Genomic DNA, 144,179 nt, shown 5'->3' with positions numbered 1-144,179 from the left:
GCACTCTTCCTGTGGGCTATGAAAACAAATACTCTGTGTCAATACCAGCACCTTAGAGTAAATGATTTCTTACAAAATCCTTCCCACTACTTGGGAAAAACTCCTACACATAAGCAATTGCCATGATAGATAAGAGGTGTGGTGAGAACACTACACTGAGAGGAGGTGCTTCTCAGTGTGTGTGAAGGAAGTCTAAAGGCAGAAAAAGGAAAATCACTGAGCTAGACACTGGCTGTGCTTATAAAATTTGCTTTTGAGTACTCCCAAATCTAAAGGGTATGTTACCTGCCCTATAAAATGAATGCATCAAATTATTTTAGTTTACCGGGTGTGGTGGCACACGCTTGTAATCCCAGCACTTGGGAGGCTGAGACAGGAGGATCACACAGGTTCAAAGACAGCCTCAGCTACTTAGTGAGACCCTGTTTCCAAATAAAGTATAAAATAGGTCTGGGAGTGTAGCCCGGAGATAAAAAGCCCCTGGGTTCCACTCCCAGTACCACCAAAAAAAAAAAAAAGGAAGAAAGAAGAAATTATTTCAGCTCAATACCATTAAACCACAACTTATCTAGTACATCTTTTTCAATCTGTTTCAACCAAACCACCTTCCAATCGTGCCCTGGCTTCCTCTGTTTCTTTGCTCTTTGGCAAGAATACATTAAACACAGATTTCAAACCTTCTTGACGGTGCAATTGAACAAAGTGGATTTCAGTTGTGTTTCAGCTTTCTGCACATTGTAAGAACATGACACTACTTAAGATGCTAATGGAAGTGTTCCAGTCTATACAGCAGTTCTATTTTTCAATTCAAATTAATAAAGCATAATTATAGTGTTTAGTGTGAATCTGTTTCTCAGAGCATTCATTTCTTCCAAAGCTCATTAGAGCCCATATCTGAGTGTGTGTGTGTGTGTGTGTGTGTGTGTGTGTGTGTGTGTGTGTGTATGGTACTTAGGGGCATTCTACCTCTGAGCTACACCCCTAACCCTGTCTTATTTTTTATTTGGAAACAAGATTTCACTAATTTGCCAAGAGCCTTACCTGACTGCTGAACCTGCTATCCTCCTGTCTCAGCCTCCCAAATACTGAGATTACAGGTATGTGCCACCACACCCAGTTTTATCTGAGCGTTTGAATCTGGAAAATACTCTTTTATGGTGACCAGATCAACACAGAATTCTGGACAGCCCTGGCTACCTTTCCCACTGCCACATCACCATCTCTCAAACCAGGCTCATTTCTTAGCCCTGTAATCTTTACCTGGGAATCAGAGATCCTGAGAATGTGTTGGGTGAAACTCTTCTGCCATTAAACTTCAAGATGGCAGAGGGCATTAGTCAAGGTTCCTTTGGATGCACATAACAGAAGCCTAATGAGAGACTCAAATGATGATAAAACACTCTCTCTCTCTCTCTCTCTCTCTCTGCATTTCCCCCTTTAGTAGATGGTCTTTTTATAGCATGCTCATAGGCAGTTCTACATATTCTCTTATATAAGCCTCAGATCAAGAGAGAAGTGTCTCTGTTAGCTCTGGCTAGGGAAATCCTCAAGAAGTCTCCCCACCCCCCAGTTGGGTACATTTCATTTTGGGGTCAATACATCAAGGTGAAATAAGACTGAGACTGGGTTACGAATGCACGAGGTGGTGGTAGCAAAGAGCTGGGCATGATGTCACACAACTGTAATTCCAGTACTTGGGAGATTTAGTCAGGAGGATTGCCGATTCAAGACCAGCCATAGCAACTTAGCAAGACTTTTAGCTTCCTAGTGAGACTCTGTTTCAAAAAAAAAAAAAAAATATATATATATATATATATATATATATATATATATATATATATATGGCTGGGGTATAGCTCAGAATACCCCTGGGTTCAACCCCCAATGCCACACACACACACACACACACACACACACACACCAGAAGAGTAAATGTATGCTAGACATATACAATAGCCATTGATTTATTTATAGCTTTATTTAAGACATACAATGATAGCCTTTAAATTCACAGGTATTTCATGGTTTATAACCCCCCTTCACATTTATCAGTGGACTACATTTGAACCATAGATACATTTTGTTTCTGTGTTCTCTTAAAAAGCAGAAATTCTGGCAGCTCTGGGCCAGCATTTTCACAAGGCCACACTCAGCGAGCGCTGAATAGACAGTGAGCGCCCTACAGCTTGTCATGGCCCCCAGAGTCACGTCTCTGCTGCACCTCTGAGTCAATCCACTCTGCTCAGGTAATTTACCTAGCTCCTGTGGTCACTTGGATTTGTGGATCCCCAGATGATCTCATTTCATTCACATCTATCCTGGGAGAACTTCTTCCCACTTTATATTTCAAACCAAGTTTAAAAGCTTCAGCCAACCCTCCCCGGACAATACAGTTAAAAGGTGAGATAACTCAGACCATAGAGATCCAGCCTGCCCACCCCTCTGTGCCAGGCCACACACAGTTCTGTGCTATTTTCTATGTGAATGGGGCCCTCTAGACTTGTGTAGTCAGCACCATGAAATGACTTCCTCTTCCATTTCACCATAGTTGCAATGCTGTCACAAAAGTAGTTAAAGTAATTCAATTCCTTCCAGGTTTATTGTGGAATAAATACTCATGTTAAGTGAAACAATGAATGATTAGGTTGGAACAAATACCTCAGTTGGTTATATTGGTAAGTCCTACTACAGAGATAGATACTTTGACTTATGGACATGAAGTTTAAAATGAAGAACTCCTGTGTGTGTGTGTGTATGTGTGTGTGTGTGTGTGTGTGTGTGTGTGTGTGTGTGTGTTACTGGGGATTAAACCTGGGGACATTCTATACTCCCAGCCCTATTTTATTTTTATTTTTTGTGGTACTGGGGATATGGAACCCAGGGGTATTCTACCTTCAAGCTACACTCCCAGCCCTATTTTTTATTCTTTATTTTGAAACAGGTCTCTGAGTTGCAAAGGGCCTCGCTGAGTAGCTAAGGCTGGCTGAGAACCGCAATCCTTCTATTTCAGCCTCCCAACTGCTGGGATTACAAGCATGTGCTGCCACGCCCAGCTCCTATTTTATTTATTTGGAAACAGAGTCTTGTTAGATTGATGAGAGTTTCACTTCTTGCTGAGTTTTTCCTAGAACCTATGATCCTCACCCCCAAGACCCTGGCTACGTAAGTACCCTCATCCTCTCTTGGACCGATAGCCCCCCTCCCTCAGTATCAGTCGGCAGACCTCACCCAAAGGTGCCAATTAATTAAAGGTGGCTGGTCTTACAATTCTTTGCTGGATTTTACCTCCCTTGCGACCTCCGACTCAGTTTCAATGTTACAGATTCAATCTTCAGTATGGGAGAGAGAGAGAGAGAGAGAGAGAGAGAGAGAGAGAGAGAGAGAGAGAGAGAGGAAAGAGAGATTTGTACTCAATTTTCTGGCAAGACAAAGTTTAATGATATATATATATATATATATATAAATTATATGTGTGTGTGTGTGTGTGTGTGTGTGTGTGTGTGTGTGTGTGTGGTGGTACTGGGGTTCCTGGAAACCCTTCTACCTCTGGGCTACACTCCCAGACCTATTTTCTATTTTATATGTTTATTTTGGAAACAGGGTCTCTTAAGCCAGCAAGGCTGGCTTCAAACCAGCGCAATCCTCCTGTCTCCACCTCCCAAGCATGGGGATTACAAGTGTGTGCCACCACGCCTGGCCAAGTTTAATGATATTTGAACTTAATCCTGGTTGCATATTAGAATCCACAAGAAATCCTATTTACTTTTTAATTGAGGTTTAGGTTTAATTCTCAGAGATTGGAATGGAAACATCACCAAAGAAGATATACGTGTAGGAGGAAAGCACATGAAAAGATGGTCAACAGCATTAATCATTAGGAAATTGCAAATTAAAATCACTTGAGAGCTGGGTGTGGCGGTACACTCTTGTAATCTCAGTACCTGGGAGGCTGAGATAAATTGAAAGACTCAGGTTCTTGGCCAGCCTCAGCAATTTAATGAGTGCTCAGCAACTTAGTGAGATCTGTTTCAAAATTAAATAAATAAATAAATAAATAAATAAATAAATAGCTAGCTAGCTAGGGGTATAGCTCAGAGGCATAATGCTCTTGGGTTGAATCCCCAGTAACATGTATTAGTGAGACCTGTTTCAAAATTAAATAAATAAATAAATAAATAAATAAATAGCTAGCTAGGGGTATAGCTCAGAGGCATAATGCTCTTGGGTTGAATCCCCAGTAACATGTATTCACACAGGTTAAAAAAAATACCATGAGATAATAGTATTCTCCCTCACATACAAGAATGGACAGGTAGAGCTTGTATTTACTTTGTGAAATTTTAAAATGGCACAACCTCTTGGAAACTGTTTGGCAGCTTGTTAAAATGCTAAACATATGCCCACCATATGATTTAGTTATCAGGTTTTTACTCAAGAGAAAAGAAAATACATATCTATACAAATCTTTGTATATGCATATTCAGAGCAGATTTATTATTATTATTATTATTATTATTATTAGTAATATTGGGAATTGAACTCAGGGGTGTTTTACCTCTGTGCTATGATCCTATTTTATGCTTTTATTTATTTATTTATTTATTTATTTTGCAGTACTGGGAATGGAACTCGGGGGTATTCTACCTTCGAACTACACCCCCAGCCCTATTTTTTATTCTTTATTTATTTATTTATTTATTTATTGTGGTACTGGGGTTCCTGGAAGCCCTTCTACCTCCGGGCTACACTCCCAGACCTCTTTTTACATTTTATATTTGGAAACAGGGTCTCCTAAGCCAGCGCGCGCTGCTGGCTTCGAACCTGCGCGATCCTCCTGTCTCTGCCTCCCAAGCGCGGGGATTACAAGCGTGCGCCACCACGCCCGGCTTTTATTCTTTATTTTGAAACAGCGTCTCACTGAATTGCCAAGAGCCTCACTAAGTAGCTGAGGCTGTCTGTGAACCTCGACCCTCCTGTCTCAGCAGACGCCCAGCAACAAGGGATACATTATGGTGCATCAATTCAATGGAATACTACTTAGCAATAAAAGGAATTGACATTTATAACCACATGGGTAAATCTCAAAGTGGATTTTGCCCAGGCAAAATAAAGAATATGCTATATAATTTCATTAATGTAACATTCTAGAAAATGTAAATTAATCTATAGTTCAGAAAGTAGATCAATGTTTATCTAGTGATGGGGATGGGGGATGTAAGAAGAATTAAAAAGGGCCTGAGGAGATTTATAGGAGGTACTATATTGTATATGACTATTATCTTGATCATAATTATGGGTCAGAATGCATACTTTTCTCACCATTCAGCACATTGATTGTTAAACATGTGGAGTTCATTGCATATCAGTTATATCTTAGTTCAGATATAAAAATATACTAATGCCTGGATCTCTCAGCCTCAAAGCCTTATTTAATTGGTCTGGGTGAGGCTCTGGCATCAGTATGTGTTAAAGAAATGTTACATATGAAACTCACTGAGGCTGTTCTTGGTCCTTTCAGCCTTGATGCTGTTCAACCAACTGCCCAGAAGCTGTCCCTTGAGTCTCTCCATACCTTGGTCTTCAGAGAAAAGTAAGTTGGCTGAAAAACATGTCCTCCAGGGACACATGAACAAGTCCCGCTGGTCCATCAGTTTAGCAAGTGTCCTTGCCTACTGGCCTATTCCCAGAACAAGGTGGCCCTGGAGAATTCCGCATATATTACTAATTACTTGGTTGTGTAGGGAAGTGAGAGGGCTTGTGAAAAGTGTTTAGCCCATGATTGGGCACAGAGAAAGTGCTTCCTAGTGTTGCACCGGCAATATTGTTAGCAATCATCACCCCCCCTCCCCCAACTTCACAGGCAGGCTGTTTGTGCCTGGCGTGAAGTCTTGTTGACACTGTGCCCGGGGCTAACATGCCATAGCCCCTTGGAAAAGAGTTTCACATGGCTCAAATTAGAGCTCCCACTCCTCACTGTTGGCTTGGACAATGAGGATGAGGAAGATGGTCTGATCATCAACACACATCTCTCTCCAGGGCATTAACCAAGAACTGCAGCTCAGAATTATCCGCTTCAAGAAATCGGATAGTATATATGGGCGTTGTCTCCAAATGCTAATATTATGTAAGGGTATGACATTGCTTTTTCACAAGGCAGAGGAAAAACTGTTTTCCATATTGGCTCAGATTGAGTCATGTGAATGGAGCACAGACAGTATCAAGTATTAAGGAAAAACTATGTCCATCCTACTGAGGGGAACAGTGTTTGAAAAGAATGAACATGAAACTTATTGGTAAAGAAACTCTTAGTCTCTGTCTAGATTTTTTAAATGGCTGAATCAGATTCTATTCCTAAAAACAGCATTATCCCTGATTTTCATCACACAAATAGCCTACATATTGAATGAGTAGTGGAATTGATCACTTGAACAATGCTCAATGGATGTAGGTAAACACTATAAACATGGCTAAGCTTAATCCTATTCATTTAAATGCTTAAAAAAATCATGGAGATCCCCTAGAGGGCCAGAATAAAGGGTTTCTCAATGCTGTGAGGTTCTGAGTGGACCCCAGCCTGCTGCGGGTCCAGAGCTCTGACCAGAGCCCTGAGAAGCCGGCAGACCTTTTGATGTGGTTTCTTCTCCCTGCCCATCAAAGCACAGAGCCTGACATGCTGCTGTTCTGGAGGCTTCATTGCCACCCCTACTGCACTACTCAGCAGTAGTACTTATGAAGTGTCACTTGTCACCAGTGCTGATGAGCGCGTTGGATCCAGTAGCAAGTGCTGCACACAACAGCAGAAACATGGCAGGAGATGAAGCTTGTGGACCATAATGTGAGCTGATCATGGTGTGAACCGGCTCTCATACTAAACTGAAAACTGAAGAAGAGGAGGATGGAGGTTGGCCTGTAGGGTATGAGATGAGTGGAGACAGAGATGAATCCCTTTCAGACCAGTAGAAACAAGACTGGAGGCCTGTCCCTCCCCACGTTTGCCACGACTCTGTGGGCTCCATTGCTCCCTGAGAAGGCAGTCACCTGTCTTTCTGGAAAAAGTTCCATCACAACCCTCCAGACACATGTCAGTCCTGGAGGGCTCTTGACTCCTCAGAAGCAGTACATAGCAGTGGGGCACATCAACTCCTTCCAGCTGGCTAAGGGTGGCATACCTAGTCCATCACCAGCATGAGGACCAATGTTAACTCCTTAGATGCATCTCAATGCAGGTGGAATCCACAGGCACTTCTTTAAAACCCAGGAGGACCTGTTATAATACCCAAGTTTGGCTTCTAATCTCTTTAACTTTTCAACCAGAATCAAAAGCAGAAAGATTCTTAAAAGAGCCTCCAACAAGTTTTTTGTCTGTTGGAAGGGCCCAGGATCTTCTCATTGGTCATGTCCCAAAGAAAGCAAGTTTAAGATCTCTCTTCACCATGAATAAATAAATTCAGATCTCTCTCTGCCATGAATAAATAAGCAAGCAAAATGCCATTCTGGAAGAAAGACTGCCTTCAGCATTGCCTCAAAGGCTCTTTCCCCAGCCATAGGGGATTTTGAATAATTCTTCATCTAAGAATTTCATCCTGGACTCTATTTACCACCAGAATGAGAGCAGAGAGGACTCTGAGTCAGAGCCATCTCTTGGTGCATTAGACCTTGGTCATGGAGTTTTGATTCTGAATAGAGGACCACTCTTCTGATTCCAATCTGATCCCTCTCCACATGAGTTACGTTCCTGGAAATAAGGCTGGTCACATGCTTTCTGGGGTCCAAACTGGGTTGGTATTAGTTAACATATAGCAAGAACCTTAGAAATTTAAGTGAAATAAATTATGGAGTTGAAAACTAAATTCCCTAATGCCAGAGTCATATTTTTAAGACAAATCCAGCCATATAAGGAACTTGGAACTGGATTCTTTGGGGCAAAGGAGAAAGGAGAGGACCTTTCTCTTCCCAGTGGGGAAGAAGGCCTGGTCCAGAGCCAGTAGAACAACAGGATGTGGAGATGCAGAGGACTCTGGGCTGCTGCCCTGATGGACACTTGGATCGAGTGCTCAGAGACTAGAGAGAGGGATCCCATAGCCAAATTTATTAAGAAGAATAAGCACAAAGAGAGTGGAGATAAGAAAGTGAGGCCACTCTGCTATGGCCTGGCAGCTCTTTCCAACAGATTCAATATCTGGCTGCAGTTTCACAAGGATGGAGTGGTCAATCTAGGATTTATTTATTTATTTATTTAGGTGGTACTGGGAGTGGAACCCAGGGGCTTTCTACCTCCGGGCTACACTCCTAGACCTATTTTATATTTTATTTGGAAACAGGGTCTCACTAAGTTGCTGAGAGCCTCACTAAGTAGCTGAGGCTGGCTTTGAACCTGTGCGATACTCCTGTCTCAGCCTCCCAAGCACAGGGATTACAAGCGGGCGCCACCAGGCCCGGCTCCAATCTAGGATATTTGAATCAAAGCATTTTGTAGACTTGCAAGCACAAAGCAGTGGAAGAAAGTACCCACAAGGGGAATGTTGACTTTGGGCGTGGCCCTAGAAGGGCAGGCATTCAATCGCCATATCTACTTTGGCTATGAATCAGGGCTTACCCAGATCAGCAGCAACTTGTTGGCTTTTTAATTTTTTTATTTATTTATTTTTAATGGCGTTATCTAAAAGTCACAACATTTTTTTTGTTTGACATGCTGGGCCTAATTTATATGCAAATATAGGCTTTAGTATTATCTAGACATTTAAAAAAATTTTTTTATTGGTGCATTGTAGTCATACATCTTAATGGGGTACAAGATGGTGGAGACATACATGTACACATCACCCAATTCCCACCCCATTTCCTTCCCCTCCTTTCTTCTCATGTTTGGCTTAGTGACTGACATTGATATGCTTGTTAAAGTACATCATATGCGTTAGAGAATTTCTCTCTTGGCTTTTGATCCTAAAAGCTAGAAGTTCTACCTAGGAGCACCCTGAACTTAAGGATACAATATATAGGAAATACTGATTTTTCAGTACCCTTAATACATCTAGAATTTGTTTTATTATTGTGCATGTGCTTTATTTATTTATTTATATTGACAGTGGGGATTGAACTCCAGGGACATTTTCCCTACAAGATGCACCTCAAGCCCTTTTAGTTTTTATTTTAAAATGGTCTCACTAAATTGCGGAGACTGGCCTTAAACCTGTGATCTTTCTATCTCAGCCTCCCAAGTACTGCGATCATAGGCATGAGCCATTATGCCTAGCTGACATCTGGAATTTGTTATTGTTAAGATTTCTTTTTTGTTTACTTTTTAACACAATTATTATATCTGCATTATTCTGTGTGTGCTACTTGAGACTGAACTCAGAGGCATTCTACCTCTGAGCTATACCCTCAGCCCTATTTTGTATTTTTAATTTGAAACAAGGTCATTCTCACTAAATTTCAGAGGGCCTCACTAAGTTGCTGAGGCTGGCTATGAACTTGTGATTCTCTTATCTCACAGCTGCACAAAGAAATATTAATAGAAATAAACAAGTGATAACGTGTTCAAATAAGAAAGACAAAGAGGAGGAAAAGAGATTTGATTTGAGATTAAAAAATCTATAGAGCAATGAAGCAAATTTTTGTCTATTTGTGTGCACTGATCCTGCTTCCAACACTGTGAATTATGGATGCACCTCCTCTGTGGGTTGGTCAACCTGAGAATAAAGAGCCCAATTCAGTTGGCACTGTGTTTTGCTCTGGGGTTACAGCCTCTGTCTTTCAAAACAAGAAAATAAGAACTTTCTCAGATGTGACTAGAATTTAGGATTTACACCAAAAATGAAAATTCTAACCCTGATGTTTGTAGGAAACTCCTGATCTGGGAAATATTTTTAAAGATAATTTTAAGGAATCATAAAACAGGGCCCTGTGTGAGAAACAGTGATAGCTCATAAACTGTAGCTGTTAACTGCTTGACTGTAATGAACTCCATGTGAACTTTTTAGGGGTTTTTTAAAAACTGGTTATACCTGCCTTTTAAAACCCCAGCTTATTAAACACTTAAGAGTCAGCTTGGGAACTTGAGAAACCAGCTTCTACTGTTAATTTTCCCTGATGTTGTTGTTTAAAATAAACTTGAATGAAAGGAATCCCAAGCATTTTTCTGGACTCATACATAATGGGGTGCAATTTTTAGTTGTTGCTTTATTTATACTTGGTTTTGTTTGGTTTGGTTTGTTCTAGGAGTTGCGACCTCAATGATTAACAAGACTCAGACATATGCCCTAAAAGAGGCCACAGGTTGGTTGGTTCCCGCAGGCAAACTCTTCTCACAGAAAGGTAAATGGATACATAAATAGATGACCTCAGGCTATGGAGCAAGAAGCCCAAGACACCCACTCAAAATATAAGTTGATTCACAAAAGCTCATCAGCAGACTTCAGAGCACAGGTAAGCTGACTAAGTAGAGCTGGTCAAAAGTGAAATGACTCAGTCCATTGTGCTGGGGAGTGTGACCCTCTTCTTTGCATCCCTCTCTGTCTGCGAATACTGCATTGTGCAGAAACTGTCCATGTGCTTGTCTCTGGTACTGGCCCAGGTCTTGTCATCTTCGAATCTCACTTCCCAGCATTGCCATCTACTACACATCCTGGTACAGGAGTCAGCGAATAATTGTTGGGTTAAACAAATATTCAAGAAAGAATGTCTATGATTGGGTGCAAAGTTGAATTACAAGAGTGTCAAAATTCCTTTCTATTTAGAGATGGGACCAGTTTTCTACTAAATATTGAGTAGGAGATGCCTGTTGGCATTGAATATTTTTTTTAACCTGTATTTTATGTTTTCAGGTAAAGAGACCCCAGCAGAGTAGCAATTGTTTGCAGATGACTTTGATAATTGGTTTGCATGCCTTATCTCATTTAATTTTTACAGCTGTAGGAGGTAGTGTTTTGGTTTCTGCTGATGCAGTGTAACAAACCACTTCATCACTTGATGGCTTAAAACAACAGTTTCTTAGTCTGTCTTGGTGAGTTAATTGGACTTGCCTGGACCATTGTTTGGGTTCTCCAAGGGTTGCAGTCAGATGTTGGCCAGGGCTGTAGTTATCTCAAAGCCAAAGGGGCTTCTGAAGTTCAAGAGGGACCACTTCTTTGACTACTGCTGTTAAGCACAGCGCTTGACACGGGCGTCTCTAAGTGCTTGGGTCTCTCACAACATGATAGCTGGGTCCCAAGAAGGAATGTCCTAAAATATTCAGACCAAATCACTTACTTTGCCTTGAAATTCCCAGAAGATTACTTCTGCCATATTTTAATGGCCAAGAAAATCATGGAGGCCAACCCAGACACAAGGGGAGTAGAATTAGACTCTATTGATGGAGAAATTGCAAGGCCATTTCTGAAGATCAGCTAGGTGATATGGTTAACTTGCTTATTTAAGGCCAACTAAATCTAGATTCCCTCTGATTTGGTAACTATTATGCTTTATTTAGGACAGTATTCTAAAACTTTAATAACAAAGAAACCACCCTTTTTAAAGATGAAGTTTTTTTTTTTTTTTTTTTTTGTGGTACTGGGGTTCCTGGAAGCCCTTCTACCTCCAGGCTATACTCCCAGACCTATTTTAACATTTTTATTTGGAAACAGGGTCTCCTAAGCCAGCGCGCGCGGCTGGCTTCGAACCTGCGCGATCCTCCTGTCTCTGCCTCCCAAGCACGGGGATTACAAGTGTGCGCCACCACGCCCGGCAAGGTGAAGTATTTTTAAGAATATAAAAAACATAAGTTGTAGCAAAATTTGTAAAGTAGAAATATAAATTCCAGTAGGACTTGTGATATCATGTTTAAGAAATACTATATATATATATATATTTTTTGCAGTACTGGGGATGGAACACAGGGTATTATACCTCCAAGCTACACCTCCAGCCCTATTTTTTATTCTTTATTTGTGTGTGTGTGTGTGTGTGTGTGGTACTGGAGATGGAACCCAATGGCATTCTATCTCCAAGGTATATCCCCAGCCCTATTTTTTTATTCTTTATTTTGAAACAAGGTCTTACTAAGTTGCAAAGGGCCTCACTAAGTAGCTGAGGCTGTCCACGAACCATGATCCTCCTGTCTCAGCCTCCCAAATGCTAGGATTACAAGCGTGCGCCATCATGCCCGGCTAAGCTATACTACTGAAGGGGAACTAACACTTGTTGAAGTGCTTCAGTGGTCATTTAAACCTCATAAGAATCTTTTCCCCATATGTAAAACAGAATTAAGAGGAACTAAATAACTTGCACCAAATCATACAGCCACTAAGTGATAGAGGCAGGATCTGAACCCAAGCACTTCTCAGTCCACAGTCTGCACATTCTGTGTGGTTCCATATTGAAGATCTGCTCTCCAGGAATCATTCTGAACTGAGAATACCATTAGCAGAAGTTGGTGTACAGAAGTTAATAGAGTTCTCAGAGCAAAAACTATGGGCAAGGGAAAGCTACAGGCTTGGGAAAAAGAGAAGATGGTCTGTGAGGCCATCACATAAAGAACTCAGTGGACCCATGGGGAGCTCTGAAGCTGAGATGTCTCAGAGTTGAGACAAAAGCAACGCAGAGTTGTCTCAGAAAGGGGAAAAGGGTTTTCGCCTTTTTACCACCTCATTTCCCCATAGCAGGCAACATGGCAAATTATTGCTGAATAAATGCCTCAAGCTGTCAATCAAGATTGATTATAAAAGGATGCAGCATCACAGAAGAAAGACTGCTGATGTGGAAGGGCAGCCAGTCATAAGCCTGGCCAAGCAGAGATTTTCCTGCTGAAGACTAAAATATCCAGGGCTCTAACTCCCAGATATCCCTCAGGGGGTGAACCCAGGCCCCTTGCCCAAACACAACAGTAAGACCTATGTGGCAATGGCCTCTTTACGTCCTGCATGAGGGGGGCCCAGCATAGGCTGCTACATTTTTAATGCTGTTGGGTTTAGACATGTCCCCAAACTGAATCAACTTACAGTATTTGTTTATTCTAGGATTACAAGTTGTGACCATACACCCAGTGAGTTGCTCCAAAAGTAAATAATTCAGGAGCTGTTCACTCATAGAGGCTGCTGGTAGAAGACTGTTAGCTCAATCCGCGGTGAATCACAGTGACAGTTATCTTCAAAGGGCAGAGTCAAAGTGTGTGGAATAAAAGGAACCAGACCTTTCTCAGGCTCCGTCCTCCATGTCTGTGTATAATGGAGCCTCACCTTCAACTTCTGGGGAGATCAGAAAGAAGCAGAGCACAGAGAATTAGAAAAAACAGGAAAGAGGAAATGAGAGGTTGGGGAAATGGGACTAATTTGTTGAATATGTGTTAGCTCGTTTAATCATTATAACCCTATGAATTGCTACAATCACATGTTTTTCAAATAAGGAACTTGAGATTCCAAAGAACTCATGAAGGCTAGGTGTGGTGGTGCATGCCTAATCCCAGTACTTGGAAGTCTGAGACAAGTTGATTGCAGGTTTGAAGACAGCCTTAGCAATGTAGAGAGACTCTCACCAACTTAGTAAAACCCTGCCTCAAAAATAAAAAAATATTTAAAAAGCTGGAGGTGTGGCTCAAAGGTAGAATCTGGGTTCCATCTCCAGTAAAACACATACACACACACACACACACACACACACACACACACACACACACGACTCACTGAGTTGGGAAGGAACAGAAGAAAGAAGGAAAGGGGTCAAAAGGAGACAAGTTGGGGAAATGGGGAACATTTATCAGGAAAGGGATAAAGCAATTTTTTAAAATATTGTCAGAACATCATGCACTCAGATTTGAGAAACTAAGAAAGAATCGAATTCCTGGGCCCTTGTCCTCATTCTATCTCCCCTTCTTCTCTCTAAATAGCTCCAGATCCTGCATGAGGTTCCCAAAGAGCTCCTGCAGGCTGCCTTTCAGGGGTGAGGGGTGATAGGTCGGGTGCCCCTTTTCCCCCCACAGGACCCTGCAGTGGGGACAAGAGGCGGAACCCCGGAAGCCAGAGGCAGAGATCACGGGAGACTCTAAACATAGAGAGACAGAGTCCAGGCAGCCCGAGACTCCAGATGTCGCTAGAGAATCGGCATTCCCACACTGCTAGCCCCACCCCAACCCCCTCTCCCACTTTAAACATCGGTACTCCGCTCCACTGCATGACTCTGCAGACTGTATGTGGCTCATCGATCGGTTCCTTCCCCCATGGTCATGTCTTCTGCAAGGGGCCAGGTTTGATTAAATCAGCTTTTTCTGATAACTTGGCTGGTGTTTACCTCCTTGGCGACTCCCCAGTTCAATTTCAACATTACAAGGGGTTAGTCACAGAAGTCATTGTTAGCTTCATTTCTATTACAATATTCAGCATGGAGATGCACTTTGCTAAGCACTTCCTGAACATCATGAACTTCCAAATGTGGTAGTTCACTTATTCTTTGCAACAGCCCAGATAACATAAATAATTTTTATTTCCATTTTTGTGGAAGACAAAGGTCAGAGAGGAATAGTAGCTGATCCTAGATCACACAGCATTAGAACCAGACATTTAAACCAGGTTGGAGCCTACACACTTCTCACTTGTTCCTCCCACTGTAAGGTTAGAGGCCCAGGAGCCCCACAGACGCCACCCTGGCCTTGCTTTTAGGTGGCCTGAACATCCAGAGCCCAGAAGGGGCATTGCAAATTATGGGCTACTGCTAAATTACTCAGTCCTGCGAATTTCACTTATATTCATTTAATATAATATAATTATATTAAATTATATATGTGTATGTGAGTGTGAGTATGTGAGTGTGAGAGCCTCGTGGTACCCATATAGCATATAGGTCTCCTTCAACTTCCTACCAGTATTGAGTCATTTGACAAGAAGCAGCAGTTCCCAGGCAATGCAAACAGAGGGGTAAGGGCAGGAAAAGGAGGAGTGGAGGAAGGATTTGGTAACATGGGAACTGTGAATCAAGTGTCTCATCCCCCCCCACCCCGCACCCCTTGGCCATGTACACACATTACCAACACCCACATGCTGATATTCCTTCAGGAAGCAACTCAGAGCTGGGCATGGTGGCGCACACTTGTAATCCCCATGCTTGGGAGGCGGAGACAGGAGGATCGCTCAGGTTCAAAGCAGCCGTGCTGGCTTAAGAGACCCTGTTTCCAAATAAAAAAGTATAAAAATAGGTCTGGGAGCATAGCCCGGAGGTAGAAGGGCTTCCAGGAATCCCAGTACCAACCCCCCAAAAAGAAGAAGAAGAAGAAGAAGAAGAAGAAGAAGAAGAAGAAGAAGAAGAAGAAGAAGAAGGAGGAGGAGGAGGAGGAGGAGGAGGAGGAGGAGGAGGAGGAGGAAGAGGAGGAGGAGGAGGAGGAGGAGGAGGAGGAGGAGGAGGAGGAGGAGAAACTCAGTTTCCCCTTTGGTCTGTGTTTCCCTAGCAATTGGTTCCATGGCCAGCACTCTCTATCCCAGGCCTTTATCAATTAATTACCCTCTCACTGACTGGCTCCAGCCTGTGTGGATATCTATAAGAGCTGCCTATAGGTCCTTAAAGGGGGTACCATTATCCACAGTACCCACAAGGTTCTGGAAGACAGATGAGAGGGTCCAGGTCCTCCCAGGACCTGGTGGTAGGGCTGAGAGGTTGACAGAACATTGATGGAAGGTGAGCCAGAGCCTTGAAAGTACCATTCCACAGGCTGAGAGAACTGAGAGAGGAAGCAGGGTCAGATGGTACATGGTCCCTCAAACACTCACATGTCGACCACAAGTGTTACCAAGCAGCTAAGGAGGCAGGAGATGGATGGGATGGGCAGATGCTGTTGACCGTGGCACGTAGAAGAATGGAGCCAAGCAAGGCCAGCCACAGCTTTTGGAGGGCTTGGGTGGAAAGGGAAAATGTCCTCATGATGTTTGTCCTCAACTCTGCATGGTGAAAAGTGTGTGTGTGTGTGTGTGTGTGTGTGTGTGTGTGTGTGTCCAAGTCAGAGAGTGCTGGGTTTGTGACCCCTTCTGCCACTCACTGATTGAAGGTTCTTGCTTGGTGTCCCCAAACCTGAAGGTCATTACCCCTCTGGACAGGGTGTCAGGGTCAAGTGCCGGTACATATCCAGAGTGTAGGAAAAGTTCCCTCCTGGTCCTACTCCTTCAATGTGTTTAGGAAAGCTGCTTGTTTTCTTCCCCGGGTGAACCCTCAAGGAAGAGAGAGACTTGTGGCTATCTCTGGAATCCCAAGGGGAGGAGCAGGGTCAGCACAAGAGAGCTGGTGACAAAGGGGCATTGTTTCCCCAGAGGGCTGGCCAGGCTGGCCTGACGGGGCGTGGGCCTTGGCTGCCCAAGAGAAGTCCTTCATCTTGGCCCACAACGGCCAATCTGGAACAATCGTATTGTCAAAACTCAAAAATGCAGGACAATGCCAGCAAGTGTTTGTTTTCCCCTGGGACTGGTGGGGAGAAAGCTGCTGCTTTTCCTGGTTGGGATCTAAGGGTCCTGCAGGTAGTGGTAGCTGTGCAGAGCTGGGAGGTCCTCAGGGAGGCAGCCAGGTGGCAGCAGCGCCACTTCCTCTGGTGACAGTGCCTTTCTGAATCTCCTTTAGTTAGTGTCCTAGAGCAGAATAGAGATGTTCAAGGCAGAGGTCAGAAACAAGGACAAAGGAAAAAACTTAAGGGGCCTGGAACCAAACAGGCCTGCCCCAAATGCCAGCTCCTTTCCTTTTCCCAAACCCCATGCCTGGGGGCGAGTGGCTGCTCATTTCTAAAAACCTAAGCTGAAAATTTTGCAATTGTGATATCATGTTTGTATATATATATATATATATATATATATATATATATATATATATATATATATTCCCCTAGTGCCCATCCACAAGGAAACCCAGCGACTCCTTTAGTAAACAACTAACTCTGGGGTTCCAGGAGGGCAGGGTTGGTGGCAGAGAGGGAATCTCAGTTTGGATAGCCCCAGGCTGGATTACTGGCTTCACTCTTTGGAGTTGTCTGCAGCCTCCTGGTTCCTGGGGACACCTGGGTGGCTCTTTCCAGGACTCAGGCTGGGAGACAGGACCAGGTTTGAGACTCTAGATGTTCCTTCTCTCAGGTTGGCAGAAGGCAGTGTGTCAAATCCTGGTGGTCCTCACCTCTCTTTGAATATCTACCCACCTCCTGCACCTCTGGCAATTCTTGCCTCAAAGAGGACAAGATGGGAAAAGTAGAAGGAAACTGGCCAAGATCAGCAGGACCCCTTCCCACCTCCTCAGAGCCAATTCCTCTTCTTTGGATGGGAGACGTCCAGAGTCAAGAAAAGTCTTGGAATCCTTTGCAGCACAATGAACCCTCATCTCTCTAGTCCTGTGTTACCCTTTCAGGCTCCAGGACACATCAGGGACTTCCATGCAGCCTGATCCTACCCAGGAAGGGCTGCTGCTCCAGGCTAGTTTGCCCTCTCCTGTTCTTACTGGAGCCAGCACCTGGGCAGGTCCAGGCAGAGCCCAGCACCTGGAGACCTCCACACACCTCACCAGGCAGCGGTGGCTTGACTGCAAAAGGTGTGGGAATGCTAACCATGCTGGAGGCCATTTATGAATGTGAATGGAGGAAATGCTGAGGTGGGAGGGGGGTTCACATATGACTTCATCAGTTGGATGCATCCCCTCCCAGGAGACCAGCTGCTGGGATGGGGGGATGGGGTCTGTAGAATTTGCTGGAAGAAAGTGCACTCAGAGCATGGAGCCAGATAAATAGAAGGTCCTCTGACATCTTGTTGGCTAAGCAAGCTCAAGGTGACCAGATCTTTCTCTGAGCCCCATAGCAACTCTCTCCCCTTACCTAGAAGCATGCTTCCTTTTCTGTGATGCACTATGATAAATATTATAAATTTATTTTTTTTATAATGAAATCATTAGCTGTTAATGAAAGCAACCCAGTTGCAGTTTAGACTACTTTTCTTTCCGCACGGATCTCTGCAGGCTTCAACACAGAGAGCTGATTTCACGGCTTCGCCTGCAGAGGGCGACCTTATTCCAAGTTCTTGAGCAGCCCTAAGCCATCTCTCCTTAACCTAACTGGTGAAGTGGGACCCAAGGATCTTCCCGGTGTCGCCATTTCCTTTGGATGGCTTCTCTTTCCTCTCCATCTCAGGCACTGGCGTCTCTCATTAGACCTGGTAGCTGGAGCTTCTCTCACACCTGCAGTGAGGTTTAGGGCAGAAGGTCCTGTACTTCCCAGTCTCTAGCCAAGCCAATATGAACTGGCTCTGGAAGGCGACTATGTTGTTATCTCTCCTCCTAAGAACTGTTTAGCTTCAAGGATCCAAAAAGCCTCCATTATAAGGATAGCAGGCTGGGAAGAGGCAGGGTGTGTGTGTGTGTTTGTGTGAGCCCTGCAGTCTGTTTATTGCACACTCTCTTAATGGAACAAGACAGGGTTTGGAGCTGGTTTGAAGGTCAGAATTCTGGCTCTCTTCATATAAATTTTCCTGTACAGTTTCCCCTTAGAGTAGTAAAGCTTTTTATAGCACTTACTACCATGCAATTAAATGCTTGTCTAATCATTTCATCATTCAGTACAAATATATGGAGCACCTACTATGTACTATATACAAGTAAATTAGCCCTTGATTATCTTATACAAACAATACATATAATAACTATCTGTTGGAAGGGGGCAACTGTATAGGGTTTTGTAGACATCTACAGACTTTGGCCTTACTGTGAAAGAAATGGAGAACCATTTGTAGATATTTGAGTGGAGATGAAATTTTCTTTTCATAATATTATACCAGCTATAGTGTTGAGAATAGACCAGAGAGGGTAAGTGAACAGAGGCCAAGGTAGTGATCCAGTTGACAGAGAGGAGAGAGAGAGAGAGAGAGAGAATGAGAATGAATTAGAATCTGCTCCTGTCAGAGGGGGAGTTATGAAGGTAGTATGAAGTCATTTTGAATGTGTTTTTGAAGGAAGAATATAAAAGACTTTCTGTCCAAATATTTGTAGAATATGAGAAAGAGAGATGAATCAAAGGTGACCCAAGCAGTAGAAAAGATGAAGAGACCCCTGACTGAGATGGAGAAGCTGTAGGAGAGATGGAAGGGCATAATTTCAGACATTTAAGTTTGAGGTGTTTGTTGGAAAAACAAGTGGAAGCTGGGCATACTGGTGCATGCCAGACTTTCAGCAACACAGTGAGAGCCTGTTTCAAATACAAAATAAAGAGGGCTGGGAGTGTAGCTCACAGGTAGAATGCCCTTGGCTTTAATTCCCAATAACAAACAAACAAAAAAATAAAAACAAATAGAAAGGTTGGTTAATAAGATATATGCCTGTAGAAGGCTGGGCTGGAAACCAGAGAATGAGAAAGAGGAATCCAAGCCTGCAGCCCTGGGGTCTCTTCTGTTAGACTACAATTCCCATGATCCTCTTTTCCACAGCTCTTACTTGGTAACTGCTCAAAGAACATTAAATGAAAGAACACCTGCAGTTTTGCTTGTCTTATCTTGCAGCAACACTCTTTGGTGGTGGGCATTGTTATCTTCACTTGCAAAAGAGGAAACCAAAGTGCAGGAAGGTGGTTAACTTGGCCACAATCCCATACTGAGTGGGTTGCAGAGCCCAGGTTGTGAAACAGATCTCCACATCCTGACTTGAATGTTCTTTTCCAAAATTCATCACTCCTCCTCTTTATTCCCCTACTAGACTCTGGTCAGGTATGGGCCTCACAGGTAGAATGTCCTTGGCTTTAATTCCCAATAACCATTAATTGCATTGAAATTGACAAAATTCTCTCACTTTCTTCCTACCAAGTCTTCTGTAGGTTCCAAAAGTTCAATCACTTCTTGGAAACTTTCTGGAGCAAACTAGGTCAAATCATTTTGGGTTGTTATTCTTTCCTTCTGGAATATCCGTTCCCTTCTTCTTTAACCTGCCGAGTTCCTTTGTGTTCTTTAAAATCCTGGTGAACTACTGTGTATCTTTCTGAATCCAATTCACATGTCACATCTAATGTGAAGCCTTCTCTATTGTACTAGATAGGGTTACAGCTTACTTAATTCACATGATGCTTTTTTCATACCTTGACCACAACATACCTGTATCCATTTGCTGTGGATCCAACTGATGCTTCTGTAAGATTGTGAAGCCTTTAGAAATTCTTAGCTTTTTTCACATTTTTGTATGTATTATGGTGTTAAAACAAGCAGCTTGCCCACAGTCACTCACTGATTAAAGATTGGAGTCTGGGCTCCAGACAGACAAGGAAGTTGTGTTTTATGGAGTTTCTTGCATGCTCTAGTTGCCTGCTTTTTCCTCTGCCATCCAGGATCCTGGAATCTTGCCCCAAATGATCAGGCAGGTGGACAGAGGCCCAGGAAGACCAAGCTGATAAGTTGGGTCCTGCACTCATGTGACTTTGTGTCACATGACCTCTGCAGAGCAAGGGAGGGGCTGAAACCCCGCGAGAATTGGGCGTTCCCGCGAGTAAACCCCCATCTCGCGAGATGCATACCTTGAAAAGGAGAGCCCGTGTCCTCAAGCTTCAGACAGGCGCACGGGCCCCACGGTGCCTTGCCCTGATCCCCGGGAGAGCCGTGCCATTAAAACTTTACATGCCACATGTACCGGACCTCTCTCGTGTTTTTCACACTCCGCCATACGCACATTATTTTTTATTTTACTCGCATTAATTTTTTATTTTACTTATCATTTGGTGCCGAACCGGGAGAACTCTTGGGTCCCTCCCCATTTTTTTCTTTTTTTTCGTTTTTTTTCTTTTTTCTCTTTTTATTTTTACTCTCTTTTTGAGCCCCGGACTCTCCGACCTGCTAGCAGCTCTACTACGAGGTCCCACACCAGCGATCCGCTTGCAGGCGTTGCTCCCGCCACTGCCGCCGCTGCCGCCCCGTGCCTGCCTGGACCGTAAGCCTTCTTCCCCAGCCCCGCGCTCTCCAGGAGAGCCGGCGGCCTTCTTCCCGCCCCAGGCTCTGCTGAGAATCCGCGGCCATCTTTCCAGCCCTGAGCTCTGCTGAGAGCTTGCGGCCATCTTTCCGGCCCCGCGCTTTGCTGAGAGCCGGTGGCCATCTTTCCAGCTCCGAGCTCTGCTGAGACCTCGCGGCCATCTTTTCGGCCCCACGCTCTGCTGAGAGCTCGTGGCCATCTTTCCAGCTTCGAGCTCTACTGAGAGCTCGCGGCCATCTTTCCAGCTCCGAGCTCTGCTGAGACCTCGCGGCCATCTTTTCGGCCCCGCGCTCTGCTGAGAACCGGTGGCCATCTTTCCAGCTTCGAGCTCTACTGAGAGCTCGCGGCCATCTTTCTGGCCCCGAGCTCTGCTGAGAGCCGGTGGCCATCTTTTCCCGCCCACGTGCTCTCTTCTGGAGCACCGACGGCCATCTTCCACTGCCACCACGGCCGCAGCCACCACCACCGGGGTGTGCAGGCTCCGCCGGCCACCAGGCTGCCAGTTCCACCCGCCCGGAGCCAGGCTCCTTGGGTGATGCTGGCACCTGCTTTGCTTGCTGACCTCCTGCACGGGCCAGGACCTCTGCCTGCTGCTTGGACCTCCTAAAACCGCCGTTACAGCTCAGCACTCCAGTCACCACCGGGACCTCTGGCCGATTTGCCCTGCCCGCCCCGAGCCAGGCTCATTGGGCGGCGCATAGCCGGCTTCGGTGTCCGCCACAGTCACCCGCGCCAGGCGTAGCTCTACTCGCTGCTGCTGCTCCATTTCGCCCGCCCAAGCCAGGCTCACTGGCGGTGCTCCTCGGGGCCCAGCCTCAGCGACTGCTGCATGCCTGGAAGCCATTTTGTCTCCACGCCGCAAACTGGGCAAGCCATGCCGCCTGCGTGCCACCGTTTGATCCCGCCTGCGCCAGCTGTCAGTGCCGTCCACACCAGCCACCAGCATCTGCGTGCCCCAGCTCCACCGTGCCCCCAGCAGCTTCTCAGCGCTTCTGTCGCAGCCAGCACTGGCTGGCAACACTTCACTCCGGTAAACTGCCTCCTTCCCTTGGTTAGCGGGTTCCGGACTTGGGTCTTCTGGTCCACTGGGACCCCAAAATCCAAGCGCTTGGTGACCCATTGTCCCCTGGTCCACTGGGACCACCCTGCGGATGACCAGGTCATCCTCTGGTTTTGAGAAGGAATGAAGACGTTCTTCCTATCTCTTAACCTCCATTTCCAAACGATTGAGCAGGGAAATCGGGGACGCCCATTTCCTGTTCTTCGTTTCCGCCCGTGAACCAATTATGGGAAGTCAAACCTTTATACTAGCAGATGCCCTGAGAGCCTGTCTGCCTTGATACAAGTTGGGAAATGGGTTGTGGTGGCCCAGGAATAGTTAGGAACTTTTATAAGCAGTCTGGTATCCCTCCAAATGCTCTCCCCTATCAGCTGCCATTTATTTTCCCGCCAGCTGCCATTTTGTGATGGCGCATAGTCGCTGCCTGGTGATGTCACAGTCGCCATCTTGGCCCATGCCAGACTGCAATTTTGCTGGGCGGCCTGCGTGGGCGTGCCCTAGGTGCTGTGGGAAACGCCGGGCCGGGGCTGGGGCGACACCCTCTGCCCATGGGGAGTCTGCGTTGCCATTCTTGCCGGACACCAGCCCCGGGACGCGCTCTTTGTGAGTATAGGTCCGTCACAGCTGACAGAACCTTAACATGGCATCTAAGTTTTAATTCCAGAGAGAAACAGGTGGAAATGGAGCGTACACTCCGACTTTGCCAAAAAGCAGATCCCTGGTAGCTGCCCTTCGGCTGGCGGTGGCAGCTCAGCCCTCTGGAGCGCCACATAGATGTGGAGGACTGCAACGGTGACTACCTCCAGGAGCCTGCCTGAAGTGGGGCGAAGCCACGCCCACCAATCAGACTGTGCCCGGCGTGCGGCCAGGAGGGCCACTGGAACAGTGCCCTTGGAAAAGGGTGAGCCCCAGGTGCCTCAACACAGGGGGAGCACCTTTCCAGACCCGGCCTCGCCTCTGGCCCTACTCAGCCTGGCTGAAGACTGACGGCTCCTGGATCCCTCAACCTCCATCCTCTTTGCCAGCTCAGGGTAGCTCTCCAGGTACTTAGTAAGCCAGTCTCCTTTTTGGTCGCCTGCTCAATCTCATGATTTGTTTTTTTCTTTAATAGCCCTTGCCTGTTCAAGCCTTTTCAAGCGCACATCACTAAGCTGTTCAGGGTAACCTCCAATTCGCACTGCAGCTATGCACCCACCTGCACCCCCTTCTGGGGACTGGACTCCCGACTCCTCCCAGCCTGGGGCCCCTGACGAGGCCCCTTGACAGCAGGAAGAAGCTAGAGGGTCCAACGTCATCCATTATCCCTACCATTAAAAGGCCGGAATGATAAGTTGGGTCCTGCACTCATGTGACTTTGTGTCACATGACCTCTGCAGAGCAAGGGAGGGGCTGAAACCCCCGCGAGAATTGGGCGTTCCCGCGAGTAAACCCCCATCTCGCGAGATGCATGCCTTTAAAAGGAGAGCCCGCGTCCTCAAGCTTCGGACAGGCGCACGGGCCCCACGGTGCCTTGCCCTGATCCCCGGGAGAGCCATGCCATTAAAACTTTACATGCCACGTGTACCGGACCTCTCTCGTGTTTTTCACACTCCGCCATACGCACATTATTTTTTATTTTACTCGCATTAATTTTTTATTTTACTTATCATAAGCATTCTGAAGGGGTCTCCAGGATGGGGTATGAAAAGCGTGACAGAGCTCACTGAGGACAGGGACCAGGTAACTTAAGGAAATTCAGGCAAGAGTGCAGAGTTCTATGCATCTGTCATTGTAGCTCAGGAAAAAATACCTAGACGTTTTAGTATAAGTACTAGTCATAAAGCTGACATGAAAGAGGGAAAAACAATTAAAAGAACAAGTAGCAGAATGTCTTATATTTGGATAGAAAATCTACCTAGTCTGCCCTCAAATCACTGAGTTAGAAAATAGCAGGGGGCAGGTCAGTCTCGGGGTCCATTGCCACGTGTAGTCTGCAGGGCAAATTTTTGCCTGATGTTTGAGCACAGAGGAACAAGGTCCAGGTGCATGAGAGAGGCCCCTGAGGGTGTTTTTCCATGGGCTGATGGCTACCTGAAGGACCTGACCCCATGGTTAGTTGTGGGGCTCTATCCCCAACTTTCTAAACATTTCTACCAGTGTCTCTCTAAAAAAAAAAAAAACAGAGGAAAGGCTGGTGAGGTCACTAAGGACAGAAAGCTCAGAGTCACTTGCAAGTGCCCATGCAGAAGTACATGGGACTCTACAAACTCAATCACCGTAGACCAACTGGAAAATGGAAAAGTAACATATTCAAAGTAACTGGACAGGTGCAGCATAGAAGATGCACGGCTCTAGTAGTGCACATGTGGAAAAGAATGGGGTGGGGCTTTTATTAGAACAGCTCAGCCCTGTGCAGCATTTGAAAGACATTCCCATGATCTTGCTGCTACTCACAGCACATTCATGGAGGTCATCGTGAGGCTGGAGGCATTGTGTCTAATGTGGAAACTGTCTATAACTCTGGGGCTACTTCTCTGTTTTTGCCCCACATCCCTAAGTAGCTGCATGTTCTGCCCATTTTTCCTTCAGCATGTCTCTCACTTGCAGTCCAGCCATCCACCCCACAGAGTAGCGGACCCCAGGCTCGCTCTGCACTATGCGCGGCCTCACCCTCTCTCCAGTTACTCCTTTCTCACCTGCCACAGGAGTGAGGTTGCCAGACTTAGCGACCGTCAAAAACAGGATGTTCTGTTCAGTTATATTCAAACTTAGGAAAACAACGAATAAATTTTATTGCATGAGGCATGATTATATACTAAAAATTATTGTTTATATGAAGTTCACATTCCACTGGGCATCCTGTATTTGATTTTATAACTCTTTATATAACTGATAGTTTGTTTGTTTGTTTTTGGTACTAGGGTTGGAACCTAGGGACATTCTACCTCCAAGCCACGCTGTCAGCCCTATTTTTTATTCTTTATTTTGAAACAGGGTCTCACTGAGTTGCAAAAGACCTCACTAAGTAGTTGAGGCTGTCTGCAAACCACGATCCTCCTGTCTCAGCCTCCCGAATGCTGGGATTACAAGCGTGCGCCACCACGCCCAACTGACTAATAGTTTTGAAATACTCCATTATTCCAAATATTTCCAGTAGTTCCTTGTTACCTATATGGCTGGAGCCACAAACTCAAATTCCTACATAATCTCAATGTGTAATTTGTGTTATGTAGGTAACATAAATGTGTGTCTTGGGTGACAAATAGAAGAGGCAGGCCTATAGCTAAATTAGAAATTGAAGAGCAAATGTTCTCCCACCACAGATATTCAAATCTAGATGAAAAATATATATAATTAATCCAATAAAAGCAAAGTAATGCATGTGTACACACACACACTTCCCATCTGAAATCTAAGCTAAGCCAAAGCACTTGGCCTGGAATTAGAGGCCCCAGGTTGGGCTTTCTGCCCTTCCCTCGCGCCACAGGTCCCATCTTTACTCCACCATCTAATCATGGCCCGACTCACCAGGGCCTTCTTCCCACCATGCCAGTCTTGGCAGCCATTCGGGTCCACAGGGCTCTTTTCCCTAGCTGTGGTTAAAGTGTCCCTCTATGTGCAGAGGTACCTCTAATGGTTACATTATTTTTCTCTCCAATATCCCAAAGGGGAAGCAAGAAATGATGTGTGAGGCTCCTACCATGTGTTAAATGAGATTGTATATGCATTATCTTATACTGTGTGCTAAGTCCTCTGTGCCAATATTTGCTTATTTTCCTTCTTGGTGAGATGGTGAATTATTCAAGGATAGTAAGACTCTGTCTCATAAATCTTTAAATGTCGTGGTGAGTTTTGCTACAAAATACATGCTCAGGGTGTACTTACCAACAGGTCCAAGAATGCACAAACACATACACTCAGTACCTGCAGACTGGGAGCAAAATCATAGACAGTACTTCCCCCACCTCCACACTTCCTCACCATACCTATTCACCTCTTAACTCTAGATTCAAGCAGTTTTCAAGTCTGAGGCTTTAGTTCAAGCTTATATTTTGGCTTAAACCATTTTTTACAGAGTTGATTAGGACCTGACTTTGAAGGATGGTTCTTTTTTGGGGCTCAGTCCTGCTGGGAAGCTTTGCTTTATTACAGAATTAGAAATAGCACCTTCAAAAGCCTCCTCTTGTGTATATTGAACTAAGCCAGATGTGCAGCTTTGAAAAAGAATGATATTTAATCTCGGCCAACTCCCACCTTTTGTTTCTAAGGAGGGCAAAGGTTCAAGGAGCTCAGGTGACTTGGAGAACATTTGTGCCTAGGTTGGATTCGCCTTTGGTGAGATCAGAATCCTGAAAATACATAGATGAGACACTATGGGGAGAGAGAGAAAAAGATGAGCACTGCCCAGGCAACCTGCAGTTTTGCTAACTGCAAAGATTTAAAAAATATAGTCCCCTTTCCTGAGTCCTTGGTCTGCCCGCCTACATTCTGACTGAGAGGTGCTGAGCTGAGCCGGGCTGCTGGCTCTAGGACTGGTCTGTAGCCAACTGTGCCTTCAAAGAACTCCCTCTTCAAGACTTCCTCCAGCTCCAGATTCACAGCTACCTTCAGGAGCTGCAGGGCCAAGGAGAGCCCTTCTGGAAGTCATATTGCTTTTTAAAATTCTGTTATTTCTCTTTTTATAAACAGTCGCTTCCTTTCAATGGGAAAAGGTGTCCTGACAAATGCTTGTCTCTACTTGACCACTCAGCTCCCAACTTCTCCATGGGAAAATGGGTATATGTACTTTTAATTGAATAAACTAGAAGTCCTTTATTATTCCTCATCTTCAAAGACTGTACTGGGCTCCTTGGACAAGACTACAGAGCAGTGTTTCCTAATTAGAAATCATGGTCAGAAAGAGGAAGATACCACCTGGGTGGATTTTACTGGATTAGTGGTTTTTCTTAATAATCTAGTTAGTGTCTGGGAGGAAGAGAGATTGCATGTGATTTTGTGTCTCATGCTAAGAGCTGGGAATACAGAAATGAAGAAAATATAATCCCCAGCTCCTGCCTCCTCTGATGGAGGAGGTAGACTTAATCACGCCTGGCACAGGAATGAGCAGCGTAGTGCAGTTGTTGGGAGATCTTGTCTGGAGCCAGAGGGTCTGGTTTGTGGGCTGGCTCTGCCATGTATGGATTATGTGCATTGAACAAGTTACTCGGCTTTTTTTTTTTTTTAAACCTGTATTTTGCAACCTAAATGAGGTCAGTTGCTGTTGTTTTTTTTTCTTTGCAGTACTGGGGATGGAACCCAGGGGCATTCTACCTTCAAGCTACACCCCTAGCCCTATTTTTTTAATTCTTTATTTTGAAATAGGGCCTCACTGAGTTGCAGAGGACCTCACTTAAGTAGCTGAGGCTGGCTGCAAACCCCGGATCCTCCGGTCTCAGCTTTCCAAATGCTGGCATTACAAGCGTGTGCTAGTATGCTCGGCTTACATGGGGTTAATTGAAATCCCTCTGTTATAAGGTTCCTGTGGTGATTTACTGAGTGAAAGTATTAAACACAGCACTTGGCACTTGCAAGTGTTTATCAGAATCGCTAAGGGGTTGCAAAGGATGTGTGTGGGTGCACAGAGTAGCTGCAACTGGCAGCTGGGATGAGACAAGGAAGGCTTCAAAGAGGAGGTGACGTTAGGTTTGTACCCTGAAAGATGAGTAGGAGTTCAGCAGGCACCGGTGGTGAGAAGCAATCCAGGTGCCAGGTATGTGGTCAGAGGCAGAGAGAAGGTGCGGCTGAGCTGCAAGTACCAAGGTTGTGTACTTGGCTGGGGAAGGGAGTAAAAGCTCACATTTGGAATCTGCCATGGTGATTTCAAGGCGAAGAATGCCTTGAACTTTATGGAATAGGTCATTGTTTTATTCATTATGTTCCATTATTTTCATAAAGATGAAGAAGGAAGGCAAAAAAAAAAAAAACTTTAGCAATTTGCCTATCTGCCACTGAACCATTAGGGAGCAGCGCCAGGGGATGGCAGAGCTGGGTGCAACTCCAGAGCCTGAGCTTTTCTTGACTTTGTGCTTAAGGCTGCTGCCTTAGAGTAGTGCTTCCCACTTGTCTAGGTAAGTGGGATCATGTATGAATTGTATCATTTAACTTTTCAAGGAACAAAAATACAGGAATCTAATAAAGCAGCCTGATAGAGATGCTGTGGGAATATATACTAAGGCGTAGGCTGGGGTGTGTTTCAGGCAACCTAGGTAGGGAACTCTTAGGCTGTATCCCCCAGGCTCAGGCCCCGGAAGTGTAGCCATCTGACAGACTGGTTCCCCAGCACAAAAAGCACCATGGCAACCCCAGTGAGTATTTCTTTGGAGTCAGTTTGGCAGGGTTGAGAGACACCTGACACTTTCTAGGTCATTTTGCTTTAACCACGGCTATTGCTCCCTTAGGGGCTGGTTACAATCCAGGTTGTGATGCTGTCCATGCTTTGGAGAAGAGGCCCAGCATCTAACTGGACTAGGGCCTGTGATAGCTCTCCTCCAACACGGTCATGGCTGGGCTTTCCTGGCCTCAGTCAATTCTGTAGTAACTCTCTCCCTTCTAGCTACAGGTCAAGACAATGAGTCAGAGCATTTCTAGAATTCCCTGGAAAGTAGCTGGAGAGGGAAAAAGAGGGCCCCAGAGGTGAAGCAGAAAACAGGCACCCAGGAATTCCCCATTTGCAAATACTTCCCTGTTAATTATATATCGGTGTCTCTAATACCAGGGATCCCATGGCCCATTGCAGACACTGGCTTATCTGTAGAGAGCCCTTCCCTCCTCACAACTGACTCTTATTTCTAGTCTTTCCCTTGCTCCAATTTGTAATTATATAATTTTGTGGGTTTCCTGCTTATTGCAGACCCCTCTACGGCCACCTCTTACGCCTGTGGGCTCAACTGTGGGCAGTGACCACATCTGTGTCATTCAGGTATAGCCAGCATCCAGCTCATGTGTTGGCACATAGTCTTTTTATGCATCACTAGCAATTCCTTAACTAAATCTTCACTGGCACTGGGGGGGGGGGCATGCTCTGCTTCCTGGCCTTTGAATCTTGGAGTTTCATCAGGCATAGTGGCGCACGCTTGTAATCCCTGTGCTTGGGAGTCTGAGACAGGAGGATCGCACAGGTTCAAAGCCAGCCTTAGCTACTTAGTGAGGCTCTCAGCAATTTAGTGAGACCCTGTTTCCAAATAAAATATAAAATAGGTCTGGGAGTATAGATCGGAGATAGAAAGCCTCTGGGTTCCACCCCCAGTACCACTAAATAATAAATAAACAAACAAACAAATAAATAAATAATAAGCAAGCAAGCCTTGGAGTTTCTCAAGCCTGGCTTCTAGCTCATCTTCATCTCTCTTTTCCCTAAACTATTTCACCCACGGAAGAAGCTTCAACTTACCTACTTGACATCTTTGTACATCTTAGAGGCATCTCAGATTCTCACCTACTAAGGCAACACCTATTATCTTCTCTGTAGAACTGGCCCCTTTCCAGTGTTCTCCAGGTAAATGGATCCACCAGACAGCACCATGGGTAAGTCAGAAGCCTGAGTCATCCTGATACCTCCTCATTGCTCATCTTTCTCTGAGTCAATTATTCAGACACGTAGACTTTTTACCTCTTACCCATCTCTCAAACCCATCTACTTCTCCTCATCACTCCAGTGCCACCCGCCCCTCCACCTGCCTGGCTTCCAACACACCTTCTCGCTTCCATTCCGTTTTCCCCTCTAATGTTCATGCTTCAGCAAGAGTGGCCTTAAGATGAAAATTGGATCATGTTTCTATCATTTTACTATATCCTCTCCCTGACACACATAATTTAAAACTCTGTTATGACTTCCATTGCTCTTGTGATAAGAGCCAGTATCTATCTTTGTATGGGTATTAAAGCCTTGGATAGTCCTGACCATCCTAAATTGGGAGATGAACTCTCTGGCTGATTTCTTGTGACTCTTTAGCCTATGGCGTGTGTGTGTGTGTGTGTGTGTGTGTGTGTGTGTGTGTGTGTGTTGGGAGGAACCTCACGGTGTCAGTTCGAGATAGGTCCAGCCTGGTTGCCTTCTAAGGCTTCTCTTGACCTACAGAAATATCACACATCCTTACTCTGCCAAATGGCAGAATGGCAACTGTTCTTGCTGCTGAGTTTTCTCTTTGGGGCTGGCCTGCCAGTATGGGTATCTTTTTTTGTGTGTGTGTGGTACTGGGGTTCCTGGAAGCCCTTCTACCTCCAGGCTACACTCCTAGACCTATTTTATGCTTTTTTATTTTTGGAAACAGGGTCTCTTAAGCCAGCGCGGCTGGCTTTGAACCTGCGGGATCCTCCTGTCTCCGCCTCCCAAGCGCGGGGATTACAAGTGTGCGCCACCACGCCTGGCCAGTATGGGTATGTTAAGCCCACAGTTTTACCTGCTGCCTTTTAGATCAGAATTGAACACTGTTTATGATGTTCCCTCAACTCTATAAGTTATGTATACTTCCTTCAGAATAATATCCTTGGAGGGAGCTGGGACTCAAAGGACAGTTAGAAACCTCTTCAGTCTCAGCTGTACTGTAGCCAGGAGTGAGGCTTAAGGTAAGGATCATAAATAGCATTTAAGATCACTGCTTTTGCAAGTCCTAACTAAACACATGAGCCATCGTTTCTCTTTATAATATGGGAACACTTTGTCAACTCCTACATCTTTTGGGGGCCACAGCCAGCAATGAGTAGAAAGAGTTCCATTTACAGAATCTTATTTAATATAGAAGACATTCAGTGGGAAGAGTCAGTTAGACTCTGTCATCTGCAGATAAAAGGAGGCATGCTCTTTTTGGGAAAGCTGGATGAACATAACCCGAAGTCGCCATAGACGCCACAATGGTAGCCGGAAGTTGAAAGAAAGGCCATCGGACTAACTCTTTCCTTTCTCTGCTATGCTGGATGCCTAAAGTCAAAGCGAGGGCTTCCTGAAGCCCTTAACCACAACCCACACTTTTTGACCTCTTACCCTCGCAGCCAGGTGAGGGCTCATTCTCAGGGACATCAGCCCAGCTTCACCTAGAGACCTTACTTCTGCAAAGGGTTCCTCTGAAAAAGGCATCCCCCAACCCTGTGCCAAAGCCAGGGAGACCTCAGTGCTGCACTGCCTGGGGAATGTTGGGCAGCCATATATATATTTTAAAACCACACAATCTTTTTGCTTCAATGAAGTGGTAAGAGTCCTTCTCTTCTGTTTAGAAGTTTCGTGGCTGTCTGGCCGTTGCCTCTCACAAAGTCCTTGGTACAGAGTATTTCACTGTCATCTCACCAAGGCCAGCATGGACCGAATTCATGAAGAAGCAGTTTGTGATGAGTACTTGTGTTCATGGCGTGCAGCTCATGCACATTGGCAGGGGTGTAAACTGGCACAACCTTTCTGGAAAGCGGTGCAGAAACGGGTACCAACCCCAGTATAGTGGTGCATGATTGTAATCCCAGCACTTGGGAAGTTGAGACAGGAGGATTGCAGGTTTAAGAATAGCCTCAAAAACTTAGTGGGACTCTCAGAATCCTAACAAAACTGTTTCAAAACAAAAAATGAGGGCCTGGAGGTATAGCTTTGAGGTAGAACCCTCTGGGTTCAATCCCCAGTACCACAAAAAAGAAAGAAAAATTGTGTATTAAGAGCATTAATGGTGTTTTGCCTTTTGGTTGAGAAATTCCATTTCAGTATTCCCCAGTTTAGAAGCAATCTCCGACAGAGGCTTGTAACGGGGCATTTATTTTCACCGTGGGGAATGCATCTTTGATGTTGCTTCTTTTGGTTTCCATTGATTTGCTGCTTCAATAACATTGTGAAACTTTTTCACTTCTATACAGAATATGGAGAGGGATACAGGCAGTCACAGGGGATTTAAAGCCATGGAACTCTGGAAAATCTTGTCAAAGATGTTATTCCCCAAAGTTACAGGATTCCCAAAAGAAAGCTGGGGTGATGCTGAGTGCCTACAATGTGTGTGGGGAACTTGTAAAAACGAAAACTGTAGAAGCCCCTTCTCTTTCATTCTGCTTCAGCAAGTCACGATGGTTTCCAAAAATGTCTTTTATTTATTTTTATTTTTATCTTTTTGGACTGGGGGTCTTTTTTTATTTTTAAACAATCTTTCCTGTAGATTTTGATGCTCCGATAGAAGATTTGATAATCACAATTGAGGCTGTAATTTACCACAGTCCATTCTGCTTTTAAAGAATTCCCCTAAATTCTGTTTTTATTACATATTGTATGTCACCAGGGATCCGTGCATTTGAGAATTAACCGAGACACCAGATGAGAATTTTTACTGCAGTGTTTCATAGACGTCTAATTACAAAGCATACCATATAACCCATATCCCACACTTGTAAATGCACACATTGCATATAGATAGAAATCTAGAAAAACTTTAGTGTGCATAAAAGTATCCTGCTCACTAGCAAACAGGGACACTTGATTTTTTTTTCCTCCTAGAGGTTCATGTGAAATGGATACATTTGTGTGTGTGTGTGTGTGTGTGTGTGTGTGTGTGTGTGTGTGTGGTACTGGAGATGGAACCCAGGGGCATTCTATCTCTGAGCAACACCCCTAGCCCTACTTTTTTTATTCTTTATTTTGAAACAAGGTCTTACTGAGTTGCGAAGGGCCTTGCTAAGTAAATGAGGCTGTCTGTGAACAGTGATCCTCCTGTCTCAACCTCCCAAATAATGGGATTACAAGCGTGCGCCACCACGCCTGGCTGGATGCATGTTTTTATTTCATCTTCCTAGCACTTCTGAGACTCCACTAGAAGACAGTAGCAATTCTTGTGTGTGTGTGTGTGTGTGTGTGTGTGTGTGTGTGTGTGTGTGTACATATTCTAATTCCATGGTCTTCTTTCCATTCTGCCTGCAGGCTGGTTTGGTAAATCAAAGCTGCAGTTCTTTCCACTGTTAGGAAGATATCTCTTTGGTGGGATGGATACTGATTCTTCCCAGTGTTTTTCACAATGTGGTGCACATTAGGATCACCAGCAGAGCTTTTCAAAACCACAAGTCTTAGACATACCTCAGACCCAGCACAGCAGAATCAGGGAGGGGTAAGTTCTCAGGTATTAATATTTTTGAATACTCAGGTCTTACTAATTTGGAAGCACTCAGTCAATTCTAGGTGCACCATGGTTCAGAGCTATTAATTTGGCCTAAAGCCTATGCAAGGCAGCAATAAAAGTGTAGCAGATACCTTCATCGAAAATTCATTGTGTCCTATCCTTATTCATGATTTCATGATTACTTTCTCTGTCCACTGCCCTTCTGTGCTCTTGTTTGCTTTTCTTTTTCTTTTTACAGCCTTCTATTATTCTTCTGTGGTGTGGACCTGTATTAAAATTTTATTATGTTTAGAACCAGAAAACTCTTCCTAGAACCTAACCATTTTCCCTCAGAGCCTGACCAGTATCTGACAGTTACCCAGTATGATTGTTGTTGTTGTTATTTATTTATTTATTATTATTATTATTATTATTATTATTATTTTATGGGAGTAGGGATTTTTTAATGTGCTTTTTTGGTGCATTGTAGTTTAACATAATGTAGTTATGAGTGGTAGAGACATACATGCACACAGCACTTGGTAAGTGATGGTTTATAAACATGGTCTTGTCTGCATTCAATAAATCAGAGCTTCTGTAGGTAGTTCTATAAGTACACATTTTTGACAAATTCTCAGTGTTTTTGTCAGGGTTCTCCAGGGAGAGAGAGAGAACTGATGGGATGTAGAGAGACACGGGAAGGGATTTGTTAGAGGAATTTTACTACATGATTATGGATGCTGAGAAGTCCATGATAGGCCATCTACAGGCAGGAGAACCAAGGAAGAGTAGCATGGCTCAGCTCTCGTTTGAAAGCCTCAGAACCATGGAAGCTGTAGGTGGAACGATCAGCCTGAGGCTGGAGGCCCAGAAGGCCAAAGGGCCTAGTGATGAGGGTCCAAGAGTCCAAGGCCAGAGAACTTGGAGTTCGAATGTCCAAGGGCAGGAGAAGAAGGGCACCCCAGCTCTAGAGGCTAGAGCAAGAACTCCCCCTCCATCCACTCTTCTGTTCTATGAAATAATAGAACTCCCTGATTGGGAGTTGCCCACCTACAGCAAGAGTGGATCTTCTCCATTTAGTCCACAACTCAAATGCTAAGCAATCTCCAGAAACACTCTCAGAGACACACCTGGGACAGCCCAAGCACTCTAATCAACGGACAGACCACCTGGGTTTACTTTCATCAGCAGAAGTTCAGGCTCAGTGCCCACTAAAACACTAAGAATAACTTGTACCTTACCAGTTACCTGGGTAGCCCTCAATCGAATTGATGGCCCAAATCAACCAGAGATTCTTATATTCTGACAGTTGGGCATTTCTGCCTCAACTACACCAGTTATGGTTACAGTTATGCTTAAAGACCAAAGTTTTGAGGGTAGACACCTAAGAACAAGCTTAACAGGAAGGGGATATATTTGAATCCCACAAAGACTGGCATTCTGAGGACAAGGAGTAGCAAAGGGCTGATCATTACGTTATCAACTGCATTAACTCTGGTTTAGAGATAGAAGTGATGATCTCTAGGGCTGTTCTGTTCAAGGCTTTCCTTCATAGATTGATACAAAGAAGAAATTTCTCAGTATAGATTCTCTAGTTAGAGAACTGGCCACCTCCAGTATAATTATATTATCTCTTGTCACAACAATGTTTTTTTTATATAATTTGTATATGACAAATAACCAACCAGAAAACCTCTGGTACTCAAAGTCTGCTCATGAGTTAGTAGGTTGGCTGGGTGTTTGAGCTGATCAGAACAGGCACTTTAATGGATCTGTAGTCAGTTGTAGGTGGACCAGTTGACTTAACTGTTGTTGGATGGTCTTTCTGAAATGTCTAAGGCCTTTTTCAGAATATCTGGGATAACTCAGCTTGCTCCAGGTGGCTCTTCTCCAGTGGGCTACCTCAGGCGTAGCACAGAAAGAGAGGGAGCAGGCAAGGTCTCTGAGAACCTAGATCTGTGACTTGTCCAGTGCCACTCTTGCTGCATTTTATTGGCCAACCCAAGACATAGGAAGACCAGATTCAAGAGTGTGGGGCAAGAGTAGAGAACAAGGGGAATGAAACTGGGCAGGAAATAAATGAAAACTCTAAGTGTTGGACTGGTTCCCGATCCCATCAAGCCCTCTGATTCTCAAGACTGTGGCTTGGAGGATGAAAGAGGGAAGTACTAGTCATGGGTTAACCAGTGTTACCTGCACCTCCAGTTGCACATGCTTAGGGCAAAGAGTTCCCTCCGGTATCCTCTGGAGTCTGGAAGCCAGGAGCTAGTAGTCCAGGAACATGGGTACCTATGGGAATCTGGCCGAAGCCAGCTGGGAGCTGGTTCCCAGAGCACAAGTACAGGAGTTAGATATGGGCCAAGGTGACTGATGAGTGACACTCTGGAGGCCTGTGACGCGTGCCTCCTAGCAAGGGCAGAGTCAACACATGCAAAAAGGACTGTAAGCAGTTTTCTTTAATTTCACCCTGATGTAAATATGAAGGATTTGTCTAGTTTGGAATCATGTGAAGTACTAGGGATTGAACCCGGGGCATTCTACCTCTGAGCTACACCTCTAGCCCTTTTTTAAATTTTGAAACAGGATCGGTCTCCCTAAGTTACAGCAGGCTGGCCTAGAACCTGTCACCCTCTGTCTCAGCCTCCCAAGTACTGGAATTACTGGCATTCACCACCACAACCAGCTGAGTCTTAACAATTCTTGCCTCATATTTTTGAAAAAGAAAATTATAGAGCATTTTAGGCTCACCTGTATTGAAATACATCAGGTGTGTGAGACTATGAGAAAAAAGACATGTTTAGAGACTGACTTTCCCACAGAGAGGGAAATTAATGTTAGAAAGTTAATGCATGAGAAACCGATTTGAATTTATAGCTTCCACCACACAGTAGAAGGGTCATAAAAGTAAAAGTGCAACAGTTATAAGTTTTTCTGAATCTTTTTTAGAATCAGACTCACAGTTCTCTTGTGAAAAACTTTTAGCCTTTAAATGAGCAGGTTATTGACTATGAAGTGATCTGTGAACCTTTCCCCTTTTAAACCAAAAAAGAAAAAAAAAACCCTATTTAGGAATGGAGAGAAGAAAATATGTTTTTGTTGTTGTTGCTGTTATTGTTTTTTTTTTTTTCAGTACTGGGGATGGAACCCAGTGACATTGTACCTCCAAGCTATACCCTTAGCCCTATTTATTTTATTATTTATTTTCTTTAATTTTTTTTCTGTACTGGGGGTAAAACCTAGGGGCATTCTACCTCCGAGCTACACCTCCAGCCCCATTTTTAATTTTGAAACAGGGTCTCACTAAATTGCGGAAGGCCTCACTAAGTAGCTGAGGCTGTCCACAAACTGTGATCCTCCAGTCTCAGCCTTCCAAATGCTGGGATTACAAGCGTGGCCACTACACACAGCTAACTTTTAACTTTTTTTAATTAAAAAAAAAAAAAGCCAGGCGTGGTGGCAAAAGTTCCAAGTTAGCCAGGGGTGGTGGCACAAGCTTGTAATCCCAGCATTTGGGAGGCTGAGGTTCATGGACAGCCTCGACCCTGTTTTAAAGTAAAGAATAAATAATAGGGCTGGGGGTGTAGGTCAGACATAGAATGCCCCTGGGTTCCATCCCCAGTACTGCAAAAAAAAAAAAAAAAAAAAGTTACAAGTTAACCAGGAAGCAAAGTCATCTCACCTCTGGTTTGGAGCATGGGATAGCCTTTTACTCATTAATATAAGGATAGATAGTTATTTGTATCACTAAGCCAGAAACTTGGCCTGTATTAGAGCTCTAAAGCTCAGTATAAAAGTGATGTCAGAAAGATCAGAGTTTAGATTTTCTGGTGCCAATTCTAGGTGCCAATTTTGGGGCAAGAAAAGTTCTCTAAGACTTAATTTCCCCATCTATAAAATGAAGATATCAGTTCTTTATAAAGTTATTGTGAGGCTTAAAATTTATTGGGAACTAGTATCTAAAGGCTAAATTTTGAATTAAGGAAGAACTTGTGGAGGGGTTGGGATGTTGACTGAATTTGGTTGCTAGTGCCCTGCCCTTTATTTCCCCAAAGGTTACATATTATTGAAAAATATTCTAATCAGCAGGGGGCTAGTTTCTGCTGAGCTTGCATCACAGCTGGACATGTGGTATGAAGAAAAAGCTCTTGTTTTCAGTATGAATTTTTATGTAGTGAGTTAAGAAAAATTAAAAGTCAAGACTTTCTTTGGAAAGCTTTGCACAAAAGACTTTAACACATACCTTATAGCTATCCAAAAGCCTATTTTACATTTTTTCTTAGGAGTTTTACTATCATTGAACATTACACATGTATAACCTGCTTCCCATTTTATCTTAATTAATAACATTATTCTCTGGACATTATTGCTTATCCATTCACATTCACTATTGTGCTATATATGTAAGTACATCAGCACATTTTACCTAATTCTCAAACAGCTATCTCAAACAGGTACTACTCCTTCCAGATAGTGGTATGAAAATTAAGGTTCACAGAGATTAAATTACTTCCAAGGTCACAAAGCTTCTGCAATGTGAAAACAAAACAAAACAACCCAGACTTTTGAATCCAGGCCCTGACCTCATGTTTAATGCCCCTTTGCCCATTCTAATTATTATTATTATTAATTATTGTTATTATTATTATTTGATGGTACTGGGGTTCCTGGAAACCCTTCTACCTCCGGGCTACACTTCCAGACCTGTTTTATATTTTTTATTTGGAAACAGGGTCTCTTAAGCCAGCGTGGCTGGCTTCGAACCTGCGCGATCCTCCTGTCTCTGCCTCCCAAGCATGGGGATTACAAGCGTGCGCCACCACGCCCAGATTAATTATTAGTTTGATTAACAAGAGAAAATAGAAAGTTAATTTGCCTCTTGCTGAGATCACAATTACTGCTTTGTTTTCAGGAATATCTTTATTAACACATACTATTGGTAGAGATGAATGGGGGTCACTGTGGCATCTCCACATACGGTCCACACATGCACAGTTCATCGCCCCCACCCCCACCTCCACTCTCGTCACTTCTGCTCTTTGGTGCTCTTCTCATTCTCTAGTATACTCTCTTCTATTCTTTTCCACAGCTGAGAGCCTAGCATGTTGTCCTCCAGTTCCATTTATTTTCCTACAAAGGACAGGATTTTATTCTGAATAACATTCTATTGTGTGTGCATATATAGCACATTTTCTTTCTTCATCACTTGATGGACACCTAGGCTGATTCCATATCTTAGCTATTATGAAGAGTGTTAAATAAACATGAGTATAAAAGTATCTCTTTTGTATACTGATGTTATTTCCTTTGGATATATACCCAGGGATCAGATAGTTAGTGATAGGTCAGGTCCCTACGTTCCCCTTTCCCCATGGGACTTTGCAGGGGAGATAGGAGGCAGAACCCCAGAAGCCAGAAGTGGAGATGTCACGAGACTCCAGACATTGTGGGGTAGACTCCAGATGCCGCAAACACCAGATGTCACGAGAGGACCAGCATTGGCATGCTGCTAGCCCAACCCCAAAGCCCCCTCTCACTTCCTCTCTGCAGCATGACTCTGCTGACTGCAACTCTGTTGACTGGTCATTGGTCCCTTTTCCCATGGTTGGCAGACCTCACCCAAAAGTACCAGTTGCTTAAAGAGGCCCAGTCTCACACAAAAACTTGACTGGTTTTTACCTTCTTTGTGACTTCCAACTCAATTTTAACAATACATCTCATGTTGAAACCCACCGAATCCAAGTGCATTTATTTATTTTTTTTCTCCTTTTTACCCCTTTCTGAGCCCCTGTGACTCCCCTTGGTAGCCCTCCTCTTTACTCCTGGGAACCAGGACTCTCTGACTCTTAACGAGACTGAGCGCTCTGACTTTCAGACAGGTTAAGTTCCCTCCCTTCCTCTGGTCAGCGGGTCTTCTGGCTTCTTGCCTCCAGCTTCTCTGTTTATCAAAACGCGCAGTTATATCAGAGTTGCCTCCAGAACAACCACGCTGTCTGTGTGTGTGTTTTGATTGTGAATGGGATTGCTTCCTTGATTTGTTTCTCAGCAAATTTATCATTGGTGTATAAAAAAGTTGTTGAATTTTGAACGTTGATCTTGTACCTTGCTACTTTACTGAATTTGCTTATCAGTTCTAATAGTCTTCTGGTAGAGTCTTTAGATTCTTCTCTATATAGAATCAAATCATTTGCAATTAGAGACAATTTGACTTCCTCCTCCCTATATGTATGTTTCTTTTTCTTTTTCTTGCCTAATTTCCCTAGGAAGAACTTTAGTATTAGATTGAATAAGAGTCGTGAGAAAGGACATCCTTGTTCTGTTCCTTCTTTTAAAGGAAATGCTTTCAGTTTTTCCTCATTCAGTATGATGTTGGCTATGGGTTTGTCATATAGAACACTTATTACATTGAAGCATGTTTTTTATATACCTAATTTGGTCAGAGCTTTTTTTTAAATCATGAATAGATATTAAATTATATCACGTTTTTTCTGCATCTATTGAGATGATCATATAATTTTTATCCTTCATTCTATTTATGTGATATGTTTATTGATTTGCATGGATAGAACCATCCTTGCATTCCAAGAATAAAACCAACTTTACCATAGTGTATGATTGCTTTGAGATGCGGTTGAATTTGGCTTTCCGGTATTTTGTTGAGGATTTTTATATTTATGTCATCAGTAAGCTTGGTCTACAGTTTTCTTTTTTGTTGTGTTCTTATGAGATTTTGGTAACAAGGTAATGCTAGCTTCATAGAATGAGTTTGAAAGGGTTCCAGTTCTATGGAATAATTTGAGAAGAACTGGTCTTAGTTCTTTAAATGTTTGGTAAAATTCAGCAGCAAAGCCAACTGGTGCTGGGCTTTTCTTTGTTGGGATTTTTTTTTTGTGTGTGTGTGGTACTAGGGATGGAACCCTTCTACCTATGGGCTACACTCCCAGACCTATTTTTCATATTTTATTTGGAAACAGGGTCTCTTAAGCCAGCAAGGCTGGCTTCGCACCTGTGCGATTCTCCTGTCTTTGCCTCCCAAGTACGGGGATTACAAACATGTACCGCCATGCCTGGCTGGTTTTTTAAAAATTGACTTATTAAGTTCTTCATTTCTAAGATTTATAATTGGTTATTTTTCAAAATCTTCATCTCTGCTGAATTTCTTATTCACATTCTACGTTGTCTTCCTAATTTAACTGTTTATCTGCTGTCTCTCAGATCTCATTTAGCTTTTAAAAATATTCATTTGAGGAATGCAAACTAGTTCAACCACTATGGAGCTCTGTGTGGAGATTCCTAAGAAAGGTGGGAATAGATCCACCATATGATCCAGCTTTACCACTCCTGGATATCTTTCCAAAGGGGTTGAATTCAGAGAAATACAGCAACATATGCATACCTATGTTCATAGCAGCACAATTTGTAATAGCCAAAATATGGAATCAACACAGACCACCATCAACAGATGAATGGATAGCAAATCTGTGGGAAATATACACACAATGGAATTCTATTCAGCCATAAAGAAGAACAAAATTATATCATTTGCAAGAAGATGGAAAGCCCTGGAGAACATTATGTTAAGTGAGATCAGCCAAGCACAGAAGGAGAAGATACATATGTTTCCTCTAATATGCCCAAACTAGGAAACACAGAGGATACCAGTGGGACTCCAGATAATGGAGGGGAAATACCAGCAAAGTTTGAATGGAAAGATAGGAGAGGAGGAAGGCCGATCTTGATTAATGAGGGTCTACATCTGAACATGTGTAAAATTATGAATAAGACATGGTTAACCTGGACAACCATTGGTGGGAGGGGGAAAGGGAAAATGGGGGTGGGGGGGAGAGGGCACCAAATATAGTTTAAATGTATACCATTTATGTTCAATAAAAATTTGTTAAAAAAATTCTGCAAACTCAAAAATCTAAAAATTTTATAGCACATGTTTTACAAATCTTCACTTAATAAAAATATCAGAAATCAAAAAAATATTCATTTGAATTCTTTATCAGGCATTTCCTCCACTTTATTTTTGAGATCAGTTACTATATTGTTGTGGCTTTGAGCTGTCATATTATTTTTCATATTTCTTGTGTTCTCACACTGAGATTTGTGCATATGGTAACATGGATATCTCTACCACTTATGGGACGGCCTTAGTAGCTTTCTTTCTTCTGATGAAATGTTCTGGGTTATCTGTTTGTGTGCAAGGTTGAGTTTATTTTCATCTAGATTCTATGCTGTAATTTTCCAGTAGCTTCCTTGGCTTTTTTTTTTTTAGTGGGTTTGGGCAGTGTGTTCTCTATCAGTGTCAGAGAGCTATTTCCATGGGTTGTTCAAGGGTTCAAGGGTAAGGCAGGTGTGGTGTAGACAGGAGTGTGTGGGGTGCACCCTGTGTCACTCCTACAGTGATACTGGCAACCTTGCTGGGTGATGGGAGTTTCCTTAGACATTGGCAATAGTGGGCAGATCACCGTTACTGATAGCTCCAAAAGTGGTGAGGGCCCTTCAATGAAGCACTTGTCCTTAATTAAACACTGATGTGAGGCCAGGTGCTTCATGGGTAGAGGTGGCTTGTGGTATCACAACACCCCCTCCATGGCACTCATTACCCAATCTTGTCATAAGTTTGTGATCAGACAAGGTGTGGGGGCAAATGATACAGTGACCTGCATAGGCACAGGGGCAACAGAAGTGTAATTCTTCCCTGCTGCTACTGTAGGCAAGCCTGCCCAGGATCAGGACCCCCAGGCCCCCATCTGTGCATGCTTGGGGATAACACTTACCTTATCCCAGTTGTGATGTCCACCAGGGATAGTGGGAGTGGTTCTTGACCAGAGGACAATACAAGTCCTCTTAGATGATGTGTCCGTGGGACATGGCCATACAGGGCAAGGTTTCTCCCTGGCCCTTCTTAGGCTGATTCCCCGGGGAAGGCATGGTGGTGCTGTAGCTGGAGCCATAGTTGCATTGCTCCAGATGGCCGCCCCGCTGCTATGTGTGTGAGCAGGTGATGCAGTGCAGCCTCAGTTATTTCTGTGCCGTGTTAGTGGCAGGCACCCCTGCACAGTGCTGGGAAGGAGTGGTGGGAGCCGTGTGGGTAACCACCCTCAGTTCTGGCACTCTCATGGGACCACCTGTGACTGGTACTCCCCTGGTCTCTGAAGGCAGGCATCTTGATACCCAAGTTCTTGAGGGCAGCACCTCTACTCCCCTCTGTGTTGCAATACCTGTTCCCCATAGAGTAGCACTCTCAGTGGGTTTGTGTTGGAGTCATTCCACCAAGCCAACTCTGGCTTATACAGCAGCTTCCAGCTGAGCCACTATAGAGGAACGCCTGTGGGTCCAGAGATGGAGATATGCAGGGTTTCTGAGCTCTGGAGCAGTCCATAGTCAAAGCACAGTGTCTCTTCAAGATGGCTCCCGGCTACAGCACCTTAGAGGTTCACTGGGAGGTGTAGTGAACTTCTTTTCCAAAGCCAGATGCCTGTACCGATTTCTGATATCTTACCTATTTAGGCTATAAATCTACAAAATCCATGAAACTCTCTAATATCTCTAATATTCATGGTTAGGACTGCCAGTACTTGTGTTGATAGAGTTTGCTGTGACTCTCATATTTATGCCTGTGGAAAGGAAGCTCCCCTCCCCACAAGCTATGGGGCCAGGGTGGCAGGTACTGGGATATTTTGCTTCTCTCTTCCCTCTCCTCTCTCTCTCTCCTGTGATCTTGTCTTAGCCTCCCAAGTACCGGGATTACAAGCATCTGCCAACACACCAGATTTTACCTGCTTCTTGTGCTCCACTGCTTTCCTAGGCCTCTGAGTTTTATGAAGTGTCCATACTTCTACTGTTGGATCCCAGGGTTGTTCCGCTGTCACCTCAATATGCAGACATACACCTGTCTCTTTGGTTCTTCGTTAAGGAGCAGGAATTTTCTAGCTGCCTTTATTCAGCTATCTTGGCTCTACATAATAATTATTTTTTTTATGGTAATGGGGGATGGAACCCAGGGGCTTTCTAAATCTGGGCTACACCCCAGCCCTATTTTATAATCTATTTGGAAACAGGGTCTCACTAAGTTGCTGAGGGCCTCACTCAGTAGCTGAGGCTGGCTTTGATCCTGTGCGATCTTTCTGTCTTAGCCTCCCAAGTGCTGGGATTACAAGCGTGCACCACCACACCCAGCTCCATAATTTTTTTTAAGGTAATGATAATATATTTTGAACAAAATACACTACTGCGATGTTCTACTAATGCAATGTCAGTTGATTATAAGAAATGTCATGAAAAAAGTGTGAAACCAGAAAAAAATTAGAGAAATTATGACTCCTACAATTCTGATGCCTTTCAGAATGCATGTCTCAATAATCAGGCAGAAACAACGTAGGTGATAATGCTACTTTTTTTTTTCTTTTGCAATACTGGGGATGGAACCCAGGGGCATTTTCCCTCCAAGCTATATTCCCAGCCCTATTTTTAATTCTTTATTTTGAGACAGGGTCTCAGTGAGTTGCAAATGGCCTAAGTAGCTGAGGCTGTCCGCGAACCGCGATCTTCCTATCTCAGCCTCCCAAATGCTGGGATTACAAGTGTGCACCACCACTCCTGGCTTGTGAATGCTATTTTAATAAAAAAAAAAAAAGTAGAAAAAGTGATTGAGTTCAGTTTTGCCAATTTTATTGAACCAATAAAATTCCTACTAATAACAATGAAATAAATTTCTGCAAGTATAAATGTGATACAGTTTAACAAAACCCATTGTTCTGTACCTATAAATAGATTTTCAAAATGTCATAAAAAGTGCAGTTATGAATTGTTGTTAACAGGTTAATACACAATTCCTTTTTTCAGATGTGTTTGTCTTGTCTCACTAACAGTTCCTTCTGCATCTGTTCAAATAATATTACCCATCCCTCCAAAAAAAAAAAGAGGCATTAAAGCACTAGAATATTACACATAAACTGACCTGTTCAAGTCAGCTTTAGTCAGAATTGTAAAATCAGCAACATAAGAAAAATAAAACCTAGTTATACATACAAAAAGCTCTCATGGGCTCTAATCTCCTTAACTGCTGACTCATGTAGAGGGTTTTAGAAGTTGAAAGGGCTTATATGGTTAACTACCTTAGACTATATCTACAGCAGGGTCTGGTTTGTCCAAACAAGTTTAAAGTGGCTGTTTTATTACATTTTCTAATTTTCAGAATTGAAACTATAAATATAAGACTGCAATTTGACACTGAAACCTGTGTGAATCCTAAATTGCATCAATGATCTATTTGAAAAAGCTTATTCTAATTTAAACCTTATAGAGTAAGAGATTGATATATATATAGAGAGAAAGCAGTCTTAACGATCACGTCATCTGCCTTACATTAGTCCAAAGTCACGTGCTTCGTAAAAAAAAAAGAAAGAAAGAAAATTACAGTAACAAAGCACAGGACTACAAAGGCATAAACATCACAGCTTCTGATTACATTGAGTAAAAAGTACCAAAGAACGAAAAGGATAATTCTGTATTAATACTGATGAATTAAAGAACTATAATAGACATTTCACAGCATGCTACATATATCGCTCACAACTTAAGGATAAAATGATGTCTAAAATTGAAAGTCAAGAAGTTGGCAATCTGATTTCTTGTGCAATTCAGCTACAAAGTCTTAATATATACATTCATTATGTAGCTGCCCTGCAAAATCAGAATAGTTTTCAAGTTCAAATCCTATTTCATAAGTTAAAGGATACGTCCAGTTCTTCCATGACCAGGAAAGTTATTTTCAGGTTTGAAGGAACAAATCCAAGTGGGCAGGCCATTGCTCCAAGCTGACCTGACAGGGGTCCTGTTTACCTTGCTCTAACTGTGCAGGTGGAGGTGCCTGAATCAGCATGGAGAAGAGGCCAGACTGGCTGCTCGTGGTTTGCTTTCAATGTCTATTTTATTTTGGATTAAAAGAGTAAATGTGAAGAGAAAGAGAAAGGGGAAATTCGTACTTTCTCTCCGGAGAAGACATATGAATGCAAAGAAAATATTGGCACTAGATGGAGAGTTTAGATCACTTTCTCTGGTGAACAAGGGTACCGTTTAACTCAACTTATTTTAGAGAATCAGTGAAACTCAGGAGAAAATAGTCTCTCAACCTTACAAAGGAAAAGTCTGGATCACCCAACTGATATATTTCCTTTATCCTACTTTTTAATCCTTCCTTATCAGACTTGGGAGAGCCAGTTGAAAATGTGTAAAGACTGACTAATTTAAGAAAGATGTGTAATTAGTTTTATTCTGTATTATAATGTATATATTTAACTAATTAGGGTCTGTGAACAACATTTTAAGACTAAGGACTGGAGATTATCTCTCCCTCTTTAATATTCTTTCTATAGAAATTATACATTCATTTTTAAGAGACTAATTTGAGTGGAGCAAGAAAATAGACTGTTTTAGCAAAATTTTACATACCAAAAATTATATTTATCATATATAGACTTACTAGTGTGTTTGATGTTGTTCTATGAACTATAAAATGGGGTATTTGTTCTAAGGGCTATATTTTGTTATGCACTGCATTATTTAAAAAATTTCTACAAGCATTCAAAAGAACCAGATTATCTCTATTTTCCCCTTGAATTTTTCTTTTTCAATGTTGTATTTCATGGTGGTGCAGTCAAAATTAGGTTACAGCTAGAATGAACATTTCATGACATATGATTTCATAAATCTTTCAGTCTCCAAGTCTTACTTCTTGACTAGGCCATGAGTTCACTCCTGGGCCCTTAAAGGCAGTTATTATACATTGCTATCAGGTTGGTCGTTTATGACTGAGATGGAAAACATCCAAATACTGCCAGAGAGCATAATATCCTATGCTCTCTGTTTCAAACAGGCCAGACATGTCTCATGTTAGAAACCTGTTTTCTACATGCTAGAAATACGTTTTACATCTGTGAACAGTACACCAAGTGCTCACTGGCTGGAGAGAAAGAACTTGCAGTCTTCCTCTATGCATGTCCTTTTCTTTGATGACACTATCTGGACATACCTGAAGGGCAACAAGGAGAATAAAGACTAAAAAGCCAATGCATTCCCTTTTCATCCCATAGAGCATTTCCTCGCCCCTTCCCCATGAAAACATAGAAGGAATTGGGGGGGGGGGGATTAGAAGCTTAGTCTAATCCAGGAAGTTTGGTCAAACCCTTACTCAGTTTTGTAGTATATTATCTACATTACAAATCAAATGACCTTCTGTGATCCATTCAGAATCTAAACACCCTTTATCATATGTCCTTTTATAAGAATTGTTTTTCAAGGGCCAAACACCACTAATAAATGTCTGAAACACCACCCCATTTGTATGCCAGAAATGTCCTATTCCACTAAAGGGTTATGGTCAGTCTGGATTACTGGAGAATTTTAACTTTACATTCAAATAACTTGGACTAACCTCAGTATTCATTATCTAATATAGATCCAAGATTAGGATGGCAATTCAATTACTTTAAAATCCTGCTAAATGCTAAATTCTGCATGGTAGAAATAGTTTGATTTCTGTATCATGTATAAATATAAAGATTCCTACTTTGATAGAAGGCAAAAATCTTTTATGATTTATTTAAACTATGGAAGTAGTATTATTGAATGACAGAGAGTGAACCTATGAAAAGGTTGGATACTCTGAATTTATAGGCTCTTTGGGGATGAGGTAGAGGAGAGTAAGATATTTTGGCAGCTGGGGAAAGGGTAAAAACAGTATGGGGCAGACAAGATTACACTCGATGCTGTAGAACATCTGGTAGGGTGTGTAGGGACATGTCAGCCAAAATATAGACGGATGGTTGAGGGGTTTATGGGGAACTGGGACAAAGCCATATCCTTAATGAATGGAGAAAGGTAACTCAGGTAAATGCTGGTGACTATCAGCAGATGGCTGGTAATGTTTGGTTTGGATTGTGATAGGTGTTCAGAACAAGACAGGCTGAGAAAAGGGGAGGAGTGAGCATGTAGAGGTTGAGGCACTTGGAGGAAGAGAAAGCAGGTAGGAGAGGGTGGGCCCAGTGCAGGCAGGAGCTCCCACAGGGGAAATGTTTCTTTTATATTAAGTGCATAATGCTGAGGACAGCCACAAGCTCAGCATTACATCCCATACATTCCTTGAAAATGTTAAAATGTTTCCTTCCTCACAGGGTTCTGCCTTGACATACACCTCTACCTCTATAATTCACTTCACCCCAGATATTTATGTTCTAGGTCTCATCTGAGCAGATACTGCTGATGAAACCAAATTAAGCACTGAAGTAAACTCCATGTATAATGGGTGTTTAGATTCTGTTGACTGAGATACATACATTCATGTTATAGTACTGTTTTAAGGAAAGACTACTTAATTTGATTCTCAGTCTCCACAGAGATAACAGGGAAACACAGTTTAGAATGATGGCCACCTAGAATAGGTTCTGATTATGCAAATTATGTAAAACTCAGTCTTGGGCTGAGGATGTAGCATAGTGGTAGAGCACATGCTTAGCATGTGTGACGCCCTGGGTTCCATCTCCAGTACCAAAAAAAGCAGATAAAACAAAAAATCTGGACAGAGGAGCCACATGTCTTTTAGTTTGCTGTTGAACTGTACTACAAAGAAATTTTATATACTGTTTAAATAGCACTATTGTTGCATATTTTTACTCTATGCAAGACCATCTCTTTGCATGTCAGATGAGAAAGACCTATTAGAAAAAAAAAACATTAGGTCTTGCTTTTCAGAAAAATGATTTATATTTTTTAAAAAACAACATTAAACCAAAACCCTCATCTGACTATCACAGTTCAAACCATTTTTAAAACATGCACTGAAATTCATTTTTTTCCCCAATGAATCGTCTTTAGGGTTTAAAAAAATCATATATGCACTCTCAACTAAACATGGTGAACTAATTCAAGTACAGATCTTTGTTTGCTGATAAATTTATTTTTCTGTGGCATAAAAATCTAAAATTTTGGATTAAAAAGCTTTATAAGGTGGGAAAAGAAAAAGTTGCTCTAATATTATTAATTAGATTTTGGAAGCATTTTAAATCTTTAGGTGATATAAGAGAAATAAAGTAGTGGCTCTGGTTCAAATTTTATGATTTTTTAAAAATAAATCTTAAATTTTCTGTTTTTAAAAATAGCACTGTGTTATCTGCCATTATTTGGGTTTAAAACCTTAATTAAAATCCAAGGCTATGCCCTGATTCCATGTTAGCTATCTTTTATTTAAAAACCACTCTAAGTGAGACAAGCTCTTCCTGAAATCGAGACAGTGTAATTAGTTAGAAAAAGTGAAGTAGTCCCTTCTCAAAAGCCTCTTCCCCCTAACTGCCCTAAGTCCACATGAGGAAGCCTAGTCTGAAGAGTCCAATGAGGCACCTGCCTGTATATTTCTCTAGTGCAGGGGTTGATGAGCAAATTTACTTTCATATGGGAGGGTACTTCAATATCTCTTAAGGTGATTTCAGCAATTAAGAATTGTCATCAAAGCTGGACACCTTGAAATTCCAAAGGGACATTATTCAAGCAAATACATTAGTGGGTTATGAGACTAATTTTAACATAAGAAGGGAGGAATTAAAGAATTCACATTCACATGTGCTTTTTTTTTCATGTATATTTGCACATTTAAATTTGGCACAATGTGAGCCCAAGGCATAGATTAGCCTGTCACATAATCACATCGTTATACCAATTGAACCAGATATTTCTTTTTAAAAATATCACATTTTAATATAAAAAGCTACACTATAAATTACTATATAGTAAATTCAATACTCTGAAAAATACCACCCTGGAAAACCGCATTAGAATTTCAAGTTCGTACTGAGTAAAGAGAATTTACAGCAAACGCATTGTGAGATAGGATTTGAACCTGCAATGCTGGGCATGCTGCAGCTTGGCACCTCCAGAAGTCAGTTTCTCTAGGCTGGCCCACTGAAGTTCAATAATATATTGTTTTGTTTTTATTTATAGTTCCAAGCCAATTTTCTTTTTGATGAGAAAGATCAATGTTGAGCTAAAAAGAAACTTTGCTAGGGAAGAGACCTTTTAAAGGCACTAATATTTCTATAATCCAAACTGTGACTACTTATATTTCATGGGGGAGACTAAACAGCAAAAAGAAAGGGGCCATTTTAGTTACTTAAACCTTGTTTTTTCTTTTGGTCTAAAGCTTATATGGTGTCCTGTGAGAATTTCTCCTATTTGATACATAAAAATCTTTTTTCATCCTGTAATACAATTCACCAACACAAAAATAGAGGGCTACTAATTGAAAAGATTCTAATAAGAAAACAAATGCAAGAATAAAAGAACATCCTCAACTTGAAAGTCCTGAAGTTAGAATAATCAAATGGACATTTATGTTTCCATCCGTGTTTTGCCATTCTCCTAAATACTTTCCTTGTAGTTAATACATAGGTATGTAATGTAATTTTGAAGAAAATCAACATAAGGTATATGCAATGAACAAAAGAGCTCTGGCATGACTTCTCTGAATAATCTCTAAGTAAATCACTGTTAATATTAAAATTATTTTAATACTAATATTAAAAATATTAGTAATTTTTTCCTCACATGGAAGATAGTAAATAAGATCCTGGAATCTCAGAATATAGAACTACCTTTTATAAATTGGTGTACAGTCATCTTTGTTTTCCTATCTGGAACAAAAGCTAAAGGAAAGCAACTAACATACTGTATTAGAGAAGGATGAAAAAGGGAAGGAAACGTGATTTAACACAAAACTAGCCCACAATTCTTTCATGAGAGAAAAAAAGTGAGTCCTATATAATAACTAAGTCTAATTTGAAATTGTTGTGGGAACTGTAACGGAAAATTTTAGTCATACTATTTACTATGAAAAAATGCATGTTTTTAAAAATCAGTATGTATGTGTGAAATTCAAGTCACCCTTAATTAACCAAAAGTGTTTAAGCAGTGCAGCTGTGTCCTACTGGATAGTTGTAAGCATCTCTTTAGGCACTTCACTGGTTCATTAACATAATACAAATTAAAGCTATAAACACATAAAGTTGTGCTCTTCCAAAGATAGTCTAGTCAAGCAACATAAACCAATGCAAAAATGTGACGTTTTGGCCGCTTGTTTCTACCCTATGACTCAACATCTTTTTTTAACCAGTTGTCCAAAGAGATTTTTTTTTCCTGGGGAAGGGAATGCTTTGGCATTACGAAAAGAACATTGTTTAACCCCAGTAAGGTAAAACAAAAAAAGTCTAGTGCAATAAAGAAATTTGAGCAAAATTTCTTTATAGCTCTGATTAAAAGGACACTTCTGCAGTGACACAAAAAGGGGAAAGTTTAGCTGAGTATTTTTCAGAATATATTGCACTCTTCATGTTGTTGTTCAATCACATTAATGCATAGAAACACAATTTTTTACCTTTGAATAATAAACTGATAACCTATAATAAGAAGAAAATCATGGAAAATAATTTCTAAAATCCTAACAGGAAAAAATATAGGCATATTAACTTTCTTTCATTTACTGTAATATAGAAAAAACTATAAGAAAGGAAAAATGTGCAAAGAAAATTTTTGGTCAGTCTTGTGTGGGTACAGGTTTATATGTACCAACTAAATGAACTGTGAGCAGCACTGTGAGCACTGATTATTAAGGTGACTGAGAATTACTGTCAGTGATAGGAAGGATTGTGCATAATTCCACTTTTTATATATACATCTGATATGGAAAACTGAAACTTCTGTTTTAGAAGAGAGAAAATAGCTGAATTTGGTATTTCAGTAGCATGCTATAGGATTCATCATGATTAATTTCACATTAAATTATGGACAATGGCTGTGTCACATTTCACACTATTGCCAATAGCAGTAAAAAAAAACCCCAAAAAACAAACAAACAAATAAAAAAAAACAGTGCCTGACATATAATCTCCTGGGGACACATCTGTGTCCAGTGAGCAGCTTGGTTCAACAGCGCATGCTTTTTCCCTCCACCAGACTTAGGACACAACATGAAAACCAGAGAATGGCCAGAGGAGGTCATTCTTTGCTGAATTCCAAGATCTGAAAAACAATTGCTTGAGCAGATTGTAAGCGCTTTTCCTTATTTTTTTTAAATGGTAAAGAAAAAATACATATACACATAAACCCCAAAGCACTGAAGTTAAGCATTAACAATCCAGGTTCATGATTTATGATCAGTATCCAAAAATCCAACTATAAACAATGCAAAGTAGTGCTCCTCAGTATTATTTTTGCAACGGTTAGTAATGTTAAGCATCAAGAAAAATAAACACATCATTGCACATTACAGCTGGGGGGCAAAAAAACGGCTAAACTTTGACACTAGAGAACTGAATAATTTTTGATGCTATATCACAAAGAGTTTCTGATGTAAATCTTATGTGAAAAGGTCTTTGCACACATATGCCATTTTCCCCAGGCAATGCCTCAGGTCAAATGCCGAGTTATGGCACGAAGGGCATAAAGCAGCTCAGCTTGCATCCGTGCTTCCATCAGAAGTAGATTCACATGGACCTAGAAAGGATTATTAACCAGGTGAGTAACTGCAGTAAACAACAGAAACATCTTCAGCTTTTTCATATATCAGATATGTACATGGCTTTTTAAATAGACAACATACAGACACATGCTTGGTCATATTTATGCATGTATGTGATATAACATTCAAACCTGGGTCTGCAAGGAGTAAAAACAACTTACAGTCCAAAAAATTTCCAAAACCTTGTTAGACTATATGTTATATAAAACCAATTAGCCTTGTAGATTAAAGATTAATGTTTATAAATTACATTTTTTCTACAAATTATGCTTCCTTCTAAGTTATAAATTTAAAAAATTTTCTTCTCATTTACTTGAAGGATATGAAAGTAAAATACGGATGCTTAACACAGTTTTTAATTAGTGTCTGGTACTTGTTAGTTATACACAACTTCCTTAGAATCTTTAGATAAAACTCTGAAGAGCATTTCTTTTGGTTTACTTCTGAGCTGACAAGTTCAAATGAATATGTACAAGTTTTCAAAATTTACTACAAAAAATATATAACATTAAAATTACTTTGATATCTTTCTACCATGATATCTTTCTACCACTTGAATATATTGTTGAATAAATGTTTCTGCATAATAAGAAATGCTAGGCAGAATCCGGGAAAGATTCTAGAATCTAGAACCTATAAAAAGGAAAAAACACTTATAGCACATATAACACTGGGCATAAATTTCAAAAAATCTGGTAAAGACTGAGGTCAAACCTTAGTCGTACCTTTTTTTTTTTCTTTTTTTTTGGTACTGGGAATTGAACCCAGGGGCATTTTACTTCTGAGCTATACACTTAGCTCTATTTTTTATTCTTTATTTTGAAACAGGGTCTTAATAAGTTGTGGAGGGCTTCAATAGATAGCTGAGGCTTATCTCAGTCTCCCAAGTACTGGGATTACAAGCATGACCTCAATAGTGATTGTCAGGATTCTAGAATGATCTTTCTACTCTCAAGTTTGGAAAGTGTGGTATAAAAGAGAGTCTCAGACTTAATAATTAAAAGGCCAAGATTTAAAAGCCAGCTCTTATACTGCAATGTTGGTAAAGACCCTCAACATTTATTAGATTTTAACATAGAAATAATTCCTATATATTTCATCCAAAGAAATATTTTATATAATAATATAGTTGGCTAAAAGTCCTACATTATGATGTTAAAAGTCTAAATTGGGATGAGAAATTATTGTTCTAATAGCTCTGGTGGCTAGCTACAGTTAAAGAATCTAATGGATATGTTTCTAGGCCAAGATACAATTAAACTTAACACAACTTCTCAGTTGGTTTGGTCTTTGCTAAAATGGTAGAAATATATTAAATGGTAGAAATATATTCATTTGGTATTTTTGAAAGATACTATTTCAAAGATCCAGTCTTTCAAAAACTGATGCTAAAATTATACTTTATACATGATGTTACATAAAGTAAGCACATAACCACAATTTAGAAGGAGGGAGGGGGAAGGAATGGGGTGGGAACTGAGTAAGAGATAAATGAGTGATGTGTGCGTGTGTGCACCAATAAAATTTTTAAAAAAATTAGTTTCTTGTATTAAAAAACCCCAAACCTGAATTTTAAAAAACATAAGAGCTAGATGATTCAACTTTAATTTCAATGGTACTACTTTGTTAGCACTATCATGTATCATTTCTCATAATTATTAGTTGTTATACTGAACATTTGTCTATAGTATAATGCTTAGTCATGAAGCTACTACCTTTTCTGAGTGTTTGAACTGTCTCCAGTAACTATCATACATGCGCTTTGTAGTTCTCTCAGGATAGCAGGTCACTGTCTTAATGTAAACCTTCAGGCTTCGTTCAAGTAATTGGTTAACTTCTCCATAATCATAGTCATCATACCTATGAGCAATATGACATAGCTTTATTATAACAAGAGTAAAAAAAGTTAATTCTAATATACCAAGAAATATTTACTGTCTAGGAACAGAAAAGTGAGGTAGTAGCCCCAAAGACAAAGAAAAAGATGAAAGAATTTTATTTAAAAAATGGGAGAAGTGACAGTGTATTTCCAGACAGCTGGAGAAAGTCCAATGAAAAGAGTAAAGCTGATTATATGGATGAGAGGAGGGAGAATTCCTAGGACAAAGATCTCTAGATGGGGAGAAGATATGGAAGTTTGTGTCTAAGTGCACAGAGCATGGATGGTTCACCAGTAATAACAGAAAAGACAGCAGAGGGAATGCGCAGATACAGGTAGGTAGGTAAATGTGATACTGGAAGCTTTTGGATTCTTGTATATTTTCAACTTAACTGTTAAACTCAAAGTGTTGCCTAAATAAAAGGTATCTTGATAATTTTATATAAGCTTTACTTAGTAGCATCAAACAGATAAGTATGATGACAACATTTATTAAGTTCTGTTAATGTTTATTTTTCTTATGTGGGTAACTATAATGTGTATATATATATGTATATATATATATATGTGTGTGTGTGTGTGTGTGTGTGTGTGTATACACACACACACACACACACACACACACACACACACACACACACGCACATATAGTATGGTACTGGGGATGGAACTCAGGGGCTTTCTACCTCCAGGTTCTGTTAATGTTTATTTTTCTTACGTGGGTAACTATAATGTGTGTGTGTGTGTGTGTGTGTGTGTGTGTGTGTGTGTGTATATATATGTATATATATATGTGTGTATACACACATACACACACACATATATATATGTTTGAGGTACTGGGGATGGAACTCAGGGTCTTTCTACCTCCAGGCTATACTCCCAGACCTATTTTATATTTTATTTGGAAACAGGTCTCACTAAGCTGCTGAGAGCCTCACTTAGTAGCTGAGGCTGGCTTTGAACTTGTGCAATCCTCCTGTCTCAGCCTCCCAAGTACTGGGATTACAAGCATGCACCACTATGCCTGGCTATATATATTTTAAAATGTGATTTTTGATCATTTATTGTCTAGGATAGTCAAAGTGCAAACAGTATAATTATTATATATTATCATAATACAGGTTGAGAGTCCCTTATCCAAAATGCCTGGGACAGGAAGTGTTTTACACTTCAATATTTTTCAGATTTGGGGATACTTGCAAAGACTTTACCAGTCAAACCTAAAAATATGAAACAAACTCAAATCTAAAAAATATGAAATCCATAATCCTCCAAAATCTGAAAAATTTTGAGTAAGATGAAAGTTAAGAATTTCAGAATATTCTGATGTCAGATTTGATTTTCAGATTTTACATGCTCAACCTGTGGTTATTAATTATTTTTATATTAATTTATTCTTGCATTATTAATTGATTTGTTGGAAAATTTTGTGATCCTTTGGTTAAAATTCTAGAAAATACTTTGCTTACAAATTGAACTCAAATTATATTCCATAAGAACTTTTTGATGATATGCTAAAAGATATAGTATATAGTCATGTTTAACGAATTTGTAACTATAAAATTTCTGCAAATCTCCACAAAATGTTTTCTAAACCCAGCTTAAAAAGGCACATTCTCCAAAAAGAACTCTCTTGATTAGAGTATTCAATCTCATTCCCTCATTTATTATCTACTCAATGCTATTTTTCTAAATTTAGAATCCATTAATTTATGTTGACTGATAAATTTCATTTCAGCACACTTATGTGAGCTTACATAAGCTTTATGAGGACAGAATCTATTCTAGTTTTGCTTATGCCCTAATAGCCATTTCTTCAAAACTAAATTAAAACCAAAACAAACTAACCAAACAAACCCAAATTTGTTACAGTTCTCTAAAGATCTAAGGAAACACAAAACCAACCTTCCTTCCTTCCTTCCTTCCTTCCTTCCTTCCTTCCTTCCTTCCTTCCTTCCTTCCTTCCTTCCTTTCTTCTGTACTGGGATTTGAACACAGAGGCATTTCTATCTCTAAGCTATACTCCTACAGCCCTATTTATTCTATTTTTATTTTGAAACAGGGTCTCATATGGGTTAATGGGAGTCTACTTGCTGAGGCTGTCCTTGCTTCCTGTTTGAACCTCTGAAGTACTGAGATTACAAGCATGTGCCACCATGCCTGGCATTTTTTTCTTAACCTATTCTTCAGGAAAGATTCTCAAATTTACTCTGATTCTATCCTATACTTAACAATTACTGATGCTTCTCTCACCCTTCCTTAGTAAATTCTTATTACTGTACTTTTATGTGTGCCATTATTAAGATTCATTAACACTTGACTCGTGTCAGAATTTTTACTTAGAAATGGTATAAAACTGCAGGCATACTGAACACACCTGATTCCAAACATACAGTGAACGTAGTTAAATAAAGCTCTGCGCAGCGTGGTTGTGTCAACATCCTCGTGGGTAGCCATAGTGTTGTAGGTGAGATTATAGACCATTCGAAACTTCTCATCAAGAAGATGTCCAATGTCAGAATAAAGTCTGTTCACCAGGGAAAACCCATGATTTTCCCAGGTGTAGTCCTAAAAGAATAAAATGTATTTGATTAAAAATGGATATTCTACATTTAAATTCTATGTTTTTATTAAATAAAACTACTCAAGCAAGTCAGTGGGAATATTTCTAATTTAGTTTTTGGTTTGCAGATTTACTAAGGCTTTACCAAGAACCCTACACATTAGTTTGCAGATTGGAGTGCCTGGATGTTTCTTTATGCGGTCTAGGGATTGGCATGTTAGTGACAAACTGATGCCACCTCCTGTGATCAGGTACAATGCACACTGTACCTGAAAGTGAAGGGAACCCTAGAACATCTTGGAATATTCCTATATCACCAAACCTATTCAGTGACATGAACAGTTGCAGATCATCTGAAATAGGCACAAAAGAGCTCTGTTTAATTCAAGCCTATTTATCATCAGTGGGTACATTTTCTAGGGATGTGGGAGGTTGTCCTTAAACCCATAAATACTGGTATGTGATCTTATTACAAAGTGTCTTTTAATTATGAATGTGACAATATCATTTGATTTCCTTCCTCAAAATGGTACAAATATTATACAACTACCACATAACAATGCAAGTAAGTAAACAGTGCAGTTTCCTTTTAATTTCTTGGGGAGAATGTTAAATAATTATCCACTTATTGGGACATCAAATTAGAACAGGCTGAAAATGAGGTTAAATACAAAGATTTACCAATCATATCAAAAAGACCTATCAATTCCTTTAGATGGCAATTCATTTACATTTCAACAGTTAAAATGGCAATATTTTTTAGTTTCTGTGAACGAAAGACCTCTTATACCTGAGCTCGGAATGTTGGCAAATGCTCTTCTCCTCGTCTGGCAAAGTCTTCATAACCAAAACCAGGGTCTTCGATATAGCGAGAGACATCAGATGTTACAATAATTTCATCTTCAAAATCTAATGAAGATAACAAACAATCCAATGTTAAGAATTGTGTACATAGTTAAGAAAATAAAGCTAAACTCACCAGGCACAATGGCAGAACTTGTCCAGCATGTGGGAGGCCCAAGGTTTAATCCCTAGCACCATAAAAAAAAAAAAAAAAGCCTTGAAAAGCTACTCTTTGAATCCTACACAGAATCTAGAATGCTTTATCAGAATAGTCAAACTAAGAAAAATATTTTGTAGAAAAAACATATTTTATTTACATCTTAAAATTTGGTAAGTCTATAAAAATGACTCAGCTACTATAAAAAATACCTTTTCTATATTATTTTTGTGCAGCTAGAAAATTTAGTACAGGGGATGAGTAACATTAGAAACAAGTATATATTGAAATTATTTCTTTTAATGTTTCACATATGATATCATCTTTTTTGTTAATATCAGGACATAATTTTTTAATAAGGCCCAAGATTTGCCAGCCAAAATTTACTTTCAAAGGTCCAAGAAGGTAAAAAAAAAAGGAATCCAAAATATATTTCCAATATCTCAAAAAACCCAAAGAAATAAAATATTAATATCTCTGAAACTCTAGTAATCTTAGAAGCTTTTAAAATACTGTCTGGAAGCCAGTAAGTATTACTAACTTTAGTAAGAATATTTACATTTTAAAATCAGGTTTATCACAAAGTTCATCATAGGCCCATTATTTTCCTTCTTTTCTACTTGTCCTCCCTGGATTTCTATAATTAGCTTTTTAAATTTTAGCTCCCAGCTATATGCTGATAACTTCTAAAACTTCACCTTAATTTTAAAGTCCTCTCCAGCTCTTCTATCTGGTCTTCTATCTTGCTGCTCTAGGTCTGATTTGCAGACTAGCAGCACTGGCTCCACTTGGGGACTTTGTAGAAAGGTGGCCTCTCAGGCCTACCCACACCTTTGTGTTTGCATCCCAACAAGATTCCCATGATACTTGGAGGCATATTCCAGTTGGAGAAGCACTGCTAAGTATCTCCAGACTGGAAGTTTTATAGATATCTCAACTAAAAACTTCCAAAATAGGCCAGATTACATGTTTCTTAAGATTAGAAGGGTCTTATGATAAGGTGGTCATTTACCTAACCAGCTTTCTCTTCACATACCCTACTTCCCGATTATGTCCTAAAAGCATGGGAATCACTTGTTTCCACACCTAGCATCCTATTACCTTATCCTCATGTCTTTTCTCAGACCTAGATGTCATTTCCCATGCCCTCCTGTCCCCCCTGACATTCCTAGGCATTGCTTGGCTTCTCCACATATACCGCTGTAAGACATTTCTTAGATCTAAGAGGTATAGCCATTCTTCCTCCAGGCTCCTATCTGTCCATGTCCTTCCTCCATCAAGATTGGGTTCAGTGCCCTCTTCTAGGTTCTAGAATCTTTCACATTCTGATATATGTTTTACTTATTTCTCCCACTAGCATGAACAGCCTGAGGAAAGGATTCATATCTTATGAAGTCTTAAAACCTTAGTACTTACATGGGTTACTGAAAATAAAATGTGTATAGAATGAATATTGAATAATAACTAAACATCAGGTTTGTTTATTTGGGATTTCCTGCTGAGTATAAGCCTTAGTTATAGGTACAGTAGCCTTCAGCGAATTAAAATGGCTACCCAACTGGGTAGATAAAATATTTCATTAAAAAAGATTATATACCAGGCATGGTGGCTCATGCCTATAATCCCAGTGCCTGGGAGGTTGAGAGAGGAGGATCGCAGGTTTGAGGACTGCTGTTCTGAAGACAGCCTCAGCAAATAGTAAGGCTTTTAGCAAACTAGCAAGACCCTGTTACAAAATAACACAAAATGAAATAAGATAAAAAGAGCTGGACATGTAGCTTAGATGTAGAAGGCCCTTGGGTTTAAAAAATTATAAGGTGAAATGATAAAAGTGGTCCTTATAGCCGGGCATGGTGGCGCACGCTTGTAATCCCAGCATTCGGGAGGCTGAGACCAGAGGATTGAGGTTCGCAGACAGTCTCAGCTATATAGTGAGGCTTTCCATAACTTTGTGAGACCTGGTTTCAAAATAAAGAATAAACAGGCCAAGGGGTGTAGCTCAGAGGTCGAATGCCCCTTGGTTCCATCCCCAGACCCGAAAAAAAAAAAAAAAAGTGGTTCTTTTTCTTCCTGTAAAACATCTCAAGCTACTGATCAATACTATTTACCAGTAACAAAAGTGTTACAGCCAAAACAATTCTCAGAATTTACAACTGATTAGCCTAGCCTTAAGACAGTAATTTCTATTTTTTTTTTTTTTTTTGGTGGTACTGGGGTTCCTGGAAGCCCTTCTACATCCGGGCTACACTCCCAGACCTATTTTTATACTAGTAATTTCTATTTTAAAAAATGTTATATAGATTGATGACTTTTAAGACTTTTAAGCTTTGTATTGAGTCTATGCTATTTTAATAACATTTACTATATGGTGTTCAATATCTTTCATACTTGAAGTTTCCTATCTCAAAGTTAATTATAATATTAGAAAAAGCATATTTTAAAGGCTAGAGCAAGAAATCCTAGCTTTTAATACAGAATAAATTCTTACAAATTAAGTTGAAAAATGGCATAAATAATACATTTTTATACAATGCCAAAGAAATGTAAGTACAAAGTAATTTTAGAGCTAATTTGGATAAGCAGCTATGTAAGAATAATACTCCCCCACATCCCCTACCCACAAAAATGTCAAACATTTTTAAAAGATTTCTCCACTGAAACAGGATTTTACTTTTCAGTTTTTAAAAAATTACAAAAGTAAGGTAAATTAAATATTTTATAAGAAACTGATCTGCTTTATCTATTTTTTGGTGGTACTGGGGTTCCTGGGAAGCCCTTCTACCTCCGGGCTACACTCTTTTTTTTTTTTTTTTTTTTTGGAAACATTACCATGCCCGGCAACTGATCTGCTTTAAATAATGTTTTATACAAGACAGAGTATGGACAACAAGGCTAGAAGTCTGTCTCAAATGGACCTGAAATACACTCATACACCACAGAGCAACATTTTGGTCAAGGATGGACCTCATACACAAAGGTAGCCCCATAAAATTAGGATGGAGCTGTGAAGTCCTATTGCTTTCTGGGCCTGTAGCCATAGAAACATCATAGTGCAATGCATTACCTATCACACTATGGTGATTTTGGTCTAAACAAATCTACTCTGCTGCCAGTCACATAAAAGTATAACACATACAATTATGTACGTGCATAATACTTGATAATAACAGCTATGTTGCTGGCTCACATATTTACTATACTATAATCTTTGTTATTTTTTCATATACTTCTACTCATTAAAAAGTTTACTGTAAAACAGTATGCTGTATTGTGCTGGCAGTAACCTCATACGCCTCCTGTTTAGTATGTCTCTTGTTTGTGTTAAGAGGCATGTCAAGTGATGGACCTGTGCTATCTAGGTTTGTGTGAGTACACTTTATGATGTTCCTACAGCAACACACTTATGAGAACACATTCCCATCATCAGTGAAGCATGACTGTGCATCAAAGATGCACCCGCTACAGAGGGAGGGCAAGAGGATAAAGCAGAGGAGGAAAGCTAAATAAAAGGAAGATGGCAGCAGAGTCGCGTCTATCTATCCATATGGAGGGCACTAGGGTTCCGCACACAACTAAGCAACAGAGAGAGTAAATAGAACACCTGAATGAGGAAAAGAATGAAAGGTATCTCCAGAGACCACAAAAAGACTTTCTTTCTTCTCCTTCTCAAAACGAGTGGTCATTTCCTCTTGAGATGCCTCTTCATCTTCTCTGTCTTCTTGAAGTCTTTTCATCCTTTCCATCAAGGCTTCTAGCTCACTTAGAGAATCCACAATCTGTAACCACATAAGAAAATGTTGAGTTCTATTAATATTATAAGTTGTTCCAGTAAACAGTTCTATCTCTCAATGTCACCCTTTTATGTACAGTGGTACTGCATGGTTATTAAGGTTGCAGGAGAGATGTTGTTCAAATGACATGCAATTATAACAAGACAGAATTATTTTTTAAAATGTGCCTAGTATAGGAAAATATAGAAACACAGTAAGTAGCTAAGTGGTTGCCAAAGGCTGGAGATTGGAGGAAATACATGGGATATAACTAATATCCCCATAATATATTAATGGTTAGAGGTTTCTTTTCTATGATAATAATGTTCTAAAAGGTATTGTGGTGATGGTTGTACAACTCTGTGACCATACTAAGAACTATTGGGTTGCATACTTTATTTTTAGGAGTACTGGAGGCTGAACCGGGGACATTTTACTTCTGAGCAATAATACTTCAAGAAATACTTCTAGTATGTGTATGGGAGGGGTGCTGAGGAATGAACCCAGGGGCATTTTATCTCTGAGCTACACCCCCAGGCTTATTTTATTTTTGAAACAGAGTCTCATTAAATTGTGGAAGGCCTAAGTAGCTAAGGCTGGCTATGAACCCATAATCTCTCCTATCTCAGCCTCCAGAGGACTGGGATTAGAAGAAGCATGTGCCACCATGTCAGGCTACCCCGACCCCTTTTTATTTTTGTTCTTGAAACAAGTTCTTGCTAAGTTGCTGAGGCTTCCCTTGAACCTACAATCCTACTGTTTCTGTTTCCTAAGGATTATATAATTTAAATAGATCTTCCTAATGAATTTGATGATATGTAATTTGTTTTTCATTAAAGCTGTTTTTAAAAGTTTGTGAGGCAGGGCATAGTCGTGCATACTTGTAATCCCAGTACTTGGGAGGCTAAGACAGGAGGATCACAGGTTTGAAGCCAGCCTCAGCAACTTAGTGAGGCTCTCAGCAACTTAGTGAGACCCTGTTTCTAAATTTAAAAAATATAGGTCTAGGAGTATAGCCCAAAGGTAGAAGGTCCCTGGGTTCCATCCTTAGTAACACACACACACACACACACACACACGTTTGTGAGTTTTTAGTAACTCCCAAAACACTCATATGACAGATTCAAACATTTTCAAAAGTATGATGATTTTGCTTCAGTTATAAACACAAAGCGTTTATATATATATGCATATATATACACATATACATATTTTTACATCTAGAATTCTAGCATTTGGTATATATTATAATTTATTGAAAAATGAGGTAGCCTTAAATTTTTTCTTTCTTTTCTCATAATATATATCTTCTATTAGTTGTTCCAGCATCTTATAAACACAGATATATTTAAAATTGGCTGTGTACAGTACCTAACATTAAAAGCCTATGATCGATCACTAGAATGGATTAATGTTAGTTTTTTATTTTTTTAATAATCTCTATTTGCTTTAATAGCCTCTTTAGGATAAATAAGAACTTCTGGTACCAGCAGTTAAATTATTATAGCAATAAAAGTTATGTAAAAATATTTCACCGGGTGTGGTGGCACACGCTTGTAATGCCCGTACTTGGGAGACAGAAACAGGAGGATCGCGCTGGTTCAAAGCCAGCCTTACTGGCTTAAGAGACCCTGTTTCCAAATAAAAATATAAAATAGGTCTGAGAGTGAAGCCCAGAGGTAGAAGGGTCTCCAGGACCCAGTACCACCAAAAAAAAAAAAAAAAAAAAAAAAAATTCAAGTATATAACATTCTCTCTAGTCAGAAAACAAATTCTTTCTAGGTACCTTTAACGTTAAGAAATTTAAACCTAAAATGGTAAGAACAAACAGAAATGTTTAGAGAACTAACCCCAAAGCTGCTGCCTGTAAGAGATGCATTTTCTATGTTGTTGTCATTAGCAAGATCACAAACACAAAAATTGTTGACTGATATTAGCCTGAACCCATTGGAGATTTCTGGATTTCTCTCTGGATTGATGCCACTACCGAAAACAAAGCTTGCCAAAGCATGATAATGTGCCAGGAGGACCACAGCATGTACCAGTTCAGGCAAAGACCAATTATTTTCTCCAGTTTTGACAAGTTTCTGAAATAAGAAAGCAAACCAGAGTAAATATGAAGATCATAGAATGCTATAAAGCAATTTTAAAGGTATGGACAAGCTAGAAAATTTCACATACTCATTTTATAGTAATATAACTTAAAACTCTCAAAAATGTTTCACAGGTTCAAGATATGACTTTGGTCAAACAATGTTACATTAAAATGATCAAATTCAACCATATAATTATGTTGTGGCTTGTTTCAAATTTCTTATTATACGATGGATCTTCTTCCAAAGCACTTTCATACATTATGTTATTTTAATGAGATATTTCAAGGAATCCAAAAACATTAAAGCTAGAAGGGATTATAAAGATTTTCTAGCAGAACCATTCATTTTAAGATGATTTAGAAATTATATCCCACAAAAATCATATGGAAATCCAATTAGCAAGTCAGCTTTTAGATATCTTTCAATAAAGACCCTGTAGCAGATGATAGAAACTGTAGATTCTATTTCATATTTGAATAAGAACTTAAAATTTTTCAAAGCTCTTTTCCAAATGTTATTTTACTTGATCCTGTAGCTCAATGATCATAAGCCATTAAAAATAGTAATTCTTTCAGCCCCATTTTCTCCAAGGGTGAATTCACCAATAAACCCATCAGGAATCTTCCCCACTTCTCCACAGACTTGCATGTGTGGGCCTCCGTGTGTGTGTGTGTGTGTGTGTGTGTGTGTGTGTGTGTGTGTGTGTGTGCATATTTTCCCTCTCTTCCACTGTCATTTGGCTCGCTTCAGTGCTAAAAGGACAAAACAAAATAGAACTACTTTCTTTTGTTTTACTCTTTTGTTCAGCAACATATACACCTATTTGTATGTGCACATATAATTTAATATACTACCAAAAAGTCAGGGAAAAGAAAAGGAACAAAGTTAGTCAAATTCTACCACACTGATAAAACTTACTTTTTGCTTCATATAATCATGATTATGTAGTTAAAACCATACACATCTATTTTTCTGCTTTTCAAATTTGATATTTTAACATGTTTACTCTTCATGGGGGCACAATGTCATAATAATTTTTTAAAGCATAGGCCTATATCATATATCAATGCATATACATAGCTACTTCTCTACTCTCAAACTGTTAATCAAATTGCTTCTAATATTTTTAATTGCTACAATTGATAGCTTCCTCTTGCAACAGCTATTTCATATTTTTAAAACATTTCTTAATAAAATTTTTAGGGCAAAAGGTACTAATGTTTTTATGTTTTTTACAACACTGCCAAAGAACACATCTAGTAGAAAGTACTGAACTGGTAGAATTAACAGTCTTTGCAGGATTATTATTAACCTTAAAATATTCAGCACACACAAAAACTCCATTACTTGTCATTTGTAATTTCTCACACCTCACATTTGTTTCCACTTTTAAAATTCATTATAATCTGGTTTCTTTTTCCAGCAAACTTTCCAGCAAATGTAGCTTCAAATGTAACACATGACCTTCCAAATGGCCAAATCTGACTATTTTGTTTTAGTTCTTATCCTATTTGATCTCTGTAGAGCTTATTTTGTCCACTTTCTCCCTTCTTGAAATTAATTCCCTTGCTCTTCAGCAATTCCACTTTTTGGGTATACTTTTCTACCCTAAGAGTGATCTTTCTCTACCTCCTTTATAACCAGCCTTCACCATTACTACTTGTCTTCAAAATGAGGGCTTGCCCTATTTTCCATAGTCTTCTTTTTTTGTATAGTATCTCAAGTTCTTGATGAACAATTATTCATTCCTTCACCTTGACCTTTGCTTATCTGTAACTATCTGATTTTATTTCTAATCTAACCCTTTATCTTGAGCTATTGATATGTATTTCCTTCAGTAACTGGACATCACCTTGTGCATATTATAATCTTCTCAGGTCCTGAATGCTCATGTCATAAAGGAGGAAATCTCAGAGTCACTCTCCTACCATATTTCCTTTCTCCATCCTTATATTATTCTCATGTAATTACTATAGTATCTTCCCTCCTCTTTATCTCACCATGACTTTAAAAAATCATCCCTAAGGTTTAGTATTATCACTGGCCTGCTTCTAGCCTGTTACCATATGTAATTTATCTTCTGCATCACTAAATAAGTTTATAATACAACTTGGCACATAAACCTTTATTTTCAATTCTCTATCATAGTGATCTCCAATGTCTTTTGATCATATACTTCTAATAATAATTGAGGGGGGAGGTCTAACCCCTTATATAAGAGGAATATCTCTAAATTAACATATATTTATAAAATATACAAACACAGAAACCTAAAAATATAACAATATACATACATACATCTAATATTTTGAAGGATTGTCTTGTGTACAAGACATGAGTATGTATACAGGAGTATGAGGTACCATACTATAACTTGGGAGACCATAACTTTTTGAGGATAAAATACAAATTCTGTAATACAGTATTCACTGGGTAATACAATATGATACCAATTCTTCCTATTTCCCAACTTCCAGTTTACATAAATAACTTGAAGCTGTTATCTAGTCTTCCCATATATCATAACACTGCATACGCTTTTTATAAAGTTCTTTTCTCTACTTAAAAACTCACACTTATTTTTCAAGACTTAGATCAAATGTTCTGATCCTAGTCTCTTAAACCATATATCCAACACCACTATGCTGTGATCACGGTCATTACCCCTTGCCTCTTCTCTCCTAGATTCCAAACACATCAAAGGGCAAAGTCATTATCATCTTATCCCACTGAAGTATCTGACACAAAGTTATTAAGACATATAGATTGGCACATGCTACATTTAAATAACTGGGCAAATAACATACAAAAATGTGGTTTAAGCCGGGCGTGGTGGTGCACACTTGTAATCCTAGTACTTGAGGCTGAGACAGGAGGATCGTGGGTTCACAGCCAGCTTCAGCTACCTAATGAAGCACTCTACAACTTAATGAGACCTTGTTTCAAGAATGAAGAATAAAAAATAGAGCTGAGGGTATAGCTTGGAAGCAGAATGTCCCTTGGTTCAATCTCCAGTACCACATATACACAAAATTAAAAAATAAAGTTTAATGGGATAAAGAACAAAGAACATTGTTATGTATTTGAAATGGGAATTTTAAATAACTAAGGCTTCTAATGATAATAATTTAGATGATAGCTCCTATTTATTGAATAGTTACTATGTGCCAAATAACATATTGTATAATGACCTCACCCTGTAGGCCTCTGATGGAAGTTCCTTGTGAAATTCAAGTGTTCTCAGTCACTTATAACAATGCTATTTCACATCTAAGCTCTAGTATCTAGAGGCATTTAAACATTCACGCACCAGCTGGCAAATCATTCTTTTGCAACATCATTTTTTGTGAATCTTAAAGTTGCAGCATTAGAACTAGAATTTAGAACTCTTTTAATCTAGACCCTCTCATTTTACAGAGGGCAAGAACTGAAACATATAGAAATTACTATGGAGCACAAACTTTTCAGCAACAAAGTGGAGACTAGAACCCATGATTACTATCATGTTGGTGTAGATTCTTTGTTTTGCCTACTACTTGAAAACAGAAATCACCTTTTCTCATAGTTGCTCACCAAAGCTCTAGTACAAGCTAATTAGTGACTGCTTAAAGAGAATAAGTATCTAAGACACACCTAAAGTAAACTCACTAACTTCCTAAATTTATCTTTTCTACACATATTAATACAATATTTTTATATTTCAAGTTCCTAATATGCAAGTGTTAAAGTCTTAAGAAAATACTTAACTAAAAAATTTAGCTCAGAATCATTAGTAAACTTGTTCTTAACAGAAAAACACTCAGTACCTGAATGTGATCTTTTGTGATCAGCCAGGGTCTATGTGCTAGCAGCTTATTTATTTCATTAAGATTTTTCAGTCTTTGTGGTACATATTCCAAACCATTCAACCACTCAGCAATACCTCCGGTCTTTAAAAATTCATCCACGTGCATGTTTATTAAGTAAGAACACTGATGTCTTGCTGCAGCCTGAAACACAAAGAAAAGAAATTGTTGATAAAGTAATCATGACAGAGTCTCATTCTAGTATTTGTAAACAAATTACTTAGATGGAATTAATAATTTTTAACAGTAATTCTTTTCTTATGGAATCCTTCTTTGGCAATGTCTATCATTTTTCTCCAATAGATTCTTCAATCAATACATGAAGCTGATAGGAACTTATAAAAGCAATTAATTATCACATGAAGCCAATTATTCTTCATACAGAAGTTGGTATAGATTAAGCCAGAGTCTACTTTCTAGCTATGTGAAGAAATACATACCCATACCCATCTCATTATGAGAAGCATATACTCTATTCTATTTAAAACATAGTAACATCTCTTTAACTTGTATTTTAACAACTCTTGATTCATGCTAACCTGGGTACTTCTCTTAGCCCCTTTATTATAACTGTGAAATGACCAAGGTGGTACATGCTGTTAGCTCCAGCTATTCAGGAGGGTGAGGTGGAAGGACTGCTTGAGCCCAGAAGTTAAAGACCAGCCTGGGCAACACAGTGAGAACCCATCTCAAACAACAACAAAGTAGCTGTGATATGTCACATCTGACCATGTCATTCTTCTCAGATGACACTGGAGGTCAGGGATCCTTTCCTTTCTATGCAGTCAGAATCAGCATGGGTGCTGACAACTGCAAAGCAGACTTGGGACTTCTCTTTCCCTTAGGGCATTGTTTTATTCTTTGCATTCTATCTTGTTTTTCTTAGTTTGTAGTATTTTAAATCTGCTATCAGCCTTATATCAAACCTTAAGCTAAAATGATAGTCTTAGTCAAGTTCCTCATTCAATAAAACATAGAATGTTGTCTTTTGCTGTTCAAAACTGCAATGAAAATACAAAAAAGATAACTAAACCAAACTTGATAAACCTTTTTCTGCTAAGTCCTGACTAGTTATGCTGGCTCCATCAACCCAGCTGATGAATTATGCCACTATTTAAGCAACTCCTCCAGACATACAGCTGAATCATGTTCTCCTTCTTTTCTTTCATTAGCACTCTAAATATAGCACTATTTCTTTTACATTTCTCATTCCTGCTGCTTACCATCCTAATTTATAATTATTTTCCCTGATCCCTATCACCTGTCAATAACTAATCAGTCTGTAACAAGAACAATACTCAGAAGTGTTATAATTCATGCAAGAATTCTTCTCTTATCCAGATTTTCCATTCGTGCTGACATTTTTCTCTTATTTACAAATTAGTGATCATCTTCATATATAAAATGACTAAGAAAAAGTCATAAATGACTTGTGGTTTTATTAGTAATCAAAAGATGACATCAATAACAAAGATAAAATTTGTTGGATATTACTTTGATCCTACAAACATCTTTAATAATAAGATTAAATATGGAAAATAATTTTACTGAAAATTAAATGAGAAATATTCAGTACCTTAAATGGCTTAAAGCACTCCAAATGTATCCAACAGACTGGACTTGGTAGTTAAAAGGCTATAGGCTTCTTTGATTATTATGTCCTACACACACACACACACACACACACACACACACACACAATTTTCAAAGGGAAAAAGAATAAGTAGAAGATGTTACAGGAAAACATCACCTACCATTATTGCGATGTAGTGCCTATATGGTAGAGGAAGGGGACCATCCATGCGCAACATGTAAAACTGGCTTCGCAAGAAAGACTCCAGGTACTGAGTGTGTAAACTCATGACCTGTGTGATGTTGTCCAGACGCCCAGATGTAGAGTATTCTTCCACAAGAAAGTTTGTACGTTCATCCACTGTGTTTGCTTGGACAACCTTATAACCAAGAAACACAAAGCAAAATAACTGTTGTGATGTAAACACACCCATGGTTTATAAGAATTTTGCCACTATTTAAGCAAATGAATATTCATTTGATATTAACAGACACAAATTATGCAGTTGCTCATACTAGAAACAATTTTTTTTAAGTACCATTCATTTTTGGCTCTGGTGCCACAATTTATTAAACAACAAATGTTAAATCATCAAACATTAAACACAGTTTTAAAACCGAAGAAAAGAAGCTTCCATCTGCTGTGCCAGGCATGCTAGGCAGATTCACAGAGCCCACTCCCCTGGCCTCTGTCAAACCAATTTGTAATGAGGAAAGAAGAGGCAGCATTTGACTACATACATTTGCAATTTGATTTCATCAGTTGTGAAGATAATTAATCACATTATTTTTAAACAATTATTTTCAGTTTCATCCTTGCTTGATTTTGTTATTCAATATTTAAAGAACTTTCTGAGGTCGTTTTAGGGAACAAGGGAGCATATGATAATCTGAAGGAAAGTGTTAACTGAAAAATTAATAAGGACACTGGAATACTGTCATTCCTAATTTGAGCCTATCATATTAATTACTAAAAACATGGTAAATTAGTAGTATTGTCATCCTTTCTCCTATAATCAAAAGAGTTTTCTCAAAAATAGATTATTTATATATAGTTTTATATGCAACAACAGTTTTGGCATCATATCAAGAATCAATTGGCTCTGAAAGTGTTAAGAGCTTATTAACACCTTGTAGAAGGACCCAACTTTGTGGGAACTTATGAATATCCAGTGCAAAATTCTTGTACTGATTCATTATACATTTGTATTTTAGAATTATAATTCTATATTTAAGATTAATTTCCTTCTTATATATAAAAAACAAATTCTATATTAAATTATAGCTTATGAATGTAATTAATAGCAAAGTCTGGTTTAGAATTTAGATCTCCTAAAGTCCAAAGTAATAATCTTTGCAAAGGTCTATACTCTTATTAAGAAATTCTGGGGACTTCCGGGAAGATGGCGACCGAGAAAAGCGGGGCTTAAGAGCCCCGCTAACAACCAATCTCCATTACCACAAAACCAGCGCCTTTCATAGCCAGAAAACACCATCACCAGAAAAACAAAAAAACCCACCAGGCTCCAGAGAGAAAGCGGACTGAGAACAGAGCTCAGGGCCACAGAGGAGACACACGCGCCCGAGGACGCGGCAGCAGCGCCATACTGCCGGCGGCAGCGGCGAACTCAACGGACGGCTACAGCAAGCCGAGGTGAGCCACTGCGGAACAGCCAGGCGGGATTTCTCCACGCAGAGAGCGTCTAAAGCTCCCAGTGGCCGAGCTCAGCACACGCTGCAGGGATTCAGCGTGGAAATCAAAACCAGAGAAGAAAAAATACGCCAGCCTCACGGCCGAGGGCGTGGCAGAGGCGCCATATTGCCACCGGCGGCGGCAGCAGCAGTGAATTCACCGAGTCCAGTACAGCTACATCTGCGTACTCAAGAACAGTGAGTCAAATTGCGGGCCACAGAGGAGAAATCCCAGTACTGTACCTCCTGGGACTTGACCCAGTGAGGGAGTGGTGGTGGCAGAGATATCACACCATAGGAGAACGTGCAACCTGGCACCCCCCATAGTTTAAAGCAGCCTCTATCGACTCCCTGGGTCGGAGACTCTGTGATACAACCCAGTAAAGGAGTAGTGGGGTCTGAGATAATACAGACTCGAGATCCAGAGCACCTTAAGTGAAGCCATAGTGACCTAAGGGAAGAACCCAGAGAAGGCACAAACCTCCGAAATCATGGGAAAGAGGAATAACACTGGAGTAATGAATGAGCACAACCCCACAACATCAGAACCCGATAAAACAGAAAATCAGAGATTTCTAGAAGATCAAATCAGGAAAATAACTGTAGAAATAATAGAGGTGCTTCGAAAAGAACTCAGAGAGAGCCAAAAAGAGATAAAGGATGCAATTAATGAAGTAAAGGCCTCAATTCAAAGCACAAACAACCGATTAGAACACATGGAGAACAGAATCTCGCTCTTAGAAGATGAGCAATCCAAAAATGAACGCATAGTTTCTAATCTAGAAAAAAATATCCAACAGCAGGAATCTGACATGGAAGAAATATGGGCCCATCTTAAGAGAGCTAACCTAAGAATAATTGGAATAGAGGAGGGAAAAGAAAGTGAAACCAAAGGGATCAACAATCTCTTCAAAGAAGTAATAGCAGAAAATTTTCCAAATATAGAGCAAGAGGTTGATACACAGATCCAGGAAACTTATAGAACTCCCTTTAGACAGGATCGGAGAAGAGGATCCCCACGCCACATAATTGTCAAAATGACCAATGTGGAAGCCAAGCAGAGAATCGGGGCCAAGTGACATTCAGAGGCAAACCAATTAGAATCACTCCAGACTTCCCAAACCAAGTCATGAGAGCCAGAAGGGCTTGGAGTAACATATTCCCAACTCTGAAAGAAAACAACTTCCAGCCAAAAATTTCCTACCCAGCAAAACTTTCTATCAAATTAGATGGAGAAATAAGAAGCTTCCATGACAAACAGAAACTGAAGGAATTTATGTCTTCAAAACCAGCACTAGAGAAAATACTCAAAGAGATTAACTACAAAGAAGAAATAGGTAACACACACCAGAACCAGAGAAATAAGAGTTTCCATCCAACAGTCAACTAAGATTGGTTATCTGTGGAGATTCATTACTTATGTTAGTCTTTTACCTATCTCTAAATGATATTGTTTGCCTTTATTGTTGTTAATTTTTAGGATTTCTAGTTGGAATATTAATATACCTTCAGATATAGCATTTGGAAATATTTTATCCAATTCTATTAGTAACTTTTAACTCTGTTTACATTGTCTTTGGATATACAATATTTTTTTTTATTTTTTAGGGAGTTTGTATATTCTTCTGTTGCCTGTGCCATTGAAATCATAACCAAGAAATCACTGCCAATTTCAATGTTGTGAGGTTTTATGACCCAGATTTTCTTCTAAAAGTTTATAGTCTTAAGATTTATATTTAGGTCTTTTATCTATTTTGAGTTAATACTTGTATGTGGGATTAGGTAAGGGTCCAACTTTATTCTTTTCCATGTAATTATTATGTTTCAACAATATTTAGTTAAAAGATTATTATTTCCACCACCAAATGTTCGTGGAAACCTTGTCAAAAATAACTTGACTATATAGGGAAGAATTTAGCTCTAGGCTTGTATTTAACTCCAATGGTTTATATATCTGCCTTTAGAACAGTATTACACTGTTTCAATTATTGTAGCTTTATATGGTTTGAAATCAGAAAATATATATCTTCTAGCTTTGTTCTTTTTCAAGATCGTTTTGGGTAAATAGAATTCATATTCCATATTAGGATAGATTTTTTTCTGAAAAATAAATATATGAATATATGATAGTTTCACCTAAAAAATAGAAAAAAAATATTCTCTGGTAAGAAAGAAAGCAAAAAGAAATATTGAAATGTTATCTTTAAGTTATCAAAAGCTTGGTATCAGACAAATGAAACTGTTATGTGAGATTAACATTTTTAATTTTGGATAAATTGCTATAATACTAGATGTCAACCACTAAGCCAAGCATGGGAAGGAGGGATGGGGAGGGAATGGGGTGGGGATCGGGTGGGGGCTGACTGGGTGATGTGTGCATGTATGTCTACAAAAGTTTGTATCCCACTATGATGTATGAATACAGTGCACCAATAAAATAAAATTAAAAAAAAAAAAAAGAAATTCTGTTTACTCTTCAGAGTTGGCTTCACAGTTTTTTTCCTGAAAAATAAGTACAAAGTATACAATGGCACTACTGACTAAGGGAAATTTAAGCTCAAAGAAAATATATTTAAAAAGTGTAAATTGTGAAGAGATGTTAATCTTAGTTATGTAAAAGAGAGGCAATTTCACTTTAGCTCATTATGAATCCAAGTGAACTTTCATTTTTTATTGGTGCATTATAATAATCAAACATCTTAATTAGGGATGAGATGGTAGAGGCATACATGCACGCATCACTCATTTATCCCTTTCACAATTCCTACACCATTTCTTCCCCCTTCCCTCCTTCTTATGTTCTGTTTAATAACTGATATGTCTTTGAATGTATATCATGTGCATTAGGGAAACTCCAAGTTAACTTTCAGTTGCCCACTTTTCCCCATCTGTCAACTGCAGAGACCAAAATGAAAACTAAAAATATAATAGAATTCTGATGAAACAAATATAACTAGGGATAAAGTTTTATTTTTTATCATTATTTTTTTGTGGTACTGGAGATGGAACTCAGGGGTATTCTACCTCCGAGTTACATACCCCAGCCCTATATTTAATTCTTTATTTTTAAAACAGGGTCTCACTGAGTTGCAGAGGACCTCACTAAGTAGTTGAGGCTGTCCTCACACTGCGATCTTCTTTTCTCAGCCTTCTAAATTACAAGCTTCCTAAATCCTCAGATGGGATTACAAGTGTGTGCCACCACACTCGGCTCTGTTATTTGTTTTTGATTTGCTTTCCCAGTAGAATATTTTAATATCTAACTGAATGCCTAAGATACATTAATAGATTTGCGTGATACAAAAGATCTTGAAAAGGAGATTAGCTTCAAATATATACTATGAAAATGTGTTTTAGAAAGTCTTTTCTGTATGTTAGGAAATCACTCCACTAAAAGCAGCTCCTGAGCTCTATGGGGAAAACAGGCATACACACAGCAGCATCTCCAGCTCCCATCACTACCGAGATCAGCGGTTGCTACTGAGCTCTGGATTTTCATTCAATGAGAAGGTCATTAAAAAAGTAAGATGGAGATAAAAGAACTGCTGACTCCAGCAACGATCTGGTATTATTTCAGTTATTCTAGTATCTTGTTTTGAGACAATGTCTAGCAAATAACAGGCACTCTATAACTGTTGGTTGACTAATTTCATAAGAATCCAGGAATAATCTTGATACTTTAAGATAAGTGATATCTATGTAATGAACAGTGAGTGAACCAGCATATATGATAACTATATTCAGTCTGTATATTAATAACTCTTTGAAGCAGAGAAAAACTCCTTAATTGGTGGTTCTTAAACTTTTTTTAGCCCAAGTACATCTAAGAGGCATCTAGGAATCTAAGAGGGTCCTGTGTATTATTGTCATGTTCCAGAGATATAGACCAACAAAAGAGGCACAAACCTTGTATTGCTTGTAATCGTCTTTGTTATTTATAACCTTTTTGTTGCATTTACCATCTTGAACCCCTACCTCACCAAAGGTACACAACTATATTGGAGATTCTATGACATCCTGTCCAATAAAGACTTAGAACAAAATAAAAAAAAACTACTAGTAATACAATATATATTATATTAGAGATTTAGTAGGGAAACTCACTTTTTCATTTCAAAATATCCTTTCTTAACATCAATACAGCCTATATGCACCATTAAACAGTGGCCTTTTAAAAACTGAAACTCTTCAAATTGAATTTATTCAAATTAATATTAAATTTTATTACTCTTAGTCACTTAATCCAGAAAAGTTATATTCAAAATAAAACACTGTTAAAGCTTCATCTTTTCAACTTTGAATATTATCTAATGTTTTTTGGTTTTGTTTTAGTACTAGAACCCAGGGGCATTCAACCTCTGAGCCAAGCCCCCAGCCCTTTTAAAATGGAGTCTTGCTAGGTTGCTGAGTTTTGCTAAATTGCTGAATCTACCCTCGAACTTAAAATCTTCCTGTCTCAGTCTCCTTAGTAGTGTGATTACAGGTATGTCCCAATGTTCCTGGAATATCTAACTTTAAAAGAAGATACACTTAAATTTCTAAGGAAAGCTAAAAAAAATCCTCTCTGCTTTTCTCACATATAACAAGAAAATCAAGAGCAAAAAAAACATTTTTACTTTCATATTAAAAATGAAGATACTTTGATATAATTAAGGTAATTTTAATCATAACATGTATTTTTTGTGTGGTTCTGGGGATTGAACCTAGGGACATTCTACTTCCAAGCTACATCCCCCCAGCCAATTCTTTTCTTTTGAAACAGAGCCCCACTCAGTTGCAGAGGGCCTCACTAAGTAGCTGAGACTGGCCGTGAACCCAGATCCTCCTATCTCAGACTCCTAAGTACTAGGATTACAACAGTGAGCTAGCAAACTCAGCTATACTTTATGTATTTTATGACTGATAAACTTACTTCTTTCTCTGGAATAAAGGCACTTGGTCCTCTTGTCAAGGGCTGAGATACTCTTATTCTTTTATCCTGTTTTTAAAAGAAAAGTTTAAAGTATTAATATGGACTTTGAAGAAAAGTTAAATCAATGCACTTTTTTGCTAAGGTACTAAAATAAATATAATAAATAGGTAAGTAAATTACATAAAACCAGAATAAGTTTTGGTCAAAGAAAACCTGGAAGGCTACTGTGTGGACGAAAGAATGGAATGAACCCTACCACAGAGATGGGCACATGGTAAGGCTTCTCGAAATGTCACTTCCCTGGGTTGTGTTCTACATCACCATGTATTTTTAGCCCATATTTGCCATGATTGAAAAGCATTTACCTGTATAATAAAGTCATATCTGATAGTATGCTAGTATATTAGCACACTGTTATGCATTAATATGAAAGCTAAAGGGCAGGTTGAACTAAAAAAGGGTGACATGCAAATTCCCAAAGCAATTACCCAAATAAAACAGCAATAAGCATATGAATGTACATTTATGTAAAAATACAATGCACCAATAAAAAAATTTTAAAAACTCTAAGAAAAATGTAAAACTTGGAGGCAGAGAGTAACTGTATGTAAGAAATAAAGAACACAGTAATTCTTATGTGCCACTGCTAGTCTATTAACTAGTAGATTGCCAAATGGTATGCCTGAGTGTTCATTTTTGCTAAGTTGAAAAATGTTTTGTTACATCTTTAAACCTGAAAATATTCTAGCCAGGTGTGGTGGTTCACACTTGTAATTCCAATACTTGGGAGGCTAAGATAGGAGGATGGCAGGTTTGTGTTCAGCCTTAGCTATTTAGTGAGGCCCTCTGCAACTTAGGATCATGGTTCGTGGACATCCTCAGCTACTTAGTGAGGCCCTCTGCAACTCAGTGAGACCCTGTATCAAAATAAAGAATAAAAAATAGGTTGTGGTTGTAGCTCAGAGGTAGAATGGGTTCCATCCCCAGTACCACACACACACAAAAAGAAAGAATAAAAAATAGGGCTGGGAGTTTTGCCCCTCAGTACTGTAAAAGAAAAAAGAAAATATGCTGATGTCTTCATTTAAGCACTATTATAAGCTATGGAAATCCTAGTCAGAGGATAGCTTCCTTCTCCTTACGCGTGTTCAGGAGCAGGGACAGTCAGAGGAAGGCTCTGACACTTTGAATTCCTTCTTAGGCAGAAGGTTATGGGGGAAATGGGCACTTAATTTTCTGTAATAAAAGTAATATTCCAAGCTTCTGAAAAAGAAGTCCTTCAAAGCCATGACATATGGACTATGCCATAATATATAAAGGTTGCAAAGCTTGAGTGGGAAGATTTGAGGAATATGAAGCACATGTCTATTGGAAAAGTCTTTATTACACTATAGGTGCCACCAAATCCCCCTGAGGAAACTACTGAGCTGAGGAAGTAACTCAGGTGCTTTCTTAATTTGAAAAGTACAGTATATCTTACACGACCCTGTCTCCTGGGTACAGGCTACTAGACCAAGACTCCAACCAGTAAAAACAGCTGATGTTGGCATCTTGATGCCAAAGATCTGCCCTAATAGAGTTCGGAAGAGCTAGGGGGACAGGAAGATTCTCTCAGGATGATGCACTGTTGTGTGAAAGTAGTGCCATCTTACAGAAGAGAAACAAAATGCTCTCAGAAGCAGAGGTGGAGAGGAGAGAGTGAAAAGCACCAGGCAGGTGTCCACAGAGTCACCAAGAGTCTCTATGGATTCCTGGAAAATAAAGCTGAATCATGGTCATTTATATTTACTCACTCTCTCTCCCTCTGCCTGTGAAGTAGGTAACATGAGTCTTTTCTTGTTCCTAACAAATCAAAGAGCCTACCAAACACAAAATAGTTATTTAAATCCCTTAAGTCCCTTACTTCATTAGGAAGCAGTTATGAAACAAATTGACAAAAGCAGGCAGTCAGGCATTCAACAATGATCTTTTGAGAGCCTAATCAGATAATGTAATAGATTTGAGGATACAGCCAGGAAAACAGACAGGGGCCTAACCCTCATGAGCTTAGCAGTCACTCTTTGTCATTTTTTAGGGTTCTGTTGAAGATATTGCATAATCAATCCTTAAACTGTTTATGTTTCAGAAAGAATGAGGCATCTAAACAATATAAAGTGATTACAAATAATCTTAATTTACAGGTCAGGTATACTAGAGGGCGTATGTAAATTCTGGATTGAATCAGAATTTCTGATGTCGGTATTTCTTGTCTGCATCAACCATAATCTAGATTTACCCAGAAAAATAATTTAAAAGAGGATAACAGACTTCTTTGTTTTGCTTCCTTCTATAACTTATAAAATATAAGATTGCAAACATTCACTGTATAATTTAATCAACAAGTATGTGGAAAGCAATTTTCTGGAACCACTGTTAATTTTGAATGACCAAAGCATGAGAGAAACTGATTGTGAGGGGGAAAATCATAAATTTGAGGAGAAAAATGTCAATAGGGGCCAAGTTCACACTTCATTCATTTCGGATGAACTTTTTTGAATTCTCTAGGCCTGTGTTGCCCAATTACAGCCATGAGCCATGTGTGACTGCATTAAAATTAAGAACACAGTTTCTCAGGCACACTAGTCACACCTTGGTGTTCAACTTGTGCTGATCACTGCCACACAGGACAGTGCTGACCACTCCATCTGCCTCTGCAGGGAGCTCTGCTGGACAGTGCTGCACTGGGCTCTTCCTTTGAGTTTTCTTTCTCTTTTTTTAAAATCACATCTTCAGGAAATTTTATGCTTTTTGAAATTGTAAACTCTACTGAGTTATTAGCTTGATAGTTACACCCACTCAATCCCAGAACCAAGCATTTTACTGTAATTGCAGAAATGCTCTCCACTGAATAAAAAAAAGAACTCTGATATAACCAAATTGTGGAGGAGGGTTGGATAATTAACAGAGTTGTAAGGATCTTTGTCTCATTATGGTCTCCAGAAAAATATTAAGGACTCTTTCTTGATATTTTCTCAAAAACACATGAGATCTACCCTCTTAACAAATGAGTGTACGATACAGTATTGTCAACTATAAGCACGATTACTATATAGCAGATCTTTAAGGATTCCTCATCTTGTATAACTGAAACTCTAAACCCATTTAACAGTATTTCCCATTTCCCTTACCTCAGTCTCTGGGCACCTCCATTCTATGCTTTTTTATTTTTTATGCAAGCATACTCTTCAAATTATAGCTGAGATTCTCCAGCCTTCACGTCACCTTGCACAGCTCAGATCTACTTCTCTGTGTAACACTACCCTTGCTCAACTTCCACAGTGACTACCAATCAGTCACCTCTTGGATTTCAGTAAGTGGACTTTTCCTAAAGCTCCCTGCATTTCTTTTCTTATAAATACCCATTCTCTCAAGTGAGCATTCTCTTCCATGGCTTTCATCTTTACACAAAATTCTATGGAAATTTGTGACAGTTTCCATATTGGAAGAAAACAGCAGACCAAGTAAGGGCTTGAAATATGGAAATGGTCAAGTAATGTGACTCCTGAATTTTTTTATATTTAGCTATGAGTTAATTCTTCTCTGCTCATGAGTCTAGCTTCGGGGCATTTTGTCACATTATCTGAAAGCAATATTAGCACCTTAAAATCACGTGTTTAAACTAATCTTTCACTCCAAACTAGCTGTTTTTCTTCCTTTTCTTTCTAGGTTATAATATCAGCCCATTCAGAAGCAACCTTGGTTCAGACTCACTGGGGTATCTTTGACTCTATTCTACATGCCCACATCCAGTTGACAAATCCTGCCATTGCCTTTCCCCAACTAAATCTTTTAAGTTATCCTTCCTCAGCCTCTTCTCTATGTAAGAGTTTCTCTCACACTAAGAAGTATTTTCCCCTCACAAATGGAAATGTCAATTCTATGCCATAGCTTTTCCTTTGTTGAGAAGAACACATAAAAATGTAAAAAAACATGTGAAGCACAGTACAAAATAAGGTGCCTTTTATGTCCTTTCATCCATTGTAAAATATATATACATAAAAAACTAAAACAAAAAAATATAAAAAACCATACCAGGACAGCTATAGTTCCTCATCAGATGCTGTATATAAAATTTCAAGGGTTATTCTAGATTGAATATGAAAACATCTGCAGCCACACTAATCTTGAGGGGAAAATGTCATATTAAGTAGCTAAGATAAAGCTTAATAACCTTGGGAATAAAAGACTTTGATCATAGTAGTGAATTTTACATGATTGCCTTTATTTTTCACATAATAGCTTTTATTTATTTTTATAATAATGAATGTCATGTTGACAGTGACATACATGAACTTGATTTAGTTTCTGTGAAAAACAGAACCAATGAAGAAGCCCTGAGTTTCTTTGGCTACACTGTCCACTATACCAATCAGTAGCCACATGTAGCTATTTAAGTTGATTAACATTAAGTGAAAAAATTAGAGCCTCAACTTCACTAACCACGTCTGGTGTTACATGCCACATGTGTCACATGTTAAATATCTGTATGTCTTTCTAGTGGATACCAAGAAAGACAATGCATATCTAGGCTATTTTGATTATAGGCAAAGGTCTAGGGCTGCTTTATAGCATTTTCAGCCACTGGGATAGAGGAAATAATGGCTACAATTCAGAAATGAACATAGGCATGATAAATATGTATTAAGTTACCTTCACGGAAATAAAAAAAAAAACTGATGGTAAAACTGGAACAAGAACAATTAAACCAACAAATCACAATAGTAGAAAGGTTGGAAGATACAATTCTTCAGGCTTAATTTGAATGCTACATTGAAATTGCTAGGTTAAAAAAAAAGAAGAAAGGAAATTACCTATAATACTAACTCCTGTGTAAAAAAATAAAAATGAATATAAAAGTATTTAAGAAATTTTAGAGTTGGCGATATATAGCTCAGTGGTAGAGTACTTGCCAAGCATGTGTGAGGACAGCCTCAGCAAGTAGCGAAAACTCTCATCAACCTTGCAAGACCCTTGCTAGATAAGAAATAAAATAAGAAATAAGAAATAAAACTGGGCTGCAGGTATAGCTTGAAGATAGAATGGTTCTAGGTTCAATCCCCAGTAGTAACACACACACACACACACACACACACAGAGTGGCAACTTCGTGATTTTTTTTCAAATACCTTAGACAAGTCATAATTTAACTACTTTTCCATCAAGTCTTATAATTTCACTAAAGAAAATTCTAGTTATAAAATAGAAACCTATATCTTTTTTTCCCCCTTTGGTACTGGGCCACCTTCGAGCCACACTCCCACCCCCACGTTTTATTTTGAAACAGCCTCACTAAGTTGCTGAGGCTGGCCTCCAACTTGTGATACTCCTGTCTTAGCCTTCCAGGTACTGAGATTACAAGCGTTCACCACCACACCTGGCAGAACCCATTCTTTCCATGTGCCAGTTCTATATGTTCTAAGAGATTACTTTAGGAGGGTTGAGATCTCAACAATGCTACCATTAGGAAAGTTTCTTTTTTAGATATAGCTGAAAGAAGTTATACTTGAATTAATAAGTTGAGATTATGGCTATTAAGTAATTATCTGCTGGAAAACAAAACACTGAAAGGATAAAGTTGAATTATATTTAGAAAATTACTTATTTTGACACTTAACAGCTGAGCAATTTACTAGCTCACTTTATATAAATTAATCCCGATAGAAAATTAAGATACTTAGAAGTTAGGAACTCTTAAAATTATGAGTCTTTAGGAGTAATCAGCAAATTACTTGCCCCTAAAAGGCTGACTGCTAGTGAGAATTAATTGCTGCACTTTAAGCTACTAAATGCTTTAAAAGAAATTATTGAATTCAATTTTCACTTATCTTTTCTTCAGTTTATTTCATTAGAAAATGAAAAAGGAAAAATTGTGCATTTCTGCCCATTAAAATGTGAAAGCTACTTATGACTTTATCTCCACAGGAGAGAATTTTAATATTAAAATGTGTAATCAGTTTTACATAGAGACATTTAAAGAAGAGACTTTTTTAAAAGCCATCTGTTTAACATACAAAAAAATCTGGCAAACTGAACTCTGACTACACATAGCATACTAACCTCACAATTTTGAAAGATATTCTTAGAAGACAGTTTATTTAAAAGTGTCAACATTTTTAAACATACTATAGTGACAAAATGTCTTAAATATGAAATATATATCCCAAACCTAAATTTTATTTATTTATTTATTTACATATTTATTTATGGGGTAGTGGGGGGTGGAACCTAGGCATTTCTACCTCCGGGTTATACTCCCAAACCTATTTTATATTTTATTTGGAAACAGGGATTCACTAAGTTGCTGAGAGCCTCATTAAGTAGCTGAGGCTGGCTTTGAACCTGTGTGATCCTCCTGTCTCAGCCTCCCAAGTGCTGGGATAACAAGCATGCACTACCACGCCCAGCCCAAACGTAAATTTTAGATGTGGATGTCAGAAATCCAATTGTAATTGTCAACATAAATAGTAAATTTTGGTTGCTGACTTTCCTTTTATTATTTATGGATATCCCATTCTGGTAGAAACAATGCAAAAAGATAGGGATGAATAAGTAGAACTATGCTATGAAACCATGCCAATGCTATGTCTTTATTCCTGGGCAAATAGCTTTAAGTCATGCATCTTTTTGTAATAATTAATGGTACTGCATGTTTCAAAGTGAAAGGGAAAATGGAAAGGAATGCAAGAAAACTGCTATAAAAACTCCCTAACCCCAAATGAGCAAAGAGCAGATTTTAAATTAAATTGTAACACATTGGTAATTTTATAATAAACTCGGCTTTAAATGTCAGTTACTACCAAATGTCAATCACTACCCTAGAACATACAATTGTTCCCACCAACTCTAACATCTTTTTTAAAATTATGATTTCTCCCATGCTCGATTAAAACATGTATTGACATTTACCATATTTAAAAACTAAGATCCAAGGGCATCTGGAGAGAACAGGTCTGGACACTGGCAGTGGCACCAAGGGCAAGAATATTCCAGACCACATCAACTTCCCCTTGCACTTGGAGCTAGAGTGTTTTTTGGAGCCACTGAGCCCCAGGAGCCCGGTCAGGCACTACAGTGTGTCACAAGTTCACTGACACCTTAATGAGCACTTTCAATTCCCCATCATACTAGGAATCCCATGTCAGTGCCAGAGCCAGAACCTTCAGAAGCTTTTAAGTTAGCTATTAAAACCAAACTATCAAGTCCTTCCTGCAACATCTCCATATGGGTAGAATTAGTTAAGAATCATAAAAATCCTATTAATAGCATAGAATTTAGTTTTTGTAACCATATAAACTGTGGCAGTTTGGATTTAAAATGCCACCCAGACCTCATGTGATGGCCAAGGGAGCCATGTTACTGGAGGTGGGTCCCTGGGGGTGTGGCTGGGTACAGCATGTGCCTAGCAGCCCAGCTGCAGCATCTGTTCTCTGACCTTTTGCTCTCTGCTCCCTGCTATTAAGCCCTGAGGACCTGTAGCTCTGGCTCCTGCTTGGAAACTGACATAACATGGAACAAAACCTCTGAAATCTCCAGATCTAAGAGCAAATAAACCCTCTTCCTCTAAGTTTTATGTGTCAGGTGTTTGGTTAACCTCAGCAAGAATGCTGACTGAAACACATACAGATTTTAAGTTTTAATTTGAAATTTCAAAACATTTCCACTCAAAAGCATTGTATTTATCAACTTTGGCTAGCAATTTCTTTACCTCCTCTTTCCCCTACTAAGCTAGTTACATACAGGCTGGGGCAAAAGTTTCTATTAGTTTGTATAGTTAGTATTGTGTATAGTAGATATTAACAGCAGTATCCTTAACAGTAGAAGCAGTTCAGTATTCAAAGATGAGTGGACCTTATTCCACGACTAAAAAGATTAAAATGTATGATGAATTAAAAACATATATCCATACAGAAAAGGCTAGCTAATAAATTTTCACTGTAGTATAATTGAGTTTCTAGATGATCTCTCCCTTGGCTAATAACAAAATTCCTTAAATATTATTCACTAAAAAAAGTGAACCTGTTCAAAGTTCAGTCAAGTTTTTATATTTATAAAATGATCTTCAGCTTGGAATGGTTCAACTTATATATTTTGACTTCATGATGGTAAAAAAAAGAAATATGCATTCAGTAGAAACATTTACCATACCTTAATGGTGAATATCTATACAACCATTGTTTTTTCCATCAGCACAGTACCCAGTAAACTACATGTGATATTCGGCACTTTGTTTTAAAATATAGGCTACGTGATAGATGATTTTGCTCAACTGTAGGCTCATGCAAGTGTTCTGAGCACATTAAAGCTAAGCTATGACACCTGGGAGATTAGGCATATTAAATGCATTTTCCATTTACATTATTTTCAACTTACAATGGGTTAATTGAAATGTGACCCAACTATAAGTCGAGAAGCTGAACACTGACTCTGGAGTAGCAAGTTTCTAAAGGCAAAAGAACCATATTAAGGTAGCACTTGTCCTGTACAACCAGAGTGTTACACACTGACAAAGGTGGAAAGATTAAAAATAAATACTGGGCTAGGGTAGTTTCTACACTATTAGCATTATACCACTATCTAACTGTTTAAACTAGAAATAAATCTGAAATCACATTCTTGTACTGTGTCATTCAACATATCTCCTTTTCCACTTTCTATAAAATGCCAGAGAGTAGCATTAGAAATGTAGTTTTCATATGGCAGGTATTTCTGTGCTCTGTGAACTTATGCATATTTGTGAAACAGTATTTCCTAAGGATCTTCCTTTCCTTATCTCTACTGAAATTCTATCCATTCTTTAAGTCTCATTTCAAAATACCACCTCTCTTGGCTTTCCTCTACTCTTGCCAACTCCCATGGTCTTCTATAAATTTAAACCTATTCTCCTTATGATTCAAAATGGCATTGTTTCTCTTATACATATTAACATATATTAGTATCACTTCTTTCAGTTCTGCTAAGCTCTCTCAAGAGCAAGATACAGCACCACAAAGTGAAAACAAAAGATTCTTAAAAATTTGTTAAACTGAATTAAGGAAACAGGAGTCTGGCTATAGACTCTTTCATTTCTTTTCTCTTCCTTGAACAGAATAAGAGAATTTTTCAAATTTAAGGAAGTTCTTTGTATTATTAGAAAAATCCATAAGTTAAACTACCAAATTAAACACATTATTAGACATCAATCTACTACCTCCCATGTACCCAATTGGGTTCCTATTTGTTTAATTTCTTATGTTGTTAAAGCAAATACCTACAATTTTCCATAATTTGTACTACCTTTTTAGAAATCAGTAAAGTATTACATGCTGTGACGCTAATCTTGGGCAACAAAGTGCCCTATACAAGCATTAAGTGCTTAGCACTTTTTTTTGAAAGATGTAGAGTTATAAAACATAATTAATATTTTGGGCTAAAGCCCAAGAAAATGAGAATTGTCTTTATACCTGAGAAAATGTAAGCCCATAATAACCAACCACCTGAATGCTTCCCTATTAATTAATTATATATATATATAGTACTTTTTATCACTAATTATAAGATTCAATCCCACAGAAATATTTAAAAGGAATTTACTTCTACACATTTTTTTAAAGTTTCTGTATTGTGTAATAAAGCCTCACCTTTAATCTGAGAAAGCTTTACCTATTAAAGTTATGTCCCAATTAGATTAAGAGAGATTAAAATTGGGAGTTAGAAAAAATAAAATTTCCATTAGAGACAATTACAGTTACGTAACATTTAATATTATTTCGTGGATGCTTGATAGCTACTAGTTTTCCTTTTTATTTATTTATTTTTTTTGAGAAACAAACAGAAGTATGCTGTGATTGTAGTTATATTGGTATGAGGGGAAAGTATAGTTTTAAATGAAGCCTCCTACCTTTAGCATCTAGCAGTTTGCCCATAAAAAACAAAACTAAAGAGCAATAGGTTATTCTAATCAAAAGCAGAATGACGAGAGATTTCAGGTCTTTCAAAATACAATGATAAAATACAGGTCACTTGCTCAACTTAGATAAATCATGGAAGACATGTTAAATGCATTTTATCCCTAGAGATTTACAAAACATATTACAATCATTTAGCCATTAAGTATTTCTAGTATTATAAGACCAATACTTTATATATTCAATAGTTAAGAACAATAAGAACTCATGTTCTTCATTTAAGTTGAGAAAATACCTTTTCACATAGTCTCCCAAGAATGTGACTGAGCAATTTAAAACATGACCACCAACTGCTGTGTGTATATGTCACTATCACTAAGAACTACATTATGATGTGAGATTACAAAGCACCAAGTATAAAAAAAAGTTTGATTTTTATACTGAATTATGTTGAACTTCAATTTATTTATTTATGTTTTTATTTTTTGGTGGTACTGGGGTTCCTGGAAACCCTTCTACTTCCGGGCTACACTCCCAGACATATTTTATATTTTTATTTGGAAACAAGGGCTCTTTAGCCAGCAAGGCTGGCTTCGAACCTGCGTGATCCTCCTGTCTCTGCCTCCCAAGCGTGGGGATTACAAGCGTGCGTCACCACACCCGGCTTGAACTTCAATTTTAACAAAACTTAAGAACATAAGCTTGAAAGAAATAACTTATTTTAATTTTTGACTGGAATAAAAAATAGATCTGACCTCTATACTGAATGCTCAAGGACTTCACCTTCACTCTACTTTGTCAATCACTAAGATTGTCCATTAATTTGTAAAAACTTAAAACTGATTGTAATCAGAATCGAAACCATAAATTGTTATGTTCATTAAAATACATAATTCACAAACTTTTTTCTTTTTTTTTTGGTGGTACTGGGGATGGAACCCAGGGGCCTTCTACCTCCAGGCTATACTCCCAGACCTATTTTTTTAATATATATTTTATTTGGAAACAGGGTCTCGCTAAATGCTGAGAGCCTCACTAAGTAGCTGAGGCTGGATTTGAATCTGCACAATCCTCCTGTCTCAGCCTCCCAAGTGTGGGGATTACAAGCGTGCACCACCACGCCCAGCTTGTTTTTTTTTTTCTTTCTTTTTTCTTCAGTACCAGGGATGGAACCGAAGGGGCATTGTACCTCTGAGCTACAACCCCAGTTTTATTATTTTTTTTTTGTCTTTTTATTTTTGTAACAGGGTCTCACTGAGTTGCAAAGGGCCTTGTGTAGCTGAGGCTGTCCGCGAACCATGGTCCTCCAGCCTCAGCCTCCAAATGCTGGGATTACAAGCATGTGCCACCATGCCTGGCTACAAACTTTTTAATATAAAACTTCCTTAAAATCTTAAAATTTATTGATCCCAAGGTTTTGTTTATGTGGGTTATATTTATCAATACTTATATTAGAAACTAAATCAAATATATGTTTTAAAATATAATTCACTGAAAAATAAAAAGAGATTAGATGTGTAAACTTACTGGTAGAGTAGATGCTTAATAGGCTCTGTGTTTAATCCCCAGAATAAAAAAAATCAATGGATTATTGATGGCTTAAAATTTCTTATTTCTGATTTTATTATTTTACACATTTATTGATGCATTATAATTTCACATCCTAATGTAGTTCACAGATAAATTTTTGAAACTATAATTTCAAACAGTGAGGAGAGTTTGTCTCAAGTTTGTGGAAATATCTGGCTTAAACAGACCTGTATCCTCATATCTGCTCCTGAAATATGTCTGTTGCTGTATGTCATGGTGATTTAAATGCATAAAACAACCCACTACCACAAAATAAGGAGCTGTAAAAGGTATATTGTAATAGTTTTTTTTCAGATAATTTTGAACATTCTTTAATACTACTCTAAAACAAAGGACCAGAGAAATACACTTTGAGAATCACTGGATGATGTAAGTGTATCCAATGCACTTCTTTTTTATTTTAATTATGTATCCTTATAAACTCAGCCACTGGCAAAAGTAATTGATACATTTAATAGTCAAAATAAGACAAAATACTAAGCAACCTTAAGGAACAATAAATTGTTTTTGCTTTTATAACTAGGTCTTAGATCTTATAGAGAAGTATTCATTTCTTATTTGTAAAACAAACATTAAATTAACTAAACAAACATGAATGATCAAGAAGACACTATTAAAAGAGCAACATGGGAAGGGAGCTGGCCCTATCATATAGTAAAACATTTCTATAATAAGAGTTGTGTTAGTGCATAAATAGACTCACAAACCAACAAAATCATCCCAATTATGACTCAAAATCCAGAAATGATAATAGTTCGACTAAATATACACAGATTCACAGTTCTAAAAACCCCATTTACATGACAATGTCTAATACCTAAATTATATAAACAGATCCTGAAAATCAAGAGGGAAAAAAACCCAAATAATACAATGGAAAAAATGAATGAAAATAGCAATTAGCATTAGAAATTAGTCATAAAAAGAGAAAAATACTGTACTTCATATATCAAGGTAGTAAAAATCTAACTTCATGTGTGAAGTTGTGAGACTTCAAAACCAAACAACCCCAAAGAACAGGAATTTCAAATGTTTAATACACACACACACACACAAAACATCCTTTGATTCGGCATCACACTTCTAAAAATTTATTCTGTCAATTTATTTATTTATTTACTTATTTATTTATTTTTGGTGGTACTGGGGTTCCTGGAAACCCTTCTACCTCTGGGATACACTCCCAGACCTATTTTTTTTAATATACTTTTTATTTGGAAACAGGGTTCCTTAAGCCAGCGCAATCCTCTTGTCTCCACCTCCCAAACGCGGGGATTACAAGAGTGCGCCACCACTCCCAGGCAATATTCTGTCAATTTAAAAAGCCATAAAAAAGGATGAGGGAGATTACATGTACCAAGATAGCTTGAACCTGAATTTAATCAAGCCTTACCTCAACTTTAAATTATTAGGAAATACCAGGTTAGAGGAATAAGTTAAATGTCAACATAAGGGAGAGTAGAAAAATTTTTATAAAACAGTCTATTAAACAACTGACCCAATGTTTTCAACCAGTTAAAGACATTGGGGAGGGGGACACTACTGTAAGAGAGATTTAAATATAACTACCAGGTGTAATGGTGGACTTAACTCAGGGAAAGTCAGTCCTAAAAACACATTAAACAATGGGGATAAACTAAATAGGATGAGGGTATTAGATGATCTCAAGCATTACTGCTGATTTTATTTGGTATCAAACTGGCATTGTAGTTATTCAAGAACACATCTTTATGTTTTAGAATATACATTAAAGTATGCAGTGGGAAAATGAAATGAACTTTGAGATTTAAATTGCTTTCAGCCACAATTACAACAAAGGATTGAAGAAGGTGGCAGGTCTAGTCAATATTGAATTTGGAGATGAGTTATTACACTATTCTTTCTGCTTTTGTGTAGCTTGGAATTATTCAAGATAATTTTTAAAGATACCTAAAGCCTAGTGTGGTGGTACACATCTGAATTCCATTTCTTGGGAACTAAAACAGGAAGATCACAGATTCAAGAACAGCCTCAGCAATTTAGTGAGATTCTCAGCAATTTAGCAAGACCCTGTTTCAAAATAAAAACTAAGATAGGGCTGGGTGTAGCTCTCAGGTAGAATGCTCCTGATTCAATTCCTAGCGCGCGCACACACACACACACACACACACACACACACACACACACACTCTTAAATGGCAATATTTAAAGTTTTTGGAAATTAAAATACAATTTTTAAAATACAATTTAAAGAACAAATGTAATGAATAAACCTTACTACTAAGATTGAAATTAAATATTTTAACATTTATCAATAAGAACTATTAATTCATTCAACATTCTTTTTTTTTTTTTTTTTTTTTTGCGGGTCTTGGGGTGGAACCCAGGGGCATTTGACCTCCGAGCTATACCCCCTGCCCTATTTTTTATTCTTTATTTTGAAACCAGGTCCCACTGAGTTGCAGAGGGCCTCACTAGGTAGCTGAGGCTGTCCACGAACCACAATCCTCCGGTCTCAGCCTCCCAAATGCTGGGATTACAAGCGTGCACCACCATGCCCCGCAACAGATTCTTTTAAAAACTCTGTTATGGAGTGAATATTTGCCCCCCCCCCATTTGAACAATGAAAGCCTAACTTCCAACAAGATGGTATTAGGAGGTGGAGGGCCTTAAAAAGATGACCTGCCATAAGGTTGGAGCCCTAGTGGGACCAGGGACCTCCTGGACCCCTTCCTTAGATGTTGAGGATACAATGAAAAGGCAGTTCTCTACAATGAACCAGGAAACCAGCCCTGGTCAGACACCAAATTTGCTAGCATGTTGATCTAGGACTTCTCAGCCACCAGAACTTTGAGAAATAAACACTTGTTTTTTTAGTCACCCAATCTTTGAAGTTTCTTGTAGTATCCTGAGTAGACTAAAATAAGCTCATTTCCTTGATGACCTTAAGCTAAGTTCTAGAAGTGCAAAGATGAACAAAGCATAAATGCTGATCTCCAGGAAACATTGGATGAGTAAATACGGATGCACAATTACATGTTAGGAGCTATAATAGGCAGGACCAGAATAGGAGTAATTTTGCCTACAAGATTATGGATCCAAAATCCTTCCAGATAAGATAAATCTGTAGGATAGAGTATAAACTTGTCAGTCTACCTAGAAAGAGAGTTCTTAGGTCTATGTGAACAGAACATATCAGGCAAAAGGAATACAAAATACAAAGGCATAACATACTTTGAGATGTATATATTATTTTATGATTCCTGAAGCTTTCTCATGGAATAAGAATAGAAGCATAGGTATAAGTTATATCATAAATGTCATATTAAAGGGTTTTCATGCCACTGAACAATAGCAAAATACTTGTATGTCTTTGAAGGAAATATTAATACCTGTTAGAAAATGGACTGGGATGGGGGAGGCTGGAAGAAATAAGACTCATGAGTAGGCTACTGTAGTTATCTAGGAAAGGGAAGACCTGGATTACCTAAGAAGTGTAGATTTAAGAAAATAAATACATTGATAGCAACTTAGGAGACAATAGAACTGAGTGACTACCTGAAAATGAAGGTACTAAAGTAGTGAGAGAACTTAGGATGCCTGGCAGAATTCTGAACTGGATGACTAAATGGATAGATACATGCTTATGAGGAAGAAATGTAAATGGAGATGAATTTCAAAGCTATCAAAGTACTGGTAAAAGTCAAGTGTTTAATAAATTTGCATTTAAAGGCCTAGGTTTCTACTACATTTAAAAGTCTCTTAACATTTCATAACAACTTCACATTGATTTATCTTGCTACTTGTTCATAAAGTTTTTTTTCATAAGGTTTTTTTCAATGACTTTAGTGTGCTTTCCATTTCTAGCACTTATCATCCCAGGTCAGCCTATCATTTTATTCCTAACTATGGGGATGGGGGCAGAAAGCACAGTAGAAAGAAGGTAGTATCTCCACATTTGGGCCCTTTCCAGCTTTTGCTTCCCAAAATGTTCCCTATATGAACACACTTCAGATACTAAGGTCTGCTGCTGACTCTCTAACATACATTCCTCTGCATTCCTGTGTCTTAGATCTTTTGCTTTTTTTTTTTTTTTTTTTTTGATGGTGGTATTGGGGATTCAACCCAGGGGCATTCTGCCTCTGAGATACACCCCAAGCAAAAGATATGTATATATGTATGTATGTACGTATATTTACTTGGACCTACAGAATGCTACATCCCTTCTTCATACTATACATTTCTAACTGATCACATGAAGCCCAACTCAGTTCCTACATCCTTTACACTGAGTCATTCAAACACACAGTGAGCTTTTCCCTCTTGTGGGTTTCCATTTATATGACACCGACTATCATTTTGTAATCAAATGAACATTCCATCTTAATGACTAATTCACCTCAAGTACTTAATAAATATTGATTGATACATGCTATTTCTGTATATTATTGGTTTTATTACACATTTAATGATATTGATAACTATTTTTGGGTAATTATCTTAAAAATTGTTTTGGTATCCTAAACTCATGTCACTTCTAAAACATATTTGCACACACACATGCACCTTGTGAACAGAATTCTTTTATGACATCTAAATATTTTGAATTCCTGTTTTGACAACAAAGTTCTCAAAAGTATATAGGTTTTAACTGAGTGAACTGTAATTATGCTACAATTAAGACGTGAAAGTACTAAAAAAATTATCCCAATATCTCCCAGGTTAAAGAATCTTTAATACAAAGGTTTAAACTGTCCTTATTTTAAAAAAGTTAATCTGACAAAGTTCATAGGAAGAGCGAAAGGAACAAAAAATTCCAAACTTAGAAAATATACTTTAATTATATGGTTAATTATAAATAATATTCTATATCTCAATGTTGTATACTTATAATGTATCAATAAAGTATAAAAGTAATATTCTATAAATAAATACTTGTCTTCTTTACATCAGAGTTTTGGTCACAGTTTAAAAAATAAACACAAAAGCAGCACTGGTTTGGGCAGCTTATAACTACATTTGCATTATTTGAAAAACAAAGTCACACACACACACAAATCTAATTTTAAGACAGGTATCATGGAGCATGCCTGTAATGAAAAGATATGGAGACTAAACTTGGTTTAGGGAAATTATTTGGCTCACAGTTGTCTCTTAATTCAGTATCATCCTCAACAAATTACCTCAGACTTTAAAAAATTTTAAAAATGGAAAGAAGCCCCTTACGAAGCATTTGTTTATAAAATAAGTGGTTATAAAAACTCTAAAATATTACCTATTACTATATGTGTGTATATATATATATATATGTGTGTGTGTGTGTGTATATATATATATATATATATATATATATATATATTTTTTTTTTTTTTTTTTTTTTTTTTTTTGGTGGTGGTGGTACTGGGATTCCTGGAAGCCCTTCTACCTCTGGGCTATGCTCCCAGACCTATTTTTTTTTAAATATATTTTTATTTGGAAACAGGGTCTCTTAAGCCAGCACAGCTGGCTTCGAAACTGCGCGATCCTCCTGTCTCCGCCTCCCAAGCACGGGGATTACAAGCGTGCGCCACCACGCCCGGCTACATTATATTTCTTAATCTTCAAATATTAATATTTAGATTTAAAAGTATTAAAAACAGAGGAAGTCATCAAAAGCCATATCTTTTTCTCTTGAAAATAAGAGCAACTGTGTTATACTTAACTTTTTTTCACACGGTAATGATTTGGATGACTTCATGCTCTCACAATTGTTGATGATAAATAATAATCTATGTGTATATATAAAAATCCAAAAGAATATATTTTCTACTTTTACTTCTTTATAGTTATTGAAAAAACATCTTTCTCTTCAACCACATGGTAAGTCCTCTAAAACCTAGGTCAGATTCTAGATGCCTTTTCTTCAAAAAACATAAAAGGTACATGTGAGTTGACGAACTTCCTAAAATTAAATTTTTATTTAAAAAACCATCTTTTTCTATTTTCAGAAATGAATAACATTTCTAGATTAGCATGTAATGTTCAAGTTACATATTTGATGAGTTCCTAAAATTTATAAAATAAGTCCTCTTCTCTACCATACCCTATTAAAGTATAACAATATAATTGCTATCTTTTGAATTAAAATGAAGAAGAAACACTAATTTTCTGATTAAATATTAATATGTACATCAGTTCTCAAAAAGAAATCTTAGCACAATTGATATGACAACATAAAGAAATAGGCTGTGGGGAGAGCCACAAAACTTCATTGACTTCCCAGTTATATACCTCACTGTCTACACCTGAGTGCCCATTAGCCACACATACACACATTGTTATTTCCTTGATGATTTACCCACAGTACTATGGGTATCTGTTAAACCAATGAGCATTTTTTTTTACCTTAATGCATTTTTAAGTTATCAGCTCACTTGAATTTGTTCTCTGTACCATTCTTCACTTAAATTATTTGTTCTATTATTTCAGAACAGTAAGGTATTTTTAAAATTAAAAATCATGTTTAATGTTAATCTCCCTCCTCCCAAAAAAATTCAGCAGAGAGTACATTGATCATGGCATGGTGGCACATACCTGTAATCCCAGACCTTGGGTGGATGAGACAGGAGGATTGCAGGTTTGAGACCAGCCTCAGCAACATAATGAGACTTCTTTGCAACCCAGTGAGATCCTGTTTCAAAAAACAAAACAAAACAAAATCCAACAAGCAAGCAAACAAACAACAACAAAGAATAGATGGCAAAAATAATCTCCTGTAGTCCTGCCACTCAGACATTAAAACTGTTAATTTTGGATTCTATCCTTTTCTCTCTATCTTGGTAGAAATGAAAACGAAAAACTTCATATACTTTAAACAAGTAGATCCCCAATACAAAAAAATAAATAAGGGAAAAAGACAAAGAAAGACTGGTCTTACTTTCTAGCCTCCTATCTACAGCACCCTCACTGGCTTTTATTGACAGAAAGATGCCCCAGCAACTAGAATCAAAAGGAAACCAAGGAGGCAGATTGCCAGTGGAATCTTTTAAATATGATAGGTGATCTGTAAACTTCAAATTGGAGGAATCCAAAAAAACAAAAAAGCATAACTTGTCAAATTTTTTAATCTTATTTATCCTAGTTTTCTAAAGATAATTCTTTTTAAATAAAAATGCCCACAATTTAGCAATTTAGTATTTTTACTTTTTTTTTTTTTTTTTTGGTACTGGGGATGGAATCCTTCTAACTCTGGGCTACACTCCCAGACCTATTTTATATTTTTTAATTTGGAAAAAGGGTCTCTTATGCCAGAGAGGTTGACTTCGAACCTGTGCAATCCTCCTGTCTCAGATTCCCAAGCGCGGGGATTACAAGTGTGCACTACCACGCCCGGGGTATTTTTATTTTTAAAGAAATAAAAATATAACCAGAACTAGGCAACTCTTTTTTCTACTTACATCTTAAGTTTCCAAAGCATTCTATCAATCTGAAGATAATTATTGATCATTAATTGAGATGAAATTGTATAGCATTTCAAAATGCTCAAAGTGCTATGTTTAAAAAAGATATGTTCTAGCCAGGCGTGGTGATGCACACTTGTAATCCCAGCATTTGGGAGGCTGAGACTGGAGGATGCGGTTCACGGACAACCTCAGCTACTTAGGCCCTCGCAACTCAGTGAGACTTGGTTTCAAAATAAAGAATAAAAAATTGGGCAGAGGTTGTAGCTCGGAGGTCAAATGCCTCTGGGTTCCATCCCAGATCCGCAAAAAAATAAAAATAAAAATAAAAATAAAAAATAAAAATAAAAAAGATATGTTCTGCTAGTTTAATTAGTCATGCAATAACTGACAGGAAATATTCTCATACCTTGCTTGTGCCACACTGCTATTTTAGACCATGAAAATGCTTTTTTTAAAATTTCCCTTTTTATGAGACTCAAAGTCAAAAGCTGACTGTCCATTGCCATGGAGACAGTTCTATTTAAGGTGCCGTATTAGTCCTTTTTTCACAGATGATAGAAAAATGGTCAATAGAAAAGCTTCTCTCCATGGTTTAGAATTAAGTAACTGCATGTGCTTCTGAGTTAGCCAGTACATAAGAGAATTTGGAAGTAGGGTGGGGCAATTTATTAGAGCTCATTATGTTTTCAGAGTAAGACTGATACAGGCTACATTTTAATATTAAACTGGAGGCAATATTCAGGAAACAGCCATTACCTCAAAATTAGATGCAATCAAAGAACAAAATTATAGTTACTGTCCTAGATAGCACTCTAACTGAAACAATCTTTGTTTCTCAAAAAGCAATCTTCTATTTATTTAGGGATTATATATATTTATATATGTGTGTGTGTGTGCATGTGCATGTTATTAGGTTTGTTTTAATTTGTGGATTTTCTGATGTGACTTTGATACACCATTTATAACTGAAAAGTAAGCTCCATAGAATATTCATGATTTAGAAGCACATTTAATCTTGTCTATGCAGTAAAAAAAATGCACCAACCCTAAATCTATCTTCAGGACAAATGTTATAATTTCTCCATTGATTTAAGAAAAAAAGTCCTTTTTTTCCAAGAAAGCTTAAAATATCAGTCTTCCTTGAAATGAAAATAAACTAAGAAAGACCCAGCAGAGTCTACCAATGTTAGCACTATAACACTTATTTTTATGTAAGTGAGCAATTTTAAGAGATGTTTTTACTTGATTTCAGTCATAAACAAGTTTCCAAACCATTTTCTTTCCTTTAGCTAAATTTTCAAATCTAGGAACACTAATATATTTTCCTAAAGGTGTGAGCATATTGTGCTGTAATTCCTGAATCTGTAACTATACTTTTAATGAGCAGAAAGAATTTTCCTGAATCTATAGCTGGTACTGCCATTAGTCTCTATAAAGAGTAGGTGTTTTAACCGGGCGTGGTGGCGCACGCTTGTAATCCCCGCGCTTGGGAGGCTGAGACAGGAGGATCGCGCAGGTTTGAAGCCAGCTGCGCGTGCTGGCTTAGGAGACCCTGTTTCCAAATAAAAATATAAAATAGGTCTGGGAGTGTAGCCCGGAGGTAAAAGGGCTTTCAGGAACCCCAGTACCACCAAAAAAAAAAAAAAAAAAAAAGGGTAAGTTTTTTTTTTTGGCCGGGCCTTGTGGTGCACACTTGTAATCCTAGTACTTGGTAGGCTGAGATAGGAGGATCTGGGTTCGCTGACAGCCTCAGCTACTTAGCGAGGCGCTTTGCAATTAGTGAAACCCTGTTTCAAAATTAAAAATAAACAATTGGGCTGGGGGTGTAGCTCAGAGGTAGAATACCCCTGGGTTCAATCCCCAGTACCCCCCCACACACAGAGTAGGGTTTTTAAACTGAATAATTTGAAACTATTTCATTTTTTACTATATTTTTCAAACAGCTGGTAATCTGTGTGGAAAATAAATGGTTGTAAATAGTTCCCATTTGTTGAAGCACTTGGTTATTAATCCTAGATCAGTAGTTCTGAGTATATCAGAAGCACATGAAAGACCAGGCCAGGTCTCACTCCCAATTTTTATTTTATTTATTTCTGTGGTATAGGAAATTGAACCCAGGGATGTTCTACCTCTGAGTCACACTCCAAGCCCTATTTTATTTTTTGTTTTAAAACAGGATTTCGCCGGGCGTGGTGGCACACACTTGTAATCCCCATGCTTAGGAGGCGGTGACAGGAGGATCCTGTTTCCAAATTTAAAAACCCTTCTACTTCCGGGCTACACCCGGAAGTAGAAGGGTTTCCAGGAACCCCAGTACCACAAACAAACAAACAAACAAACAAACAAACCAAACCAACAAACAAAAAAAACCAACAGGATTTCGCTAGGTTGCTGAGAGTCTCACTATGTTGCCAAGGCTTTCCTCAAACCTACGATCCTTCTGTCTCAGCCTCCCAAGTACTGGGATTACACGCAAGCAAGCAACACCACGGCTGGCAAAATTTTTGATTCAGTAGATCAGGGGTGGTGCCCAAAAGCCCAACAAACTATCAAGTGTGGCTGATACTACTGGTTCCAGAAACACTCCACAATTATAGTCCTATATGAGTTTATTAGCCTACAGTATTGTTATTATTCTTTGTTAAAAAATACTCCAATCTCTCCAAATGAACTATTTAAAATAAAACAAAAGTTTTATTTGGGGTGGAGGGAAGAACATCATTTCAGTCACCTACAAATTGATACCCAATGGTTGGATAACTGCAGTGAGTTACAATGACATTCAGGGAAATAAACTCCTGGTCAGCAGTAAATGGGTGTGGTCCCCTATCTATGAATTCAAATGAAGTTGAGAAACAAGTATCTACTGTAAAATAGTGAAGAGGAACTTAGCAACTGTATACATTTTTCTTAGAAGTAACTTAAGGCAGCTATGCATTACGTATGTTTTAGAAAAGGTATGCATCAAGTTTCTATGTGCCTGATCTAGCTTTTCTACTGACTGGCATCTTCTTTTCAGAAACTATCTTGAATTGATTGATCTACAACAAATAGTACATTGTATTTTAATTTTCAAGTGCTCTACAGCTTCTGCCAGTTTATTGTCCATAAACACTAAAATGCTTTAAAATGACTATAAAGGTAGAATAAAAGAGAATGGCCTATTTAATAATCATGCATTCCTCTCTTGTGGTTATGCAAGATACTTAAGAGTGAATTCGTGCTAAGTTAGTGCTCTACCACTGAGTGACAGATCCAATCCTTTTTTATTTTGAGAGTAGATCTTGTTAAGTTACCCAAGCTAACCTCATATTTGCAATCCTCCTGCATTCTCCTGAGCATGTGCCACTATGCCTGGTTTCTTGTCTCTTTTTGGTTATGTAATAAACACCTGTCACTGAAAAAGTGATGGACAAGTTAGGAGTTACAAGGCAAATGATTTCATTTTTATGACTTCAGAGTATTTTTTATGAATGGCAACAGAGTTGTTTCTTAAATGCAAAAATTACTAAATGTGCACTGCTATAATTCATTCACATTTTAGTAGTAGCAATCTAAAATGATAGATGAAACACCCTGTAGCACATCATGACAGTATCCCAGTTAGTTACTTGGATTTTTTTTTAATCCAATTGAGCCAGGTGTGGTGGTACAAACCTGAAGTCCTGGTACTTGGGAGGCTGAGACAGAAGGTTTGAAGAATCAAGGCCTGCCTCAGCAACTTAGCAAGACCTTGTTTTAAAATAAAAATTAAGGCTGGGGTCATAGCTCAGAGATATAAGACCCCTGTGGGATTAAACACAGGGGTCTTATATCTTAAACACAGTACTGTAAAAAATAAAATAAATCTGTACTCTGCTCCTGGCAACAGCTCCCAAAACAAACAAAAAACAATCCAAGTGTTTTATAAATAGCCAGTTAAATGAAGTTATCATTCAGTTACTCATTAATTATCAATTATTTCCATTTTCCTTAGAAAAGGAGAGTTACTGAGTTAGTGATTATTTCATAAGATAAAGAAAAATAAAAAGATTTCTCATATCAATACATGGGTTACACGCATTTAATTCTTCCATACGTAGTCATATCAAGAACTGGTCAAAACTCCCTACTAGATCAAATTGGGGATCAAACCCAGGAGTACTCCAGTACTATTTTCCATTGTGATAAATATGTTCTCTATAATACCTCTAATAAAAATAATTAGTAAAGAAAGTATTATAAAACCACATAGATACTAGTAAATAATTAGTAAATGAGGCAGGAAAACACATAATGGTCATGTGTTTACTTTAAAAGTTCAAACTCAGCCAGGCATGGTGGAGTTTCCCAGCATTTGGGAGACTGAGACAGGAGGATCCAGTTTACAGACAGCCTCAGCTACTTAGTGAGGCCCTTTCCAACTCAGTGAGACCCTATTTCAAAATAAAGACTAAAAATAGGGCTGAGGGTGTAGCTCAGAAGTAGAATGCTTCTGGGTTCCATTCCTAGTACTGCAAAAGAAAAAAGTTCAAAATCAATCTAAAGTACATTTTTCAGTAATGGCTACTTATACATCATGAAAATTTGTTTTTAAGAACCAAATGTATTAAGTTAGTGAGATAAAAAAATAAAAAAGATTTCTCATATCAATACAAGGGTTGCATGCATTTAATTCTTCCATATGTAGTCATATCAAGAATTTGTCAAAAACTCCCTACTAGATCAAACTGGGGATCAAACCCAGGAGTACTCCAACTCTGAGCTACCAGCCCTTTTTATGTTATTTAGAGACAAGGCCGTGATAAGCTGCTTGTGCAGGCCTAAAACTTGTGATACTCCTGTCTCAGCCTCCTGAGTAGCTGGAATTACAGGCATGTACCACTGGGCCCAAAGCATTTTCTCTCTCTCTCTCTCTCTTTTTTTTTTTTTTTTTTTTGGTGGTACTGTGGTTCCTGGAAACCCTTCTACCTCCGGGCTACACTCCCAGAACTATTTTTTTTAATATATATTTTTGTTTGGAAATAGGGTCTCCTAAGCCAGCGTGGCTGTCTTCAAACCTGGGCGTTCCTCCTGTCTCCGCCTCCCAAGTGCAGGGATTACAAGCGTGCACCACCACACCCGGCCTTTTTCTCTCATTTTTAAGAGCACCAAATGCCAGACATGGTGGCTCATGCCTATAATCCCAGTATTTGGGAGGCTGAGACAGGAAGATCACAGGTTCATGGCCAGCCTCTGCAATTTGCAAGCCACCCTGCAACATAGTGAGACCAAGTTTCAAAATAAAAAATTAAAAAATAGGGCTGGGGAGTAGATCAGACAGAATGCCTCTAAGTTCAATCCCATGTGCGTGTGTTTTTTTTTTTTTTGTGTGTGTGTGTTTTATTCAGCATTTACACAAATACACACACACATAGAGGCTTCCCATATAATCAAAAGAATACTTACTATTTCATGTTATTTTATAAGTGTTCAACAATGCACTTGGCCTAAGGAATATTTGGACCTATAGCTTGTAGTTATGTTTAATAGCTATATGATATGATTATCTCATTACATCATTAACCATATAGTTCATAACTTATTATGACAATAAAACTATAATACACATAGTTATTCCACACCCCAAGTGAGAATTCACTAAATTCATGTAAAACAGAAAAAAAAGTTTTGATAAAAAAATAGAAAGGTAGGTGTGTGTGTTTGTGTAAAACAAATTAAGAAAAAAGTTCCAGTAAAATGGTTAGATTTGGGGATATATTTTCCTTTAGGGACAGCGTTATATGGCTTATTTCCAGGCTAATCAGTAAATGCCTATTGTATATTTATAATACTAATAATATTCTTGGACTTAACCACAGATTTTACTGTGTCTCTATGGAAAACTCTCAGTTGTAATCTATGAGTAGCAGTCCTACATCTCCCATGAATTCCTTTCCCTGAAATAACTCCTTTGTTACACTGTACACTCTTCTAATTGATACGGTATTTATTGTAGGGCAAACAGAGGTAGGAGAAGGATGTCAGTTCCAAGATTTCTTTGCTTCCTGTCCAATATTTTTGCTTTATTTAACACAGAAAGAGGAATGGTGGGAATTAGTCTGCTCCCTCTCCCCTCTCCCCTCTCCCCTCTCCCTCTCCCTCTCTCTTGTGGTACTGGGGATGGAAGCCAGGGATCTTCTACCTCTGGGATACACTCCCAGACCTATTTTATATTTTAGTTTGAAACAGGGTCTAAGTTGTTGAGAGCCTCACTAAGTTGCTGAGGCTGGCTTCGAACTTGCACAATCCTCCTGTCTCAGCCTCCCAAGTACTGGGATTACAAGTGTGCACCACCATGCCTGGCTCGTTATTTCTTATCTTCACAAATAACTGCAAAATAATAACCAAAAAGAATATTTCCTAAAGGTCCTATTCAAGAAACAGAGTACTCAAAATATTTCTAAGCAGTATGTTTGTCAGAGATTCTATGACAGTATTGAAAGATTCAATGTTACTGAAATAATGAATGACTGATTTGGCAGGAAGAAAATGAGCAAAATGTGCTAGAAAGTTAGGAAGAAAACACTCTGAGATCAGAAAAGAATGGTCACATAATTGGGAATGTAGAGAGATAAAAGGAAAAACTAGATAGATTAAAACTGGTCAATGAGAACTTCAATTTGTTTCTTGACAATCTTATACAGTGATTTTTTTCATTTTTAATGAAAAGATAAAGTAGTAGAATAGATCTCAATGTGTTATATAGGTCTTAGTTTTTACATTTTCTTTTGCATAAAGAAAAACTTGTGACATGTGAGGTAACATAGTATTTATATAAGTATAATGTGCACCTTTGGTGTTCAAACTGGTTTTAAATCCCATCTGCCATTTATTGGTACCATAACCTTTAGCAAGTTACTAAAGACTTCTAAGCCCTAGTTTCTTCATCCACAAAGTGTGAGTAATAGTTCCTCATAGGTTTATTGTGATACTTAAATGTGGTACACACCATAGCACATAGGCGGCATTCAACAGAAGCTACTGTTATTGATATTACAAAACATGTTTTGAAACTAAGAGTCACAGTCTCAGATAATTATGATGATCTTCTACAAACTCCAGCTTTAGTTACCCATGAGGCAAATTTGGCTTTTCAAAATATTCAGTGTATATCTGTGGTTGGTAAGGCAAAGTTAATTTCCATCTTATAGTACAGAAAGATGAAAAGGTAAAAATAGATACCAAGAATACCGCATATCTGCATTATAAATAGAATTAGCAGAGAATAAAGTAAAAATGTCTTAATCAAATAGAGGGGTGTGTGTGTGTGTGTGTGTGTGTGTGTATTAATGAAGATTGAACCCAGGGGAATTCTACCTCTGAGTTACATCCCCAACTCCATTTTATTTTTTATTTTTTGGAAATGGGTCTCACTGAATTCTGAAGGCCTCACTAAGTTACTGAGGCTGGCCTTGAACTTGTGATCCTTCTGTCTTAGCATCCCAAGTACTGGGATTATAGGCATCACCAAAATGCCTGGCTCAAACACTTTTTATACTGAATAAGAAGTCTCTGGTGGTGCTCACTTATGCAGCATATATAGTAAAACTGGAACAATACTGAGAAGATTAGTGTGGCCCCTATGCAAGAATGACATGCAAATTCATAAAGTGTTCCATATTTTTATTTATGTCTTACAAACCAGCACTAGAGAAAATAGTCAGAAATTTACTATAACAGGAAATAAGCAATAAATGCCTAAACCAGAGAAACAATAATTTCCATCAAACAAACAACTAAGCAAAGAAGAACAAACACTACCTCATACTCAAGAAGTTAGAAATTAAAAATGATCTCTCAATAATCATGCTGAATATAAATGGCCTCAACTCTCCAATAAAAAGATATGATGGCAAAATGGATTAAAAACCAGAATTCATCTATATGCTGCCTGCAAGAAACATGGCTTACAAATAAAGATAGTAACAAACTAAAGGTAAAGGGCTGAAGCAAGGTAATCCATGCCAATGGAACATGCAGACAAGCAGGAATAGCAACTTTGATATCAGACAAATCTGACTTTAAGCCCAAGCTTATCAGTCGAGACAAAGCAGGTCATTTTTTATTGGTAAAAGGAACAATCAAGCAAAAAGAAATAATTATAGTCAACTTTTATGCCCCAAACATAGGTGCAGGGACTTTCATAAAACAAACTCTTTGCAACATTAGGTCACACATAGATGCCAATACAATACTACTGGGAGACTTCAAGATTCCTCTCACACAGCTAGACCAATCTTCTAGACAAAAGGTTAATAAAGAAGTCTCAGACCTAAAGAACACCATAAACCAAATAGACTTTTTAGATACATATAGAATATTACACCCAACTATACAAGTTTATATTTTTCACAGCTGCTCACAGAATCTTCTCCAAAATAGACCATATCCTGAGCCACAAAGTGAGCACTATCAAATTAAAAAAAAATGTGACATATTCCCTTGCATCCTTACAGACCACCCGGAATGAAACTAGAGATAAACTGTAAGAAGACCAAGAGTAACCACATAAATGTGTGGAGACTGAACACATTGCAGAATTAGGAATGGGTCATAGAAGAAGGAATAAAATCAAGAAATTTCTAGAAACCAAAGAATATAAAGGTACAATATATTAAAACCTTTGAGATACCCTGATGGGCAGTATTAAGAGAAAAACTCATAGCACTGAGTGTCCACATAAGAACAAAAAATAAATAACCTAATGACACACCTCAAAGCCCTTGTAAAGGAGGAACAGTATAGCTCCAAAGCCAATGGAAGACAGGAAATTATTAAAATCACAGAAGAAATTAATGAAGTAGAGAACAAAAAAAATACAAAAAATGAACAAAACCAAAAGCTGGTTTCTTGAAAAAATAAATAAGATACATAAACCACTAGCCAACCTAACCAAAAGAGAGAATAAATCCAAATTACAAGAATAAGAGGTGAAAAAGAAGATTTTACCACTGACAGCATGAAAATCCAGAGGATTATCAGAAACTACTTTGAAAAAGTATACTTCAGTAAAATGGAAAATTTGGAAGAAATTGACAAATTTCTAGATAAATACAACCTTCCCAAACTGAGTCATGAAAATAGAGAAAATTTAAACCAACCAATAGAAATCAAAGAGGCTGAAGCGCCTACTGTCAAACAAAATCCCAGGGCCAGATAATTTCCCAAGTCAATTTTATAAAACCTTTATAGAAGAGCTAATCCCAATACTTTTCAATTATTTTAATGAAATAGAAACAGGATTCTCCCAAATACATGCTTTGAAGCCAACATCACATTAATACCAAAACCAAATAAAGACAGCTCAAGAAAACTATAGGCCTATATCACTGATGAACTTAAATGCAAAACTGCTAAACAAAATACTAACACACATTCAAAACCACTCAAAAAAATCATACACCATGACCAAGCAGGACTCATCCAAGGGATGCAAGGTTGGTTCAACATATGAAAAATAACTCATGTAATTCACATAAACAAACCAAAGACAAAAATCACATGATCATTTCCATAGATACTGTAAAAGCATTTAACAACATCCAACACTCATTTATGCTAAAAGCACTGCAGAGAATCAGAACAGAAAGAACATACCTCAACATCATAAAGGCAATATACAATAGGCCCACAGCCAACATCATATTAAATGGGGAAAAACTGAGAAATCACACTAAAAACAGGAACAAGACAAGGATGTCCATTATCACCACTTCTTTTCAATATAGTACTTGAGACTTTAGCCAGAGCAATAAGGCAAGAAAAGAAAATTAGAGGAATACAAATAGGAAAAGAAGAACTAAATCTATCTCTATTTGCAGATGACATGATACTATGCTTAGAAGACGCAACAAACTCAACCAAAAAGCTTATAGAACTGATCAACAAATTCAGCAAAGTGTATGGATACAAAATAAATATTAAAAAAACAGAAGGTTTTCTGTATGTCAATCATAAATTCACTGAAAAAGAAATCCAGAAAACACTTCCACTCAGGATATTCCACAAAAAATAAAATACTTAGGAATAAACCTAACCAAGGAAATAAAAGACCTCTACAAAGAAAAGTATAAAACATTGAAAAAAAAATCAAATACCTTAGGAGATGGAAAGATCTTCCATGTTCTTGGATAGACAGAATAAATATCATAAAAATGGCAATTCTTCCAAAAGTGATCTATAGATTCATCACAATATCCATTATATTACCAAGGTCATTCCTCACAGACACAGAAAAATCAGTCCTCAAATTCATTTGGAACAATAAAAGAACTAGAATAGCCAAAGTAGTTCTCAGCCAACAAAAACCATGCAGGAGGCATTACAACACCTGACTTCAAACTACACTACAAAGCCATAGGAATAAAAACATCATGGTATTGGCACACAACCAGACACATAGACTAATGGAGCAGACTCAGAAACAAATCTGTACACTTACAGCCAATTAATTTTTTATAAAGGGGCTAAGAACATAAACTGAAAAAAAAGATAACCTTCTCAATTAATGGTGCTTGCAAAACTGGTTAAACATATGCAGAAAAGTGGAAATAAACCCCACTTTCTCACTCTGCACAAGAGTCAATTCAAGATGGAGCAGACTTGGAAATCAGACCAGAGACTTTGAGGGCATAGGTTCAATACTTCAACACAGAGGCACAGGTAAAAACTTTCTCAACAAGACCCCAAAGGCACAAGTAATTAAAAAGAAGCAATATGTGGGACTGGATTAAACTGAAGAGCTGCTGTACAGCAAAGGAAACTATCAAGAACCTAAACAGAGAACCAATTGAATGGGAAAACTTTTGCCAACTGCTCCTCAGATAGAGGACTAATATCTAGAATATACAATGCACTCAAGAAACTCACTGCTAAGAAAACAACTCAATCAAAAAATGGGCAAGTGAACTAAATAAACACTTCACAAAAGAAGAAATTCAAATGGCCAATAAATGCATGAAAAAATGTTTATTATTAGCAATCAGAGAGATGCAAATCAAAACTACCTGAGACTTCACCTAACCCCAATTAGAATGGCAATCATCCAAAAGACAAACAACAATAAATGCTGGCGAGTGTGTTCAGAAGTGGGAATTGTAATTCATTGTTGGTGGGATTTAGTGCATTCACTTTGGGAAAACAGTATGGAGGATCCTCCGAAGAATAGGAATGAACCTAGCATATGATCCAGCAATACCACTTCTGGGTATCTACTCAAAAGAATGATAATCAAACTACCAAACTAAAGTATGCGTAGTGCCGGGCATGGTAGAGCACGCATGTAATTCCTGCGCTTGGGAGGCAGAGACAGGAGGATCGTGCAGGTTCGAAGCGAGCAGCACTGGCTTAAGAGACCCTGTTTCCAAATAAAAAGTATAAAATAGGTCTGGGAGTGTAGCCCGAAGGTAGAAGGGTTTCCAGGAACCCCAGTACCCCCAAGAAACAAAACAAACTAATGTATGCGTATCTATATTCATAGCTACACAATTCACAATTGCCAAATATGGAACCCACCAAGATGTCCATTAACAGATGAATGGACTAAAAAACTATAGAATATGTACATGATGGAATTTTACTGAGCCATAAAGAACAAAATTATGTAATTTGGGGGGAAATAATGGAACTGGAGAACATTATGCTAAATGAGATTAGTCAGTCATAAAAAATAAAAAAATCAGACGCTCTCCCTAATATGTGGAAGCTAGGGAGAAAAAGGGTCCTAGGAGGAACTCTAGAAGGAGGAGAAACCATAGATGAACAAACAAGGTGACCTGAGGGGGATGGGATGAGAGAAGAGTTAAATTCCCTAATGTACATGATGCACATTCACAAAAAATATCAATCACTGAGCCAGATATGAGGAGGAGGGAGGGAATGAGATAAGAATTGGGTGAGGGCTAAATGAGTGATGTGTGCATGTATGCCTCTACCATCTTGAACCCCATCAAGATGTTTAACAACAAAGCACCAAAAAAAAAAAAAAAAAACAGAAAAGAAAAATAAAAGCCAGACATGGTGGTGCAAGCTTATAATCCTCGTACCTGGGAGGCTAACACAGGTGAATTGCAGGTTCATGGCCAGCCTCAGCTACTTAGTGAGGCCTTCTACAATTTATTAAAACCCTATTTCAAAATAAAGAATAAAAAAAAAACGAGCTGGGGGTATAGCTTGGAGGTAGAACACCCCTAGGTTCCATCCCTAGTTCCAAATAGGGCTGGGGGTAGCTCGAAGGTAGAATGCCCATGGGTTCCATCCCTAGTCTGCAAAGAAAAAAAAATCTCTGGTGCAACATATAACATAGGCCTAGCCACATTTTTTAATCATTGTTCATATTTATTCCAATATTTTGAACATATTCTTACACAGAAGGTAAAATGCCTGTCATATTTTATCACTTTTGAGCAGTAGAATGTAAGAGTTTTAAATGAGGATAGAATATACCATAATATTTATATCCATAATATTCACAAACTATCCTCAGGGGCAGTCAATATCCTGTCCCACACACCAATAAATGACTCACTTCTAGGTGGATCTGAAAAATAAAGACTTGTTATAGGGCTGCACAGGCCTTTTAACAATTCTGCTTCATAATTACCAAGGAGTGCCTTCTAGCCAACAGGACAGGACTGCAGCTGGCTTGGGTAACTTACAAAGGACAAAGAGGAGGGAGGAAAGGTTTAGCCAGAATTCTATAGTCAAACTGGAACTTGAGGAGGTGGCCTACAGAGAATCTTGGAAGTTTAAAGATATGCCTTCAGTACAAAATGGGCATCTCTTACAGAACTCTGACAGATTCCACGAGGTGGAGCATGTGCCCACATCAAAGCCATGGCCCCTTCACATTTCTGAGAAGGACCAGTAGTCCTGACCCTCTCTCAGTGGACAAACGTTATTAGTCCCTATCAAAAGTCCCTTCAAAATTGGAACACTCTCATGGCCCTAAAGACAAAAATTAAAAGTGTTTAAAAATAAACAAACACCCAAACCCAAACATTAGTGCACTTTATCTTGAGATTATTTTCCCAAATAATCTTTGCAATTGCACTTCTGAGAGTGTTCTTTATAATGACAACAAAATAAGGGCTGCAAAGAATAGATTTATCTGACATTTTGTAAAATGAGAATTATTCATTGGATTAGCTCTACTATATTCTATGCAGTACAAATATACTGTCAATATTTATGTCTCCAAATTAAAACCCCACTTTGCTAAAAATAAACTCTCCATTAACCAGATCTCAAATAAGAGGCTATCTAGTAGGACAAAATCTATTTGTTATAATTCAATATGCTAAGCACAATATATGTGATATAAATGGATAGCATGTCAGTCCAGAGGATGGTAAGAAAAGAGAGTCAGACGATTAGGAAAAGCTTTTGGGAGATATCAAAAATTTTGGAAAAGAAAAACTAGTAGAAGTTCCATATGTGAACTACAGATTTAGCTATATAGGATATAGGTTTTTAAATAGTTTATAGCATACCTACTCATGGGTTTAAAGTAATTGTTATGGACAAAAGATGAAATGCTTTGGTTTGGCAATGTATTTACTGTATACAGAAAATTTTACTTCCATCACAGTGAAGTCTGAGGGGCAAGTATAAGTGCTTATCCTGTACCTTCAAGACCACACTGTTGTTGGCTGCCATAGCTTTTGTATATGGTATACACTGCCACCCCCACTCCAGCCTTTCCCTCTACACACACACTGGAAAGTCCCTCACACCTTTGAGGAAGGTAGTTAGGAGCTCTCATATTCAGAGCTAACCTATTCCCTGTCTACAGTGGTAGTTTTGCATCTGTCATAACAATGTCATCAGAACCTTATATTAACACTTTTTTTTTCTTTTTTTTTTTTTTTGTGGGTCTGGGTCTGGAACCCAGGGGCATTTGACATCCAAGCTACACCCCCTGCCCTGTTTTTTTTTTGGTGATACTGGGGTTCCTGGAAGCCCTTCTTCCTCCGGGCTACACTCCCAGTCCTATTTTATATTTTTGAAACAGGGTCTCTTACGCCAGCATGGCTGGCTTCTAACCTGCGCGATCCTCCTGTCTCCGCCTCCCAAGCGCGGGGATTACAAGCGTGCGCCACCACGCCCGGCTTTTTTTTTTTAAATTCTTTATTTTTGAAACAGGGTCTCACTAACTTGCGGAGGGCCTCACTAAGTAGCTGAGGCTGTCCGCGAACCATGATCCTCAGGTCTCAGCCTCTCAAATGCTAAGATTACAAGCATGCACCACGCCCGGCTTAACACATTCTCCTCTGGGTTTTTCTTGTCCGTTTTCTTTCTCCTGTTTTCCCTATACTTTGCAAGTCAAAAAGCCTAACTCCTCTACATAAGGTCCTTCTGTCCTTTGCAGTCAAGCACTCAACAAAGCATAATGAACATGATCTTTGGATCTGACTTTTATTCAGTTACTGCACCGTACAAGAGAAAAGAGTCCATATCTAAAAGCTTTCTGTCCTCCCTCCCACTTTCATTTCTTTCAAGTAGAGGATGTGCATGAAAATTCAAGAAAGATTATTTCTACTTAGCCAAAATCTTACTGTGGTAATAGAAAAGCTTCTAGAATATTACTGAAATGTGCTAGGCAGTGTCTACAAATAATCCATACTTACAGTAGAGACTGGATTGGCTTTATCTACATTTTCTATCAATACTATGCTTTTTTTTCCTTTGTATTTTCTCCACAGAATTACATTCACATGTATCATACTCTGTCAGTGACTCTGGTTTAGTAGCTCACAAGTGTTTTGGTCTTGGAATCCCTTCACATTCCCCCAAATTACTGAGGACCCCAAAGAGGTTTTGTTTATACATGGGTTATAACTGCCAATATTTATTATATTAGAAATTAAAGCTAAGAAAAGTTTAAATGTTTGACACATTTATAATAAAATCCATTATGTATTAACATAAATTATGTATTTTTATGAAAATAACTTTATTTTCCAAAACAAAATAGTAATGTTGCTTACATTTTTGCAAATCTTTTTAATGTCTGATTATTACAAGACAGCTGGATTTTCTGCATTCATCTGCTGTGATATGTTTTGATTGAAGCATGAGGGTAAAATCTGGCCTGACATAGATATGTACTGAAAAAAGATAGTTATGATTATTCTTTGATGGCACACCAAAACTTGATAAATACACCTTTTAAAAGGTTTGCTGCATAGCCAGATGTGGTGGCACACGCTTGTAAACCCAGCATCTGGGAGGCTGAGACCAGAGGATTGCGGTTCACGGACAGCCTCAGCTTCTTAGTGAGGCCCTCCGCAACTTAGTAAGACCCTGTTTCAAAATAAAGAATAAAAAGCAGGGCAGGAGTTGTAGCTCAGAAGTCAAATGCCCCTGGGTTCCATCCCCAGACCCACAAAAAAAAAAAAAAAAAAAAAAAAAGTTTCCTGCAATGTACACTAAATCCACATCTGTGAATTTAGAATTTTATATTAAAATCTGTTTTCCATCTTGCATTTTGAATGGATCTTTAACCCATGTGGGAATTTGATAAACATCTCAAAACTTAGTAATGTAATTCTGAAAATTCAAGGAAAACAATTGACAATATTTTTGGCCAGTGACAAAAATGGCTATGTACTAGATGATGTTTATTGTGTTCTAACTGGTTGGTTCTTTGCTGAAAACAAAAGGCCCTGAGTAATGATCTTTCTACAGTTGTCCTTTAGAAAATGTTGTTTCAATGAGCTATGTGGATCTTCCAAATATTGATACTTTTTGTTATTACAATATCATTAATATCACCTTTGGTCTCCAGGGAAGAATGTAAGCAGATAATTTTTTCCCAAAATTCTGTTTTTTTTAAGTTGAATTTTATCATTGGCAATAAATAAGTTATTTTTCTGGAATTTTCTGGCCACATTACTCATTCTTTAAAAAACATTAAATATCCACATTTGAATGACCAAACTTGGTCTGACAGGTGTTCTTTCCAGTAAAAATGGGGTTACATGAAAAAAGTCGCTAATTCAGCTTGCAACTAAAACAACTTCACAAGTTTGCCCCCCTCCCAAAATCAAGTTTGCTACACAATAGAAACACTTAATATACTTCTTATTTAATCACACCAGTAAAAAGATATATACTTAAAGGCCAGGATTTAGCAAATTTAAATTTTTGTTACTACTTCAAGGGTATTCTTAAAGTGAAAATGGCATTTCCACCCCAGTTGAATGTGTGGTGAAAAAATTTGATCACTGGTGCTACCACCTTGGTTTATATTAAGGGTTGAGTACAGTTATACCCCCAATTGCTTTGTACACAGAAAAAAGGCAAAGTATTAGTATCATTATGGGCAGAGTTTTAATTTCCTAGGACCTGTGAAAGAACCATGGACACCCACAAGGATATCAGCACAATACTTAGAGAACTAATTTTCTTATTAAAGAATTGGTCAAACAACTGTTGGATAATAAAAGTAGCCAGCTTGTTCTACTCTCCTCCTCTAGTTGATCTGCAATAATTTTTCAAAGAGTGGCCAGTTTTCATACTGCTAATCATTATTACCTGGAAAATTTTAGGTATATATGGATATTCCATAGATGCTGAACTTTGGAGTAGAAATGTTCCCTAACAGCCTCAATAATGAAAAAGACAAATCAAATAGTTTATCACAGAGGTAATATGAAGACCTAAATGGGCTTCCTAGTTATATGAGAGAGATAATGTGTAAAATTATGAAGGTAAATCCAAACTTATTACATAACCCATTTTCTTTCAAAGGAGAAAATGAAAAAGATAGGGATGGGAAAGAATATTAAGAGACTTTTACTTCTCTAGCTCTTCTCCTAAACTAATTAAAATTCTTTACTTTATCCTAGATTTACCCCCACTTTTATTAAGCACAAACATCCTTAACTCTTAATCTTTTCAAATCAAATGCTAATTTCTCCTATCTGCTTAAGTGTCAGAAGCAATTTAATTATTTGAAAATCCAAATGCAATGCCATTAAATTAGCATTTAATTTAGGATGGGAGGGAGAAAATATAGAAATAAAAACCATGTAAAAACATCATTCTTACTCAAATCATAATCTTTATCTCTTTTTTATAGGCAACAAACAGAACAGAAAAGTGAATACTAACCAAATTATTCAGTATGTATTGAACTATATTTTCCTAGCACACAAAGAAATAAAATATTCTGAAAAAAAGGAAAATATATAGGTGTGTCCTTTTCTTCCTTATATTTAGTTAGTGGTACTTCATGGTTTACAAAGTACTTAACACATGTTATTCGTCTTTAATGCAGGTAGAAATTATCTACATTTTTCAGAAATAAAAAAGGATGCTTTAAGGAAGTTAACTAACTTGCGCCAAATGAAAAGACCCATGGTAAAATCTTAATGGTAAGCACATCTTCTGGCTTCCAGTATCACATTAAAAGTTATGCACACTTGTAATCCCAGAATTTGGGAAGCTGAGACAGGAGAACTGTGGTTTGTGGACAGCCTCAGCTACTACTTAAGTGAGGCCCTCTGCAACTCAGTGAGACCCTGTTTCAAAATAAAAAATAAAAAGTAAGGTTAGGGGTGTAGCTCAGAAGAATGCCCCTGGGTTCCATCCCCAGTACCACACACAAAAAAAATATGCTTTTTATTATTTGGTGGTAGTGAGCTAAAGGAAGAAAATCCCTTTTACAAATTCTTATTTTGAACTTGAATTTTGAAACATAAATATACAAAACCACAATTTATTAAGTATTTCATTTATAAAGTAACAATTGCCAATAACAATAAGTTTGTGTTCTCAAAAATAAAAATGTATTATAAAAAATATATGTCCCCTCTCTTTCTGTGCTTGGCTAATCTCACTTAACATAATGTTCTCCAGGTCCTTCCATCTTCTTATGAATGACATAATTCTAGAGAGTATTTGGGATACCAGAGGGATTCCAGATAATAGAGGAGAAACCTCAGCAAAGCCAAAAAGGAAGGGTAGGGGAGGAAGAAGGCTGATATTCATTAGTGGAAATGCTATATGCGACTATGTATACATGTGAATATAACATTGTTAGCCTGGACACTCAGTATCCAGAGGGAGGGAAATGGGGAAGGGGGTAGGCACTGAACTGTGTGAATATATGCCATTGTCAACATGATCCACATTACAATGTGAAAATACAGTGCACCAATATAAAAATAAAATTAAAAAATTTTTTAAATCTAAGTTTTATGAAAAAGTGAACAGAATAAAAATTTAACATGAATAAATATATAAAGGAAGAAATTTCTTTAAAAAGGGCAGTGACTTTATAATCAATGACAATATTTTTCATAGATGACATAGTAACAAGTAAAATATATTAACAAACCAACATGTTAAGTGCATTCTTGTAACCTCAGTACTTGGGAAGCTGAACAGGAGGACCACAGGTTCAAAGCCAGCTTCAGCAACTTAGCAAGACCTTCAGCAACTTAGTGAGACTCCATTTCAAAATAAAAAGGGCTAGAAACCGGGCCCAGTAAGACGCTGGGTTCTGGGCGGGGGTCGCGCGTAGGGCACGCCAGATGGGGCCTGGGTCATGGGACTCTGGGCCCCAGGCCGAACTGCGAGTAGCACGCCAGACCCCTGGAGAAACCGGGCCCAGTAAGAAGCTGGGTTCTGGGCAGGGGTCGCGCGTAGGGCACGCCAGCTGGGGCCCGGGTCGCGGGACTCTGGGCCCCGGCTGAACTGCGTATAGCACGCCAGACCCCTGGAGAAACCAGGCCCAGTAAGATGCTGGGTTCTGGGCGGGGGTCGTGCGCGGGGCACGCCAGCTGGGGCCCGGGTCGCGGGACTCTGGGCCCCGGGCCGAACTGCGAGTAGCACGCCAGACCCCTGGAGAAACCGGGCCCAGAACAGAAAAAGATAAAGAAAAATATCGGAGAGGAGGTAAGAAAGCCGTTATGGATGCCAGGACACTGGAGATGCAGACAAAACTTATCTAAATGCACTGGAACTTATGGAAAAATTTGCCGTGAAAGAGGACTGCTATTTCTCTATATTGTTAAGAATCTCAGACATCACATATAAGGAGAGAGTTTAGCGGAGACCAAGGAGAAATGCGGTGTTGAAAGAGTTCTCCGCGATGGTGGTGGAGACTTGTATTCAGGAGAAGCAGAAACCGGATCTTACCAACTTTATTTTTTTGGAGAAATTACACCAAATGTCGAATGCTACCTTCACGCATGCTTAGGAACACTGGACAACATTCAGAGTGGAAAAAGAGCCTGGGAAGGATTTGAAATGGTGGAGGCAGTGGCAATGCCAGTGGCCAATACTCAGGGGAGGCAGAGATCTGATACATTACACCTGGAACCTTTGAAATAATAACCACAGAGACAGTGATCGGAACCTGCTGAGGGGTTAGGCGGGCGCCGGGGCCAGTGGCCGACATCGGAGCTTACTGTGAGGCAAGGCCACTACTGAAGCCTCTGTGGCTGGGATTGGAACCTGCAGAGGGGTTAGACCGATGCTGGGGCCAGCGAGGCTGGCATTGGAGCCTGCCGTGAGGCAAGGCTTGTGCTATGGCCTCCGAGGCCAGGATAAGAGCCTGCTGAGGGGTTAGGCCGGTGCTGGGGCCAGCGAGGCCGGCATCGGAGCCTGCCTTGAGGCATGACCAGTGCTGGGGCCTCCAAGGCCGGGATCGGAGCCTGCCGAGGGGTTAGGCCGGTGCTGGGGCCAGCGAGGCCGGCATCGGAGCCTGCCTTGAGGCAAGGCCGGTACTGGGGCCTCTGAGGCCGGGATCGGAGCCTGCCGAGGGGTTAGGCTGGTGCTGGGGCCAGTGAGGCTGGCATCGGAGCCTGCCTTGAGGCAAGGCCGGTACTGGGGCCTCTAAGAGCCTGCCGAGGGGTTAGGCCAGTGCTGGGGCCAGCGAGGCCGGCATCGGAGCCTGCCTTGAGGCATGACCAGTGCTGGGGCCTCCGAGGCCGGGATCAGAGCCTGCCGAGGGGTTAGGCCGGTGCTGGGGCCAGTGAGGCCAGCATCGGAGCCTGCCTTGAGGCAAGGCCGGTACTGGGGCCTCCGAGGCCAGGATAAGAGCCTGCTGAGGGGTTAGGAAGGTGCTGGGGCCAATGAGGCCGGCATCGGAGCCTGCCGTGAAGTAAGGCCAATACTGGGGCCTCCTAGGCCAGGATAAGAGCCTGCTGAGGGGTTAGGCCGGTGCTGGAGCCAGTGAGGCCGGCATCGCAGCCTGCCGTGAGGCATGGCCGGTGCTGTGACCTCCGAGGCCAGTATCGGAGCCGGCCGAGGGGTTAGGCCAGTGCTGGGGCCAGCGAGGCCGGCACCGGAGCCTGCCATGAGGCAAGGCCAGTACTGGGGCCTCCGAGCCCGGGATTGGAGCCTGCCGAGGGGTGAGGCCGATGCTGGGGCCAGCAAGGCTGGCATTGGAGCCTGCCGTGAGGCAAGGCCGGTACTGGGGCCTCCGAGGTCAGGATAAGAGCCTGCCGAGGGGTTAGGCCGGTGCTGGGGCCAGTGAGGCCGGCATTGGAGCCTGCCGTGAGGCAAGGCCGGTACTGGGACATCCAAGGCCGGGATAAGAGCCTGTCAAGGGGTTAGGCCGGTGCTGGGGCCAGCGAGGCCGGCATCGGAGCCTGCCGTGGGGCAAGGCCGGTACTGGGGCCTCCGAGGCCAGGATAACAACCTGCCGAAGGGCTAGACCGGTGCTGGGGCCAGCAAGGCCAGCATCGGAGCCTGCCGTGAGGCGAGGCCAGCATCGGAGCCTGCCGTGAGACATGGCCAGTGCTGGGGCCTCCTAACCCGGGAACGGAACCTGCCGAGGGGTTAGGCCGGTGCTGGGGCCAACGAGGTCGGCATTGGAGCCTGCCGTGAGGCTAGGCCGGTGCTGGGGCCTCCGAGGCCAGGATTGGAATCCTGCTAAGGGGTTAGACCAGTGCAGGGGCCAATGGCCAGCATCAGAGCCTGGCGTGAGGAAAGTTCACTCCTGCGGCCTCCAAGGCCGGGACCAAAGCCAGCTTAGGGGTTAGACCGGTGCAGGGGCCAGCGAGACCAGAACTAGGGCCTCCCATGAGGCAAGGCCGCTGCTTGAGCCAGCGAGTTCTGGATCAGTCCACTGAGTAGCCAGACTACTACTGGGACCATCAAGAGTGGGATCGGTACTTGCAATGCAGCATGCACAGAGAAATATCGCAGAAAATATAAATCAGACGCTTCTCTTAATCAGCAATAACTAGGAGGAAAAGGGCAACAGGAAGAGGTTGAGCTATAGAAAGGGCCCTATAGTGAAGCAACTAATGTGACCAATCAGAGGGTATGTAATACTGGAGGACGGAGCCTCTTTAAAACGCAGGAGGTACATAAACAAATGTATCAAAGTAAATCACCAAAGAAGCTTGTGATGGTGGGAGGGGGAGGGAATGGGATGGGGGCTGGAGGAGGGCTAATTGGATGATGTGTGCTTGTATATCCTCTCAAGTCTTGTACTCCAATGTGATTGATATATGACTACAATGCACCAATTTAAAAAATAAATTAATAAAAAAAATTAAAAAAATAGTAGCTCAGAGGTAGAATTCTCCACAGTACCTATATTAAAAAGCCTATCCATTCTTTGTGGAATGGTTAGTAGCAGGCACATTTATATTCACGATAAGAAATACTAGTGTGCCAGGCATCACTGCAGGGACTAAGGAGACAAGGAAACTAGACAGACCAAGTCCCTAACCTCAGAGAGTTTACCTTCAAATGACTCATAAGGAATAAAAATAATTAAAATAGTTTTAGATAGTAAGAAGTATAAATAAAACACAGCAGGTGACCTGGATAGACAGACAAGGAAGAGAAGGAGAGTTCTCCTAGACCAGGAATCAGAGACAGGTGTCTGAGGACAGAGCCTCTGAACAGAGGATGGAGCCCAGTGGAGGAGGAAGCTGGAGGACCCTCTGGAGGTAGAGGTAGAGCAGGACAGCCCTATGTAGCCAGCCGGGCATCTGCAGCAAAAGCAAGAAGACCAGCAAGTCTGAGCAAGGTGAGGAAGGGCAAACCGTAATCCCAGGATAGGTCTGAGAGAGGCAGGCTGAGATTGGATAACGCTGGATGTTACAAAACATTGTTAGGAACTTGGGTCTTTTTATTTATTCTACCAACAGTCCTACAGTGTATGTAGTATTTACAGAGGACAGAATCAAGTCCTAAAATGATTATACAACTCTCTCTGCCCTTCTGAAACATCACCATTTAGTCATGGGGTTTTCATACTCCACAGCCTTGCTATCAAATGAAAGCATAGGCTAATTAAGAGGAAAATGAAATGACGGGGAGGGAGTCTCATGTCTCTCTCCCATACAGAACCCAAAAGAAGATTCAGGAAAATAAATTCAGGCTTTAGCTCTGTCAAAAAACAAACAAACAAAAAAACAAAATAAAAAGGGCTAGGGAGGAATATAGAGGTATTTGGAAGGGTCACTGGGTTCAGTTCCCAGTGACTCCCACACAAATGTATATAGTAGTTGTATGCAGAAATCATATATATATATATATATATATATATATATATATATATATGTGTGTGTGTGTGTGTGTGTGTGTGTGTGTGCATATATATACACATCATATGTATATATGTATATATACATATACACACATATATATTTACATTATATAAGTATGTGTATGTATATGTGTATGTAATGTACAAAGATAGCAGAAGGAGTTGAAATGTAAGGCCTACATAAGAATAATCTTGTAACAAAAGAACTCTGGTAGTCTCCAATGTGTGTATATGATTTGGCAGCTGTGTGTGTGTGTGTGTGTGTGTGTGTGTGTGTGTGTGTGTTTCTAGTACTGGGAACTGAACTCAGGAGCTTTCTTCCTCTGAGCTATATCCCTAGTCCTACTTCATTTTTTATTTTGAAACAAGGTCTCTCTAAATTGCTGAGGCTGGCCTCGAACCAGTGATCCTCTTGTCTCAGTTTCTCAAGTTCTGGGCAGTAGTTACATTTTTATATTAAAATTTAAAAATAATTTTAAACAACTGGATGTGGTGATGCATAACTCTAATCCCAGTACTTGGGAGGCTGAGACATGAAGATCACAGGCTCAGGTTCTAGGCCAGTCCCAGCAATTTAGCAAGACCCTTTATCAAAACAAAAAATAAAACAGGACTAGGAATGTAGCTTAGAGGTAGAATGCCCCTGAGTTCAATTTCCAGTATAATAATAATGATAATAATAATAACAATAATAATATGTAAAACATAAAAATTAATCCAATTTAAGTCTTTTTACCATGAAGCATCTTAGGGCTCCACAAAAAGCAGTTTGAAAACCACTGAATAAAATTTGCTGTCATAAATTCATTACTTGATCTCCTCGTAGGTCACTGAAGATAAAAATCAATAACTGCCTTTAACAATAAAATTACATAAAACAAGAAACATGAGTAACCAAGGCAGTCTATAGATACTAAGTCCATAGTATATGCCAACTCATCCTATTGGTTGAAATATATAAAATTTCTGATATCTGACAATTTGACTACATAAATAAGGCTCAAAAAGATCAATCTAATATTTCCCATTTTAATTTGGCACTATTTTAAAAACATCAAAAAGTTGTCCAAATAAATATTATAAGGAACTTAAAAAGTACAATAACCACACAAAGACATATCATTAGAACTACCTTCACATATCAACAATACTTCTGACTTACAGTGCAAAGTTCTATTCACTTAAATAGTACTCAAAATATATTGTAATAAGCCATCTCTTCTTTACTGGGATATAAGTACACTGATAATTACCTATCTTCCTTAATGCAGTTTGGCATTCCATTTTTGAAATTAAAGGAGCAGATTCATCTAGCTGTCATTGGAATTTCTTCAAGTAAATGACATTTCAAAACCTGTTAACTTTATAAAGTAAATAGAAATGTTTTCTTTTATTGCAGTCTTTATTAAACCAAATGGCAATCAGCAAGTTAGACTTGGTTAGGAATTATAAATTTGGTGATAATAGTTTTGTTTGTTCACTTGTTCCTGTATGGACTTTACCTCTTCATTCTTTTTACTGACCTAAGTTACAAATTAAATACATTTAATAGTTTAAGAACTCTATTTTGGAAGATGCTGACCCAATATGTAAAGGCACCTCTAAGAATAAATACTATTCTCATCTAATATACAATTTAATATTCAAATATTGGGATAAACCAAATTATTTTATTTGGAGGTTAATTCAGTTCCTTTTGAAGTTTTCCTCAAATCCAATACATTGCCACAAATTAAGCCACTTATAGAGAAAAAAGGGCTTCTGCCACATATAAAGGTGGCCCTTCCCTCTCATCAATGAGGGCTATAACAGAAAAAAGTAATTTACACTGGATGTGCATGATTTTCATTCTCCCATTATGAACTACACTGAAGTAAAATTCAAAGTGCTATGATTCATTTGGTACTACTGTATATTAATGAAAATATACAATAAATTAAAAACTCTTATTTTAAGAGTTATAAATTTTACTTAGTTATATTCTATCAAAAAGAAAAATGTCAGCTAGGTGTGGTGACACACACATGTAATCCCTGTGCTTGGGAGGCTGAGACAGGAGAATCTCACAGGTTAGAAGCCAGCCTTAGCTGGCTTAAGAGAACCTGTTTCCAAATAAAATATAAAATAGGTCTGGGAGTGTAGCCCCCTGGGTTCCATCTCCAGTACCACAAAAGAAAGGAAGAAAGAAAGAAAGAGAGAAAGAAAGAAGGAAAGAAAGGAAGAAAGAGTCTTTATCAGAAATAAACACATGCTGCTTTTTAGAATGATGAAGGCTTCAAATTGCTAAATACTGACTTCTTTTAAAAACACTTAAGAATGACAACCTTAAAAAGCTACAAATGTTGCCAAGTCATGTCATAACTGGCACAAACAATTCTATTTCCATGTAAATGTATTTCATGCTACTACATGAATCAACATTAAATACCTTGTAGTTACTAAAAACTGGAATACTGGCCGAGATGTGCACAGCAATTATAAAATGTGAAAAAATGAACACCCATTTTCTAATACTTCTTTAATAATAGCTAGAAGTGAGGATGTTCTTTCTAGGCAAACAAGAAATATTAGTTTCTTTAAAACTAAGAAAGATACTAAGATGTCTTAAATGATAGCAGTGTCATGGTTCCTGGCCACGGGTATCTCAAAAGAAAAAACAGTTTGAAGCCTAGTATCACCTCCAAATCTTTTATGAGACTAACAAATTGCCACAGACATTTTTAAAAATTATCAAATAATAGCACATTTTCCCTTATTCAATTAAAACGTAACTAAGCTTTAATTTAACCAAATATGTCTCAAGAATACTTTTTCTAACAAAGACATAACTCTTCACTTTTGCAGCTAGGAAATGATATTTTTTAAAGCTCAACTCAGATGACATCCGGCTCTGCAGTGAAAGAGTTAACATTCAACTAACCTGATCTGTACTTCTGATCCATTACATTTCTCACAAGCTGCCCTACAATGAGCTGAGCAAGTATCAACTGTAATTTGATCCCAGAGTTTATGGGAAAAAATAACTCCACATACTCAACATGCATGTTTAATAAAAAAATCTGTTTCAAGAGAAGCATATCCGATAAACACAATTTAAGGCATATTTAATTGTCTGATTAACTGAAATCTGCAATCCCTTTGCTTTCCTCATGCTCTCAAATAAAATAGAAAAAAAAAAAAAAAAGCAGCAGCCCTACTGCAGGGAAAAGAGGCTTGAAAAACAACTTTGATTGGCACTTGGCCTGACCCACAGAGGAAGAAAAACAGTTTTTGGACAAAGAGCGCAAATATTTGAGCTTGCTTACTTATGTGCTTTCTTTCTTTCTTTCTTTCTTTCTTTCTTTAATATATAAATAGCAATCCTAAAGTGACTGTAGATAGAGAAATTGGGGAGAAAAAGGTACCCTATTCGTTTTAGCTTTCAGTACTATGCATTTGCACAGCTCAGCAATTTTAATTCATTGGTACTGGGCAAACAGAAGCACCTCAACAAATGTTTCCACTCACAGCAATGTAAAAATAGAGTTTAAAGAAGAAAAAACCGATTATAATATTACTCAGGGAGGTTGTTCAATTGACTTTAAACTCTTCTGGGTCCAAAGAGACCGTTTTCCACCCTTTTCCTCCCTCCCCCTATCCCCACGGAGCGATTAAGCCAAGTAAGCTAAACAATACTGAAGTAAACTTTCTATCAGTCTTTATGGGGAGCAATGAACCGATGGTGCGTCTCTTTTTGTGGACCAACACCGGGTGGTGTGCGGCTGGTGCTAAGGAGGGAGAGCCCACGTCCACTCCAATGTCCTCCTCCCCCCACCCCTCCCCAGCCGGAGGGACTGTAAGGTCGAATAGCATTTCCCATGGGCAGAAAGTTCAAGATGCCTTAATAGTTCTTCCCCTGACTGAACTATAGACACAGGACAGCCATCAAAAGGGGGAGTTGGGCTGGCGCCCAAGACAGAGGCAACCGAGTACTCAAAAACAGCACCCACAAGAGTCAGCCACAGCATAAAGGGAGCCGGGTCCCCCCAGCCAGCCCGGGCTGCTCTGATTCCATCGCGACCTCCATCCCTGGCTCCAACTGCACCGGGAGGAGGATCCCACGGCTCCCTCCCTCCTTCCCACCGAGAAGCAAAACGGGGATAGCAAGGCAGGAAGGCGAGCCGGAAAGCAGAGCCCGGGTCCCCAAGTGCACCCGGGCCGAGGGCGTCCCGCGCCGCCCCGCCGCCGGCTCCGCGGGCTCCGGGCGGCGCGCTCGGCCGAGCCCGTACCTTCCGCAGCACTTTCCGGCAGTTGGTACAGAGCAGGTAGTTGGCGGCGGCCGCCGGGCCGCTGCCGCCCCGGTTCATGGTGGCTGCGGGCTCGGCGCGGCGGGGCGCGGGCGGGCGGCCGGTCGCGCCGGGCTGTCAGGGCCGGACCTCCCCGCGCCGCCCGCCGGCTTCGGCCTCGGCCCCGCGGGCGGGATGTCGCGATGCCAGGCGGCGGTGGGGACCGCGGCGCTGCCCGACGCGACCACCGCGGCGGCTGCCCGAGCGACGGCGGAGACGGCGGCGGCTGCTCCTCGCCTCACCGGCCCGTTGTTCCTCCCGCCCCCATCCTCCGGACCCCCGCCCCCGCCAGGCTAGGACGAGCAGCCGCCACCACTGCCGCCGCCGCCGCCGCCGCCGCCGCCGCCGCAGCGCCTCAGCGCCGCCCCGCCCCCGCCGCCTCACCACCTCCACGCTGGGGACCGCCCCGCCGCCAATCGGGCCGCTCTGGCCACGCCCCCCGGGCGCTCGCCCGCAGCCAGTCAGCTTCCAGAGCCCGGCTGGGCGCCGCACCGGCCAATCGCAGGGGCCCAGAACGCCTTGAATCTCCGGGCAAGTTAAGTTTATCTCTGAGGCTCCGAACTGAAGGGAGATGGCGGGTTAGTTAGGTAGTGTGTGGGCGGGAACACCGAGTGCGCGGTTCCACCAATGAGAGAAAGAGGGCGTGCTCTATGCAAATAATGTTGGCAGCCCCGTCCTGCCCCCAAGTTAGGCCCCGCCCCCTCTCCTAGGTCCCTTTTGAAATGAAGTGAGATAAATAGCTGGAAGCTAGGGCTCGCTAGAGGGTCTAAGACTGAACTAAACATTTCCTGATCTCTTAAGAAAAGGGGGGGGGGATTAAAACGATCCTTCGGTGGGACAGTGGTTCGGATTTCTCTCAGCCCAAATCTAAGCTTAGCTGTAAGAAGACTGCACTTTGCATGCAGAGATCTCAAAGAACTTTATGCGTCATTTATTGTGAACCTTCTGGTGCAAAAGACCGGTTACTTGGGGCTTGAGAGTGGGATGGGTAGCTAGATGTTTGAAGCACATTTACACAAACGAGTTGGCGGGGGTGGGGAAAGACGCGACAGCTGTGGTTTAGTGGTTTCTTCCTCTTATCTGCAGCACCTTCTCGCAGTCCTCTCAGCAATGAAAGTTCCTTTATTTGCCCAGCACGGAAAGGCTAAAAAAGGGTTTGTCTTCTTAGCCCAAAGTCCTCTTTGAGGCAGATGGTCAGAATCGTGCAGAACACAGAGCCCTGCCTAGGTCCAATAAAGAAATTGCCATTTAAAACGATGGGGCTGGACCTGCCTCTCCCAAAGCTAAAAATGGTGAGTCAGGGTTTTACCATCCGCGTACTGAGGCAAGAAGGCCCTTGTAACTGCGGGGAGCTCTGGCTGACAGACTGCAGGGGGACAGGAGAGTGGGGGAGCCAGGTATGCCGAAGGTGCCAGCGACGGCGAGTGCAGGTAGGATGCGGTTTGCGGACGCTGAACGCCCGAAACCTGCTCCCCAGTGAGAACAAAGGCAGGCGCAGAAGTGAGAACCTGATTGGTGCCCGGCGCTCACCGGAGTCCTCCGGGCCCTGGAGATAAGTTGCCTGGCCTGCTGGCACAGAGCGCCCAGCTCTCGGGAGCCACAGCTCCCCACCAGGCCTCGGCGGTGATAACACCGGAGTGTGCATTATGACATCACCTGTTTTCGCTTTTTAGAATCTGATCAGCATTCTCAGCGTCTCCTCTTTTAAAGGTCCCCAGTGTACTAGGGAAGGGCTGCGGTTCGCGGAATGGATCTGCGGAGATGATTTAAAAGAACCGTTCCACTGGTTTGCATTTCTTTTTCTTTTTAATTTCAAAAACTATCCCGGTTTCCTTAGGGATTCAGTTTGTGTTGTGATGCAAAATCAGGAAGGCACCCTTGGAGGAGCTAGCAAGTTTAGCATATCAAAGCTATTAGACCAAATTGTGCGGCTGAAACTGCCAATCTCCTCATTTCTCAACAGCTGTCTCCACTTTGTCCGATTTAGAGACTAACACGTTAAACCAAGTCTACATAGGGAACAAAGGAAATGGAAATCTGCTGGTGTCAGGTTTAAATAGATTAAATTAGACTGGAAAACCCCAAAACGGCCTAACTTACGTGGTTGAGTAAGTGTGCAGATCCATTTAGCTAGTGATAAGTAAAGGTTGCTTGATGCTCTGCAGACACATACAACCCAGAATAGCAATGGTGTGCAGAAGATGCTTAACATCCAGTTATAAGAAACTGTAAAAGCCAGAAAATTCAGCGAAGGGAGAAATTACCACATGCCCTTCAATGCAGAGAACCAAGAAATCTAGGCAAAAAGTCAGCACGGCAGTTTTTCTAAGAACTGAAACACATATGTGTCCCCATTTAGTGGTAAATTTCTTGGGCTATATTCCTGGCTGGTTCTTTTAAAGCAGATTTTATGTGAGTACATTTTAAAAGGAAGGAGAAATTGAAGGATGAAGTGAATTTTGTTGCAGAGACTGAATTTTCTCAAACGATATTTTAACTTCAAATTGTTTTCTAACATGTTCCTTTTATAATCTTTGCTATTCTTTTTTTCACCTAACGGCTAAAAACCTTTTGCAAAGAAGTTCTTCATGCTTTAGAATAACTAAATCCTCAAGAAGCCATAAACAAGAGGGTCCAGTCCTGCACAATTATGCCCTTTAACAAAGATCACTAAAAGGAGGTCTTAGGAGCTGAACATCTTCAATGACTACATGTTCAGATCCATGATGGCTCTAAAGCAGCACTCCTCCAAACTTTGATAGCATCTCTGTCTATAGTACCATTTATTTGGCTGCTAATCATGTACTAACTAAATTGTAATAGTTCTCATATTTCATATATGATTATTTATTTAAAGGAATAATTAATATTTAAATATGTATGTATATATGTATGTATGTATGTATGTATATTTCACCCCTAAACTACTCAATGCCAGCAGCTCATTTTCAATAAACAGCAGCTACCCTTCCTTGGTCCTCATACCCTATCTCCCACCAGACTGCTCTCTCTTGGTAGAAACCAGTTTCTAGACTCCTCCTTTCTCTTCCATTCTTCCCCTGGCCTTTTCTTCATTTCCTAGCCCCGAGAGGCATGGTAGCATACCTCTGTAATCCCAGTATTTGGGAGAAAAGAATCCTGAGGTCAGCCTGAACAATTTTAGCAAGGCCTTCAGCAACTTAATGAGACCCTGCCTGGATACCATAAAAAGAATGTTACTTAGAAATTAGATGATTTCCCAATTCAGGATAACATTGATGATTAAGAAGGAAAGAAACAAAAGTCATTTTTTTAATTTCACACAAAATGAGGAGGGGAAACTCACCTTTTATTATCTGGTATGCCTAAAACAAGAAGGAACTGTAGAAAAGGAGGATAAGAATGAAAATTCAACCCATGTTGAGAACTAATTTTTTATTTTTTATTAAATATTAGAATGATAGTTCATTAAACAGTTTATATCATTTTAAAGTTTGCGTCATGATCAGTTTTGCTTATTTTGAAATATGCTTTCAAAATGTGTGTTTTTTTTTTTACAAGAGTGGATGATTTTACAGGGCTTGGACGTACCATAACTTTACTTAACCATTACTCCATTGTTGAACATGGAAGTTGTTTTTGATTATAATAATTCTGAGGTAAACATCCTCATGTAAAGTTTTGACAGTATCTTTGGTTCCTTCATATGGATTTTCTGAGTAGAAAGGTAGGAGTATATTTTAAGGCTCTTGGGCAACTTGCTAAAAATATTTTGTGAAAGGTTTGAAAAAGAGCACAGGAGAGAGCAGCCATTTGAAAGTACAAATCTAATCTGTCATTCTCCTGCATAAGGGCATTAGTATTCCGCCTACCTCTACCTCTAATGCTTTCCCCCTCCTTCTGCCTAGCAATTGCTAGTAATTGATTTTCTTTTCCTGTAAAAAATTTTTTTCTGATAGTCAAGGACCTGTCCAGGTGTCCCTGGCACATCCTCAGGCTTTTCCTTTACCATCGTGCTCACTTCTGAAATGATTGGCTTTACTGTTTTCTCACTGGGATTTGAACCGGTGGAGGACTGGGATGGAGTTACACTGAGTTTGTAGTCTTGGTTTCTAGTTCAGCCTAAAACTGAGTGCTTTGAAAATCTTGGAGAAGCCAGGGGATGGTGGCACATGCAGACAGGCTGAGAGATGAAGATGTAGGTTCGAGGCCAGCCCCTTAAGGGTCTCTTAAGGAAAAGCCACTTAGCGAAACTCAGCAACTTAGTGAGACCCTCAGCCACTTAGCAAAACCCTGTTTATAAGGAAAAAATTTTAAAAAAAGGTCTGAAGGTATAGTTTGAAGGTAGAATGCCCCTGGGTTAAATCCCTAGTCCAAAAAAAAAAAAAAAAAAACTTAGCAGTTGTGATGGGATACACCTGTAATCTCAGTACTTGGAAGGCTGAGACAGGAGGATCACAGGTTTGAGGCTAGTCTCAGCAATATAGCAAAACCCTATTTCAAAATAAAAATAAAAAGGGCTGAGATGTGGCTCAGAGGTAGCACCTAGATTCAGTCCTCAGTACCAAGATGATGATGATGATGATGATGATGATGATGATGATGATGATGAGTTATAAAAACAATGACTGTGGAGCAGAAGATTAGGTTTCTGTCAGTATCCATCACCAACTCCTTGTCTGACATTGAGCATTTTAATGTTTATGAATTAGAGTACTGTCTTCTTTATAAGATGAAAGTTCTTGCTACAAATCAGGGGGTAGGGAGAATTGAGGGAAAATTTTTATATTTAGCTCTCTTAAAAGAAAGTATCCAGATTATAATATGCTGGGACTTTTGGACTTGGAATTGTTTACTTCTCTAGAAACTTTGATTCTATGATGTAAAAACCAGGTCTCAATAGAGAAATCTATTACCATAAGAATTTTAACATGTCTTTTCTTGGGATATAGGTCACTTTCTAACATTTTGGTAGTTCAGATTCTGTTTTGCTGTTTTGGGAGATACTTACTGCATTTGAATTGCAAGTAAAGTGTATTATTTACAGATTTGCAAACACTGTAATTCCTCATTTCTTGCACAAAGGAATTTGCACTTCACACAACTGTAAATTGATTGCTCCCTTAGAGATGTTAATTAGATTCTTTCTATCTTTTCCCCCATGGCCCAAGACTAAGAAGACTCCAAACATGAAATCAGAGCAGCAGTTCCCCCCAAAAAACTACCAGCTTTACTCTCCTCCTTTTAACCCTCAGTCATCTACTTCCACTAAGAAAATTATTCTTACCAAAGTCTATTTTTCAAAAAAAAATTTCATTGAAATCTGCTTTTCTGTTAGCCATTTACCCTGCCATCCAAGAGTGTTCTGCTTTACACCCCCCTTGTAATAGACAGATAACACATGAAAGGCCTACAAATACAAAGTTTGTTTGTTTGGCCTGTACAATGTTGGCTGGCAGTGTTTTTTTTTAACGAATTACTTTCAAATATTTAGAAATCTAGACTTTAGAAGAGTGTCAGACCTGGTCACAATGTGCTTCTATTCCCACATGGCAGCCATCTACTGATCTTAGTACCTGCTATTCGAATTAGACAAACACTCACCACTTTACTATGGTCCCCTTGGCAATTCATTTTTGCCATTTTATCTGTATCTTTTTTCCTAAACTTGGAGGGATTTGAATGTGCTACCTCTATAAGCTTCCTCTAGCATCTAAATTACTCATCTGTTCATCATCACTCTTAAATTTTTTATCATAGAACATGAACTTAAAATAAATGTTTTGTCTCTTGGCTATAGCAAAGATTGAAGAAAGGGGTCAGACGCATGGAATATCATGATGATGACAATGGCAGGTTCCTTGGCCCTATATGTATAAAAATACAATATACACACAGTGAAATGACTGGGATCCAGATCCACATAAATACAATTCATTATACCCAAACTAAAGCTATTCCTACCTTAATCTCCTCTTAGCTAGATTAACAAAGATACCCATAGCTTCTCCAATGAGAAGAAAGTTGGAAGGAAGGAAATTGGAATGCAAAGATATTGTGGTCTTTACCAACAGTGGTAAAACTGCTGACTTTTGAAATTTAATTTTAAAATGGCCATGCAAATACAGTGCCTGGTACCCTCTCAAGGCCATAGAAAGAATTGATGGTAGTTATGGACCCAAAAGTTTAAACCTCATTAAATTCATGATTAATCCATATCTGAGTAGAGAACTGTAAAGAGCTCTTTGTGCTGTATAATTCTTGAATTTGTTTTGTGTTAATGTATCCATGAGAGGCTAATGTAAGCAGGTTATAAGAGAAGGAAGAGAATTTCTTCAAGGAGATGAGAGAAAGGGAAAGCTGCTTATTCTCAAAACTCCTTAAAGTTGTGTGGGATTTTTGTTTTTGTTGCCATGGGAATTTTTCTGTTAAGCTTCATTTCCTTGATACTCCAGTTTTTCTGTCCCAATTCTCAATGTTCTTTTGAGACAGAAATATTTTATAGAAAAGTCACCAGGAAAATGCCATCATTTTTACACCTTTGATTTCCTTCTCTTACCTTGTTGCTCTGGCTAGAGTCTCAAGTAGTATTTTGAAAAGGAGTGGTAATAGTGGACATCCTTGTCTTATTCTTGAGTTTAATGGTAATTCTCCATTCAGTGTGATTTGGCTGTGGGCCTATTGTGTATTGCCTTTATGATATTGAACAAGTAAGTTCCTTCTATTCCTATGCTCAGAGGTGATTTTTTTTTTTTTACTGACTAGAGATGCCCAGCATACATGTACATTCTATGTTTATAATTACACAAGTTACAATTACCAAACTATAGAACCAGTGGAGATGTCCATCAACAGATAAATGAATTATGAAGCTAGGAGATATATGCACAATGGAATTTACTCAGCCATAAAGAAGAACAAAATCATATCATGTGCAAGATGATGGATAGAACTAGAGAATATTATGCTAAGTGACATTACTCTCACAGAAAGTGAAGGGTCAGATATTTCCCCTCATATGCAGAAGCTAGGGAGAAATTGGGACATAGGAGGGGCTTCAGACAAAGGAGGAGAAATGTTAGTGGAGTGAAAGAAGGGGCCTGAGAGAGGTGGGAGTTGGGAGGAAGACGTAAGGAGGGAAAAACCTCAATGGATATAATGTATATACACAAACTTATTAAAGCCAGTCATGGTGCTGAGGATGGGAAGGAGGGTAGGAGGATGAAATGGAGTGGGAAGTGCCCAGAGAAGAAGGAGGAGGAGGAGGAGGAGGAGGAGGAGGAGGAGGAGGAGGAGGAGGAGGAGGAGGAAGAGGAGGAGGAGGAGGAGGAGGAGGAGGAGGAGGAAGAATAGGAGGAGGAGGAAGAGGAGGAGGAAGAGGAAGAAGAAGAGGAGGAGGAGGAGGAGGAGGAAGAGGAAGAAGAGGAAGAGGAGAAGGAGGAGGAGGAGGAAGAGGAAGAAGAGGAAGAGGAGAAGGAGGAGGAGGAGGAGGAGGAGGAGGAGGAGGAGAATAAAGAAATCCACATGAAGTAAGGTCTTTTAGGAGTAAGATCTAGTTAACAGGACTATAGAAGGTACAATTTGTTGACTTAGAAGTCTTAGAAATAGTGGTATTCTTTTGTGAAAAATTTGTAGGAAACCAACACATAGGACCCAGATGGGATTGGAGAGGCCCCTAGAAGGTTGTAATCTAGATTTAACTTTCAAAATTTTTTAATGTGGCTACGGCACATCCAGACTTTGAACATTTTCAGGAGCAAGTCTTAATCATTTGAATATTTCCATACTTGGAATCTAAAAGTTACTCAAAATCTCACTGGGTGAAATGGTTGAATGTAACAGAATTTGTTAACTAGAAATCAATTTTAATGGATATATATTATCAACAAAAGCCTTTATATTGTCTTAAAATTATAAATATAATTCACTTCATTGATGCAACAGTAAAATTGGCCTTGTTAGCAAGAATACAATCTTTGTAATAACAAATGGTAACAACAAAGACAGCCCTTCAAAGATAAAATTTTGAGCTGGGAATGATGGCATATGCCTGTAGTCTGAATACTTGGGAGGCTAAGACATGAGGATGGAAGGCTCAAGGCCAGCCTCAGCAATTTAGCGATACCCTCATCAACTTAGGGAGACCTTGTTTCAAAAATAAAAAAATTAAAAGGGCTGGGGGTGTAGCTTGGAGGTAGAATGCCCCTAGATATAATCTTAAGTAGAAATTATTTTTTTAAAGAAAAAAAGATGAAGTATTGGTTTGAGAGGATACATTTCTACACGAACTGTAACCTTGTGATCACAGTAGCAGCTCGAGAGATTCTAGCAGGCTGCAGTTTTGGAAGAGTATGCATTGACATACATGTTGTCCAGATATTTCTTTATTCATTCATTAATTGAGCCCTTACCAAGTAGTAAGTCCTGGTGATTGAAATAACAAAATATGGATTTATAATTAAACAGTGAGAGTGAAGTAAAATCTCTATATTGGTATAGAAAATGAAGAATAAAGGAAAATAAAAGAGCAAGGAGCTCAGAAGATCTTTTGAGCACATATGTCTGTGGTAGTGTTGGAGATGGAGCAGAATTTAATACAATTTATAGTGTCAATAGGAAGGTAGAATGAGTTTCTATAAATAATGGCAAACAATGCAGAACATTATATGATGCAATCACAATCACCTCCTAATGCCATGTTCATTGCTTAACTCACTCTTGCATTAATGCATTTGTTCACTCAGCATAAATTATGTAGTGCTCCACGTGCCAGGTACTTGGCAAGTTACAGTGTGATGAACATGAGAGTCAGAATGTGAAACATAGCCAAGAAAGTGGACTTTAAACAAGTAATGCCCACATGTAACGAGTGTTATGGTAGGGGAAACACGGGCAGAAAATATTCAGCAGGGAACTCTAGCCTCTACACGTCCCAGATGAAGTGAAGTATAAACCCAAATGAGGGCTGCCTCCTCCCTGTTTCCAGCAGTGACTCAGGTATTCCATCAAGGGGGTCATTTTCATCCGCAGCTCTCATCTTTGTGTTTCACTTCTTCTTTTTAATATAGTTCATGTTCCATTTACAAAACCCCTTGTGAATCCTGGCTTCGTACACTGCAGTAGACAAACTTGCATATGGTGTGAAATCCTTCACTTTTTTTTCCCCTAAGAGCACTATCTCTATTAAAAAAAATTACCAGATTTTTAACTTACTTTTCCTGATGAAAATTTTTGCTTAACTTTCTAATTTCACACTTAGCATTTTACTTTTAATTCACCACTCGGCTGAGTTAAATTTGTGTAGGTGCAATTTATATTTGCGCACCACTTCAAACATGTACATCTATATCATCTTAAGACTGTACCATACTTGAAGATATAATCCTCATAGCTCTAATCTGTATTCTCTAATCCCCATAATAACCATAGTAATGATAATCATTATAGATATAGTAATAGAAACTACCACTATATCTACTGAGTACTTAGTATATGCTAATCATTATACAAAAACCTACATAATCATGCCTAATATTTCATAAAATCCCCATATTTATATGACTTCTATTCTTCATAGGATTCATGGGGATGGAAGTTTGAACAAAGTCACAGTTATGACAATACAGAACTGTAGTTTAAACCCAGATTTTTTTTTTTTTTTTTTGGTACTGAGGATGGAACCCAGAGGCATTCTACCTCCAAGCTACACCCCAGACCTATTTTATAGTCTTATTTATTTATTTGTTTATTTATATTTCTTGTGGTACTGTGGATGGAAACCAGGGGCATTCTACCTCCGAGCTCCCCCACCCCTTCCAATTTTTTTTTAGTCTTTTTTATTTTTTGAAACAGGGTCTCATTGAGTTGCGAAGGGCCTCACTAAGTGGCTGAGGCTATTCGTGAACCATGATCCTCTGGTCTCTGCCTCCCGAATACTGGGATTACAAGTGTGCACTTGAACCCAGATATTTTTGATGTGATATACATTCACAATGTTATGCAATTCCATCTTAGCATTATTCATTAATTTATTATTGTAAACACTCTTTGAATGAGTTCTCTGTGTTTGGTTACTAAACTGTCAGGTCAGTTTACTTAGATCTTCCACATATTCACCAAATATAGCTTGGGTACCTCTGTGAATTGGATACCTGTTGAAATAAATACTATGGGAGGAAGCAAAGAAGCATTCATTGTCCCTATTCTAACATTTTATTTACCACTAGCATCTTACTCTAAAATAAAGCAGTTGGGTTATCATTGGATAAGGAAAATACTTCTATTGAGACTCCAAATTCCACATGTTTGAGACAATAGTCAGAAGATTCCTAGGCGCGTGGCCGGTCATGAACATAAAGTGATGGACACAATAGAGATAAAGTTGATTGAGTTGAGGGAAATGGTAAAGGCAAGAGGTGCCGTTGTTGCTTTCACATATCAAGGCAGTCCAGGTCTATTGCAATTAACTTGGATTCCTTGCACTAAGAAAGATGAATACACTTGTTTTACATAATCTGCCAGTAAACTTGAGATGTTTACAGCAACCTTGTGCCATCCATATCCTCCTCTAAAGAAGTCTTCCTGCTGGAGGCCTCATTTCACATGATTGTGCTTTATAGGATGCTCTACAGTATGTGGTTGCCCCCTGTCTGAGATGGGTGGACCAGGGGATAGCTACAGACTCAAAGACAGTCATTCTGTAATCCTTCCATTCATCTGAATGGAGTAGTTTAAAATGATAATCTGAGCCAATCTGATTCTTTTCTTGGAAATTTGGCATTTGGAAACTCAGATACTGAGCCAGTTGGCAGCAAAGTCAGATTATAAGAGCATGTCATGAACCATATGTGAACTAACACTATGAAAGAACAGAACACATAGAGAATAAAAAGTTAAGAAGCTGGTTGGGGAAGGAGGGCTGGGGCAATGAACAGAAAGAAAGCAAAGACATTATGAGAGTGATATTTAGAATTACCTTAAATTATGGTGTGTTCACTCCTAGTCTCTATGTGTTCTTGTAATATTCCCTTTACCCAATCTAATCTCCTCCTACTGCTAATTTTGTCAGGTAACTTTAAATATACCTCTGTTTCTATCAACCAAAAGAGATGGCCTGAAATAGTCTTCTTTATTTTGCATATCAAACATTTATACATATGAAATATCACTCTTAGTTCTCATTAGTAAATGGATGTGAAAGTAAGACATTCCAAAAGAAAGAACTAGAACTCACTGGGCCAGAAAGCCCCATGTTAGTTTTTGCACATAAAAAGTTCTTACAGTCTAGGTTGTATGAAAAGAGCATGCTCTGCCAAAACCTCAAACTTCTTAGAACCTCGTTTTGTTTCTGGTTTGAAAGCAGTATTTAGTAATTTATTACCCAAACTACTTTATCTTTCCAGATTTAATGTTAAAGTGAATTTAGTATGTCTGTGCTATAAACGACCTGGAAAGAAAACTTGGGGAGGTAAAGGCTTTCTCCTTTTCTACTCATTATCCTTCATTCAGGCTTAATGCCTCAGGCATTAAGAGCTTATAAACCAGATATTTTTTAAAGTAAAAACAAACAAAAATCAAAGTTAAATTTCTTCAACGTTTTCTTAGAATTAAATAGCCAAGAAAAAGGGAAAATGTAGAGAGAGCAGGTTCAAGATCTCTACGGGACAGAAAGGTAAATACTTGGAGATCATTTTGTTTTGGAAATATAAACATGTATAAATGTTTTCATTTGACCCAATTTTCCACATGTGTACTGTTCCTGAACAGCTAGCTGACGTGTTTCTGGAGAACCAATCACCAGCTAGAGAGGAGATGATCTCAACTAGTCTGGCATTTTCTTGGTGTCCATTCCTGCGTGTCATAGCCCCACCTCTACTCGAGCCACTTTCTCAATCTCTCATTCCCTCTTTCTCCCCTTTGTTTATACTGGGCTTATTCTGGCCTCAATACCCTTAAACCTGCTCTCTATTTGAATAATTCTTAGAATCTGGAAAATAAAGGAGGCACTTCATCTAGCCAATGGGTGTCATCTTTGTAGGTATAATGAAGAAGAGAAAAAAAAAAAAAAGAAAAAAGAAAAGAAAGGCCTCCCTGAGCAGTACTAGAAGGATCTTGATTGTGCTGGCCCTGCTATTGACGATGTAATGCTACTGATTTTTTTCATCGTTGCTTTCGTTCTGTGTATATATGACTCATTTCACATTTTCTATTTCTCTGTGAAGACATGACCATCTAGAGATTCACAAGTCTATAGGGGAACTATAGTGTCCAGGAAGGGAAGTGGACGGAAATATTCTCATATTATACAAGTGTATCTTTATCTGTGACCTAAAATGAGTTGCCTAGAACTTCCATAAGGGTGAAATTCAATTTTTGTCACTTTTAAACCTCAATATTGCATAACCTAGTCACCATTCAAAACCTCTTCAAACTTTATTTTTTTAATATTGACTTTGCAGGGTTTGCTGTCAGGATTAAATTAAAAGATATAGGTGTAAAATATAAGTTAAATGAAAAAACTACATGCATATAGAATAGTATCCCTCCTATTTTGACCACTCAATAAGTATTAGCACTTATTATCATTTAGAATAATTTTCATATAATCATAATATATTTTTTTCAATAGCATCTGGAATTTACATGAATTTTAATGTCATGGGATCTCTGATACCATTTACCAAGACAGTTTGTTCTGATGTAAAAAAGACTAAGTTCTTGATCACATTCAGGGTTTATCATTAAACATCTTCATTGCACTTGTATTTGTAATGTCTTCTATTGTATTTTTTGTCTTCCACTAGTCTATCTGATCACAGTCTAAGATAAAAATTCAGTGTCAGAGTACTGTTTGATAATGTAGAAGCTAAGGGCATGGATAAATAAAATTCCAAGAATGTATCTCTAATTCTCATCTCTCTCTAGATGAAAAAAGATAATGTCTAGAATTTGGGTTTGGATCTGAGTATTTGTACACCACATATGAATATATACCTTTATGTATATTGATTTCAACAAATTCTTTGTTTTTCTAGGGTAAAGATAAGAATCATTCTTTAAGTTTGCCAGCTAATTAGAAAGAACTATTATTTCTACTTAAGAGCTGGAACTCATGGGTAGTTTGTTTTGAAATAATTCAAGAACTTTACCTACTCTACATAGCTAATGATTCATTCCAGTTTTATACTACAGGAAGCAACTACCTTGTGTCATATGAACAAAAATAAAAAGATAATATACCCAACGTATTTCTCATGATTCAAGCAAGAAGCTAACCATATTGTAAATGGATCTGGCTTTTATAAATATAGGGCCGGGGAGAGAGGGTCCTCTGGATGGTGGAAGGGGTAAGGATACAGAAAACCTGTACCAGCTGCCATGAGTTCATTCAGTCTTCGCTTTTCCTGATCCTATTCTGTTTATAGAAGCCTATTTGTGAGTCTGTCTTGGTCATCAGGCAAATACCTTATTTGTTTCCTGGTTGTTTACAAAGCCAAGAAGCCAGACTACAGGATATTTACACTATTGTTTATCAAAGCATTCACTGGGAGAAGAGATAAGCAATTAATCTGCCAAAAAAGTATTGTATCCCTTGAGTTATGAGTGCACACGAACAAGGTCGCTGCATTACTAGGTCAGAAGTAAATGATTTTTTTCTCTTAAGTTAATGATGCAATTTATTTAGAATGATTTCTCCTTCCTCAAATTCACCAGCATCATTTCTGCCTTTTACTTGTAGTGTTTTCCCCACTGGGCAGTGGCTTCTCGATGTTGTTATGCAGGGCTTCAGCAACATTATTCACTCTCTTCCGGAGTAAGATCAAGTGAATTCCTCAGAACCCATGTATATATCCCAGTGACATGTTTGCTACTTGGATTGCATCATCTTGCTTTGGGGTTTCCATAAGCAGTTTCAACAATACTATATGAATACAGTATCTTTTAATGTCTTCTTGCCTTTCACCTGATCTACCTCCAGTGTGCGTGTGCGTGCGTGCGTGTGTGTGTGTGTGTGTGTGTGTGTGTGTGGTGTTCCAGTCCCTATTCCTTTCACTAGTCTGCTCCTTCCCACATCATCTTCCTTCCACCTTCTAACTATAGAAAACTGCTAGACCCCAGCACCTTTGCTCTATTGTTCAAATTTTTCACAAAAGTCATCCAAATTATCCTGGTAGCAATGTAGAAGAGCTTAAAATAGTTTTGCAGTGAAGAGCCTGGAGTAGACCCACTTGAACATGGCCTGCTTGCTACCTGTAATTCACTGCTCCTGCCTGGGGAAAGTTATAAGTGGGATTTTGCCTAAGTACACTTTGATTCTGGGTTTAATGCTGCTCACACTGAATCAACCTTTTTTCTTTTCTTTTCTTTTCTTTTTTTTTTTTTTTTTTTTTTTGGTACTGGAACTGAACCAAGGGGTATTCTATCTCCAAGTTACACCACCAGCACTTTTTATTGTTATTTACTTATTTATTTTTTTGAGACAGGGTCTCAATAAATTGCTGAGAGTCTCACTAAATTCCTGAGACCAGCCTCAAAACTGTAATCCTCTCGTCTCAACCTCCCAAGTACTGGATTACAGGCATGCATCATCATGCCCAGCCTGAATCAGCTACTTTTTAAGAAAGGGAAGGCAAGCCAGGTGTGGTGGCACATACTTATAATGCCAGCATTTGGGGGGCTGAAACCAGAGGATTGCGGTTTGCGGACAGCCTCAGCTACTTAGTGAGATCCTCTGCAACTTAGTGAGACCCTGTTTCAAAATAAAGAATAAAAAAATAGGGCAGGGAATGTAGCTTGGAGGTCAAATGCCCCTGGGTTCAATCCCCAGGCCCACAAAAAAAAAAAAAAAAAAAAGAAAGAAAGAAAAGAAAAGAAAAGAAAAGGAAGGCAAGTGTTCTTGAAAAGTGGTAATGGAGACATTGGTGGCATTCCTATGGCTAAATACTTTCAGGTTACCTCTGGCCCTGTACAACCCAATCATATTTTTTTCTGAAAGAAAAGATCACTTTCTTTGTTAGACTGTCAGCTTCATGAGAGTACATTATCTCTCTTGATTCTGTTCATTCATGTATACCAGATGCTATAGAATGGGGCTCATTAATGGACACAATAATTATTTGTTAGTTTGAGCTCCTACTTGATGGAGTATGGTACTGCAGTCTAATACTGCATTTCAGGAACACTCCTTTCCATTAAATAGCATAATATCAACTAGGTAGGGCTGAGTAGATTTTAAGTAAAGTACACAGAAATAAAGATCATTTTATTCATCATGGGGCTTTGTATATACATGCATTTTTAGGATTCTGTTTCAAAATAAAATAATAAAAAAATAGGGCTAGAGATGTAGGCAGAATGCCCCTGGGTTTCATCCCCATCATTGAAAAGTAAAGAAAGAAAGAAAGAAAGAAAGAAAGAAAGAAAGAAAGAAAGAAAGAAAGAAAAAGAAGTATCTCCAACAGGATTAGGAACAAAGTAGAAATATCTTAAATTTTAAAATTTAAGGAATATTTTAAATGTGATTGTTATGTCTTGCCTATACAATTTCCCCCAGAAAAGCTCATGTGTTGGTAAATAAGCTAATTGAATCAGGTTCTAACCTCATCGGTGGACAAATCCACTGATAGACTAATAATTTAAGTGAATTTATTGGGTGGTAAATGTAGGCAGGTAGAATGTGACTGAAGAAGGTAAGTCCCTAGGGATGTAGCCTTAAGAACAATATCTGTCCCTGATCCCCCCCCCCCTGCCCCCTGCTTCCCAGCTGCTATGAGCTGAGTAGCTGTTTTCTGCCAAGTCCATCCACCATGGTGTCTGCCTTGGGATAGACTAACCATAAACTGAACCTCTAAAACCAGGAGTCAAACTTTTCCTCTTCTAAGTTGTTGTTTTTTTTTTTTTTTTTTGCTCACAGCAATGAAAAAGCCAATACATGAAGGATAGTGGATAAAGGGATAAAGAGAAAATTTATGTTTTAAAAAACTATAGAAGTTTGAAATTGATAGGCGTTCCCTTTGCCAGAGCAAGTATTTTTTCCCAGACCTTAGTACTGTTACTCCTAAAAAGACAGCCCTTTTAAATAAGATAAAATAAATGTAAGACATAGACTAGCAACGATCCTTTTCAAATGTAAAAAGTCATGGGATTTTTATTCTAACTGATCAACAATTCTAGAACATAAATAAAACTGAGGACTTTATTTTCTTTTGAAATGAGACTAGACCCGGAACAGAGGATCTTAAGTCTAATGGTTGTTCTGCCTATGTCTTTGAATTTCTAAAAACTATGTGTATTTTGTATATGTTCATTTTTTCTTTCTGAGGGACAAAGATCCATAGTTTTCATTAAATTCCCAAGAAAAATTTGGGACTCCAAAACTTTATAAAGCCACTGGATTATAAAAGTGGTGTGTGTGTGTGTGTGTGTGTGTGTGTGTGTGTGTGTGTGTGTATGTTGCTGGGAAGTGAACCCAGGGGCATTTTACCTCCAAACTACACCCCCAGCCCGATTTTTTTGTTCTTTATCTTGAAACAGGGTCTCACTAAGTTGCAGAAGCTATTTGTGAACCCAGATCCTCCCATCTTAGCCTCCCAAGTACTGGGATTACAAGCATGTGCCACCACGCCTGGCTCAAATTTTATCTTTTTATAACAGGCAGTAGAATACTATCTATGCATCGGGTATTATGCTAAACGTTTATATGCATCGAGTCATTTAACCCTAACTTCACAATGCCATGAGTAAGTTAAATGTTTCAAAGTCATACAGTTGATAAGTTAGTGGAGCTGAAATACCCAGACAGAACAATGAGTGCCCTGCTTCTCTTCATTGCCTGGGACTACTTTGGGGGCAGACAGAACATTTGCCAAGAACCAGAGCCTTTTCAGTCTTCGCCATCATTTCCCCTTTAAATCACCCTTTCTATGGTAACTGCTTCCTAAGCATCCTAAAGCCCTGCCACACTCAAGCAGCCCTCCTCTATGGACCTGGCCTTCTAAAACTCAGCAGCAGCCCTCTCCAGACTGCTCACCTCAGGTTTTTTTCCATTGTACAGCTAGCCTGCATAAGCAAAATTTTATCTTAACTGTCTATTCTAGACTCAAGTCTGGCCACATGGCACAAATGAACAACCCATACATCTGGAGAGTCTCCAAGAAATCCTTCCCAAGCACTGAATGGTCCTGGCCCTATTCCAAAATTTTACTAACCTTCCACAAATTGTGATTCCAGACACGTTTATACCTTGGCCCCTAGGATAATGGAAGCCACAAAAGAGGCAGAAATTAAAATGTCAGTCCAGCTGGGCCTACAGTGTGGGCCAGCAATTACAGTGGAACCCAATGCCTCTTAGGTCACCTGAGGGTAGCACATCTGTGCTCTCTGCAGGAGTAACAAAGTCATCCAGAGCAGCTTCCTATGTGGGTATTTCTTTTTTAACCTTATTGGAAATACATTGTGTTACTTACCAAGATTTTAATAAGCAACCGGAAATGTCTTATAAGTCAGGTGAAAATTAGAGATCAATTCTGGTGAGCCAGAAGTCTACCATTATTTAGGAGCAAAATAGCCTGAAATATACTACAGAGTCTGGAGAGGGAAATAAGATAAAGCATTGCAATTCTGTTCAAGGAAAGAGGGATAATTACTCAGACCTTCTTGTTTACTTTAGATTCTCAAAAACCTGGGATATGCTTTGTTGCTATAGACAGAAGAAAAGAGTATCCATGGTGAGGGTAGGCAATCAAAGCTTTCCAGGAGCATAACCGAAGTTCAAAGCAACGACCTGAGAAAAATAAGTGAAACTGAGGACCAGAGTGAGAACTGTGCGTGACACAGGGACTGGAGGGCGTGGGAGTCCGGACACTGCCCTTCTCCTTACTGTCTCCTTTTCTATTGCTTACAGCCCCAGCCCCTGATGCAAGCCACTCATTTGACCTGAAGCACTCTGTTGTTTTCTGTGCTTCTGAAGGTGCCAATTTCAGTGTCGATGATGTCACAGCTGTGAGTTTTTGCTAGGTTTAAAACAGCACTCGAAGCAAGTAGATATGTTTCTTCTGTTGTGTCAGGGAAAAATGGAAAAACTAAGAGGACTCCGGCAAAAATAACCTTCCTGCCAATCTGCATTATAACTCAAAGAGACATCTGGTCAAGTTAACCAAGAAAATTGATGTTTAGTTATGAAGGAGCCTAATTAACCTGTTTTCACTTTATCTTTTTCCATCTTGAGACAACAAATATGGACACAGGTCATTTTATTATAGCACTGGCTACCTGCTTTGTGGTGGCTTTTTTCCTTGGCTTTCTGCTCCATAGAATTATGGGCTTCATGAGGATCATTTTCTCCTTCATTATATCCTTAATACAGTAATTTTGGGAGAAGAAATAAAGTCAACCCAGAAAAGTCTTCTAGCTTCTGTCATAGGATCAGTACTCTCATCAGGTTAGTAAAGTGTGAATTGCATTGCTTGGGAGTTTTTAATAACTGGCGGCTATAAACTGAATTTACATTATGTGTAAATGCCATGTTGAACATAGTTGTCAGTTTTGGAATAGAAATAAACATGCAGGCTACGGTGAGTAACTGATGTTTGTCCACCAGCTCTCATCTTCCTTTGAGTAACTCTCGGCAGTTCGGGTCTGTGCAATCAGCCCCTTCTTTCCTCTCAGCCCAGTCCTTGTCCTCTTGTAGCAGGGGCCTCCTCCCCCAGTGCAGTGGGCCCAGCATTGGTATGTGAGTCTTGGTTCTCCAGGAAACCACCTTCCCTGGGGCCATGAAGCTGCTCTTGTCAGAAGCCTGCTGGAGCTGCAGGCTCTTTGCTTTGCTTTGGGGAGTGATGGGCTGGTTCTGTGGGGCCTCTCCAGTGAAGCCATGCGGGAGGAGGTAGATGTTGGGGGCACAAAGGGAAAGAAAGAAAGAAAGAAAGAAAGAAAGAAAGAAAGAAAGAAAGAAAGGAAGAAAGAGAGAAAGGTTCCTTTTGACACCTTTAGAACCAATAAATAATCCATGGCTTTATTTATCTCTGTCTGTGTGTGTGTATTTGTTGTTGTTTGCCACAAAAATAACACTAACTAGTAAAGAGGCTATTTTGAGTTCCTCTTCATATTTTTAAAAGAGAGATCTTTTAGAAGGCTTATAAATAGAAGTGAAGTTTGGTAAGTCTTGGTGTTGTTAGGAAATTCATCATTTTAATGGACTGAAATCCACTGCCCTAGATATAATATTTTAGCTTCTGGAACTACAGATAATGCACACACGTGGAATCTTTCTTCAATCTGACAGCTCCGTATGGAAAGAGCAATTATGACTCATTTGTTCATTCTTTCATTCAATAAATATTTATCGAATACTTAAATGTGCAGGCACATCTCTTTTTTTTTTCAGGTTATATATTTAGACCATCTTCGAACTGTGTTTCATATCACAGGAATTCTAGACCAGTACTGCTATTCTTTCTTTAGAATTCCACTGCATCAGATCATCCAATTCTGTGATTTCTTCTTTAGATTTCACTGTGTCAAATTCTATTTTAAAGGATATGACATCTGGAACCAGAGCACAATTACTTCATTTGTGCTGCACATTGTCAATGTGCCAACCATGGGCCAGGCTCAAAGGTAACAAGGATGAACAAGACAAAATTATATGTATTCCCTGCCCCGAAGAAGGATGCTGCTCTGGAATATGCTAGTGCAGTGCAGGTAGCTATAGCAGACCCCAGCAGACAATTCTTTTTGGAGAGAGAGAGAGAAAGACTATAAAGTGTACCAAGGGGTATGCTAACACTGAGCTACAGCCCCAACACCTATTATTAATTTTTATTTTTTTAAAAGAGGTTGCTGAGTCTTACCACATTGCTGAAGCTGGCCTTGAACCTGCAATTCTCCTGTCTCAGCCTACCAAGTACTGGAAGTACAGGTGTGCAGCACCACATCTGGCCCCAAAGTGCTTTTGACACAGGAGAGGTAATTCAGGAGAGGAAGGTCGATCTCTGACAGGTGGATAGAGTTGGCAGAAGGTATTATAAGGAGAGTTAGGGGCCTGAGCAAAGGGTCTACTTCCTAAATGAGATTATCTGAACCACATGCATCTTATTTATTAAAGCAACTCTCAGCAAAAAGGGCAAACCACAAACATTTCTTAAATAATAAACTTCAGAGCCCTGTAATGCCACACACCGATAATCCTGGTACTTAACATGATTAGGTTTACATTTTCAAAAGATATTTTGAAGGCATGTGGATTGAGGACTGGACCTGTAGGACACCCAGTCAGGAAAAGTAGCTGGGGGACTAGACTGTCTGGTGAGAGGTGCGGAGGGGTCCCATCATGGCAACAGCTGTAAGTATGCAAGGCTTAAATGCACACTCACATGGCTTAAAGGGATGGCTTAAAGGCAGCCAGGGTGTGTAGGAAGGCTGTGCGGCAGGCAGGCCTTTGCTACTCAAAGTGGGTCAGAGGAAAGTAGCCTCAGCAGACCCTGTGAGCTTCTAAGAAAGTGCAGGATTTCAGGCCCCACCCCAGACCCACTGAATCAGAGTCTGCTGGTTAACAAGATTCCCTCAGATCTTTCACAGGCACATTAAAGTTGGAGCAACACTGACCTAGTTCCTCGGTGCGCAGTGGTGAAGACACCAGACAGCTGAGGTCCCTGCCTTTGTGGAGAGCACACTACAGCGGGGAAGTGAATTTGAAACAACAACAACCCCCTAGCTGACATTGAACGATGGCCATAATTAGTGTTAGAAAGGAGAAACACAGGGGACTGAGCAAGCATCCCAGAGAGGGACCAATCTGGGCTGTGGGCCCAGGGGAGCTTTGCCTGAGTGAGTTAAAAAGACACGCAGCCATAAACCAGGGAAAGCAAATGAAGTGTGTGTGTGTGTGTGTGTGTGTGTGTGTGTGTGTGTGCGCGCGCGCGAGTCTTTGGTTCAAACAACCCAGCACCTCTTCGGGGTAGAAGGGCCACCAGGGCCTTGGAGCAAAAGAAAGTTCCAGAGCAGCATGTGAGCGAGCCAGGGAGCGAGTGTGTGCTATGGGGCCTGAGGTCAGGCAAGGGGTCAGGTCCCGACTAATAACCACACAAAAATTTTTGATTTTATCTTCAGAAGAAAATGGGAAGAGAAAGCTCAGAACAGCCCAGAAGAGAACTGATACAGCCCTCTCTGATGGTTCTGAGCACAGCCCCTTTATCAGTGGAGCCCATTTTTTTAGGTGTTTTTAGTTTTGACTCAGTGTAAAATTTACTGAAGCTGAGCATGGAGTCCCATGTCTGTAATCCGAGTACTTGGGAGGCTAAGATAGGAGGATCATATGTTCAGGGCCAGCCTCAGCAACTTAGACCCTTTTCAAAACAGAAAAAGAAATAAAAATTAAACATAGCTCAGAGGTAGAATGTTCCTCTGTTCAATCCCCAGTACCAAGGACAAGAAAAAATTCTAGTGAGCACATTTTCTGTGTTAGGCCTCATGCTATATGAGGAAGAGGCATTACAATATAAGAGTTGTGATCCCTGCCTTAAGGATATTCCAGTTTAGTAATGTCATGCTGCTCTTTAAAGAAGCTTTCACCCAGTCGAACCAGGAAGAACGTCCAGTTAATCATTCACTTGTCTACTCACACAGTCTGCTTCTAAACCAGTTTTTCATCTCTCGTTTTTATATATGGTACTAGATTTTAAAAAAATACAAAATTTTACATTCTTCTTGGATTCAGGTCACCTTCCCAACCCGCTGTAAATTTTCAAGTCTTTGCTTCATTCCTCAGCATATTAGCTCTCTCTTTCTCTCAACTTTCTGCTACATGCAGAACTGATGAACATGTCTTCTTTTTGTTAGTTTAAGACCCAAGACCCTATATGAAAATTGGCGGCAGGTCTCAGGGGTCTTTTAAGTCCTTAAGCATGGCAGTAGTGGAAATTCCCTTCCAGGAATTGATTAGTCAGCACAAGTTAGAGTATCATATGGCATTTTTCCAGAGACAGAGCTTTCCATCTTGTAGACAGACATGCATTCCCTATTTATGGGCACACATGCCTGTGAATGCCTACTTCAGTACTGATGACATTGCGCTTTATTTTGTTTTATTTCACTTCATTTTGGTCCTGGAGATTGAACCCAAGGGCATTCTACCTCCAAGCTACACTCCCTTCCCTTTGTATTTTTAATTTTGAGATAGGCCTTTGCTAAATGTCTAAGGCTGGCCTTGAAACTTCGATTTTCCTGTCTCATCCTACCAAGTACTGGGATTACAGTCATGTACCACCACACCGGGCTACATTTTAATTGTGTTCCACAGTGATCAGTAACAGGTCACTCTTTACTCACCAGAGCATTGCCAATACCAAGAATGATAGACAGTCAATAAACATATGTTCAGAACTTAACTTGCATGTTTTATAGACTTACAGAAACTGCAAAACAGACGGGCTACTTGATACATTGTGAGAGCTGAAATGTGAAATTTAAGCCGGGTGTGGTGGTGTACACTTATAATCCCAGTACTTAGAAGGCTGAGCAGGAGGATCACAGGTTCAAAGCCAGCCTAGGCAACTTAGAGAGACTCTCAGAAATCTGTTTACAAATAAATAAAATCAGGCTGAGGGTATAGCTTGGAGGTAGAATGCCTCTAGGTACAATCCCCAGTACCAGAAAGGAAGGAAGGAAGGAAGGAAGGAAGGAAGGAAGGGAAAAAATGTGAAATTTAGCCCTGCAGATGATTCCTAGATCTGTGGCCAGTTTAGCTTTATGTGTTTAGTAATTGGGGCTAATATTCATTCCTCAGAGATTTCTCCACAATATTATATTCATTGCTTTTTGGAACATTTCCTGATATTTCATAGAACTTCTTGGTCTCCAGTTTACCTTAGAGGTTCTATAAGTGACATAATAAAACCAGGAGAAAAAAAATGTGCAATCCTTTGTATATAGGACTGATTACCAATTTCATGGAAAGGACATGTGAAAAGGGCCTGGATTTTTTTTTCCAACAGAATGCTGATTAACAGGCATATGAAATATAATAGAAGTCACAGTGTAATAGGGGAAAGCTAACTGACAAAACAGCAGACAGACAGATCCTTTCTGATGTTAATCATCTTGAGATATTTGTAGTTTTTCCTTCTGTCCTGGCATGTTTTACCTTTTTTTTTTAATTAAACTATGGGTATCACATACTTATTTTTAAATTTTACTTTCATTAATTTCTTACTGCTTTAATTTTTTTTCTTTTACTGTATCTGAGTTTCAGATACAAACATTTCTTGAAACTTTTCTACATGCCAGATCCCAGTTCCGTGTTAGGAGTTTCATAGATATATGATAATTCAGTCCTAATTAATGAGAAGCAGGTGTATTACTCTCCCTGATTAATGGAAAAAATGAAATGAACAGGGGAGGTTAAATCATTCTCACATTTATTTTGGTTCCTATCCATCCTCCCAGTATAT

At 39.2% G+C, this 144,179-nt stretch overlaps 1 protein-coding gene across 2 annotated transcripts; it reads right to left on the bottom strand.

Moving 5' to 3' along the window:
* Nucleotides 1-51,513: 51,513 nt before the first annotated feature.
* On the bottom strand, nucleotides 51,514-120,777 carry SESN3 (sestrin 3; the record flags this gene model as incomplete). 2 transcript variants are annotated; one of them, XM_080700527.1, is made up of 10 exons in its annotated part: nucleotides 51,514-51,600; nucleotides 53,341-53,485; nucleotides 55,885-56,075; nucleotides 56,861-56,979; nucleotides 60,672-60,846; nucleotides 62,691-62,927; nucleotides 66,743-66,925; nucleotides 68,536-68,733; nucleotides 74,958-75,023; nucleotides 120,700-120,777. In XM_080700527.1, the coding sequence occupies 10 exons, from the start codon at nucleotides 120,775-120,777 to the stop codon at nucleotides 51,514-51,516; spliced, it is 1,479 nt and encodes a 492-aa protein (XP_080556653.1). The 2 variants fall into 2 exon arrangements, with proteins under 2 accessions (XP_080556653.1, XP_080556654.1); XM_080700528.1 differs by lacking the exons at nucleotides 66,743-66,925; nucleotides 74,958-75,023; nucleotides 120,700-120,777 and having other exon boundaries at nucleotides 68,536-68,643.
* Nucleotides 120,778-144,179: the final 23,402 nt, after the last annotated feature.

This window comes from Muscardinus avellanarius, assembly GCF_963383645.1.
Source record: "Muscardinus avellanarius genome assembly, chromosome: 1".
NCBI lineage: Eukaryota > Metazoa > Chordata > Mammalia > Rodentia > Gliridae > Muscardinus > Muscardinus avellanarius.
This window is presented reverse-complemented; position numbering and strand designations above follow the sequence as displayed.